Raw genomic sequence first — 119,247 nt, forward strand, 5'->3', positions numbered from 1 at the left:
AGTGTATTACCAAAAAATATAAATATATTGTCTATAACTAATTCTGATCTTATACAGTAATTCGTTTTAAAGTTATACATGAATACAGAGTATGAGGCACCGCAGTGCAGTAATATAGGCTTGGTACGCTGCTAATCAAATTGTGGTGTTTGCATTTATATACAATTATCTATCAAAATGTTAAAGTTAATTATCAATAAAATGGACCAACAAAAACTGTTTAAGTAGTGGACCTATGTGATGCAATACAAATAAATGATAAATAACATAGTCATTACATGAACGTGTAAAGCCTGTAGCTAAACCGCGTGCGTGTGTAACCATATGGTACCCACTGGTGGGCGTTGTCATGGTTACACCAGAAGCTCCTTGTAGTGGCGCCAACCGTCCGGCAGGGGGCGGAGCATCACAAGCGTCTGTAGCGAGAACCCCAGTGAAAGCATCACCCAAGTAGTGAAAGGGGCAGATCCGAGGCACAGATACAAAGCGACGGTAGTGCTGCTCTGCTCGCACCCCTCAGGGTTTTTTTTGTTTTGTTTTCTGTGAGGATTGTCTCCCTCACTTCGCGCCTCGCTGCCGTTGCTTAAGCTCGGCACTCCACGGGGAAAAGCATGGTGACTAAAAACAGAAAACAGACCGGGAAGAGTCCAGCGACCCAGGCTGACCGCGACAGGATCCCGCTTGTTTCTCCCCCCGGCAAAAGTAACGCTCGGCGGCCGGGCAGGGACGGTAAAGCTTTCAACGGCTCGCACCCCAACGGGCTCTCGGGCATCAGACACAAGCTCGGGCTCACTCCCTCCGCCGTTGCCAAGCTTGGAATCACTCTTCTCCTCGGTAAGTTCGGCTCGTTAGCCTGCTAGCTTCTCCCCCCCTCCTCCTCCCTCCAACACCCAGCCCCCCTTAGCTAACGGCTGCTAACGACATGTAGCTACACTACTAGCATCCGCTAAATTAAGTTACCGCGGTGCTGATTAGTTGGCTAACGTTAGCTCGCCTTAACGTTAGCTCATCAGCGCTAGCCACCGATGGGTGCTAATGCGTAAACATCGCAAATGAAGTAATTAGTCGCGGTGGCTGTCAGCTTATGTGTTAACAGGTCTTCTGGCAAAGTTTTAAGCTAAGGTTTCGGTGATTTTTTTTTCCGTAGCCACGTATGTTGCTATCTGCGCCCCGGTTAGTTTTAACTGTTTGGAGCAGCGGTTTAAAGTGAATTCTCTCCGTCCACAGCTGCTCTGACCGGGTATCTGCACTGGTGAGTTTGCACCATCCGCGTGTTTTTCGTCACTCGTTCATCACTAGTGTGTTTACTTACTGTGGATTCGTGCTCACACGTTTCTCCTCCCGTGACTAGGCATCATCTCTCACAGCTGTTTGAGAATGACAGACACTTTTCGCACTTGTCGAACCTGGAGAAGGAAATGGCTTTCCGGACAGAAATGGTAATATATTATATATTTGTTTATGATTGGGAGGCACTATTAATATTTTATTTTTAAACACTGTTTTCGTGTTTGAGGTATGATGGAATAGCCCATGCAAAATGCATGAAAGGGAGATGCTGATGCTGCAGGGATACAACTAACTAGATTTGGAAATCATTTGTCTGTTTAAAGGTCCTAAATCCTGCGGGTTTGGGCCTTCTTCTTCCCCGATAAATGACCTAAAATAATAATTGATTATCACAACGGTTTACAATCATTAATTTTTCCGACCAATCAATTAATCAAACTAATGGTTCCAGCTGTAAATACTGGGATCTGCTGCTTATTTCTGACACATTTCATAACTGGCGTATCTCCCGTATGACTAGATTTCAAGGACAGTCGAGCAGAAAATAATCCGCGGAAGCAACTGTGATGTTGGGAGTGGATTCGTTGCATGTAGGAGGATAGTGTTCCCTTGATACTCCTTTTGCATAAAATGTACATTTCATATCATCTCAGCATATCATGGCTCGTCATAAACCCTGATGAGAGGTACTTTTAATCTAAAAGAACGGTAGGTCACAGTGCGAGGGCACGTCATTACTCCACTGGCAGCAAAATGAATATGCAGCAAAAGCAATTATCCATTTTTGTTCAAGTACAGGCAGTCTGCTTATTTGCTTAATGTGATTCAAGATGTAATATCTTGGGGGTTTTGGACTATAGCAATTTTCTGGTTTATACAACCAATTCATTATTAGATGCTGATATTGGAAATCGGTCCAATTCGGCCTGAGTATTGGATGCCCTGTATTCATTAGTAACAATTTGTTTAAAAGCAATGTGTGAGTTGCCTGACATATAAGAATGATTCCAGTCAGTGGGGCGTTCATCCAATTAATCCATCACTGGTATCAGACGATTGGGACTGATGTGGAGCGGCGCGTCCCTGTTGCTTATTAAAATGAATATTCAAATTAATGTTGTTCTAATGCAGCAGTTTGTGATGTGCTATTGGTTATGGTCCAAACAAGGTGATGACTCAGCGCCGGACGGAGGACATGGACATTTCCAAACCCTGTTTTTTATTTGACTAGCGTCGGTGCAAAGTTGAAGGGAGGTGTACTCTGACCCGCAGGTCTCCTCCCGACAGAAAAGCAGGCTGCCATTTGTCAGTTTCAAAGAATTCATTTTCAATGAACGTGGGAGGCAAAATAAAAAATCAAGTCCGATGTATAATGTGGCCTCACTGACTCCATGTCCTCTGCACATTTCTTCTCCCACGGTGCTTTAAACGGCGCTAAACTGACCCTTTCAAAAACTTGAAAATGTTGCTGTGTCTTTTGATGTCTCATTTTGTGTTGAATTCATTTAAATATATCTTCTGTTGGTTCCAGGGTCTGTATTATTCGTACTACAAGACCATTATTGAAGCTCCGGCTTTCCTGGACGGCCTCCACATGGTTATGAACGATCGGCTGACGGAGTACCCCCTGGTTATTAACACGCTGAAGAGATTCAACCTCTATCCGGAGGTAATGCCTCACCCTTCTGGGGGGGAGGGGGGGGGTGATTCACAAAACGATCGACCGGCTGTAGCGGCCGCTAGAACCTGCACAAATAGGATAGAAAGAAAAGCATCCTGTGCAGGTGCAGCGAGCATCGCACAGCCCACACGAAAAGGCTGAATGCACGATTGTGCTCTCAAATCTGCACCCGCCGGTGCATATGGAGATGTGCTCGGTGGTCCTGAACTCCAAACCCAGCGGTCTCTTCGCCACAGATCTGACCCCTTGTGTCTCCGTGCGCCGTAGGTCTGCTCAACAACTCTGTGCTCTGCGCTCTTGTAGAGGAGCTGCAGTTCTGTGTTGAGTTCTGTGAATTCACCCATTGTTTTTCAGAATATATTATTTATCAAAACGAAAACATAGTGACACTCCACAGTTAAAGCTTCATTAAGTACAAGTATATTAAAGCAAAACTGACTTCTGAATTTGAAGAATATTGTTAAATCTCAGATTTAATGCTGTTGGTGAATATCCTCGTTCATAAGACGACACCAAACTTTAATCTAAAACTCCATTTCTGTTTTTGTTCCATGCTTTTTGTTCCATGATGTTCTCTATAGCTAGGTGGGTTGTATTCAAGACCAAACAGTGCAAGAGAGACACATACTGGGAAGGTTATGGGATTCTAAAAGGCCACAGAGGCCTTTCAGACACTCTGTTGGAACAGGCTTTGCACTGTTTCTCATCCGTCTCTGCTCCCCAGGTGGTCCTGGCCAGCTGGTACCGGACGTACACGGGTGTTATGGGATACTTTGGGATTCCCACAAAGATGTGCTGGTCCATCAATAGAGGAGAGGGACTCACTCCTGTGGACAGCTGTGAAGGTACGGACCGTTGCCTCGGAACTGCTGCCTGATCTGCAAAAGCTCTTGTTTGCGCACACACACACACACACACACAGCAGGTTGTCCTAAAGTCAGATAGTTCCGCTCTTAAAGACCTACAGCAACAATAAAGACACTCGCACCGTCTCGCGCTGAATTGACTAGATGACTCATTTCTTCACAGACTTTGATGCTTTTCTTCACAAGTCGAATCAGCCTCACGAGGAGTTGGCAGTGAAGAGAAAAACGAATGAATTACACAGAAGGAATTGATCAAAGAACCCATGTAGTCGTTTGATTCTAGGTTTTTTTGCGCTCAATGGAAGGTCTAATTTAATAGAACGGTGCTCATGGATTCACTTCCTAACGCTCCCTCTGCGCAGCTTATATATTTAAAACTACTAATGCCACGGTATTCTTAAATATATATATATATTATAATACCAGCTGCTGCAACATAATCATTAAAACAATGGTCTGCACTGAGAAGGTCCCTTGCTCAGCTTAGCACTCTACAGCCACTATTCCCATTGAAAAGGAAATACAGCTGAATAAATAGTCAGATTAATCGAGCAAGTCTCACAAAACCATGAAGGGAAACTCTGGGGAAGACTGGGAATTACAAACCGACGCCATCAAAAGAAAATAAGGCAACAACGGGCAGAACACAGTGACAGAAGCATTAATATTGTTAAAGTAGCCCCGAAAGAAAAATGCTCTTAACCTATAAATAGCTCTTTGATATTTGCTCGCAGGAACATTCTCGAGAAAAGTAAATGTGCTAACAGTAAACAAGCTGTCAGCTCTCCCTTTTGTGAGGCTGCAATCTGTGTGTTTCTGTCAGTCTCATTAGTGTGAACACCCCCCCCCGCCCCCCACCTCCCCCCCGGGTCGATGTACGCGGGCGGCTCTCGCAGTGTTTACACAAACCTGACACGCGCTGCGTTGCACAAGACAGAGCCGTCACAAAGGGGGAGCGTTTCCTGTAGCTGTCGGCGTGTCGCATCATACCACATTTTCACACCCGAGGCTCCACTTGGTTTCTGTACTAAAAGGGGAATTCTAATGCAGTGTAACATTGTCTCGCGTGCACTGTGATAAGGTCAAAGGGAAGTGCTCGGCCAGTTCCTCAGATCTCTCCCATAAATGCCATTTTTATAGTTCTCCTCTGGCAATCAGAAATGTGTTCACAACCTGTCACAATCTCTTCTCTTTTGGCAGGGATTGCATGAATTTAAAGGTCCTCTGTTTGATTCGAACCATAGACACCGTTATCACAGTAGCGTATATGGATTGTGTTTAAGAACACAACTGGTTCTGTGTGATAGGGAATACCAATTGGAGCGGCTGAAAATAAAACCCTCCTGCATCGGGGGATTTGTGGAGCCGAGAGCTCTGCTTCATGGGCTATTTCTGCACCGGCCTCACAGCTTGAAGCCACTTCCAGGCGGCTGCAGGAATACAATGAACCTGGTGAAACTTTCCAACGTTACAAAATGTGTGTTTGTCTGCGTGTGTGTGCACATCAGGGATGGGCGACCCGGCGTACTTCTACGTGAGCTTTGTGTTCCTGCTGAACGGTGCGATGATGAGCCTCTTCTTCATCTACGGAGTCTATCTCAGGTAACTCCTCCGTTGTGTTTCTATCTGACGTGAAACGAGAGGTGGCGGACGACCTTTCTCATCCCGCCGTCTGCTCTCTTTCCTTCCCCGGTGTTCGCGCGCAGTGGGAGTCGACTGGGCGGCGTCGTCACCGCCGTGTGTTTTTTCTTCAATCACGGCGAGGTGAGTGCAGCGCCCTGACCATCCGGTGTCCGTGGAGTAGGAGAGCTCAATGTTGCTTTGCGCTACAATTCTGACCACTGCTTTTCTCTGGGTCGCCGTTTCTGTAAGAAACTCCGAACGAAAGAGCGCTTCAAAAAGCAGAGGGACTCGTTTAAAGCCATCAAAAGGACCTCAGTCGGTTTTAGCTGGAGCTAAAAGCCTCCTCTCTAATTTTTTCTCCCAGTGCAGTCGGAGGCATCTGTTATTTTCACAGATTATTTCATGAGGAAGCATCTGCCTCATGACTGCAGTTCGGGGGACAAACCTGTGAGATTGTGTAGCAAAGTGCAGAGATGCCATCAAGTCACGCCTTCGTGGTTGAAAACTAAACTTTAAGTTAAACGAGTCACAAGGTGCTCTTCTCCACTCAATCTAATTTGCGACTACATCTGTCATTTTCGAAGCTTTTCATGCAAACAAAATGATCCGTGGTACCGTTTCCAAACTGCCGATTATTAATGCAATGTTAGTGTGTCGCGCTTCATCGATTCGGACTCAGTGGATCTGGGGGACTACGTGTTGAGATGCTGGGAATGAATACGGGTAGTTGGTTTTAGATTGATATATGTGGCACGCTTTTTTAAATATCAAGGAGCAAAACAACAAAAGGATCGCCCCATCAAGTTGTGACTTTCATATATTTCCCTACATGGCACAGATGTCCAGGGAACGCTCGAACCTCAAATTGAAAATGAGATCAGATGAAACCGATTCTGTGGGCCAAAGATGCTGAGTATACACAATAAAAGTACTTACCAGCAGATGTGCAGGGTTAATTATATAAGCATATGGCACATTAAAATAACAGCTGTAGTTTGGCGCACATTCTTTTTTACAAGATAGAGACTTGATCTGAATGACTGGAGATCCAATCTGTTCCAATCCATTAACTTTATGAGGCTGAATTATCAATATATGAACAAAAGAGCGAGTGTGATGAAATCCATTCAACACAAAGCTTTACAGAGTGGACGTTCTTCCCTGACAACTTATCTTTGGTTAAGTGCGGGGACCAAAAAACAGCCAAATTTAATTTTGTCCCTTTTATAAAGCGAACTATATGTTTCACTCATTTGTCCATTTATATTCATTCAGAATTCACATATTTTCATCCACAGAGGAAGGAGACACTTGTGAATCACTGACGCCGTTGCAAAGGGATTCCAACCTCTGTGGTGTTTTGACCCATGTTTTCTTTTGTGTGTGTGCATGTCAGAGCACCCGTGTCATGTGGACTCCGCCCCTCAGGGAGAGCTTCGCCTACCCCTTCCTTGTCCTGCAGATGCTCCTTCTCACCTACATCCTGCGGTAAGCTCCGTCCTACAGCCAATCCCATCTCCATGCCTGCACGCCCGTCGGAGCGCCCGTGCACACCGTGGTGTTAGCGGCTACGCCTCCAGTGTTGAATATGCAAAACAACAAAAGTAACACCAGGTTTCCTGGACACTTTGAAGTGACGCAGGCTCTGTGTGCTGTAGTTATGGCGTTTGTTGTGCGCTGACCAGTAAAAGGAGAGGGAGCTTTGGCGTATCATACGGCGCCTGGTACGCATGTGGGGGCTTTGCAGCAGACTCAGGAGTGAAAGTGAACGTGTGCGCTTGTGTCGTCCTAATGCTTCTTTCTTCTCTCCTCCCCCATCTCCCTCTTTCACCGCCGTAATTCTTTCTCTCGCTTCTCCCCAGGACACGGAACCCGAGCAGGACAGCCATGGTCGCCCTGGGCGTCTCCAATTTGTGCTTTATGCTGCCCTGGCAGTTTGCCCAGTTTGTGCTGCTCACTCAGGTAAACGGAGAGCAAGAGAGACATCGAAATAGAGAGAGGGAGAATGCGGGAAGAAAGCAGGTTAGAGAGGAAATAGAGTCTGGAGAGAGCAGAGGATTCTAGCGTGGAATGTCTGGATTGGATTTTCAAATTTTGGATGGAAAAGAAAAAACGCTGAAAGAAAAAAGATTGTGAAAGTCCAAGAATGGCACCGTTTATATCCTCATTTCATAAACCTCTCTCGACATGCAGTAGGAAAAAAGGGCATAAGAAAATGAGGGGGGGGGGCGGACAGAGTAGCCGGAGTTTGAACCGAGCTCCTCGGCGGCTCCGCCCACGCCCGGCGGGCCCCCTCAGGACGCCGCTGGCTCCAACACGAGACGAGATGCTGAACGGCGTCTTCTTTGTTTTGCTTGTGTAACCTGCAAATCGAGTACTGTACGCCTGCAAGAAGGGAGGATAAATACTCCAAATATTTTAGAATCGCACAACTGTGCACAATTACACAATCCTATTTGGTAACAATAGCATCATGTAGTATTATGTTACCTCTAATCCCTTTATCACATCCTTGAATTTCACATACTAGTATATATGTATTTTTTATGTATTTTTCTTTCTTTCTCCAGGTGGCTTCTCTGTTTGCTTCTTACATCCTGGGTTACCTCGCCGCCACCAAGATGCAATCCATCCTGGTCACCCATATGGTACAGTAGCTGAGCGGGAGGAGAGCTTCTGCTTTCTTGCCTCTGCTGCATCGCGCGGTCGCATATCCGTAGCTCGGTTCGATTCAACGGCGAAAATAATTACACCGGAACTGCTGAGACAACAAAAAGTGTTTGGGGTTTTTTTTAAATAGAAAGATTCAAAATGACCCAATTGTACCCCAAAAAAACCCTCAGTGGAAGGAGACGTCAAAGGGTGTGTGTGTGTGTGTGTGTGGCGATTGTGTGTTGTGCTCCGCCTCGCTTCTCCTCATCTCGCTGAGCTCCTTCGGCCGGCGGAGTTTCATGAGGACGATGAGGATTCATGAGGATGATGACGACGGCAGCCGAGGCGGGGATGACGTTCGTTAGCATTACTGATGCCGCTCTTCGTGAAGTTGGCCGCACGTGTTTGCAACTTCCCGCCTGCCGAGCACAAAAGGACTGTTGATTCTTGTGAAAATATAAGGATTTGTGATCGTTGTGTGCATGTGTGTTAGTCAGGCCTTTTTTGTCCCGTTGCTCCACATTCTTTCTCCCTAATCCGCTCAGCATGCCCGGGCTGTTAGCCGGTCCCTGTGTGCGCCGCCGATAAGGAGAACCCCCCCCGCCCCCCCCTCCTTTGTGGTGAGATGGTGAAGATTTATGTCAGAGGAAGGAATATGCCTGTGCATAATTTAGAGAGCCTGGAAACTGTGTCTGTCTGTCTGTGTCTGTGTGTGTGTGTGTGTGTGTGTGTGTGTGTGTGTGTCCTCTATGCGACCTACAGCGTTGTTGGCTGAGCGGTGTCCCTTGAAACTACTGGTAGATTTTCACCGCCTGCAGCTGAAGCTGTAAAAAAAAAAACTAGATTGATCAGGGCTGCCATTAACTATTATTTATCAGTCAGTAAAACGCAGCTCGCTAAATCTGTGATTTGGTTCGTTAGTTAGTTAGTTCAGCTCAGTCTGTCTGCACGATGCAGTGAGTGGTGCATTGTTTCACTGCTCGCTGTTGAGCGTCAGGGGTTCGGTGGATGGGATTAGACTTTGCTGGTGGCTGTGTATTCAAAGCACAAAGCGTCGGTTTAATGGAGTGTTGGTAACAACAGAAGGACTTAGTCCAGTCGATTCCAGACCACCAGAATAAATATGTGTGAAATATGTTTTTGTGAGGCCACTGTATTTTCTTTAAACACACCGGCTGATCGAACTTGCTGAGGTCATAAAGCCTGTATTCTATCTGTTCATCTTAGGTAACGCTCGCCGTCTGCTTCGTCCTGATGTTTGGCAACTCCATGCTGCTCACGTCCTTCTACGCCTCCTCGCTGGTCTCCATCTGGGTGAGTTGGGTCTCTGGAGTCCGCACAACGTGCGGTGCTGTGACGCGTCGGCTCCATTTGATCCATGGTCTGAAATGACAAACGCATTTGTTTGAGTGAATGTCATTGCAGAGGGAAATGTACCAAAAAGTACCAAATCATTGTTTACACAATATTTGTATGTACAGAGACGTAGGTTTTTAAAAAATTTGATTTCCCTTTTCAGGCAATCATTGCATTGAGGGATCGATTTGCTCAAGTTTTCAAACCTGGCGTCGTCATCTGGGTACGTAGTATTTTATTTAAATCTTCGAGTAATCTAATTTAAATGTCTCAGAGTAAACATGCTGTTGATTATTTAGCCGTAACTTCAAATCAGGCAGTTTATTTCCCGCTTGGATCAACCATAAAGCTAAAAGATTTGAAAGGCTGGAAATAACTGTATGAATCTACCCGGCTTTGGTCCCGGCTGCACCGCACATTCAGGCTTCCATCCTGGCTTCCTGCCATAAATGGTGTGTGAGTGACCGCGCGTCTCCTCTCTCCCTCTCCTCAGCTCATGCAGGGTTTGGCTTGGGTCGGCTCCACGGTGCTTCTCAAGTTCCTGCTGTCCTCCGTGCTCTGTGCCTCGGATGATGTAAGCCGCCGCAACGTCCCTCTGAGAGATTCACGTGTGCGGAAGGCACCGCTAATGTTTGTTTGAGAGTTCGAGACATCTTTTAAAGTCCATTTCTGTCCCTGATATGATCGTGATAACAACCTTTGCTTAAAGTCAAAGGAAATGCCTTATTTCAGGTCTTAATAGTTGTACTAAAATACTTTTTTGGATCAATGCCTACTAATGTGTTGCAATGTAGAATACGCAACACACAGTGTTATCATATTATTTAAGTGATTGGGTGTGTGAAGCCTAAATAAACGTGTTCCTGTTAAATAACACCATCAGAAAAGGTTAGACTGAACAATTAACATTTTCAAATGCATTCATTTGAAGTCAGGAATTATACAACAAAAAAAAGACGACATACCTGTAACTGTTTTTTTTCTTCTATCTACTCCAGGCTCACATCAGTGCGCTGATCAAGTCCAAGTTCACGAGCTACAAGGACTTCCACACTCTGATGTACACTTGTGCCGCAGAATTTGACTTCATGGAGTTGGAGGTAAAGCCTCAGACTCGCGCCGCAGGAGAAAAAGAAGCCTGCTGTTTGATGCTGTGTGTTTTCACAGCGCAGAGGGAGACGTGTGCTCTGAATTTAACATGCCGTCTCTCTCTCCCCCTCAGACCCCCCTGCGTTACCTCAGGACCCTGCTGCTGCCCATCAACATGCTGGTGGTGGCTCTCATCGCTGGGCGGGTGAGTCCTCCCCCTCGATAACATGTCCGTCATGCGTTAACGGAAACTCGGGTTTAAAAAATGTTTTGCCACAGAACTAGTTGAATCCAACACTGTTATGTGTTTGTATGGTCAAGCGGTAGGCGGTTCTCACCAGGAAGACCGAGCCGGGTGTCCATCTGCTCTGATCACTACACAAACATGTCCACCCCCGAGGAGAGCTGTGTGCATACAGGAGGATTCTTCTTATTCGAGCTAAACCATATGGCGGTGGCAATTATGTGGGAAGCTTAGTTGGCATTTACATGTGTATATTTATGCCTTGAGAAAGGAAGAACAGCGAGATTTTGTTCTCGAATGCTGAAACGTGAAATATATCTTTCGGGGGTTGGGGAGGGAGGGGGTTTAGTGAAAAAAAGACATTTGAGGAACTGCTCTTCTTGCCGTTAAATCTCATTACGTCTGCCCACGCTGAGCTAAGAATACATAAGTCGGCTTGACAAAGAATGTAATGCGATACACGCGCGAGGTGCCATTTGTTGGAAGCGTGATATTTAAAGGAATCAATTTGACTCCTCTCCAGACAGTGCAGGATGTGGTCCGGTTCCTGAGGGACGGCGGGAAGACGACTGTCAGGGCCGACGATGCGGATGAAGCTGCAGGGTGAGCGGCTCGAGGCCTCTGTGCTGATCCAGTTTTGTAATCACATGTGACCAAAGCCTGTAATGGGTATACGTCTGGATTAATAATGCATATTTTCTTCAAGCTGTTTCTATATTTTTGTGTTGCAGGTCTGAAATCGCTGCTCAAGGCGAGGTGAGAAGAAGCGCTTTTCACATCCTCCTCGCTGTTGGGTAAACGCTCAGGCGTTATGACAACACCTCGGTGTGAACTCGGGGGCTCTTTTGGCAGCGTCGTTCCATTTTTCTTAATCCGTTTGATTTGATTCCTCCGGTCCGACGCCCGTTCGGTCTCTCTGTCCCTAAATGCGTTTCATCCCTTTTCTCATTACCAAGAAATGAAAGGAAGCCCCCCCCCCCTCTGTTCGGAAATCTCCCCTTGCTGCCTTTTTTTTTTTTTTTTTCTCTATGCAATTTTCAGTTGTATCCCTCTCAGGGCAGGAAACCGTTCAGATGTTCATCCACCAGCCGCTGTATGGAAGCTCCCTGAGTTCCCCGGATAATAGCAGTAATATTCCTGCGTGGCTCTGCGGGTAACGCCGCAGTTCCCCTGGGGGGGTTTCTGTTCTCGGGGAAGTGGCGTGTTCTAAAAGTGGAAGCGGCGCGGCAGCTGATTCACAGCATTCTGCTTTCCCTCCGACATAATGGGCCAGATGATACTCAACAAATGTCCACAGCAATGTTGCTTTCCAGAAATCATGAGCTGCTTTCTGAAAAAAGCAATCCGAGGGAACTATTTTCTTTCCAGCCTCGTAAACATAATCCGCTCGCTAAGCGCCACTAATGTTTACACACTGCCACTTATCAGTTAATTTCGACTCTAAATGACGTAATTATCTAATCACGTTGACTAAAGATAACCTTTCATTCCCTTCCGTGGGATCGGTCAGGCTTGCCGGGGGGGAGTACGTTGCTCGTTGCAGACTGCTTGCTAACCTGTGTCTCTGCAGCTGGTGTACCACGGCCTGCAGCTGGTAGCGTTCGCCGTGCTCGCCGTCCTCATCATGCGTCTGAAGCTCTTCCTGACGCCGCACATGTGCATCATGGCCTCGCTCATCTGCTCCAAACAGGTCTGTGATGGAAGTTTGTTCCTCCTGCTGCGGTTTGTTGAGCTCTGCTTCTGTTCTTTAATAATACTCTCTCTACCCCCCCCAGCTGTTTGGTTGGATCGGGGAGAAGTTGAAACACCAGCTGGCCGTGTTCGTGGTCATGGCCGTCATGGCCGTGTACGGAGTGGCCAACCTGCGGGCCCAGTGGGGGATCATCGGAGAGTTCAGCAACCTGCCGCAGGAGGAGCTGCTGGACTGGATCCAGGACAACACCCGTCCCGGTGAGGGGAAGGGGGGGGGGGGGGGAATATCAGTAGGATGAGTTGGAAAATCTAAAACTTAATCCAAATAACAAAATAGCAAAATAGGAGCTATATGAACACATTTGAATTTCTTACTTACTCTGCATAATTACATCATACAGCAAGGCCAGACAGGTCTACTTAATATCTGGAATACAGCTGTTGTACCTCTTCCAAGTGAATTAATAAATAAATAATAAAGGTGAAAAAAATGTCTAGACATTCAAGATCAATCCAGCTTAATTAGTTTGCAACAGTAACTGTGGTTCTGTTGTGAATATTAATAAACACACAATAAAATAAAGCTATACAACCATCCTGATGCAAATCCTCCTTCACAAAGGTCACGATGTTGCGCCCGTACGCGGTCTGTTGCTAACAAGTTCCACTGGTGTTACTTGTATTTTGTCCTGCGCTCTTCGACGATGCAGACTCCGTGTTCGCCGGGGCGATGCCCACCATGGCCAGCGTGAAGCTCTCCACGGGGCGGCCCATCGTCAACCACCCCCACTACGAAGACGCTGGGCTGAGGTCAGTGGCTCTTTGGACACGATGTGCTAGATTTTCATGTGAAATGTGTGTGTGTGTGTGTGAAATCTAACCATCTTCAAATTAGCAAGCTTCTTACACTGCTTCACATGATAAGAAACATTGGTATCGATAGCGTGTAAAAAAGAATTAAAATATTGGATTTTGTAATTAATCGCTCGTAAGATGGATACGATGACTTAAGTGGGCAAATAATTGAGGCAATCTGGTTATCTAGCCTCACAATTCATTGCCATCGTTGACTGTAGTGGAGTCACTGTGTCGTGTCCCTCGCAGGGAGAGAACCAAGCTGGTGTACTCCATGTACAGCCGCATGTCTGCAGACACCGTGAAGGGGAACCTGGTGAAACTGGGCGTGGACTTCTTTGTGTTGGAAGACTCGTGGTGCACCCGGCGTACCAGGTATCCCAGCAAATAACATCGGCAAAGTCTCACAGTTTTCACTTTTTTTGTTTTTTGAGACCCATTTCAATTTGGTTTAAAATGCAGGTTGCGGATTTTCTGTTTTTTGTTAATCTTGTTTTTCTCCCTCTCTCTCTCCCCCTCTCGGCCCAGGCCCGGGTGCAGCATGCCAGAGATTTGGGACGTCGAGGACCCCCTAAACGCGGGTAAAACTCCCCTCTGCACCCACATGTCCAGGAGCTCCAGACCCCACTTCACCACCGTGTTTTCCAATGACATTTACAAAGTTCTCAAAGTCCCCAAAGCTGCTAATGAGCTGAGATAACACCGTGTGGCGGACTGGTTCCCTTCTTCTTTTTCACCACTTTTCCGTCAAACACCACCACAGTCCCGTTCACAGAGCGGGTTCGTCCCCCCCCCCCCCCCCTCCTCCGCTCCTCCTCCTCCTGCTGCTGCCAGTGTTTGTGACTCGGAGGAAATCCTGCAAAGGTTCTGTTGTATAGAATCTTGAGTTTCAGAAACGCTGTCCTCAAAGAGATGCCGCTTGCACGTCAGCATCGTTTCTCACTGTGTAAGATTCACTTTCTTTTGGCATAAGAAGTTCAATGGTGTCCACATACTGTGAAGCAATGTCCTTTGCAAACTCGGCAAAAGCCGACTTCTGCTTATGAAAAATGTTTTTTCAGCACTAGGCTGTTTTTTTATTTACATTTCAAAGGGTAAAAAGAATACTTCTTTGTGTTCATCACTCAGCCCTCTCGGCTCGTCAAGGTCCCAGAGGAGCTCTTTAGTAAAATGAACGTACAGAGAGCAAAGCTTCCGAAAGAATGAAAGCAAGGGATCATGTTTTTCTGTTTGGAGGCTTTTTCAAAAGCATTTCCACATGGATGGAGTGCTGAACCATTATTCTCACCAGTCCTAAAAATGGCCCATCATCTCCCAAAAATAGGCCCCGTCGCTCGGAAAACGATTCCCTCTTTGCCAAGAGAAGCACATCGCTAATTGTTACGCGGGATGACACGCTAACCGAGCTAATTGAGGTTTGGGAATAATGTTTTTGTCAATCAGAGCATTCGTTCTTAATTATGTTATAAACAGGTGGGCAAAACAAGTAGATTTCTTCTAAATGTCACAAATACTTTTGTAAATAGCCAAACTGTAAAAGGCCAATGTACAGTTTGTGTTCCTTCATAACGGCTCATTGCCAAAGGTAGTCTTGTTCTTAAAGCTGTAGCCTGTAAAAGACGTGTTTTTTGTGAACGAGAACTGAGTTTTGGAAAAGCCGATCCACACTATTTGTAGCAGTGGATTTGACGGTACCAGTCGTTGGTTTCTTCTTCAAGGTGCATTAATGACCTTCAATATGTCCGAAAATACGCTCATTTGCTTTTCATAAGAGTTTATTGAGAAGAACCATATTAAGTCTTAGTGGAGGCACATGACAGTTCGCTTAGCTTAGCTTAGCTAGCTAAAGGTGTAACGGGATGGGAGGATTTTGGTACAACACATCTTGATGCAGGCTGATGTATTGAACTGATCTGGACATCAAAATGAGACAAAAGGACACATTTCTATTAGACAGGAGGGACCTGATGACGTGTGTATAGAAATGAGAGAGAGAAATTCCATCTTGAAATGTGCCGGAGCGATCGGTCGAACCGTAATCTAAGAGGACACATTTCATCGGTGCCATTGTGTCCATCGGATGTCTGACTGTGTCCTCCTGTGCAGAAACGGGGTAGAAGTTGTCTCACTCACTGAGACAGAAGTATTTATTTTCCTGTCGCAGGCGTTTGTGGGTTTCGGATGTCTTTTATAGTATTTGTCTATTTTGCCTGTATTTTAAAATAAAATATTTCATTGTCTTAAATTTGTTTAAAAAGTATTTTACTTGACCTCTTAACTCAAATGTATTTAATAATCATTTCCAAAAACTGTTTCTTAAATTAAGTGTCATCAGTAGATACAGTGCATCCGGGAAGTATTCACAGCGTATCACTTTTTCCAGATGTTCTTATTCCAAAATAGATTAAATTAATTTGCAAATATTTCCCCAAAACATTTTTCACTTTGTCATTACAGCATGTTGTGTGTAGGATTTTGAATTTAATCTAACAAAATGTTGAAAAAGTGATGCACTGTATATGATTGTATATTTATGTTGAATTTCCTGCACCAGCATAAAACGGTATTTTCTAAATATAATAATGAACGTGAATCCACTGTGTAAACGTATGCAACTTTATTATCAGCGTCACCGTAACATCGCGCCAACAACATGAGTATCACTCTGGTCGCTATGGTAACGTTTAAACGTGCCTTCAAAATAAGATACAACAAAAAAACAAATATAAAGTGCATTAAAAATACAACTCGCATAATGTTAAATCAGTGGGAGCCCTCAGCTTGTTTCTCTGCAACGAGACGGTCCCATCCAGAGGTAATGGGAGACAGTGACACTCGAAGTGTGTTGCTTATGTCCAGTAATTTTGTTTTGGTTGCTGTAAGTGCACAAAATCCCGCTTCACACGAATAGGTTGTCGGAAATTGCAAAAAGGTTTTCGGTGTCGCTGTTGTGGCGATCTCAGGGTATTCTGCCGTGACTTTGATCCAGAACACCGGCAACACCGGCAGAACATACTTTTAAGGACGCCGTCATTTGCGATCTCCAGCAGTTGACCGTGTTGCCATCGACCTGCTGGATTCACCTGGTTCGATGACAAATGGGTCGCGGATCCATTCCTTGGCAGTTCGTGGGTCTTTTGTGGTTGGGAAGTAGCGCTCAAACTCTTTTTTTAAAAGCAAAGACGGGTGACGGGTGATCGTGCACTAGCTGGGAGGATGAAGGCTCGGTCTCTTCCAAAATCCACGCGAATGTTTGAAACGTGTCAAATATACCTCTGTCCTCGCGCCGTCCCCCACACGGTGTCACTGTGCACCATGGTGTGAGCCACCAACATCTGAACCACTTTAACAATACTTTGATTAGAGGAGAACCTTTAGGCTGCGGTTCCTTTAACCTCTAGTGGGAGGGAGCAGTGTTGATACACAACTCAATGTGACTCAACTCAGAAGACACGTGCTTCAGCTGGAGCCGTTTTGAGGAGGGCTCCTTATGGAGCCAAATCCAGGTCAAAAGTTTTGATCATTTGAAAAACAAATTTGAACCTGAAAGTTTAAGTTTTGGTCTTGAACATTGAAAAATACAACAATGTATTTGAAATAAATAATTGGACGAAAAGTATTTTCAGGTTGAATATAGTTTGGACTCGATTCTATTTAAAAAAATTATATTTACATCTTTTTTTTGCGTTCTTTTGACCCTTATGTGGCGTAGGGGGCGGGGCATCAACTGGGAGGGGGTTGCTTGTTTTATTGGGGCCCTAAAACTGTTTTTTTGGTAAATGTGTAGCTTTGGAAGAATGTTCGGGAAGATAAACCCACTTTTCAGTAAAAACCTGTTTCCTTGTGCCTGGACCACACAGACCACAGACAGGCCATGAAAGAATGCAATGAAAAGGGAGGTTAAATATGAGGGCAGGTTCACGGAGCTAAGCAGCGGTGATGTCCGTCATGCACAATAAGACACATAGAGGAATGGGAAAAGGTTGCTTATGAACATAAATATTTATTTTCTTCAGAGAATATTCATTGAAGAACCAAGATGTACGTGTACGGTGATACAAAATTGTAAATTCATTGATCAGCATTCAACAAACACATGCACCGTTTCATTCCATAAAAATACAGAACATGCAGTTCTTCCCTTTCTAGTTTTTGTTAATGTGAAGAAGAATTTGGCCCGACATCTGAGGAGATCACACCTTCTGATATTCAAATGCTCACACTATTTTCTGCTACCAGTGGATCCAGGTATGTGTAGGGGATCTCGCGTTTCAGGTTTTCGACTTTGATCTCAGCTGTTAGCACTTTAAGCTCTGCTTGAAAGCGCTTTATCAGCTTGCAGGGTTGTTTCTCACCAAAGTGTTCCTCTGGGTACTGGCCAAGAGGGACCTGACAACAGGGATACATTTAAAAAAAGAATTTGTTAGAGTGTCAATTTTGAATCAGACCTTTGACAATTTAAAGTATTGTCCAGTTTTACTTAGCAGAACATAAACAACTTGAACGTGCATTTTGATTTGATTAAAGACTTGGGCACTTACAAAGTCAGTGGACTGCTTGCTGAGCAGCCACAAGGTGGACATTCCCTTAACCGTCGTGTTGACGTCAGGTAAAGTCTGCAGCAGTGTGGCCTCGCTTGTTGTCCCCTTTGTGGTGGGCGGAGGTTGTTGTAGGGAGCTGGGATTGTTGGGCATCCAGCCGCCGTAGTCAAACTGTGATCAATGAATGCAATAACCGATGAATGCGCTTTGAAACTTTTGCCATCTGACAGTGTTGTATTGTTGTATTGGGATACAGATAGACGTGGTCCCATGAGGATGACTTTTTCCTCTAGCCTATACCTTCATAACGAATGACGTTCCTACCGGCCACATCTGTACTTTGGGTTTTTTATTGATTAAGACAATCTTTGATGCTTGCATGTTAACACGTTACTTAATCAACATTACACCTTCTCAGCATGTTTCCACCTCAAGTCCGTTAGCATTTGTTGTTCAAAGCATCGCGGTGCCGCTGGCAGGGCTGAAAAATCTTGTTTCTGTTCAACTTGCTAACAGTAAAATCCTCCTGCATTTCATTCCACAAAAATGGCATCGAGCAAATAGAAAAAGTCCTGTTACCTGTCCACTGTTCACCGCCGAGTGCTGTCCCGAGCAAGTGAAGATCACCATGGTGACAAACTTCACCAAATCAGCCACGGTGGCAAAGCTCTGGGGAATTCCTGACAATAAGAGGGAATAAATGTTAAAATGGTATAGACGACAATATAAGTTTGACTTTTATTTGCATTATGATCATATTATGGTTCTAAAATATGCATATTTTCATTATTAAGATTGAACCTGTCGCTCAGCCCACCTGTGCCGGGTTGGGAATGGAATCCATGTTCAAAGATGTCTGAAATCCACTTCTGCAGCTCCGAGTCCTTCTGGACCTCAGCATCATTCTTGTAGTAGAAGCTCAGCACGTCGTTCACAAAACTTTCAGAAAATGTGAATACATTCCACATTAGAGACATTTTTTAAGGTCATTGCTTAAGAGTGATCAGTTGTGCCACTCTCGTAGGGGAGAAGAAGGGGTAGAATATGCAGGTTACGGCTTAACTGATCCTGCATGACAACGGTCCCAAACCACTGGTCCGTGAAAATCCCCCCACAAAAATTAAAATAAACTTCTTGGTTGAGCTTTAGAGTTCTTGTTCTCCAATACCAGCATAGCTGTACTACCTGTGGATGATATTCCAAAGCCTGAGTCCATCGTCTCTGTAGTAGAAGTTGGGCACGGCCTCCAGCCCGCGCTCAACGATGTCGTCTGGAATGCAGAGGGAGCTGTAGGTCACCGAGGACCACAATCTCTTCAGGAGGGTCTTCATGTCGTCTCCCCCAGCAGCTGCAATCTAGGAGACGTTCAAATATGTAAGGAGTAAAGTTACAGATGAAAAATAAATATGAATACTGTACATATGTCTTAAGGTATTGGTACCTGTGGGAAAACTCCAGACTCAGATATCAGAAAGTCCCGAGCTAGGTAGTTGATCTGTATAGTGTAGCGAGTGTGAGGTGCAAGGAGCTGAAAAAAAAAAGAGGAAAACTTGAATAACTTCAAGGCACACATGTTCATGCCTCTTAGCGGCGTGAATACTTTCCCTTATGAATCATGAACTAGAAGACCCAAAAAGGAAGGATTGTCGTCCTCAGTCACCTTGTAGAGCGGATGCACCATGGGTACGTTGCGCAGCAGGGACACGGCGAACACTTCAGCTAGCAAATGAGTGCGCAGCAGGTGAGACCCGAGTTGATGCTCGTTGAAATCGGCACTTCTCACAAAAACTTTGGCCAACAACCAGTCAAACCCGTCGGTGGGAAAAAAGATGGGATTATCCTCTGCGGGAATTTGCTTCAGCTGCAGAGAAGAAAGGAGGCCTGGTTATGTCCAGCTTTTCAATCGGTTACCAGATGAGGTCAAAGAAGGCCTACTTCAATGCTCTAATGCCTAAATTCTCATATCTCTGTCAAAGAGAAAAGGGAGGAAATACGGCAATTTCAATGAAAATATTTGAATAATCTTTTCTCTGATTCACACTATTCATATAAATGGTTAAGCACTCTATTTGTGTCAATACGTTAACGCAAGTGCAACATGCTTCTCCAGGTTGAACATATATGATCAAAGTCAAGACCTTCACCTTCATTTCATCCGCCAAGCTCCGATACTCGAGGGAGACAGGAAAGTTATCAGGCAGGACTGAACAACGTTGGATCATCATGGGGTTGGCCCCATTTAGAAATTGGTAGCCAAAGAAACAATCTTCCTTCCAATTATCCTGGACATAATCTGGAGAAAAATCATTTTATCAGCTTAACTTTACACTGCGAAACAGACTTTTGAGAAACAAGTTGTTGCCCACTATTGTATGCAAAAACGTACTGTTAAACAATTTCCTCTGTTACATTTTCCCCATACTTTTAAAGCCAAGGAACAAGAACATGAGTAACATGTTTTCGGATCATGAACATGTGAATGAACACTATCAAGTATGTCATTAAATTACCGCGACAGTACCTGATATGGCCGTGTTTTTGCGGCAGAACACCTGATGGATAGAAATAATATCAGGCCAGTTCTTCTTGCAACCAGATAATCCCTTCAGCTGCAACTCGAGCAGCCTGAGAGATAAAATCAAGAAGTCAATATTATCATTGACCCTTAAATAATTTACTAGGGAGACTCAGTTCCACAGAATACTCACCCAGTGGCTTCTGTGTAGATAAACTCTGCAGCTTTAGTGAAGGAGAACCAGACCTCATAAGGTAGAGAAAAAAGGCACTTTGCCTTCATACGGTGGGGGATCCCCTCCAGATACTCGTCCCAGCTGGTAAATGAAGAGCAAAGCAATGAGGAACTTTGCCCTGACACAAGTGAATAAGCCCTTTAATTTAGTATGTAAGCACAATATACTTAACTTCAATATTGCAGATTTGCAAAACACATTTGAATAAACCCTGGCTCAATAACCCCGCTCACCGGTAGTCTTCCTCTCGCTGCTTCAGCTCCTGCATCCGACTGTATCTGCCTAGATCGTTGTCATCCTCGAAGATTCTCAGAGCTTGAAGAAATTAAAGAAAAACGGCGTGTTGGTTACTACAGCCTCTTTGGAGACCAGCTTTTCCTTCTGTCACGTTAGTGAACAGCTTACATGGGGTCTGAGTCAGATTCACACAAACCTTTCGCCTCCCTGAAGCGGTGCACCGCACTGTCAGCGATCCAGCGATGGATGGGAAACTTGTAGGTTTTACCCTCGGGGGACTTCACTTCCACCTTGGCAGGGAACCAAGCATCTTGGGGGAAGATGCTGGGAGACTGTTTATCAAGCTCTATCAGGACCAGCGATCCAATAGAGACGGGGCAGGACACGGTGAAAGTCGAGTCCTGGAGTAAAGACAGGAATGGGATGGGTTAGCATGCAATACTGAATGGAGAAAAACAATGCCTAAATATAATAATTATTTATGACGATTGTTTTTTGCCTTGGTCACCAAGGTTAAAAGAGTTAAAGTGCAGCTTTTATCCTGTTGAACCTGTCGGTGGACGAAGCACGACATCAACTTAATCTAATAATCTGACGTCGAGGAAGAGTGTGATTCATTTAGAGGAGGACGTTTCAGACTTACTGCTCCTTACGAAAGACAGCGCTCCTTTATATCTATCCAGCCAGATGCGGTCACTCTCCCCGTCGGTGCCCACCAGCTTGATGAAGACGTCGTTAAAAGTGACGGCGTCGGCCACGTCGGTGGTGAATACGGTCACTTCGTATTTCACCATTTTCACACTTGCGAGGCAGAGGGATCCTGGAGGGGAGAAACATAATAACCTTTCTAAACATTCGTCCAACTGTTACCAGATCAGCCTCAGTGCAAAGAACTTTCAACACGCTGATATCACAATGAAAATGGCTTTTGGCAAAATATATAAGAAGTAACATTGAAGGTTTTTGCTCACCACTCAGGCTCCTCGGATGAACGCTTGACGTATGTGTTGAAGTGACACTCACCCTTCTCTTTATATACACACCGCTTTGTGGGAGTTATGGTTGGGTCGTATCTATAGCACATGGATATTATACAACTGTTGCCACCTCTAGCATGTCACTCATTTTGCAATCACTATCTGTAGCTGTCACCTTCCAAAGAACTCTCATATCTTCCAGCAGATTAGTGTGTTTAGGCTCATTAACTGAAGGAGTCCGGTTCCAAAGAATTTTCACAAATATTGTGTGGGAGGAGAGATAACACACGTTGATTACCTACAATTCCTTTCTCACATCAGCATAGTAATTAAAGCCCCAACAAAGACCGAGATCCACGCCCAGTGACTGGTTTTGTATTTGTTTGTTTCCTTTCTATCTATGAGAATGGGGGCTTGAAGATAATACAACGGAGGATGTTTGGTCTTTTGATACAAAATACCCCTCAAATAAAATACTAGTGGCAGAAGACAAATATATGTGTTTTGCATTTAAAATATAGGGAACACTTTTAGCAGATTTTCCCTTTTCTCACAAATCCAAGTGACTTTGCCCTTGTAGCATCGTGAGTCTAAAAAGTGTGTACAAATATTGTACGTGTACAGATTGTCACGCCCACTGAGGCAAATGTGTGATTTCTGGCTATCCAAAAGAGATTCAATGGTTGAGGTCTTTAAATTAGGATTTAGAACTGAATTCACCGTTGCACTAACCTTGCAGCCCCTCAGTCATTATGCAATCTCTATAGGTGTCCTCTTCCAAAGAATTCTCTTCATATCTTCCAGGAGGGTGGGGGGAGCCAGTCAGAGAGCTTGGATTTGAAGGCACACACTTTATTGTGAAATAAATGTCTTTCGTTGACCAATTCCTTATCTTATCGTCTATGTTCTTTTGTTACTCCCCGGCTCCCCTAAACGTAACATCCCGCAATAAGCCGAGTGCACCTTCACCTCAGTGCGTCATGTTTGTACATACCTCCCAATAAGTTACATACACGCCTGTGTAAGTGGACGGAAGTACAATCAGTTCCAAAGAACTTCTAACCCCTTTGAGCGTTGTTCACTCCCTCACTGGTTCAGACCAGTAACGTTTATTCACCATTTGTTCATTTTGTATTACAAATGGTTAAAGCTTGGTAAGATAATACCTATACCATCTAATTGTTCAATTCTAACTGTTCATCAGAGCCCTCTAATGCTAATTAGTTTGTGACTTAAGCATACTGGAGCCACGTTGTATGCATTTACGTTCTTAGTTTTAAATTAAATTACCAGTTATTTGTTCTATCCGTCCTGATGACAACAACAATGTAAATGATTCACACGGTCGTACATGTTGAAACAACAAATGCAATTATTGTTAATTTTTTATTTCGGTATTGATGATTTCAATAAACACTCAACAACAGCCATACAAATAAAAACATATGCACCAGTAGTGACATAAGAAATAATTTCACAATAGGATGACTGTTACAATTTAGTATAGAAAATATGTCTGATTGTTGGTTTGTACTGTTAACGCCTTCGTCACTAATCCAGAGGAGAGCCGTACACCTCCACCTCACACAGGCTCAGAAACTCCTCCCTGGGGACGACCACGTTGACGTAGCGACCGTCCATCCCGTTACACTGGAACTCACCGACACCACCCGCTGGGATGCTGGTGATCACAGCGCACCTGGCAGAAGAAACAGGAATGACTTTAGGTCCAAAAACGTTTGGTCTCTGTTGCTCTGATGAAGAACACAGAGCAGGTAAAAGGCGCTTTAAGCAGTGAAGCATACAAACATTAAAACAAAAGCCAGAATGAAAAGAGGTGCATTTAGTATTTGTGGGAAGAGGGATTTCTTCCACAGTTCAGCTGTTCAGTGTTCATAATTGATGGTTAGAGTATTTCATGAATTACCTTTTCTTTTAACAAAGTAAAAGCAACGATGGATGTTATCATCCTACAGGTTTTACTGCTTTCATGCAAGAATAATGAGGCAATGTGATTCTTTTGTTAATGAAATGTTTTGGAAGAACAGTATTTTTAATCAGATGATGACATTAGATGAAAAGTTAAAGGAAGAAATGATTGAGGATAAAATGTCTGAGCAAAATGTCTATATTATAATCTGTATCAAAGCTGTGGCTAAAAAAAAAGGAAAAAAGTTGGGTTGAAATAGAGAATCCTAATGTACTAAAGGTGTAAAGAAGAAACCTTGGCTGGTAAGTGGACACGTGCTAAACTACCTGGCGTTGTCGTTGCCGAAGTTGGCGAGGGAATCTCCGATGCGGATCTCGGCTCCATCGAGTCGTTCGGCGTCCTCCTCTCGGTTGGTTATCTTAACGGAGAACACTTTGTGGGTTTGACGCAGATCCAGTCGCCACCAGGGGTTGACGTTGTTTTGCGTGTGAGTGCAGGAGCCGTCCTCCCACTTGCTGCCAGGATTCCCGTCGATGGCGTTATAGGCGGCGCCGAACATGTACAGTGACGACTGAGAGGCTTTTCCTCCCAGTGCCAGGTTCTCTCCTGCAAGACAAATATGACAAGTATGGATGAAAGCTTCTCTCAGATGAATGTAATAAATAAATAAATAAATGAAAAGGTACTCCTGAGAGAGGATTAAACACCATTAACACCATAATTATTTACTTACAAAATTGTAAAAATAGAAGAAAAGTTTCAGAAAAGTTTTTAAAAATAAATCTAAATATGTTTGAAAAAAAAAAAAGAAATGATGTAGGAGGTATAATAAAGAGGATTAAACACAATTAACGGTATGATTGTTTTTGATGAAATGTAGCCTTAAGCATTCAAAAATAAAATAACAGCTTAAAGGCTCACCAGTCGGGGCGCGGTACCCGTAGACTTCCACTTCACAGAGTGTGAGGTATTTCCCTGATCCTGGTACAACCACCGTGACGTAACGTCCCTCCACGTGTTCAGTGAAAGTCAGAGTGATCAATTCTCCTTGATCAGTTCTATCAACTGTACCAACACTAACAGAGAGAGATAAATGAGAAATAAAACATCACAAGGATCAGATTCATACTTAGTAGTCCTTCAACATGAAAATGAAGAAAGAAATAAGCTTGTTGATTTTCATTTGAGAACTGATTTTCCTCATGCTACTTTCTTTCTAAACAGGTTATAGAATATAACTACACACACACACACACACACACACACACACACACACACACACAGTAAGAGTGACTTTCATTACTCCACTAGATCTTTAGCTGTAAGGTTTTCGCTGCTTTATTAATATTGTGAACATCACTTCAGCACCCTAAGGTCTCTGAGTTGTTTGTTCCCAAAACATTTAAGAGCCGGCTTTGGTAACAACAAACAAACAAATAAATACAAATACAAGTTTGTCTAGTTTTAGAATAATGTATAAATATTCTCACACTGGGTTTGCAGCACCGTTGTTCTTTATCGAGTTGCCGACGTGAACCTTCGCCCCGTTGAGCCTCTCCTCGCAGCAGTCTGCTCTGTTGGTGATGGCGATGGAGGTGACGGTGTAGGGACGCAGCAGGTCCACTCTCCACCAGGGGCCGGTCTCTTCGTTAGTGTGGGTACAGGAGCCAGCCAGCCAAAAAGAATTTCGATTTCCATCAATCGCATTGTAAGCAGCGCCGTATTCGTCCCCATAACGGGTCGACTGAGTCGCCTTTCCACGCAAGGCCACATTCTCTGTGAGAAACGGATTGAAGACACAAAAGAGATTTAAAGAAATTGAAATGTTAAGCTTTGTTAAGTCCCAGCTAATAACTTTACAATAATCCTGAGAGCACAACACATTGCTAGTGAAGAAAAAACAGGGAAATAGATAAAACACAAAGTACACACAAGCTATACAACAGAGAAATGAGCCACATGCAAACTTTTTGCTCGGTTCATAAATCTTGCAGGAAGTTGTTTGACAAGTTTGCAGAAAAGGGGATGTTGGTCTGGCAAAGCAGTCCAACTACAGCACGGGGGGGCACACCGGCAATAGAGGGTTCAGATAAGCCAGTGTGGGAGCCAAAAGAATAAATATATTTTTTTTTTTATATGAGAAAGGAAATTACTTTTTATAAAGAATACAAGTACATGAAAAAAACACAATACAGTGTAAATCTCAAATGAATCTGAAATAGAACATTGCTTTCTATGAACCCAAGTCCAGGGAGAAAAACTCCCCACAACTAGTTTATTTGCATAAACATACTAGTAACTTTTCTTAGTTACCAAACTGACTTACGTGCACCTCCTGGTGATGATTGACAGTAGACACGTTGCACATACTGTCAGATTATTCTTACCGTAAGTGTGAGCCGAGCGCGTCTCCAGGAGCAGCAGGAGAAGGAACGTGATGGGTTTCATCATTCTGGTGGTTTTACATAACATTCATTTTTATTCATTATTACTTGTGTAATATGTGTGTTATTGAAATTCTAACTATATTATTAAATGTGTTGGATGCCTATAAAATTTTATAAATGAAAAATAATTTCATCCACCTGAAAACTGCTGTTTAGCAGAAGGAACGAGTGCGTATACATAGTTTAAGTATTCAGTTACATTGCACTGTTATGTTTGCAACGATTATTTGCCTCCATATTCTGCAGATGTACATATTTATATGTGGAAGATGACAGAATATCTGATGGAACAAATAAATTAAAAGTGTTACCTGAAGACAGTCAGATGATTTAGTGAAAAAGAAAAAAAGCTTCCAAACCAAACAATAAAATCAAGTCCTGTGTTCTTTATATGCGTCACGCTGAATGTATCCAGCCAATCATAAGATGTTAGATCATATTCATCTTCAAAACAATCACATCCCATTGGTTTACTCCCGTGCACATGTAGTTCCCTTCCCCGAACTCGTGATTCATTTTCAGAAGTACTTTGACAAGAAGTGTGTCAAAGATCACACACATAATAATAATAATAATAATTCAATACCCATAACCAAGAGTTCACGGTGTACTTACAATTCAGAGGTACTTTATATGATTTTTCCCATTTCATACCACTGCTGTTTACTTAATTAAATTACTTAATCACTCCGCTACATTTGTGTGAAAACCAAAGTTAGTCTACATACTAAGATTTCACAACCAAAACATTATCAAAAGAGGAAGTGTGACCACCCGTCACCTCAACCAGATGATGTTAAAATACTCAAATATCTATCTATATATTAGATTTGATACATTCACAATAATGTAAAGCTTGGGCGGAGCTACTCTGTCCAGAATGTATTTTTTAATAACATTTACAAAGCATCACAGTTTTTTTCTTCTTCACAAAAGTAACTGGAATGAGAATTTCTTTGGTCTTTGCTTACTAGACATCCTTCACTCCTCTGCAGACGAGGGCTCCGTTCAAATGGACCATTGCAGCAGGAGGATTGGTCTTTGGAAACAGCCTGATTCTCATTACTCAAGGCTCGACTGAATGATACATGCATGTGAAAGTGTTTAGTTGCATATTTTGACGGATTTCAACATCTCAAACGCTCTACTTCTGTTTCTCCCTCTGAAAGGTTATTTGCCACATGTGTAACCCTTAGACTTTAATTCTATGACATACACCACCACAAACTTGCGTGCAGGGAAAGTTTGAATCCCACATGTGGTAACACACAACCAGCAGAGAGTTAAAGCTGCACATACACACACACACACACACACACACACACACACACACACACACACACACACACGCACAACGGAGCGTAACCCTCTGCAGAGAGAATAAAAAGAGAAGGGTCGGAGGCGCTTATGGGAGTTGGATGCAAGATCACGGTTCCTGACGGTTGTGCCGGGTCATAGTGTCGTTGAATTCACTTCCTTAAGACATTATTGAAGTGGTATATTTTGGTTTATTTGGTATATTTGGTATAAGGGTATATTTTGTCTGTCTTGATGAACAGAATTGCGTGTCATCTGCCTGAAAATGAGAGTTAATGGAAGGTTTTCCAATGATATTGCCAGAGGAAGAATACACAGGAGGAATGAAATTGTGTCCAACAGAACAAACCTTTTGGAACTGACTGACGTTGTTGTTCATCGAGAAGTCATTGGTTTCATGTAAAACTGAGAGGACTTAAACCAGATTACCTTTCCCTTAATGCAAATCAAATCTTCTACCGTCTCATACAGGATGTGATGATCAATGGTGTCAAACGCAGAAACAACGTATAAAAACACAAGAACAGAGACTAGTCTTTTTCTGATGCAATTAGAAGGCCACTCGTAATTTTACTCGGTTCCGTCTGTGTGCTATGATGCTCTCTATGGCTTCAAAATCCTCAAATAAAACATTTTGTAGGAAAACTGATTAGAGACGTTTCTTTCAAGGATCTTAAGGGACAGGGAAGGTTATGGTTGGGTCCATTGGTAGCTAAAACAGGTACTTTAAAGGACTATGGTACATGGCTTGTTGGTAAAGATTGATAATATCTGGTGGAGATGCTAATAAAACTGCTTTGAGCAGCTTAGTGGGTTGAGGTCATAGAGAAAGGACGACCCCCCCCAATTGGTCCAGGTTGTCGGAATATATATCAGGGTTTATTGCTGTTTCTACATTTGAGGATAGATCGGTACCGGTTGAGGGCTTGAGAATGAATAATCATGTATGTAATAACCGCACCATGGTTCTTTTTTTCGATGCTAACTGCTGGGCGGACATAAACAGCATGAGGAGATTGCGCTGAATCCGGGGATATCAGTGTCATTTTCTCTCAGACAAACCATGCCAAACCTTTAGTACAGAACCCGCCAAGCCAACTTTTGTCAGTTTTCATGGAAATTATGGAATTAATCCACTGTTTTTGCAATGAGCTACAGCCGCTGGGCTTCCTGCTTTGTCCTTGTGTGCAGGGAAATGGCATTGGGAGAACTCTGGTAGGTTTTTTTTCGAGCCATTAAATATCTTGAATGTCATCTGACGTTCTACCCGTTTTTTCTTTTAAGTGACGGGAGTAAGCTGTCGGGCGTTTGCGCGTCACTTTAGTCGTATTCAGGGTGATTCGAAAAATCAGTAGTGTGGGTGAACGAGGCGGATCGACCTCTCTGAGCTCGAGAAATGCGATTTTGCGCCAGCGGTTGGTCTGACAGGAGGCCTTCACAAAAGCCTTCTCTAGAGTAGTTTATACTCTCTATCAACTTTACTTTACACGTGTACTGTCCACACGGGCGGCTATCACGTAGATGTTGTTTATTCTATTTACAGGGCTGTTTGTGAAATGTATTTATTTATTATTTTTTTACCAGTAAAATATGAACTCACTTTTCCACGTCGTACCACTCACAGGGGTTCCCCTTTAACCCCACAAAAACCCCCGTCACAAAGTAGTTATTATCATCATCATGATTTTCCAGGCCAAAAAGTCAACAAAATCTATTAAATGCCAGAAAAACGCTTGACATCAGACCATCAAGGATGAAATAAGAAAGAAACTGCAGTGTAAATGATTCAATTTTATTTCAGTATTGATGATTTCAATGAAAAGACTCAACAACAGCCTTGCAAATGAATATCTAGTACCAGTAGTGCCATAAAAAATAATTTCACAGTTACTGTCAGGCTTTAGTGAAGAATTGATTTCTAATTGTTTGTGGTTTGTATTGTTAACTTCTTCTTCCCTAATCCAGAGGAGAGCCGTACACCTCCACCTCACACAGGGTCAGATACTCTTTTCGGGGGATGAACACGTTGACGTAGCGACCGTCCATCCCGTTACAACGGAACTCACTGACACCACCCGGTGGGACACTTGTGATCACAGCACACCTGGCAGGAGAAACAGGAATAACTTAAGGCCCAAAAACGGTTCATCAGCACAAAGCATTTAAAAGAAACTTGAAACAGTAAAACCAGGTAATATTTTAGAAGTTTTAGGAACGTCAGTCAAAAGCCATATTTTAAAGAGGTACATTTAGCATTCTTGTGTACGTGAGGCAAATTATTTGATAAAATGATAAGGTATTAAAACACGGGTTATAATTGATGTAGATGTAAACTACCTGGCGTTGTCGTTGCCAAAATTTGCGAGGGAATCTCCGATGCGGATCTCAGCTCCGTTGAGTCGTTCACTGGCCTCCTGTCGGTTGGTTATCTTAATAGAGAACACTTTGTGGGTTTTTCCCAGATCCAGTCGCCACCAGGGGTGGACGTCGTCTTTTGTGTGGGTGCAGGATCCGTGGTCCCAGTTGCTGCTAGGATTTCCATCTATGGCGTTATCTGGAGTGCCAGACGAATACACTGACGACTGGGAGGCTTTTCCTCTGACTGCCAGGTTCTCTCCTGCAAAACAAATGTGACAAGTGTTACCTGGGTTTCTTTGCATTTCTATAAATAAACATATTTAACATAGATGTGATTTATGTAATAGCTGACATGCTCACCAGTTGGGGCAAGGTACCCGTAGACTTCCACTTCACAGAGTGTGAGGATTTTCCCTGATCCTGGTAGAACCACCGTGACGTAACGTCCCTCCACATGTTTATTGAGAGTCAGAGTGATCGTTGATCCTTGATCAGTTCTATCAACTGTAGCAACACTAACAGAGAGAGAGAGAGAGAGAGAGAGAGAGAGAGAGAGAGAGAGAGAGAGATTTGATTTTGATAAACCTTTATTTTCTTATAAAAAACAAACACAAACAAGAATAATGCCTGATGACATAAAGGTCCAATCAATACACAGAAGAACGCCACGCTCTCCTATCAGCCAGTCCACACCAGGCTCCTCTGCAGCATCAACGCACACCGCCCACTCCGCCGATGAACTGGTAGTCCATCTGGTCACTGGCTCCTCACCTCCGCCGGTACCCCACTCAGTCCCCAGCAGCCCTCTCGTTGCCACTGTTGATCTTCTGGACAATCTTTCGCAGCCGGAAGACCTCCTGCTGCGTGTATCGGGAACTGCCTCGTTTGCTCGCACCCTCCCGAGCAGTACGACCGAATTTCTCCATATCCGGAAAGTAGTCCTCCAGCTTAATCCCCTTCATGTTCTTTGTGGTCTTCAGGAAGAGTTTCACCCTCCCCACGCTGTAGCAATTGGTGGCCGTCCCGCCAGAGGAGACGCTGTCCACAGAAGACTCCGCTCCTGCTGCCCCCCCTCCCTCTGCCTCTCTGTTCCCTGACCCCTTCTTGGCCTGAGAGCCCCCTCTGCTCTCCGTCTTTCTCTTCAGGCGGGGGACTTTTAACGCCTCTTCTTCTCCCTCCATGTCCATGTCGCTGTCCGTGGACAGGGTCCCTTCAATGTAGGTCCCCAAACCCGTTCCCGGCTCCTCTTGCCTCCCTTGACCCACCTGCTGGACCCCACTCGCCCCTTCTTCCATCCCTACGCCCCCTTGACCCGCAAGCTGGACCTCGTCTGCTTTCTCATTCACCCCTTCATTCGCCTGCCCCACCTGCTGGGCCCCACTCACCCCTTCATTCGCTCCGTCACTCGCCTGCCCCACCTGCTGGGCCCCACTCACCCCTTCATTCACTCCGTCACTCGCCTGCCCCACCTGCTGGGCCCCACTCACCCCTTCATTCACTCCGTCACTCGCCTGCCCCACCTGCTGGGCCCCACCCGTGTCTTCATTTACCCCGTCAGTCCCTCTCTCCACCAGCTGGACTCTGCGCCCCCCCCCTCACTCACTGCACCCTTCTGGACTTGACCTGTCCCCGTTTCACCTCCCTGTTGGACCCCAACTGTCCCCTCTTGTCTTTCCTGCCCACCTTGGCTGTGACCAGTAGAGGTCTTCTCTGGGCATGTCCTGCTCAGATGTCCCTCTCTGCCACACCGGTAACATTTCGTGCTGTCAGAGTTGACAAACATCACATAGTCAAACCCATCCACCCTTAATTTGAACACCACGTTCAGATCCTCGTTTTTCTTGTTGAGGATCATGTAGAGCGTCCTCTTGTGAGATACCACGTGTCTCAGGAGAGGGGATTTGAGACCCGAGGACACCTTATTAATGGGAGACACGACCACCCCGTGTCTCGACAGTTCTCTGGTCAACATCTCGTCCCTGATGAACGGGGGCACGTTAGAGACCGTGACTCGGGTCGCTGGCGTGGCGAGAGGCAGGACGGGCACGAACGTCTCGTTCACCACGATCCCCTTCTCCACCACCATGTTGGCTTTGTCCACGCTGTCTATGAACATCACCACCGCGTTGTTCATGCGGGCGGCGGACTTTACGCTGCCGTGACCGACCATCTCCCCCACGGCCAGGCTGCAGTCCTCCACCGAGCACGGGAAGCCCGGCGGAACCTTAACGCCGTGCTTCCGCGTCAGTCGGGTCAGGTCCATGGCGGCGTTTAGCACGCCGACCAGCGCGAGCCGATCAGCCGCAAAAAACGCGCACTGCACAAACACAGACCTCTAAAAACCAAGTCCACACAAACTCTCTAGGTTCTCCACATTAACTAGTGGAAATATCCACACGGAAAACAGTATCGCTCTCAGCTCCACGCTCCGTCACTCAGAGAGAGAGAGAGAGAGAGAGAGAGAGAGAGAGAGAGCAATGAGAAATGAAACATTACATGAATCAAATTTTAGAAGTGCAGCACTTTCCCTCCATACAGTGTTGAATGACAATGCTTCTGCATCTGGGGCTTTTGACAAAGCTGTAGAAATGTACTCTCAAGTCATATACAGACTAGGGCAGGAGTTTGAGAACAGCAAAGTTGCTACAGATTTGATTATTAGTAATAATGCATGTATAAAAGAGATGTGAGACCTTTGACTTTCAAATGTTAAAATAGATTAACAGAAATGAATTCCATGTTTAAAGATCCACCGTTAAAGATGAAAGAAACTAGCTTGTGGATTTTTGTTTAATGAAACGTGAATACCACTCACATGTCGGAGTTAATTATACAACTTTTTTCAAAATGCGTAAAATAAAAAAATAACTAAACCTAACTAATAATGCATACAAACAAAAACAAACATTTGAGAGCCGGCTTTAGTAACAATGCATACGAATAAAAATATCCTAGTCATAGGACATATATTGTCTCACACTGGGTTTGCAGCACCGTTGTCATCTAAAGAGTTGCCAACGTGAACCTTCGCCCCGTTGAGCCTCTCCTTGCAGCAGTCTGCTCTGTTTGAGATGATGATGGAGGTGACCATGTAGGGATGCAGCAGGTCCACTCTCCACCAGGGGTTGGTCTGTTGCATAGTGTGGCTACAGGATCCAGATTTGAAATGAGGATTACGGTTTCCATCAATTGAATTGTAGGCGGCTGAAAACCCACTGTCAATACGGCTCGACTGACTCGCCTTTCCACGCATGGCCACATTCTCTGTGAGACGGATGAAAGACACAAAACAGATTAAGATGGCTTAGAATTGTTAAGCTTTAATCAGCATCTCAGCTAATGAATCCACAATGATCCTAAGAGTGCAACACACTGCTGCTAAAGAGAAAACATGAATACAGACACCCTATCCAATGTTGGACTTCCCGTTTGTACCCTTAACTTCAAATCAAATGAGCCACATGGAACTTTTTGCTCAACACATAAATCCTGCAGGACGTTTGCAAAAAAGAGGATTTTAGTCTGCCAATGCAGTCCAAGTGCATAAATACAGTATATGGAATGAATCTTTAAAAGATTGTTGCTTTCTTTTTTTGGAGAAAAAACTGCCTACATTTAAATAGTTAATTTGCATAAAAAAACAGATTACAAAACAGACCTACGTGAAGCTCCTGGTGATGATTGACAATACGACACACACACACTCGTAGATCAAACTCACCGTAAGAGTAAGCCAAGCTTGTCTCCAGGAGGAGCAGGAGAAGGAACGCGATGGGTTTCATTATTCTGGTGGTTTTAAATAACACAGCTTTTAATTCATTATTACTCGTGTAATAAGTGTTCTATTGGAATTGTAACTATATTGTAAAAGAAATGTTGAATATTTTGGATATCTATAAAAATGTAAGATAGAATTTAATGTATGTATAAAAATATAATCATCCACAGGGAACTATTTCTTCATGGTCTGCAGAGGTACATACCTATACGTAAAGATACTCAGAAAATGACAGAGGAATATGATCTGATGGAACAAAGAAATGAAAAGAGTTACCTGGAGACAGTCGGATAATTCAATGAAAGAAAAAAAGCTTCCAAACCACTGAAACCTAAATAAGTCCTGTGTTCTTTATATGTGTCTGTCTTTATATGTGAATTTATCCAGCCAATTGCAAGTACACTTTAAAACATCCCATTGGTTTACTCTCATGCACATGTCATTCCTGTTCCGGAAAAATTGATCTCATGCACTCTGTGACCTCTCCTGGGTACTCTGTGACCTAAACTAGTTCACGGTGCCATAGTGTTTTTACAGCTGGAACCTTGATCGATGCATTTGTTGTCCTTCCTTCTGTGTGTTAAAACATGATTGTCTTCACTCACACTGAAAGTGTGTATTCCTTCAAATACTGCTCAAGTTCCTTTGTGTAAGGTTGTCCTTCTGATTGGACAATGGGAACCTCTCTAATGTGTATTAAAGCTTTGTCAGACCGTCCTGCTCCCCACACGAGCATCCAATGCAAATATGGGTGGCAGCCGATCAAATTACAGAGCTGTCGCAATTACCGCCTTCAGATTCGGTTAGCTCTTTTAAAGTAAAACTTAAAACGTTCCTCTTTGATTCTGCCTATAGTTAGGGCTGGCTCAGGTTAGTCCGGACCAGCCCTTAGTTAAGCTGCTATAGGCTTAGAATGCCGGGGGAATTCTTAGGACACACCGAGCTCCTCTCTCACGCTCTCTTTCTACCATAATTCAAGTTTTATTAATGCACATGACTAATTCAGCTTCTTTCCGGGAGTTTTTTTTGTGCTTTCGCCCCTATCAGGTCTCCATAGATCGTGGTTCCTTCGGGACCCTGGTCCTGACACCTACCGTGGCCATGCTGACGCCTGCTGCTGCCATCATCATCATCATCATCATTATTTTAGATATTAATCATATTACTTTACTCATAAACCAACATTACCCTCTCCTAAAATCTCTGTGCTCTCCCTCCCCACAGGATTCTGTGGATGGTGGTTCTATCTGATGGTGGTTGCCTCTGCAGTGGTCCTGCTGTGCGCCTGGCTTACTACTCACAATTACTTGAATCATTTCTGTCATAGGAATTGCATGTATTATACATTGTTCATTCTGTACACATGGCATCCATTGTAGTCTGTCCATCCCGGGAGTGGGATCCCTCCTCCGACGTTCTCCCTAAGGTTTCTTCCCTTTTTTCCCTCTTGTAAGGGTTTTTTCATTTTTTGGGGAGTTTTTCCTGTGCCGATGGTGGGTTTCGGGGCAGAGGATGTCGTATGTGTACAGACTGTAAAGCCCTCTGAGGCAAATTTGTAATTTGCGATTCTGGGCTATACAAAATAAAATGACTTGACTTGACTTGACTTCACTATGCGCTGCACATAATATGATGTGGGGCCCATAAAAGGCGCTGCAACATTAGTAGTGTGTCCAAAATTAAGTCATAGGTCGTGCCTCAAAAAAATACCCTCCCAAACAACAAGCCATCGATGGTATAAAACCAGTATTCAAATCCCTTATAAAATTAAAATTTGAAGATTTTTCTGTGCAGACAAATCTGTGTATCATTCATTCATTCTTTTTTCAATTGATAAACCGAAACCATAAAATAAAAAACGATTTGTTTTTCCCGTTATTCAATTGAGAAACCAAGAACGAAAAACTACACCGAAAAAACGTGCCACTGGCCGACATTTATTAAGAAAGTTTGTAACTCTGACGTTTTGTGACCCAAATGACTTCTTTGTGTATTACACTATTCTCTTAATCTTATGGAAGCCCATTTCCGCCACAAAAAAGAAGGGTTAGAAAATCGAAATTATGACGCGCACGTGCTCCTTGCAGCTGGTTGTCAACGTCACTACGGTCACACTTTTTTTAAGGTCCTATAGAGGTCCTTTCTTTTGTCTCCACCCCCTTTATTTTTTTTAGGCCTACACATACTTTTCTTCACTGTTTTCTTGAAATTGAATAAACTACAAGTACACATATTCAGTGTCATTGAATGTATGTGACTTTAACTGATAACGTAATGCAATATAGCCAGGACGGCCTTACAGAGTTGCGACCCACAGCACTGGTTATAGGCAATGCCAATAACCAACGGCATGCAGTGATGACTGGGAGGTTTTTCCGCTCACTGGCAGGTTCTCTCCTCCAAAACAAATATGACAAGTATTACCTGGGCGGCTTCGCATTCGTATAAATAGACGTATTACTCAAATGTGTTGAGTTAAACTTTGAATGTAAATTAGAAAGGTGTTATATAGGAAGTAGTATATGATTATGTATGTTATCAAACGTAGACTATGATCATCTAACTGCATAGCCTACTGATTTATGTATTAGCTGACGTGCTCACCAGTTAGGGCAAGGTGCCCTTAGACTTCACTGAGTGTCAGGACATTCTCTGGTCCTGGTAGAACCACCGTGACGTGACGTCCATCCACATTTCCAGTCAAAGTCAGAGTAATCAATTTTCCTTGATCAGTTTTATCAATTGTACCAACACCAACAGAGAGAGAGAGAGAGAGAGAGAGCAATGATAAATAAGGAGTTTGGCTCAGCTCCGCTGGCCACACTCAATAAAACATCACCTGAATCACAGGTACCTGTAGTCCTTTCAACGTGAAGGTGAAAGAAACAAGCTTGTTGTTGTTTGTTTCATGATAAAATGTTTCCCCCTCACGTAATCGAGTCAATGATAGAATTTTATATTTCTGGTTATATTTTTTGGAAGTGAAACCTTGATGAACCATGAATTGGTTTCCTCCAAATGGTGACAGCTGAGCGTCAGCTAGCAGCTAACTGTGCTAACCGCGCTAACAGTGTTCCCATGAGGGGAACACTAAGCTGTCGAGGCGCTTGCACAACTGGACTGTTTGTCATCTGGATTCAGGCATGAACCAGCCAGTGGGGACACGCTGACATGCACTAAAAACTGCTTCTTAAACAAATAACTGAGATTACAACACAGACACACAAAGAGGAACGACTTTGACCTTTGACCGTGTAGACGATACCCAACTCGATCTTTAGCTGTAAGGTTTTTGCTGCTTTATTAATATTGTGAATATCACTTCAGCACCTTCAAGTCTCTGGGTTGTTTTTCCCGTTACATTTGAGAGCCGGCTTTAGTAACAATGCATACTAATAAAATGATCCTAGTCGTAGGATATATATTGTCTCACACTGGGTTTGCAGCACCGACTTGAACCTTCGCCCCGTTGAGCCTCTCCTTGCAGGAGTCAGCTCTGTTTGAGATGATGGAGGTGACGGTCTAGGGAAGGTTATGGATTGAAAATGCTGGGATGGTGTGGCCATGTAAAACAATTGAACTGGACACTGACAGTCTCCTGGCTGTCAACAAGTTGGTTTGTTGTGTTGTTGCCTGGCCCTGTTGTGAGGGGAGAAAGGTTCTTGGCAGTCTGCTGAGCACGTAGGAAGGAAGGAAATAAACGGAGAAAGACATATTTGACTCAGAGCCTTTATTCTTATTTACGAATTGTCTTCCACAATAATAATCAAGAGTTCAGGGTGTACAAAAGAGCAACTTTATATGATTTTTTCCCATTTCATACCACTGCATACCACTGTACTTAATTACTTCTTGGAAAGAAATATGGCACTTGTCACTCCGCTACATTTGTGTGAAAGCCAAAGTTAGTTTACATACTATGATTTCACAATCAAAACATTACCAAAAGAGGAAGTGTGACCACCCGTCACCTCAACCAGCTATGATGTTAAAATACTCAAATATCCATTCGCTTTTATACATTCACAATAATTTAAAGCTCAAGCGGGGCTACTCTTTCCAGCATGTATTTTTGATATATTTATTAAATCTGCTTTTAGTAGATCAATTCTTATATAAGACCAACAACTGGAGGAACACAGTGAGTCAGTTTTTCTTTGGAAACAGCCTGATTCTCGTTACTCATGGCTCGACTGAATGATACATGAAGGTGAAAGTGTTGCATATTTTGACAGATTTCTGCAAAAAGTGCACATTGTTTTCACTCAGTGCCGGATGTGCCGGGTCATGGTGTCGTTGAATTCACTTCCTGTTTTATTTTAGACCGCATCATTGATAAACATGAATAGGACTCTAACCAGCTTAGTGCGTTTCCCCTAATGCCAATCAAATCTTCGACTCTCCAACAGGATGTTATGATCAATGGTGTCAAACGCAGCACTGTGGGGTGGATGAACATTTTAATGTGAGAAAAACTATAAACATCAGGCACATAATGATAACATTTAAAAAAAAAATCAGTGTAAATGGTTTAATTGTTTTTAATAGTGATGATTTCAATACAAAAATACTCAACAGCCTTACAAATAAAAACAATTTCACAATAGGATGACTGTTACAATTTAGTATAGAAAAGATGTTTGATTATTGATTTGTATTGTTAACGTCACTAATCCAGAGGAGAGCCGTACACCTCCACCTCACACAGGCTCAGAAACTCCTCCCTGGGGACGACCACGTTGACGTAGCGACCGTCCATCCCGTTACACTGGAACTCACCGACACCACCCGCTGGGATGCTGGTGATCACAGCGCACCTGGCAGAAGAAACAGGAATGACTTTAGGTCCAAAAACGTTTGGTCTCTGTTGCTCTGATGAAGAACACAGAGCAGGTAAAAGGCGCTTTAAGCAGTGAAGCATACAAACATTAAAACAAAAGCCAGAATGAAAAGAGGTGCATTTAGTATTTGTGGGAAGAGCGATTTCTTCCACAGTTCAGCTGTTCAGTGTTCATAATTGATGGTTAGAGTATTTCATGAATTACCTTTTCTTTTAACAAAGTAAAAGCAACGATGGATGTTATCATCCTACAGGTTTTACTGCTTTCATGCAAGAATAATGAGGCAATGTGATTCTTTTGTTAATGAAATGTTTTGGAAGAACAGTATTTTTAATCAGATGATGACATTAGATGAAAAGTTAAAGGAAGAAATGATTGAGGATAAAATGAATGTCTGAGCAAAATGTCTATATTATAATCTGTATCAAAGCTGTGGCTAAAAAAAAAAGGAAAAAAGTTGGGTTGAAATAGAGAATCCTAATGTACTAAAGGTGTAAAGAAGAAACCTTGGCTGGTAAGTGGACACGTGCTAAACTACCTGGCGTTGTCGTTGCCGAAGTTGGCGAGGGAATCGCCGATGCGGATCTCGGCTCCATCGAGTCGTTCGGCGTCCTCCTCTCGGTTGGTTATCTTAACGGAGAACACTTTGTGGGTTTGACGCAGATCCAGTCGCCACCAGGGGTTGACGTTGTTTTGCGTGTGAGTGCAGGAGCCGTCCTCCCACTTGCTGCCAGGATTCCCGTCGATGGCGTTATAGGCGGCGCCGAACATGTACAGTGACGACTGAGAGGCTTTTCCTCCCAGTGCCAGGTTCTCTCCTGCAAGACAAATATGAATATTTTAGTGTCATGGAAGAAAGAATTCTAAAAATAGAAGGTCAGAAAAGGTTTTTAAAATAAATCTAAATATGTTAGGTTAAAATGTAGAAAAAGTTTTAAAATAATGGATCAAAAAAATATATTTAAAAAGTAAATTATTTTAGGTTGGAAAAAGGTCATGGAAAAATAAGTAATGGAAAAAAGGTAATGGTTGAATGTAAAATAAAAAGGTATGATGTAGGAGGTATCACAAAGACTATTAAACACAATTAACAATATGATTATTTTTGATGAAATGTAGTTTAAGAATTGAAAATAAACAAAATGTATAACATAAAAACTGGTTTCATATTATTTATTTCAGTAACAGCTTAAACGCTCACCAGTCGGGGCGCGGTACCCGTAGACTTCCACTTCACAGAGTGTGAGGATTTTCCCTGATCCTGGTAGAACCACCGTGACGTAACGTCCCTCCACGTGTTTATTGAGAGTCAGAGTGATCGTTGCTCCTTGATCAGTTTTATCAATTGTACCAACACTAACAGAGAGAGATAAATGAGAAATAAAACATCACATGGATCTCATTCATACTTGTAGTCCTTCAACATGAAGATGGAAGAGACAAGCTTGTTTTTTTTCCTTGAAATTGGAATTCTCCATACTTAAATAAAAAAAATAAAAAAAATAAAAAAGGAAATATCGAAATATATTATATTGTATTATATTATATATATATTGTCTCACACTGGGTTTGCAGCACCGTTGTCATCTAAAGAGTTGCCGACGTGAACCTTCGCCCTGTTGAGCCTCTTCTTGCAGCAGTCTGCTCTGTTTGTGATGACGATGGAGGTGACCATGTAGGGATGCAGCAGGTCCACTCTCCACCAGGGGTTGGTCTCTTCGTCAGTGTGGGTACAGGAGCCAGCATGGAAATTAGAATCAGTGTTTCCATCAATTGCATTGTAGGCAGCTGAAAAGTCATGTCCGTAGCGGTCCGACTGAGTGGCTTTTCCACGTAAGGCCACGTTCTCTGCGAGACGGGTGAAAAACACAAAAGAGATTTAAAGCAGTGTTCCTCAAACTGTGGGGCCGTGCTATTACAGGTGGGGAAGTTCAGAACTAATTCACTTCAAGAACTTTATTGAGAACTTCCCATCTTAAATAAAGTAGGACATAAGCAGGCTCTATCTGTTTCAACAAGATTTCTTGTGGAAAGCAGGCTTTTTGCAGCCACTAATACTGATAAGAAAAGTTTAATTAAAGAATATCGATGAGAAGGACGATACCTATCTTCAAAAATGATGTTTTTATTTGCACAGGTTACACATTCAAAAAACTGGTTTAATTACAGCCACAAATCTATTTGCTGCCAAGTATTTGTTCTTTTTTGCACACGTAGGGCTTTATTTGCATTGCTCTAACAACATGTTTTGTCTCATAAAGCAATCTGGTTTACTTGAAAGTGATTGAAATGTTTTTATTCTATTATTTGAAAAAGCAGATGGAGCAGACACAACATTTTATTTCAATTAGAAATTCAACTTTATTCATTTTTAATGTTGGGTCTTTGGGGCATGAATGTCTTTTTTTCTCCAAAGTGGGACGTCAGACAAAAGGTTTGGTAACCACAGCTACTAAAGAAAAAACATGCAAATAGACAAAACACAAAGTACAGACAACCTCTGCAACAGAAACATGTTGCACTTTGTATTTGTTCCCTTAACTTCAAATCTAATAAGCCACATGGAAGAGAGGATGTTGGTCTGCCAATGCAGTCCAACTACTGCAACATTACTACAACATTTAGAGAGTTCTGGATAAAGAGGATAAAATTCTAGTAGCTAAAATGTTAATTTACATACATATTCATGTTACTTTTCTTGCTTATTGAACAGACCTACGTGCACCAGGTGACCATCAAACTCACCGTAAGTGTAAGCCGAGCGCGTCTCCAGGAGGAGCAGGAGAAGGAAAGTGACGGGTTTCATTATTCTGGTGGTTTTAAATAACACAGCTTTTAATTCATTATTACTTGTGTAATATGTGTGCTATTGGAATTCTAACTGTATCATAACTATAATGTTGAATGGATATGAGATATGATTCATCCACAGGGTAACTACTGTATAGCAGAAGAAAGAGTAGATTTACATAGTTTTAGTATTCAGGATATTACACAGTTATCTTTACAACTATTATTTCTCTCCATATTCTGCAGAGGTACATATCTATACAAATAAATAAAAAGCATTACCTGGAGGCCCAACACCGCGAGGATTCAATGAAAATAAAAAGCTTCCAAACAACGGAGACATAAAACAAGTCCTGTGTTCTTTATATGTGTCGCCCTGAATGTAACCAGCCAATCATAAAATATTAGATCATATTCATCTTCAAAACAATCACATCTCATTGGTTTACTCCCGTGCACATGTAGTTCCCTTCCCCGAACTCGTGATTCAATTTCAGAAGAATAAGAAGTGTGTCAAAGATCACACACAACAATTCAATATGTTTAATACCCATCAAGAGTTCAGGGTGTACTATTCAGAGGTACTTTATATGATTTTTCCCATTTCATACCACTGTATACTTCTACTTAATTACACCTTAGAAAGAAATATCGCACTTTTGACTCCGCTACATTTGCATGAAAACTAAAGTTAGTTTACAGATTGTGATTTCACAGTCAAAACATTATCAAAGGAGGAAGTATGATGCCCTAATGGACCACCAAGCACCTCAACCAGCTGAGATGTTAAAATACTCAAATATCTATAAGATTGTATAGAATCACAATATAAAACTCAATCGAGGCTACTCTGTCCAGCATGTATTTTTGATACTTTTATTGTGCTTTTAGTACATCAGTTCTTCTTCTTCTTTTCCAGAGTATCACAGAGCATTTTTCACCTTCACAAAAGTAATTTGAATGAGTACTCCTTTGGTCTTTGCTTACTGGACATCCTTCACGGCCTCTGCAGGCTGGCTGGATTCAAATGGCCCATTGCAGCAGGAGGATTGGTAGAACAGGGTTCAAATTAACTGCTAAAGTGTAAAACAGAGATATAACCAACAACTCGAGGAGTGCTGTCAGTCGCGTTGTTTTGCAACTGCCTGATTCTTGTTACTCAAGAGTTTTCAACGGTGAAAATGTTTAGTTGCAGATTGATAGATTTCTCCACAATGTGCACATTTTTTTCACGTCTCTCTGTTTCAACATCTCAAAAGTGCTACTTCTCTGTTTCTCCCTCTGAAAGGTTATTCACCACATGTGTAACCCTCAGACTATAATTCTGTCACACACATCACCACAAACTTGAGTGCAGGGAAAGTTTTAATCCCACTTGTGGTAACACACATCCAGCAGAAAGTTGAACTTGCACTCGTAACACAAAGTAAACCTTACACACATACACGCACACACTCACACAACGGAGCGTAACCCTCAGCAGAGAGAATAAAAAGAGAGCGCTTAAGACGCTCGGGGTCTTGAAGGGTCCCAAACTCGTCAAGGCGCTCGGCCCCTTTGGTTTGGGACTGTAGACACTAGACCTCACAAGAGTTGGATAAAAATATCACAGAAAAAACAAGAAAAACTGATCTCTAGGTCACGTTGTGTTCAAAAATGAAGAATCTCCGGACGAACAAAGGACATCGTGGATCAAAAAGTAATTATTAATAAATAAGAAGGCTGATGTGTTAAAAAGTGAACATGTCAGCTTAGGATCCGCCAGTTTGTGCAATTACTGACTACCACATAGTGACTGGCTCCTGGTGCGTTCAATTTGACTAGTTATTTAGCGTTTTTCACAGAATATGGTGGCGCAGTGAGGTACTCCACTGGATGCTAGTTCATTGTCCTTTGTATTTTTAATGTGTCTTGGTCAATGTGGTGGTGTCAAGTCATACATGCATGCATTTTGGTTGATTACATTACATTGAATACAATCATAGCTGTGCATTGGTATTACTCTATTGGTTACAGTTTCAAAATCATAGCGGTACACAGGCATTATTCTCATTTCTTTATTGATAACAAAGTTTCAGAATCATAGCTGTAAACTAACTGCATTTTATTAAATGGTCTAATGCATGAACCAGGTTGTCCATTTGTTTATAATATTCTACAGTTATTGCCGGTCTACTCATTTTCTAACATTTTTACATGAATCGCAATTGACCTATTGGGATCTGATCTAGACCTTTTAAGTGCAGACGTCTTTTATCATCTATCATCTAAGCGGACATAGACAGTCATTATTGTTAGAGGGTACAGATGCCCTGCTGTCTTAATTAAAGGCCCTGCTGACTAAGTCATGACATTATTCCAGTTTTTCCAACAGGATAAATGGTTATTTGGTCATGGTTCAAATAAATGAATATTTTAGGAGTGACATCTTGCTGCAGATTGAAGTGTAAAGCCCAAAGTTTTTAACCAAAAAGGTGTTGTTTATTCTAAGCCAAATATGGATTACTCTTCTGGAGGATGAAACTTCAAATGCAAGAAAAACGATTGACATCAGACCAACATATAAGAAAGATAATGCAGTGTAAATAATTGAAATTTATTACAATGTTGATCATTTCAAAGAAAAGACAACGGCGTTACAAATCAAGCATACGCATCAGTAGTGCCATGAAAAAAAATTCAAAGGGAAAGAAATGATTTTTGATTGTTGGTTTGTACTGTTAACGTCTTCGTCCTTAATCCAGAGGAGAGCCGTACACCTCCACCTCACATAGGGTCAGATACTCTTTTCGGGGATCACCACGTTGACGTAGCGACCGTCCATCCCGTTACACTGGAACTCACCGACACCACCCGCTGGGATGCTGGTGATCACAGCACACCTGGCAGAAGAAACAGAAATGACTTTAGGTCTGAAAACAAAGCAGCACAAAGCATTTAAAAGAAACCGTAAACAGCATTTAGCATTCCTGTGAACGCGCGGCTGTGATGTACTACGTCCAAGGTGTGGCTTTGAGTGAAGCCACTTATTGTTTTGTGAAGCTAATTCTGCCTAGCATGCAGAACATGAGTTGGGCAGCGGCCCGGTAGCCGGTGGTAGCGCTGGGTCCCATTGTCCCCGAATAAGGACAAGCTACCTCGCTAACTAGCCAGCGATTTGTTTCTTGAATGGTTTCCCGCTCTTTTCTCTGCAACCGCACTTTTCAATCTCGCTGATGTTTGCTGTCACCACAAAAACTAAACTAATTGCCATTTTATTTTTTTCAAGGTCTCAAATCAACAAATGAATTGATAACATTATAAAGTATTAAAACACAGATTATAAATGAACAAGGCGTAAACTACCTGGCGTTGTCGTTGCCAAAATTTGCGAGGGAATCTCCGATGCGGATCTCAGGTCCATTGAGTCGTTCACTGAACTCCTGTCGGTTGGTTATCTTAATAGAGAACACTTTGTGGGTTTTTCCCAGATTCAGTCGCCACCAGGGGTGGACGTCGTCTTTTGTGCGGGTGCAGGAGCCGACTTCCCAGTTGCTGTTAGGATTTCCATCAATGGCGTTATAGGCAAGGCCAGACGAATACAGTGACGACTGGGAGGCTTTTCCTCTGACTGCCAGGTTCTCTCCTGCAAAACAAATGTGACCCGTGTTACCTTTCTTTCGTTGCATTTCCATAAATAAAACAAATGACTCATTTTGTGTTGAGTTAAACTTCGAATGTAAACTTAAAACGTTTAAAATGTAGGAAGAAGAATGCTCCTTGATCAGTTCTATCAATTGTACCAACACTAACAGAGAGGAGAGAGAGCAAGGAAAAATAAAACATGACATAAATTATAATATAACGTCCATTAACATGAAGATAAAAGGACAGTGTTTACATGAGGGGAACCACTAAGAGGGCGAGGCGCCTGCCTAAAGTTATTCTTGTCGTATAATATATATATATATATATATATATGTATGTAAATTGTCTTACACTTTGTTTGCAGCACCGTTGTCATTCAAAGAGTTGCCGACGTGAACCTTTGCCCCGTTGAGCCTTAAGGAAGCGGCGTCTGCTCTGTTTGAGATGACGATGGAGGTGACGGTGTAGGAATACAGGAGGTCCACCCTCCACCAGGGGTTGTTCTCTTCCTCAGTGTGCGTACAGGAGCCAGAATTGTAATCAGAATTACGGTTTCCATCAATGGCATTGTCGGCGGCGGCACGAATGTGGAAGTAACGGCTCGACTGAGTTGCCTTTCCACGCAAGGCCACATTTTCTGTGAGATAAAAAAAGATTCAAAGTAAGATTGTTTTGAATTGTTAATCTTACAGTCCCACCTAATTATAACTAATAAGAATAATGCTGAGAGCACAAGACACTGCTAGTAAAGAAAAAACTAACGGACAAGTTAACAGAAACGAGGACGCCGGTCTGACAAGGCAGTCCACCTACAGCGCAACCTTTAGAGAGTTAAGATTATATTTTTTAAATGAGAAGAAACAATCTTACTACAGTGTAACATCTAAAATGAATCTTTAAAAGAATATTGCTTTCTATGAACACAAGTCCCAGGATTTTGTAAAAGAAAAGAAAATAGTTTATTTGCCTAAAAATATTAGTAACTTGTCTTAGTTACCAAACAGACCTACGTGGGCCTCCCGGTCATGATTGACAATAAACACGTCACACATACTCGTAGATCAAACTTACCGTAAGCGTAAGCCGAGCGCGTCTCCAGGAGGAGCAGGAGAAGGAAAGCGACATCATTCATCATTCTGGTGGTTTTAAATAACACAGCTTTTAACTCATTATTGCTCTTGTAATAAGTGTGATATTTGAATTCTAACTAAATTAGAACTCAAATGTTGAAAACGTTGGATGTCTATAAAAATATAATTCTATCCACAGGGAGTTTGTCCATGATCTGCAGATAAGAGAAAACGACAGAGAAATATGATATGATGGAACAAAGAAAGGAAGAGTGTTACCTGAAGACCTGAGCGTCGGCTTATTCAATGGAAGAGAAAAGACCTTCCAAACAACTGAATACTAAACAAGTCCTGTGTTCTTTATATGTGTCTCGCTGAATGTATCCAGCCAATCATAAGAAATGAGATCATATTCATCTTTATGACAATCGCATCCCATTGGTTTACTTCCATGCACATGTATTTCCCTTCCCCAAACTCGTGATTCATTATCACCAAGCAAGAGTTCGGGGGTACTTTGTTATTGATTCATTATATGCATGATTGCTTGATATGCTTGATTTATTATAACTATTTTTAAAAATATTCTCTAACTTTTTTACATTATCTATCTGACTCTTGATGAGGACCCTCACACCTTCAGAGACCAGGAGCTTTCAGTAACACACACCCACAGATCCCACACATTCAATACCCATAATATTGACCTCAGTTTGAGGTGAGTTTGAGGTACATGATTTTCTCCTTTTTATATTACCATATACTTCTACAATGAACGTCATGCAGAAATATTGCACATTAAACATATTATATATTAAGGAAGTATAATGCCTTATTATAAATTAAACTATCAGTGTAAAATATATTAATACAATATCCCTGCCTCAACCAGCTGTGATTAAAATGCTGGTATATGTAATACTATTTGATATTATAACAATAACACAACATTCTCACAAACGTTCTACTCTGCCAAGCGTGTAGTTTTGAGACTTTAATTGAAAATGACTGTAAATATTTTTAGTTGGTACAGTTGTTTTGCAACAGCCTGAAAGATGTTACTCAAGACAAACAGGTGTGTGTTTTGTAGAGGTCATGTGAGGGAAAATGCTGGTGTCAGCCTTCCTTGTGCATTTGACCCAAACAATTTTACCGTTAATGCTGAAAATGCTTAGATGGAGATTTATATATTTTTTACATTTTTTTTTATACATTTTTTGTGCTCCTCACTCACCCACAGTCGAGCGACTGCACAATTTGAATGATGACATGAAGTGTTAAAGCGCTTTGAGTCCATTTACCATTTGTTGAATATGGACCACACAGGGATATTTATGTGCACCTCTTCTCGTGGCGCATGCCACAGCTCATTGATAGATTACCACAGAGGACCTGTATTTGTTCTTGGATGTAGATAAGGTTTATTTTTGTTTAAAAAAAAAAAAAAACGAAACTTGAGCTTTGCTAAACCTCTCATTACAGTAAATATTACTCAATGTACTGAGAGGTTAAAGGGTTGCAAAGAACAAAGGGGGGAAATAAGTATGCAAGTGAATTTCTTTTACTTTGCTTTTTCAGCATGGCTTTTGGTACATTTCTAGAGTTTAGAGCTGTAATTCTATTTTGATTACCACTTTCTCTGGAATATAAAGAGATTGCATCATCTTCCTTTTATAGGCAGCCTTTTGTTTTTAGAAAAAATTCACATGTACTCTATTTAGTGTAAATTCACAAATATGTCTGGTAATACTTCCTTTTCAGACACAATAAGTCACTAAGATTACTTTTCGCCGCCGATTACTAAATCAGTTGCTAAGAAACTTTTGTTTGGATGCAAAAAAGAAGTCTGAATGCTTAAGAGTCTATGAGAAAATGTACTTCTCTCTTGATTTATCCGCTCAGGAAACGTAAACATGAATTCTTGGTCTCACTCTCTAGTTTCAAGTCTTCTTCAATACTGCATGATGTTCATTTAGTGAATTATGGTCAATTTAGAGTAAAATAATGCGTGACGGCGGGGCAACTGTGATTGACAGATCAGATTAATGACAGGTCCCATGGAAAGAAACAGACAAAGAAATAAAGGCTGGCTGATTTTTTTCTAGTTGCTTTAATCATTTTATGTCATCAAATGTGACATAATATTTATCTGCTGACATGAAAAAGTGATTTAAAGGTGTAAATCTACTACAGCTTTACGGAACAAATCAATCATATCTATAAAACTGTAGGTTGAATGCAATGCAAATATGAATTGAAATTAATCCGTCCTGAAGAGGCTGATGTTGAGTTATTTTGTGCATAACTGAGGCGTTGATTCGTCATGTGTCTAATCCAGCCTGGAGCCGTACACCTCCACCTCACACAGGATCAGCGTCTCGCTTCTTCCAGGAATGACGATGTTAACATAGCGACCGTCCATCCCGTTACACTGGAAGTTTTCTGTGGAACCTGGAGCGATTCTTGAGATCACAGCACACCTAGCAGAAGAAGAGCATTTTTACTAATCCATAGGATCCATAAACATCTCAATGTTCATTTGAGTTAGTCTTAGTTTAATATATAATTTTTGCTGTAAAGACAACTACCCTTCCTCTAGGCCAGAGGTCAAAACGTCACAGTGAATTCCAGAGATTTACTGAAACTTAGTTTATCCAAAATGGAAGCGCCGTGCAGGTGAATTGTGCACGAACGCGTCTTTTCAACCAAACCCAATCACAAATATACTTTAATCGCAAACTTTGGATGCCATTTTATTTTATTAATACCTGGGATTGTTGTTGCCGTTGTTGTCAAGAGAATCTCCAATTCGGATTTCAGCTCTAATGAGTTGCAAGTTGGGATCTAGGTAATTGGTAATGTTGACGGCAAACAATTTATGTGTTTTGCCCAGGTCCAGACGCCACCAGGGGCTAAACTCGTGAGTTGTGTGGCAGCAAGAAGCTTTTTCCCATTCGGTGGCACGATTCCCATCGATGGCGTTGTATGCAATGCCCGGAAGATACAGAGACGACTGCGTGGCCTTTCCTTGGAGTGCCAGGTTCTCCCCTGCAAACGCAACACATTTGTAAACACAAGAGAAAGCCCTCGGGTAAATTCAGTTCTGCACACTATGCCTTTTGTTTGTTCACGTGCTGCCCCGTCAGGTGGGTTACATTATCCCCCTGTAGAGTCTCAGTGGCACAGACCCAAGACTTAATCATTGCACATCATCTTTTAATCATAAATACTTCTCTCTCTTTATCATATCACGTGTCTCTCCTGGCTGAACTTAAGTGAATACCTTTTCAAACGTTGTTGCCTTTTATGTTGTAATAAAAAACGGCTGTAAAAGGCAGAGAAGTAATTGAAACTGAGAGAGCCTGTTCATTACTGCAGTGCATTCAGCAGTAATAAATGTTTATATTGTAAATAAATGTTTTGCATCCCAGTGACTTTTGAGAAACTGTCTACTTTTGATTAGAAATAACTTTAACGTTAGCGGTAAAACACATTTTGCCAAAATATACATAACTTTGGGAAGAAGAGATTTACTTGTATCAGGAAGTGCACATATCTATTTTCTTTATTCAAATGGCTGCAGTTTAAGCTCTGATGTGACCTCCGTATGTAGAAAAAAGCCACTGCGGCATCAGTTCATAAATCAGATCTTTTGTGGCTCACGCCTCATGTTTCGCTCTCACCAGTTGGGGCTCGGTACCCGTAGACCTCCACTTCACAGAGCGTGAGGATCCTTTCAGAACCGGATAGCATCACGGTTACATAACGTCCCTCCACAATTCGGGTGAAAGTGATTTTTAAAGACCTCCCCGCTGGGATATGAGAAATTACATCAACCCTAAAAAGATAGATCAGATTAGATTAGATTCAACTTTATTGTTATTGTACTGTACTGAGGCAAGGAAATGCAGTTTAACATCCAACCAGAGTGCAAAATAGCAAAAAGTGAAGAGTATGTGCATATGTAAAGTGTAATAAGTGAATAAATAGATATGTACAGTAAGAAATAGTTGTGCAATATGAACAGTAAGAAATGGATATGCAATAACAGTGCAGATGTTCCGTGGCTGGAGGAAGTTAGTTTGATCAGTGCTGTACTTAAAAGGTATCTAACAATATAAAGTAATAAATAATACCAACCAGTGAGCAGAAGAAAGGGTGAGGACAATATTTCACAGGATATACGCCATATAGTCTGTTTTAGTGGTCGACAAGATAATATGTCATGAGCTCGGGAAGGTTACGTCTACTAAACTTTGCCTTGTGTGATAAATGAAACATCGTACTGAAGAAGTTCACTCACACTGGGTTCGCGGCCCCGTTGTCTCGTAACGAGTTGCCGAGGTAAATCTCCGCCCCGTCGAGCCTCTCCTCGCAGCAGTCTCCTCTGTTGGTGATGATGATGGAGGTGACGGTGTAGGACTCCAGCAGGTCCACTCTCCACCAGGGGTTGGTCTGTTTGACAGTCTGCGAGCAGGAGCCAGCCCTGTTGTTGGAGTCGCGATTTCCATCGATTGCATTGTTAGCAGCTCCGAATGCATTCTCAAAGCGCTGCGATTGGGTCGCTTTTCCACGCAAGGCCACATTCTCTGTGAGACGGAGGAAATGCACAAAAATGTTTGTATTTTGAATTGAAATGAACTAACTTCTTTTCATGCCGTGTAACACACCATTAGATGTATCAGTTTATGAAACACAACCAAGCACCTGAAGCCCTCCACAAGGTACGAAACAACCCTGGTAAGCCTGCGTGTGCCAACCAGACAGCCATATTCTCCCAGAGTACCCAGCTACTCCACAGCCTGCACTGGCTCCCAGTGGCTGCTCAGACCCCTTCAGAGACACTGGCCCAGTCTACATCCAGGACAACAGTCTCTTTCTACAACTCCTTTTGATTTTAAATGTAGCACTTGCCCACCGAGTCATGGGAGAATTTGATACATAACAAATAAAGCCAGGCGTTACTTACGGTAGGTGTAAGCCGAGCACGTCCCCAAAAGGAGCAGAAAAAACAGAACTGAACTGGGTTTCATTGTTCTGGTTGAGAATGAAAAAACAAACAATCATAGTGTTACACAAAAGAAATAAGTACTTTCATCATTAATACTTAATAAAAGTTATCCAAGACGAACAGAAAATGTGGTTCCAGAAGTAAGGATCCAAATGAAATAACTGTTATAAGATAAATAACTGCTCGTAAGAAACTACATTAGCCTTAACTGTCAAGCAAAAATCCTCCACAATGAGTATTTAAAAGCCTTACTCAACTAAAACCACATACCTTGACTTGAAGAATAAACTCAAAGACGAGGAGCCACTGTTTTTTTTTTGTTGAGGATTATGACGTGATGTGGTCCACACAGGGATTCTTATATGCACATCATATCAAGACACAGACAGTTATTCATGATGATTTACCACGTAACTTTGTCCCTATGGTAATAAGGAAATTAGGATTCCTTCCTGCTTTGTCCGGAGCTGCTTTTTTAATTAGTGTCTTCAAGATCAAATACAGCACCTTATTATGACAACATTTAAAAAACAGGGCAATAAAATAAGTAATAAATAACACATTAAAAGGTTTTAATTGTGTGTAAGATCAGCTGAAGCTCAGTTGAATTCTTAACTCGTGCATCATGCAAAGAAAAATAGAAACTGTGCACGCTAGGGTCGTGTTTTGATACAATTCTCTGTCCAGACTTTGGCTTTTTATTCTCATATATTTCTGAGAGAAGAGGCTCAACACGAAAACATGAAATCCTTTTTAGGTTTGTGAGTAGGCTACAATCATGCAACAGCTTATTCTCCGCCAAGGTGCAGGCTGAATTTGACCAGCATGGATTCCACCGAACCTTAACTGAAGCAATCAAAATGTATGTTGTTAAAACGGCTACAACAAATATTTTCTGATACTGGAGAAGGTATCTCAGAAAAGCGTCGAGGTTGTAAACCTGCTCCACCTCCTGGTCTTGGATGGACTCAGACACAAACTCTCTGCAGCCAGAAAAATAAGCTGTCAAAAGAGTCGTGCTAAGGTTGAATCGATAAGCTTTTATTATGTGTTTTTATTCAGAGACTTCCTTTTAATAAAAACATATGCCACAGGATCTTGTTGATCATTGCTAATTCCCGTAAAAAGTATTGTCCTTCCTGGTCAGATAAACACGGATACAATAATAAAATCGTAGTTATTTATGTTGTTGATAATCTCCCTAGATATATGGTACAACTTCCTAGTGTGATTAGAAGATGTGTAAAAGTGTACTTTGAGGAAGTTTTTAAAGTATTGTTACTCCAACAACACCTATTGGCAAATAATTTAAGGCAGATAATTACATTACATGTCATGTCATTTAGCAGACGCTTTTATTCCAACCGCGTTCCATTGCATTTTTAACACATGGCTTTTTACATTTTTGCCTGGGGAGCAAATAGGGGTTAGGTGTCTTGCTCAGGGACACTTCACCGACATGGAGCAGTCAGGGCTCAAACCACCAACCTTGCAGCACCCTCTCTACCCCTCTCTACCCGTGCGCCATATCGTTACCCTATAACAAGATAATGAATGTTTAGGTCTGTTAACAGGCCTATACAATTACAAATAAATAATAAATAAATACAAATTACGTTTACACCAACGATGAAAAAAAAGGGCAAGGACAAGTTGAGGAACTTGTACTTCTATTACACTGGATTAATGTGGCAACTAGACTTATATATTTATATTTATTGATATGTATTAATTAATATCAATATTTAATTAATATGCATTGATATTATAACTACTAACTACTATAACAAACTATAAGTTGCCTACATTTCCCACAAGCCCTCTGGCATCAAGACCCCGCGATACTTTAACATTGACACCTTTGCGCCTGCGCAAAATCATTCGAAAACTTGCATGGTGAGCGACGCCGTGGAGGAGAAAGACAACGCAGCGGACAAAACACACAATGGCGACGGCGGCGACAACGGCAGGCGGAACGGCCTCAGGCGGACCGGCCACCGGCCCGGTCGGCGGCGGGACCGCAGTGGGACGAAAGAAGGACGGCGGTCCGTCTACGAAGTTCTGGGAGAGTTCGGAGACCATATCCCAATTCGAGACGGTGCGGCAGTGGATCGGGAAGCACTACAAGAAGGTGAGCTAGCTTTAGCTTCGCTGGGTCTCCATTCATTTTCTATGACGGCCCGCGTCCCGCTGGCACAATGGGGCGCTGCTATCCTGGCTAACGTTAGCTACCGCCACACTAAACTCACTGACGCCATAGTTTAACGTTAGGCCACTTATGCGAACCTTTACGTGTGCACGTTAGTGAAAGCTAAAGCTAAGTTAAGTGCGTGTTCGTAACCACCAGAATACACACGCTTCGACTTTAGCGACGCTGTTTATCTTTTTAGCTAGCTCCCCGTTACCTAACGTTAGTCAACTGCCGCTTCGGTGCCGTTAATAATAAATAACACACCGCGGGTCGCAGGTGTTAATCCACGAGAGGCAGATGGACGTCAAGGCCACTGAAGTTGTTCAGTTTATGTTTGTATCTTCTCTCAATTGATAACATATCCGCAAAACTTCCGTATAAGAATTTGGGGGGAGGCCCAAGAGGCTTAGTTAATCAAATGTTAGTCGAGGGACACCGTGCATACACATCACATTTAAACAGAATATTATTTAGTTTGGTGTTTTTTAATTTTCTCAGTTACGTTGTTGTCAGAGATTTGTTGTTGGACCCACTTTGCTCGTTTCGCAAGCACACTTGTATTTCGTGCGAAAGAGTGAGCGGCGTTGCGTTTTGTCAACAGAACAGAGCAGCAGACTGCAGCTCCCACTCGCACACCAAGTTATCCAAACCAAGAATGGTCCTCTTGTCCCTTCATTGCTTTGAAACACCCTCACATGCTTTGACTGATTGTATTGAAGTAGAGAAGAAAAAACGATGAATTGAGGTGGGGCTAAATCCAATTTTTGGCGATTTCTTTTACACAGAAAAACAGACCTGAAAATGAACATGCTTCTGACAAATGGCTTGGCTCGAGTTTGTTTATGTGACATCACTGTATCCAAAACGGCTATTCTTTTAAGGCTGGAAGTGGGTGTCCTTGACGTTGTCCTTGTTGTAAATAGACCAGGGCCTTTGTGAGCCTTTTTTCCACGTTTAATTTTGCTTGTCCTATTTTTTTAGATGAAATTAGATTGACATGTAAATTATCATAGCCACAGCTTTTATCACAATATTCCCATGCTGTGTTTTCGCTCTATGCCGAGGGGGGAGGCAAGTGTGTGTGAGATTTGGTAGCTTGTCTTTTGAAAGCAAACTGCCTAAATCTTCTTTTAGGAAGCTGCAAGTTCCTGGTCCCAACTTTTGACCTCTTTTCCAGAGGGACGCGAACTATTACATTTCTGTACGTGCTCCAAATTGATTGCCTGTATATTGGCCATAATCATGGCAAAATCACACAGATTTTTAAATTAAATGCACACCCTTAAACATTTGTACGGTTTTGTTCTGTGTAGTAAATTGTAGTCCCTTTTTTTTAAGTAAGCAATGACCTTTTTGATGATATCATCCAATTGAAATTTGGTTTGGTTGAAAATTTCCCAGATATTCATCAGAATATGTTGAACTTTACAAATGTCAATGAAATATACCAGAAACCTTTCAAATTAAATCTGGTTAAGAAACACATTTTTCAATTACTCACAAATCAGGTAAAAATAGGTTGTTATAACATATAGCGTAAATAAAGGAGAAATATTGTTATATAGAACCAGGGGATGATTCTTTTTTTAAAATAAATATAATCTTTGAAGGTGACTTATCTCCCCTTAATTGTTGACATCAGAATGGTGCACTGCGTTGTTTGTGACTAATCATGCATCTCTTGATGAGTGTACATGTTTCACTGGGCTGTGTTTTAATAACCGTTTTCATGCGGTCTGGTCCCAGTCTGTGCAGAATGACTCCCCCTCCAGCAAATCCTTGGCGGGTCTGGTGGTCCAGCTGCTACAGTTCCAGGAAGACGCATTTGGACGCAGGGTCAACAACCCTGCGCTAACCAAGCTACCTGTAAGCAAATAACAAACTCATTTAGAATATTCTACGGTATTAATACAATTCCTAGCTAGCGAAATCTGTGTGCTGACATGCACACCCTCACCGCAACGTTTCCATCTTTAGGCCAAGTGTTTCCTGGATTTCAAAGCAGGCGGCGCTCTCTGTCACATTTTGGGGTCCGTCTACAAGTTCAAGAGCGAGCAGGGATGGTGAGTTGACTTCTGGCACCTTCCATAGAAAGAAGTTTTGACCGTAACGTTAACATTCATGTGGTCGTCACTTGCTTTGTCACGACAAAGAGGCTCTTGCGCATTCCCAATGTTTTTACAAAAGTCTGCATTTTACTTATTGTTTTTACTTCACTGCTGCATCCTCACCTCATTGAACATCTTGCTCCTCTTTGTCGACCACTCCCAGGCGTCGATTTGACCTGCAGAATCCTTCCCGGATGGACAGGAACGTGGAAATGTTCTTGAATGTAGAGAAAAACTTGGTCCAGGTACCACACACCTTCTCCAGACACATGCTGTGGCTTTGATGAACTGTTCATTGTCACTGATTAAGATGCCTGCTGCATCTTAAAAGTACTTCTCACTAAGCGTAACGGCCGACATTAACTGTTTTAGTTAACTCACAGTAACCTGCATTTAACTCCCTTTTATTTTTTTCTTAATTTATTAACTACTAATAACTTCTATGCGGCTTTAACCAAGCCAAGCTGCATGTGTACATTAATAGATGAGCAGTAAATTACTGACATTTTTTATTTTTCTGTTTAGAATAACTGTTTGTCGCGACCTACCGTGTTCCTGTTGCCAGACATCGAGCAGAAACAAGCCAGTAAGCTCAAAGACATCGTCAAAAGGCATCAGGTGAGCCCAAAACTACGAACTCAAACTATTATATTATTACTACTATTACATTATTCATCGGTGAACTGGTGAAGGCTTCTTTCTAATGACAAACCACGCTGTATCCTTCTCTTTGGTTGTAATGTGTTATTTTCTCCACTCGCTCCCCTCAGGGCTCCATTACCGATGACAAGTCAAAGGCCACACACCACATTTACCCCACTCCATCTCAACAAGAAGAAGGTAGGGTTGAAGGTTCTGTAACTCGGATTAGTTCAATAATATCAATGCAAGAGTCTTGAAGATGAGTCAATGCACATTGAAGATGATCAATACAAAACTCTTGAAAACAAAGTCAGAAGCGTCTCCATTTAACCAGCTGTTGATGTACAGGTAACACACCTGTGAACACATGAGCAGAAGGAAATGGTGAGGTGTGTTAGTGATGTGAGCAGCACAGAGGCCATCAAGACCGGCAGACAGACATGCAGGCACTCGCTACTGCGGCGCTAGCTAACTAGCTGTGAACAGTAAAATAAAATAGGAGGCTACGCTACTATCAATGGCGGTATCCAAACGTTTTGACTACCTTTGTAGCTTGTTAGCCAACGTGACGTTATAGTTAACGCATAGAAGCACTATTTACATGTCTCTGGAATATACAAAGGAGGAGGTTGTGTATGTTCAGTTTTTTTTGTCACTCACACCTGCGGTCTATGGGCGTATGGCCATGGGTTTCACTCGTCTTTTCGATTCTTCTTCATACTGCATGTTGTTTGTAGCCCTCCAGGAGGTCATCATTACATATATAAGGAAAACAACATTTTAAATGCAAGATTGTCTTTAAATTAAGGAGCTGCAGTGTCTTACTGGAATGGGAAATGTATAACTCGTCATGACAACGTGTTGGAGTAAAACCATTTATTTAGTGGGTCAGCGTGTACATGTCAGCATTGGTTTGTGTGTGTGTTGCAGAAGAGTGGCTTCGTCCTGTCATGAGGAAAGACAAGCAGGTGCTGGTTCACTGGGGTCTCTCCCCAGACAGGTGAGTGGAGGGTGGGGGGGGGGGGGGTAAAGATGCTCACTCAAACTCAATACTTATTTTCAGCTTCCACCTTGTTTTCTTTCTTTTTTTTCTTGATTATATTCTTGATTAAATGATTATAGTTGGTTCTTCTGACAGGAGTAAACCGACCCAACCCTTCCACCATGTTTTCTAGTTTTTAAGAAAGTAAAGTGATTAGAATCTATTCTTTTTTTTTTTTTATCAGAGTCCCGTGTGTAATATATATATATATATATATATATATATATATAATTTATTTCAGAGATTGATTAAAATGATTATCCTTTTCTTATAGCCAGTAACAAAATCTCATGCCTTGTGTCATAAACTACAACACAGTCCTGTCAGTTCATCAATGTTGTCCTCATTCCTGAGCCGTGGCTTTCTGTTCACTCTCTCAGCTATGATACCTGGGTGTCGGTCAGTGAGGTGGAGGCAGACGTGGAGGACCCACCCAGCGCCGACAGACCGTGGAAGGTGAGCAATGCGGAGCACAATACAAGAAACTTTATCTAATAAAAATGGACTTTGATACACAAAAAGAAAAAACTTCCAGTGCTCCCATCACTTCTCCTTGGAGCTGATCTAACCAAATGAACAAGAAGAAGTGTTCAGGAAGCCCTGGATGTGAATGCTGGGCTTTGTCGCCCAAAAAATCGCTCTCATATTATGGGCTATTGTCAAAAAAAAAGAAGAAAGAATAAATTATTTGTGAATAATGTTTAAAGCACAACAGTGAGTTCTGTTTGTTGGGTGAAGGAAAATCCTGGCAGCCGTGTGAATATTGTATCGGGATCATTCATGTTGAACTCTCCCGCTCAGGTCCACGCCAAGTGGGTTTTAGACACCGACTCCTTCAACGAGTGGATGAATGAAGAAGACTACGAGGTGGACGACAACAAGAAGCCGATCAGCTTCCGCCAGAAGATCTTCCCCAAGGAGGAGGAGGTAGATATTTTGCCTGTGTGCGTGTTTCACTCCCAGAAAATCCGGGTTGTGAAAGTTTTCTACGCCTCGATCATCAGTGGAGCCTGAAACCGGTTTGTTGTTTATTAAATATCAGCCACAGCTTTTCCTCATGGTGTGGCCGCATGATAATAACCAACCAGTTATTGGAACCAATGAATGATTGAATTGGCAGTTAATGAAAAATATAACTCAAATGTTGGTCATGGATTGGATGGACATGATGGATCGGCAGCCGGCTTGTGTAGAAGTCTTTGTTTCGTTGCATGTGTTCTGTGAACTGTGCGTCTACTCCAGCTGCGTCTGGCCTTTGTTTGTTCGTTGCCCATCCTTTCCAAACCTTTCCTCACTCTTTGTCTCCTATCAGGGTTTCTGTCTCCGTTTAGGCCAATTCTTTTTGAAAACATCCCCAGGATTATAAAAATCAGAAAAAAGGCTGGTAAACCACAAAAGGCCCACCAAGACCTTCACTTGATTGTAATCAAATGCCATGTGAAGGATCCATTAAGGAGAGTTCTATTCTTGGTCTGTTCTCCGTACCCTCAAGGTTACACATTCAATGCTGCAACCAATTAAAGCAGAAGCCTGTTTGAGTCCTAGTTTGCGCTATTTTTGTTTGACCACTAAGACAATCTACCGATACAGAGGTCAAGTGTTGGCGTCATTTAAGGCAGAGAAATCTTTCACCTCGAGGCACAAATCACAAAGGGACACTTTGAATGACCGAGATGCTTTGTTTGAGAGCGCATTGATGACAGCGTACGGAAACCCTGGTCGTCTCCTCCACCTCCACGACATCTCCCCCGAACCCCCACCTACCCCCCCCCCCCCCCCTCCCGCTTTCCCCTCCGTTGTTCTCCCACCGCTTCCCCTCCTTGTGTGTGCAACCGTTCCATCCTCTCATTCTGCGGCTCTTTCTCTCATCCTCCATCCCTCGCTCCCTGCGCTGCACGGGGTTTGTCTGATCAGTCTTCCCGTACACCCGATCGCAAGGAGCGCAAGGCCAACTCGGCTAGCAAGAAGAGGAGGCGCTCACCCTCGCCGCCGAGCACCCCCGCCGAGTCACGCAAGAAGGGAGGAAAAAAGGGGTAAGGAGACCACTTGTTAATGTTCTCATTTTTCTTAAACCAGAAGGACTGCAAATAATTCAAGTTGTAGTCAAAAGAAAGTTTAGACAAATGTAGCAGATGGCTGTTATTTCCACAAACAGCTGGTCTATGCAGGTTTTAGTGAATATTCCTTAACAGCGTTTCTTTTTTGTGGTGTCGTGGCAAGAACTCTACACACTGGAAACTGAAAATAGAGAATGCAACTAAAGCTGCTATCAAAGTTAACATTGACTAAAAGTCGTGTGTGCTGATGATTTTATGACCTGCACAGCTGAAGGAGACTCGTAAATGTGCTTGATCCTGTGTCTGTTCTTTGGCGAGTATCAGCCTGCCATACCAACTAAATCCCGTGACATTTATCTGACTCATGACCCTCTCTCTGGTGTCAGGAACCAGGGGCCTCACTGGAAGCGCAGAGGCCACAGAGGCGAAGAGGAAGACACGGAGGAGGACATGACCAAGGACATGGACGACTCCTCAGCTGGCGCCAGCATGGAGGAGGGAAGTGTGTCCAAGAATGGTATGTGACGAGATTATTCGTTCAAAAGGGACCTTGTTGAGTTATTATCATGTGTATTGACATGGGAAGTCTTGATGATATTCAGTTTTAGGGAAGTCCTCGAAAATATTGTCCTCTGCTCTTTTGTAGTCCCACCTGTGATGTCCCACTCCCCCCATGTCGATTACAGTGTCCTCTTTTGTTAACCAGAGTGCCGGTTAATGCCATCATGCCCACGGCTGGGTAACCCTCAGTAGTCTAACTTATTAAAAAAAACTTCTTCCCCCCCTTTTTTACGTACCCAGCAAATTCAAAGAAAGACAGTGAGAACACTCCGGTAAAAGGAGGGAATGTGGCCGATTTGGGTGCGTATGAATATCTGAATTATCTGTCAAGTTGTGAATTCATGAAAGAAATGTGCAGTGATCTTAACCGAAATCTGTTTTTGCCTCTTGTAGATGACATGGAGGACGACTCGGTGTTGTCCGGTGGAAAGGTGAGATGATCGATGACGCCAACTTCCTGATGACTGTTTGCCTACCGACCAGTTACTCACTACATTAACAACGTGTCTTTAGATTTAGGTTTAGATTTTTTATTGTTTTCGGCACACTGGATTATAACTCCAAAAAATGCTTTGGCCAGAAATAAGGAAACATTTGAACCAACTGTGTCGTCTTCAGCCAATTTGACAATGAAAAACACGACTATATGGAGTATAAACAACAAATTGTTTATATAATGTAAACAAATCATGAGATGGCTCAATACAATATGTATAAAATAAAATTCATTATTGGCACTAAAGACATTTTCAGCAGTAAACTCCTCGAAGAAAAACAATCCATGATACCAAAAGAAATCAGATCGTCTGATTAATATTTTGTGTTCTTTGTCATTTGAGTCATTTGCCTGAGAAGTCAAAACCTTTCAACTTGAATACGAAATGGGATGTGCACACAGCTGACCTTTTGATCATTGTTCTATTATCTATGCCCAAGTCCAACTGTATTGTGTTGAGCTTTTTTCCCCCTAACCTTTTGATGGTTGTTGGTCTGCGTATTACAACATGAACGATGTTCTCACATCTATTTAAAAGGATGACGAGGAGCAGGGCAAAGCTGAAGTGAACCGGCTGATGGACTCCAGCGAGGACAACGTGACGGAACAGACTCACCACATCATCATCCCGAGCTACGGCGCCTGGTTTGACTACAACTGGTGAGTGAGAATACACACTCACATTTTGATCTATTATGTGAGGCTGTGATGGTGAACTTGAGGCTTTTGACACAAATGTTGTGTGCTTTGATTTTGTACACCCATTTGTTTTGGCCTTAAGGGTCAAAGCTTATGAAAAGGTTATATTTGGAATATACATATCTTAGCACTAGCTGTAATTTACAGTTAACAGTTCAGTTGAGATGGAAATCCTCAAAGGTCATTATTACGGCACCTTTTGAAAAGCAGCTAGTTGTTTAGAAACTACGGCGCCAATTCACCTTTTTCATTCATTGATCATAAAACCAGTTCTTTGACTCATCGGTCTTCCTCATCCTGATAGCATCCATGAGATTGAGAGAAGAGCGCTGCCCGAGTTCTTCAACGGGAAGAATAAGTCCAAAACTCCAGAGATGTGAGCTTCTACACACACACACAAACACAGTTGCAGGTTATATGAAACCACAAACACTTACATGGACTCTAGTACAATGCGATATGTTTGTGACGCTCATCTCTTTCTCACAAACAGATACCTGGCATACCGCAACTTTATGATCGACACGTATCGGCTAAACCCTCAGGAGTACCTCACCTCCACCTCGTGCCGCAGGAACCTGACCGGGGATGTCTGTGCCATCATGAGGTGAGCGTTCTTCAGAATTACGTTGTATCCCTTTTTTGATTATTTGATCTTTTCCGGATGATCTGCATGCCGCTGTTACTAGAAAGACGAAAGCACATCAATCCTTTTTTGCCGTCCGTCTCCAGGGTCCATGCGTTCTTGGAGCAGTGGGGTTTGGTGAACTACCAGGTGGACTCTGAGAGTCGCCCGTTACCCATGGGCCCCCCACCCACTCCCCACTTCACCGTGCTGGCTGACACGCCATCTGGCCTCATGCCTCTGAACCACAGACCCCCACCGGTAAGGCCGAATTAAGATACACAACATGGAGAGAGAGGAACACGGATGAAAGTCAGATTCACTGTAATGTAGCATATCGTTTGCTTTGTGGATTCCATTGTTTTCTAATGTGCTGTTTTTCATCTCTCTAGATCCCCCCCCAACAGCCAATGCCCAACTTCGCAGACAAAGTCAAAGACAAGTCCATCGACCTGCAGAACTTCGGCCTTCGCTCCGACCTCTACAACAAGAAAAACCTCAAGGTCCGCACACGAGTCAATTTGACAACCCGTAATGTGTTTTCCACAACAAAAATAAATGAAAAAACCTCTTTGGCATTCTACCTAAAATACTGCCAGTTCATCTTGACTAATGTCATTGTTAAGGCGATCATGTGGTTCTGGTTCTCTACAGGGTAAGACGGTCAACTCCACAAGGGATTGGACCGAGCAAGAGACTCTTCTGCTGCTGGAGGTGAGGAAAGAAACCCGGTGTAAACATGTGTGACTGATGGAAATAGTTTATGCATTTGTTGTCCATCTTTAAGCTCCATCATCTACGGGTCGACATCATTGCTCCTTTTTATTCTCTCGTAACCCTTTCTTCCTTTTGTCAGCATTTCTTTGTGCTTTTTGATTCCATCATTTCCTTTCTCAATTTCACTCTTTTTCTTGGTACCTTTTACATTTGATTTATCTCCCTTCTGAATTGCGTAACTCTTCTCTCCCATCATCTTCAGCCTCACGACCCTTAAATCGGTTGCTTCTATGATTTTTGCATACCTTCTTTTTATAAATCTCGCGCACAGTTCCAAGACATCATGGCTGAATGTATATTCACACCCTTTGACTCTTCCAGGCTCTGGAGATGTTTAAAGACGACTGGAACAAAGTGTCTGAGCACATCGGTTCACGCACCCAGGACGAGTGCATCTTGCACTTCCTGCGCCTCCCCATTGAGGACCCGTACATGGAAAGCACCGAGGCCTCCCTGGGCCCTCTGGCCTACCAGCCCATCCCCTTCAGCCAGTCTGGAAACCCCGTCATGAGCACAGTGGCCTTCCTGGCCTCTGTGGTTGACCCCAGAGTGGCGTCTGCTGCCGCTCGAGCAGCTTTAGGTGAGAACCGAAACTAAACTAAAGGAGTGAAGTGACAGAGGGAAATTGGAATATGTGATCAATGCATTAATCAAAACAAATGTATACAAAGTGCTTAGGTCTATGGCAAACCAGATTATGCACCCATGAAACCTTGCACTTCAGATCTGAATCATTAATACAAATGTCTTCTCTCTGTCTGCAGAGGAGTTCTCTCGTGTGCGTGAGGAGGTGCCGGCTGAGCTGGTGGAGGCTCACGTGAAGAAGGTGCAGGAGGCGGCCCGGAGCACAGGCAAGGTGGACCCCGCGTTCGGCCTGGAGAGCAGCGGCATCGCTGGCACCGCCCCCGAAGAACCAGAAAAGACTGGTGAGTAGAACTTCAGAAAGGGTGAAAGCCGGACGTCTCCCTCCAGAAGTGACCACGTGTAAAACTAGACTGTTGATTATGTAAAGAAAACATGATTGTGTTGCTTGCGAACTTAAGTGAATTTTATTTCCAGGTGATTTGTTGGTTTAGTGTATTGTGACGTGAGATAGACCTGTCAACAATTCTCAATATACAGTATTTTAGATATAAACAACGTTAGTACATAAACATTAGAACATATAAAAGTGTCGAAATAGAATGTTTCTTAATCTTTAAGGCCAACACATTACCTTCTACAGCTCTTCTACCTTCATGCGGGTTAGAAATCATTCACCTCGTCATCGCGAGGCATCCTAGAATCTGGGCGTTTCCCACCTCTAGTAGCCACTGGAGGGCAGCAGATGGTAGCATTTGTAAATGTGTGTCTGGTGTTGTACGTGTGAACATCCTTGCCGGTCCTCCATCTTTGAATATAAATGATGGTCTTTGCATGCATGTTTAGCAGATGACATTTTAATACAATGCACATGTCAGCTTTTACCAGCAGGGGGTGACCAGCACAGAAGTGTGTGTGTGTGTTTGTGTCTGTGTTTGTGTGTGGATTAAAACATCGGTGGCAGATGGGGAGGGGGAGGAGAAAACTGGGTCATCTCCCTCCAATGTGTGCTTATCTTTCTCTTTATTTTGCCCAATGCTTTCTTGATTTCACTTTCTTCTTCGACTCTCTCTCTCTCTCTCCCCCCCACCTGGATTAATACCGTCCTGCTGACAGTTGCAATCATTAAGCTTGAATGTGTTCAGTGCCTCATTCGGGCCTGAAGCTCGCGCGCGCACACACACACACACACACACACACACACACACACACACACACACAAAATCAATATTCAAACCCTTAACACACGCTCAAGTGCATCCGTGACACAGTTTAACACTCAACCTTGTGTGTGTGCGCTCAGTCTATCCTGTGACCCTTCAGATGCCTTTGACCTGTAATTCCTGTCCTGAATTTCTTCCCTCCTCTAGTTTTTGGATGGCGTTATCCTCAGAGAGTCAAGTTACTTGTTTTAAATGATTTCAACCGGATGATACATCTGTGACTCCTCATTCTCTTACAGCTGTATCAGGAGCGTTTAATGTGTTGGATTTGCTTCGTAGTTCCTTTCAGTCTGAATGTGCATGTGTTTCTCTCCTGTGTTGTTGGTTCTTGCCGGTATGAGCAAGTCATCGGAGGAATAAACCGCTGTGATGAAGATGTCGGCTGCACGCAACAATGCGAAGCATCTGGATTAGTGTCCGTCTGACACGATGCTAATGCTCCACTGTGCTTTGCAGAAGCCCCAGAGCCAGAGAAGATGGACACGGACACCGACTCCCAGCAGGCAGATAAGGTATAGCAAACATTTGTACTTTTTCATGTATCTTAGTCCTATATAAATCTGTGGCTTTAGACATTCTGGTGAATGATGTTACAGAAACCTCTGCTAATTAATGGATAAAGCCAGCAATAATTAGTATTTTTGTTATTGTCAGTACATTAATTTCTCAAACGGGTTTCCGGAAGTAATTTCTATTCCTCTCATCAAGCTCGCAGCAGTAAATCTAACGTCCTCTTAGTCTTCGTCTTAGACTCTGACTTGACACACGGGTCTTTTCCCCCGTGGCGCTGACACGGCCCACTTAACGTTGTGCGTCTGTCCTCGACCTTCAGGCTGAGCTGAAGGACGAGGCAGAGAAGCCCAGCGAGTCCGCAGAGAAGAGCGACAAGACGGAGGCTGCGGATAAGGTCAAGAAGGAGGGGTCAGAGGCGTCGGAGCGCGAGGAGGAGAACGAGGATGGAGCCGAGCCGAAGACGTCTCCAGCAGGTAACCCGTGACCCTCATGGTGGAATAACTGGGAAGCGTTGCACACACTTTGAGTTAATATTTCATCAGCGATTAGCTCCTCGTCAAGACCGGCGATGTGTACCGAAACCCGGCATCAAACCGAATCTCCTCAAAGGAGAGAACAAAGCATCAATTTATTAAAACCATGTGACCGCATCAAATCAAGCAAACAGTCCACCACCCAAAGACATGACACAAAAACAGTAAACGCGAGGGAATTGATTTGGGGAATTACATAAACTGTTAAAAGTTATCAAAGTGATTCCATCCCACCGTGGATTATTTTTCTAAGGACCCACTGAATGATTCTCACCAGTTCAGCTCTAATATCAGGAATCAGGAAACATTTATTGCCAAAATATGTCAAACATACAAGGAATTTGTCTCGCCGGATGGTGCGTGACAGTAGACATAAAATAGACAACAAGACAGCAGTGCACGTAAGTGCAAGTAATAAAATAAAATAAAATGCTAATGCAATCGGTTAGTAGAATAAGACTATGGGTTAGTATAAAATAAGAGTAAAGTAAAACATTTTAAATATTTAAAAAGTTAAATATTAAAAATAAAGTGCACTATCGAACAAGTGACAAGGTGACGAGTGACGACAAGGTGATGAATGAAAAATTACAGTTAAAGTGACATGTGCCGTAAGAAGGAGAGTGACCGGTGGAATGTCAGTCAGTGGGGGACCGGGTTCTGTTGATGAGCCCGACTGCCCGACTTTTTGCTGCATAGTGAGTTAAACTTCTGTCTTCGTCCCTGTCAGAAAAAGACAAGGCTGGGGAGACGGAGACGTCGTCCCCGGAGCAGGAGAAGGAGAAGGAAGAGATGGCGGACGAGGGTGAGGAAAAGAGGAAGAAACTGGAGCACGACATCGGAGAGGGCAACATCGCCACGGCGGCCGCCGCCGCCTTGGCTTCGGCCGCCACCAAGGCCAAGGTGAGACACGAAGCATCACAGCGACCTTTTTTTTCAGGTTCCTTTTGACTGGAAACCTCATTCTCCTTTTTTTGCGTATTGCACATCTGGAACACATGTGGAATAGTAAATATACTCTTGGGGGGGAAAGGTGGGAAATGTGTAAAGAAAAAAGAGGGGGATGCTTGTGACAGGAGTGAATTCAATAAAATTCTTCCCAGCGGAACTCAATGAGCTAAAAGTCGGCACGGTATTGGACATCGATCAGATATTTAATCTCCTCTCACTTCATCCTCTCAGCACTTGGCCGCCGTGGAGGAGAGGAAGATCAAGTCTCTGGTGGCCCTGCTGGTGGAGACCCAGATGAAGAAGCTGGAGATCAAACTGAGGCACTTCGAGGAGCTGGAGACCATCATGGACCGAGAGAAAGAGGCCGTAAGTCAAAGAAGCTTTTGATTCTTAATGTCGAGGTTACATGTGGACAGCTTCATTAGTTCCAACATGAATATTTCACTTTTCTTTACACACCCCGTAAAGGTTCTCAGTTGGAGACATTAATAATGGAGGTGAGAAGCTCTCACAGCACCCTTTTGAAAAAAAAAAAGGTGGTGTATGAATGACAACTATGGTTCAGAATGATGAGGCTTGGAGTGTGTGTGCGCGTGTGTGCGCGTGTGTGTGCGCGCGTGTGCGCGCGTCCTGGCTCTGGACAGCCCCGGAGACGCCGGTGAGAGTGTAAAACACACAAGTGTTTTCCACGGTGGAGGCATCGGGAGCGCAGCCCAGTTTCACAGCTGTAAATAGTGCATGAAAAGGTTTACAGAAGCTTTCCAAGGGCGGAAGAGAAAACCAACCTGCTGCTTACTCCCTAAGAACAAGCAGTGATCCACACAGAGCTGCGAAGAAGCCGCTTTAAAGCGAGTCTTAAGGCTCCGCAGGTCAGGAGCAAAATGCTGCTCTCGGCGTCGGTCCTAACGGGCCCCTCGTCTCCTTTCCTGCAGTTGGAGCTCCAGCGGCAGCAGCTGCTCACCGAGCGCCAGGCCTTCCACATGGAGCAGCTCAAATACGCCGAGATGAAGGCGCGGCAGCAGATGGAGCAGCAAGCTGCTGCTGCTGCTGCTGCCGCGGCAGCCGCCCAGGCTCAAGGGCAAGGGCAGGCACCTGGATCCGGACCTCCTCAGTCAGGCATGCACCCCGGAGGGCCCCCGCCCCACCACGGTGGGCCACCTCCCGGTGCTGCCATGCACCCCGGCTACCCGCCCATGGGCCACCACCCTATGGGCCCCCACCACCCAGGACAGACAGGTGAGGGACAGAATCACAGAGCGGCATTCTGACACTTTGAATTTGCTGAGCCGCATAAGAGGAAGAACTGCAACCCTCTTATTTGTTATATACATATTTGTTATATAAAACGTATTTTTACATGTTGCACAGGACCAATGGGACCGGGCCAGCCAATGCCAGGACGCATGATGTCCGGCCCGCCTTCTGGCGGCCCCCCTCCTGGAGGTATGGCTCCCATGATGCCCCCCCGCCATCCTGGAGCTGCCAACGGCATGTGTGAGTACACGTCTCTTTCTGCCTCACGTGATGTTGGTTGTAAGCGTGTTTAAAGGGCTTGTTATCAGGGTAACGTGTGTTTATCATCCATGAAGTTTCTATCGACTGAAATCCTACTGTAACCCTACACTTGAAATTTGGGGGAATTTATATTCTGAGATTGAATTTAATGAAGGTTTTCCATCACTTTTTTGCGTTGTTACATTGGACCATTTGGAGCTTTTTATTTTTTTCTTCAGGTATAAAACAAAGTGTTCAACTTAAACATACGGTACTAGTTCATACGAGGGATTCTGATAACTAACCCTTTTTGTCAGTTAAGCAGTTAAAATGAATAGCACTAAAATAAACTCCAGCCCACCTAGAGTGAACCTCAGAGCTGTCGCTAACTTCGGAGCTAATGTACATATCAGAGCGAAATATAAAACCAGGTTGGAAAAAGCCATCTAGGAATCTCCTCAACGTCATTGAGCGCGTCTCTTCTCTTTCCAGACCCAGGCCCACCGGCTGCACAGGCTGAAGCGGTACCTCCACTTCCTGTGGGACCTCCAGCGCCCGCAAGTGGACGAGTGGCTGACAACTAAGACACACCCAAAACTAACTCAATCTCTGGACCCCCTTTTTTGATGGCCTTTGCCACTGGCTCATGTTTCTGTCAATACTCAAAACTACAGTAAACTTCATCAGACACATTCACACACTCAGGGTTCTGTGGCAATGGTAACCCAATTTCACACACACACACACACACACACACACACACACAAGACCTCCACTCAGGGCACAGCGGCAAGGGTTGTCCAGTAATAAACACTGTTTTCTGCTCTGTTGGGCCGGATGGAGGCGGGAGAGAAGGACTTCATGTACAGAAACTCAACAAGGAGAGAGAACAAATATAAACTGTCGTCTTTCTCACCTTTCTTTCTCTTTCCAATGCTGTTTTTAAATGACACTGTACCCCCTCCCCTTCTCCTCTCTGTCTTTGACACAAAAAAACACACACCTCCTCTTTCTGCAAGCCAAACAGTACGAGGAGCTAGTGAGATCAGACGTGTGTGTGTTTGTGTGTCCGTGCTCAGCAACCTGAGCTTTAACAAACGCACACACATGCACACACAGCTTGTCCTGGCTCGTGTCTAGTAGAGTATCTACCTCTCGCTCCTCTGTGATACACTGTAGTTCTGTGTGTGTGTGTGTGTGTTCATAACGGTTCACTTTGTGCGTCTTATGTAATCGTCGGTCAGAAGAAACACAAATTTGTGAAACTAGTGAACTGGCCCAGTTTGGGATTTTCCTGAGTATGTTTTGGGGTATTAAATAATCTGAGGCATCAGTTAATGGTTAAATTAGTTTATTTGACTGGATTTGTTGACAATAAGTAAAAATACTCAATAAGATCTGATTTTATATGAGAGGCACAAACGTTCCTCCTTCTGCCACGCAACAACCACAGCAATGTAACACAGGCACATCTGTACACACACACACACACACACACACACACACCCTCCTGCTGACCTTCACACAGCCGTTACAGAGGTAGACGCTGACTCAATATGAGAACACAATCTTCCTCAGCGTGTTGGGCTCCTTTCAATGTTTTTAGGTGTTGATGATAATGTAGCTGCCCCTTTTTTTCATGTATTTTGACTGAAGAAAAATACTACTTGGGAAAGTAATCTGCTCTATTTCTCTTTAAAGAATAATGTAATTGTTTATTCTTGATTTAAAGATGGAACCAGCAGATATTTGGTATTTTGCTGTATCACACTGTTACGGTGCTCTGAACATCTGAACTTCCCCAACTAATGACTCATTAGACTACCAACTTTCTTCAGCCAGCAAACGGGTTGATAATGAGCTGAAAAAAGAGGTGGTTTTAATGTGCGCCCCCCCCCCCCCCCCCCCCCACCCCGCTCTCTGCTACCTCTTCCTCGTCCATCCGCTAGCTACCTCTTCTAGAAATCTGTCTCTTGCTATGTGCTACCTCTGCCTCCCCGTTGATACCTCTCCTTCCCATTTCCTTTCTTTTCATCTTTTATTCCCCCCTCCTCCCCCACTCCGGCCCATGTGACTGCTGCATTACTGTTGCCCTCTTTTCTCACACCCACACACAAACACACAAAAGTAATCATTCACTCGCGCTCTCATTCACCGCGACCTCCTTTCTCATTCAACACCTTACCACGGCTGGTTATGTAATACCACTTACATTTGGCAGGAATTCCATATCCCCCCGCCCCCCCTACACATATTATCTTTAATCGATACTTCTTTGTGTTAATGGTAATGTATTTTTTAAGAAGTTTTGTGTAGCTGATAGTTATGTTTGTAGCATTGTTTTCTTGTTTCTTTTGTATGGGGTCTGTTGGTACTTGGACCTAGACACTGTCAAATAAACTGTTTTGTATGAGGTTGGTGTCCTGATTTCTTTTTCTATTTACAGATTTTCCTTCAGACAATATCATATTTTCCTGAGCCGGTATTAAACCCACAACCTCAGGTTGTTACTCGAGAAATACGACCAAGAGGCAGACGTGCGCTCTTTTTAATCGCACAGAAGTCTACTGCTTTGATTGTGTTTTCCATAACTTTGTACGACACGCACATAATCCCACGTGAACCTGCAGCCCCATATGCTAAATAAACCATCTCCGAAGAACTATTTTGAGCCTAAATCCAAAAAGGAAAGATTGCTGTGCCGTGTTAAACACTCAAAGCTGAGAAAGTGTAGAATTAAAGTTTAAAACTGCATCTCAGCCTCTTAAATAAGCTCCTAAGTGGCCGCGGCCAGTGAGGCAGACGTGTGGCCACATTTAGAATCCTCACAACAGGTGGAGCAGACGGGTGATGGGTTTGTGATCTGGATTGCATTTTCCAGGTGCCGTTGTTGCTCTGGGGGGAGAACCTGGATTATCCGAGTGTCCCTCTTTAGCCTTTGTGTGGGGATTAGGAGCGCCGCAGCAAAACACATCTGCACACGGAGCGTCCGCCGTTGAGGCTGAAGCTGGTGGTGACGTCACCGGTTTATCAAACCATCGTGTTTTCTGGGAGAATAAACAACTGCGTTGTGTCAAATATTGCATAAAACAATACAATAATCAAATATAATGCAAAACTATAATTGGTATTTACACAAAGTGGAGACATCTAGCTGACCAGCTATTTGCTGAATGACATAACATTGTTTCTACTAAGCCTCCTTTTGAAATGATCTGATTGGAGTAAAACCGAACAGTAAAATGTGAATCAATTTTCTGTATTTCTGCATCTAATCTGCAACCAAAAGCTTTAGTGTAAACCAGGGACCCTGGAGGCATGTGAGATGGAGAGAAACACGCTATGTGAAAGCTAATCCATAATCTGACTGGGTGGGGGGGGCTTCTCCACTCAGCCGACTGACCATGAGGACGGTATGGAGCGGGACGAGGGCCAGAGGGTGATTACTCCATGTGTGGTGTTGTTTTTTTCTCTATATGTAGTTCTTGTGTTGGAGGGGCCAGTATTCCAATGGTGCAGACGCAGATGGGAGCGTCTCTCTGCCTGAATCATGTTCAGCCGCAGACGAAATCAGTTTGGTTTTGTTCACTGATCAACAATTGTTACGTTTTTACAGTCGCACGCTTGCGAGGCCCAGTGCCAGCCGCTGCCTCATGTCATACATGTCGTCATGGAAACAAACCCTTCATTTGCTTAGCCTTTTTCACAGGATAGTCACACTTTAAGAGAAGTCCAGAAAAGTCACCAAAATATACACATTTAGCATGTCAACAGTTTCATGTGATGTTGTGGCGAGGTTAGCGTCTGAACATGTTAATATTTTTCTTGTGCCTGTTCGTGTGGCCGTGTTGTTACTGTTGACGTCCAGGTGCAGCTGAAGAGGAGAGATGTCTTCTTGGCACTTTCAGCAGGCTTTGGGGTCATTTTTTTATGGATTTATACGTAACATTAATAACCTGTTTCCCTATTAAGGTATCCTACTGACAAGCTACTCCTTTAGGGGAGTTTGCCACAGATTTATTTTTTACTCGTAAATCTCTTAAACCTCCGAACTGCTGCTTTTTTTCGACGGGTTTCCTGATCAGAAAAGAAACTCGCTGACAGACCAACTCTCTGCCAAAGAGGCTCCATAAACTGACCCATTTGCATTCCTGCTGACTCTCCTTCTGAGAATATCTGCCAGAGAGGAAGAAGGGGTCGAGTGTTTTCACACAAGGTTGTTTTGACTTGACACATGGGCTCAAACCAGTGACCTTTTTAGTTACAAGACTCTCTCCAGACTGCTGACTTTAGACGCCTCTATATTTAGTCTATGTTTCATATTCTTTGAGATCCTCCTTTCCTCTCATATTCAAACAATGTGAAACGAGTCTGACGGCGGAGGCAAACAGGATTGACGCGTGTCTGTTGAGGTTTAATCAGGAAGGAGAAACAATGGGATGAAGTCTGGCTGTGAAGTCAAATTCCTCTTCCATCAGCTCATGAAGACACATTATAACACTTCATTCATTTTTCACTGTGCATATAAATACATTCTTTGGATTGATTGGTATCAAACATTGAGATTCATTTGTAAGCGAAATAATTGTTGGAATGCTGCCTCAGCATCGAACCTTTGTTGTTGGAATGCTGAGGCAACATTACAAGTATTGTTCTTCGGATCTTTATATTTGGAATGCTGCCTCAGCATCTGCATTTTTAGCAGTTCTTTGAAATGTATTTCAGCTTTTCTCACTTCAAGAATTGTTCTTCGGATCTTTATATTTGGAATGCTGCCTCAGCATCTGCATTTTTAGCAATTTCTTCAAATTCATTTCAGCTTTTAGCTTTCAGCATTCCAACGCATTTTCTGCAGGAAATTCATTTTCTAGTTGATACTTTACTCTTATTCCTCTTTCATATTTTTGTTTTCGGTAAACAGTTAAATTCTTAATTTCCCTCAGCTCCCTCTGGTCACAGCTCATTCCCTTACATTTTTCAGGTTGGCCTCCTTGGGGTCCCCTGCTGGTGTGTAAATAGAAGTTATAGATATAGATTTTTTTATATAGCCGGGACCACCCGCACAATTCACCGGCACCCGGTGAGCTCTGAGCTCCACACCTCTTCAACGGAGGACATGAAAAGAAGCCGCTTGTGACTGCGCCTGTGTGTGTGTGTGTGTGTGTTTGTGTAAGCGAACACAGTTCTTCCTCAGAATGTTTCATAATTAACATGGCCGCCCCTCAGCCTCCCACATCTGCACTGAATCTGCCACTACCGATGAGCTTCACACTTTCAACTCCGCCGCTCTCTGGGCCTTTTTGTCACCGACGTGGCCGTTAGCTCGGCGGCTAGTCAAGGCGAGGCCCAATTCATTTATACAGCGCATTGCACCTACAGGCTTGAATTCTACATATTGAACAGCAGGGGGCGACTCCTCTGGTTCGCCTTCTCTCTCTGTCTATTAGCTTGATTGTGAAGGTGAGTTTGTGGTATCAATCTTTTGAGGGAATATTGGACATTCATCAGGTGAACAAGAACCATCTGCAAAAAAAAGATATTGTTGATATGCAACTGTTGGATGTAAATAATAAGCACTTAAAGATTTTAAAGTTAGCATTATTGTGTTTTTATTTTATACAATTCTAAATAATTTTAAGAGTTTTTATCCTTAATTTTAAAAAATGATTGGGTTTAAAACTCTCGGCGAAAACAGAACATCCCTCCAAAACTATAACAGAGTAAAGTCGAACTAAGCAGAACAGATAAACTGAGACGTCCCAAAATGGCCATTTTGTCAGACTTGCTTATGACAACATCATTTCCACATCCGTAGAAAGCGACATTTACTCAAGTAAGATGGCGGAGGGTAAACGTGCACTGGAGAGCGTGCTTGTTGTTACTCTTGTGGAAAGTCCGTCTCGTCAAATGTTCATCTGCTAAAAAAAACCCAAATAAAAATATTTAAGAGCTAAGAATGTAATTCCAAACTCTGGCAATAATAAAGACATGTAACATGCTTTTTATTTCAGTGATTTCTTCTTCATCGTGTGTGTGTGTGTGTGTGTGTGTAGGTCTAGGTCCCAGATCCGGCTGCAGCTAAAACGCCGCGGGGTTCTTGCCCTTTTTTTGTCGAAGGAGCCTGTTGCTATAGCGATGGCTCCATAGTTACAGTCTGACAGGCCCGCGGCAACCAGCCTCGCGTCTGGCAGGTTGCTGCGTGAGGCCGATGCCTCGGTCGATGCTTTGAAATCACGACCCTCCAGAAAGCAACAGGGCTTTATGGACATACGAATCTACACCTCCCTCACTCCTAATATCAAAGTCAGGAGCCGAATGCCTTGTTTCGTTGTTCATTCTGACATTTCACACTCACCTCGACAAACACAACTCGTTCTCATCTTTCGGACTTGTGTGTTTTCCACAACAACTCCATTAATTATATTAACTTAAAGTATGTATGTATTTACTATTACACTATTACAACATAACTATCAGCTACACAAAACTTCTTAAAAAATACATTACCATTAACACATTTAGAAAACGTAGACTGCTATATAGTTGCTGTGGGCTTCTTTAGGCTTTGTTTTTATAAATTGTATTGACGTAGTGTCTAAATCTAAATTGCTTCATTTATTATCTTCAGCAGCGTCATACTGTAAATATAAAATCTACAGTGCTCATTGCAGTATTGGAACCCTATTATAACACCATAATGCTTTTTTGTGGAGCTCTGTTTTATTTTTTAGTAGGTCCGCGGTAGAATTACAGGTGAATGCTGGAGGCTGAAGCTGCCAGTTTTTGCTGTAATTTAACAGTAAAATGTTTGTAAAATGGAGCACACCTGTTCAGGGAGCTGACTGTGAAATACTGTTTCACATGTGCGTGGCCATGCATATTTACATAGATGACATTTTACTGTGTGCATGCTTAGGAGGGTGTGTGTGTGTGTGCGTGTGTGTGTCAATGTGCAGTAAGTGTGCGCACGTGTCATAAAAAATGGAGAAGGCTAAAGTAGGCCAGCGGTTCACGGCGCCACATGAGCTTGAAGGAGACATCTCCCTTCCCTCCCACGCGGCCTTCCACTTTGTCCTCCTCTCCTCTCCTTTCCTCCCCTGTTTTTCTCCCCTGTTACCTCCCCCCCATCCCTCAAGCCATTATTCTTCCCTGTTGTTCGTCGGACTCTTTTGGAGATTGACGAGAAAAAACAAGACAGCGGTCGCTTTGAATTATCATAAACTCCCTCACATTTGTAACCATCGGATATATCTGCTGTCATTTATTCTCCGCTCTGGGACTAAATTAAGCATCTGAGCGACAACGGGCGGGATGATAATCACGACGGCACTGACAGAGACGGTGGTGGTGATTATGATGATTATGGTGACGAATCGGGACAAACATTTGCCGCCGCATCTGTTGTCATCCTCGAGGATTGATTTGCACAATCTGTGGACTGAGAACGTGTTGCAAATTGTGAAGGGCAAATTTGTGATTTGGTGAATACTATATTAAGAATGGCCGAACGCGTTTGCTTGTGGGCCGTGAACAAAAAGAATGTGAGGAGTCACGGGGGGCAACTGTTTATTTAAAAGGTTTTACTGCAGGAAAATCTGAGTTTCTGAAAGAGAAAAGAGAAGAATTCTGTCAGGATAAGTAACACTTTTGATGATTGATATTGGACATCAACCTGTTAATTTTCTTAGTGATGGAAACCTTCCAAATCCGTCACAGTGAGAGCCATCCAACCAATGCTCCATGAAGGCAAAGAATTACAAGAGGTTCATGTAAAGATGCAGATGCACGTACATGAATCTTTCCACATACAGTTTTGCACAAACATTCACAGAATTAGGTAAAATTCTTTGTTTATGTTTTTTGTTTTTTCTCAACTTAGACAAAAGTGAATTGCTCTTTGTGAATCACTGATTTTACACTATTAGACCTCAACAAATATTAAAAACACACACACGGTTGGCCTGTTTCACCATCCACAACATGCTTGTTTGCACACTAGCAACAAGTTTTAAATGCTATGTACAGTGTGATTGAGGCTGTATGTATTTAGCACCTTTTTTAAGGACTGCGGGACTGAAGTGAGGGGGGTACAAACTGTTTATTTCTGCTCTGGTTATCAAGCACAGCAGGCCGGCGCTTCTCGCTGAAGGAAAGACAATAAAAAAAAGAGAAGCGGTGAAAGAATATTAATAGAAACGAAGCAGTTGAAAAAAAGGGACATTGTTGCTACGAGACAGGAATCGTAGTTTCGTTAGTGTTTATTTTGCAATGACTTCCACCATGATTTGTGCATGTTGATTCTAAATAAAAGGTCCCATTGTTTCCAACCAGGAGGGGCGAGACTTTGGACTCTACCGTATATGTGGAATTCATAGAATGTAAAGCACAGGTTTAAATAATCAAACATATGAGCCGACGCAGGCGCTCGAGGACTTGGCTTGACCTGTGGATTTTGACTAACATCTCTTACTGGAGGAGAGTCTTTCTCAGCCGATGTGTAGCAGAAGAGTGGTTACAAAAACTCTCATTTCCACACGGGTAGAAAACGACAAACAAGCTCCAAGGCCAGATTCTGTTCTTGTTACCATAATTATACCATCATCAGGAAACAGCAATCAGGAAACATTTATTACCAAAATATGTCAGACATACAAGGAATTTGACTTGGCGGTTGGTGCGTAACAGCAGACAGTTAGACAATGCACAACAAGACAGATACAGAGACAACAAAATAAAATAAAATATAAGGCTATGCCTACAATCTTTTTAGCACGCTTCAGGGTCCGGGGAGCGAACGAGTCCTGGAGAGACGGCAGGTTGCAGCCAATCAGCCTCTCGGCAGAGCGGATGATACATAAATGCATATAGGTCATAAAATGACTGCAGGTCTGCTGTTTCACTTGAACACCGGTGTATTGTGTTTGTGGGTGAATGCCTGAATAATTTTGAATTGGCAGAAATTTGATCCAGGAACAGATCACTCTTTTCTGATATAAGAGGTGTATAGTTAATCTATCTTGTGCAGGTGTTAACATCAACTAAAAAACTATCTTTCCGCTGCTTTATTGTTTCTTTCCGGCTTTGTTGTGATTGGCTAGAAAAGCTCTTACAAAATAGTTAAACTATCCATGAGAGAGCTTTGTTCATAAAGTAATGGGTCCAAGCCGCTGCTTTTTCTCCCCTATTTTCTGGCAAATGAAAAAGAGAAGTGGTTCTTTGCTTCATGTTTTTCTATTCCTTTAATCAATTAAAAAAAAAAGATCAAATAATATGTTTCTTGCAGTAAGTACAAATTAGTCACAGAGTTTGAAGAAAGAGCAAATACTCTTTCAGGCATGACATATAAGTACAACAAATTGGCATTTTCTAGTCTGCAAACCAGCTTTTACAGCACATTTGTGAAGTCAAAGGTGAAAAAAAGACTTGTCATTGGGAAAGGAGCCAAACACCCCCCTTTTAACATCTTTGAATCCGATGCAAATGGAAGTGAAGGTGGGGGGGAAGGCGTGGCTTTATGTTTTTTAAACAAAAAAGAGGGATTATATTGCCCCTAATCCATGTGTTGATGAGCACTGTACCCTATTTAATATGAGCAAAACGGTCTGGACGGTCACAACAACAGCGCGTGACCCTCAATCGGGCAGCATAGCTGTACATTAATTAAATACTGGAACACACCCCACGGCCGTATAGAATTAGGGCTGTGTATACATGGAGCTTTTATTGTGAAATGCGAGGGGGTCTGCACCACCTTTGATGAAGTTGAAAGGAGTGATGAAGTCTCTTAACCGTTGTGTTTAGAGGTTGGTTTGGTTCGGTTGGACGGACGACGCCACCGGAGGAAATGTGCCCTGAAAGTTCCTAACAGATGTCATGACTTCTGTTATTGTCTCTGTGAGCGCTGCCGTCGGCTCATATCGGCATCACACCGAGAAATAGATTTAAAAAACAACAATCGTCCAGTGAAACCAGATAAAAGCAGGAATGAGCAGGAAGGTCATCATTTGCAATGTGATCCCATTGTGCTCATGAGGAATACGCTGCCAGTTGTTTGGGGGCAGAAAGACGAATAACAGGTGCACGGTAGTTGTACACACTTACACGCCGTCTTCCGTGTGCTGAAAGACGTGTGCGCTGAAAGACGTGTGCGCCTCTGCCAGAAAAGGGACCATTTTTTAATGTGATTTTAAAAAAAGCCACCAAAAATGTCCACTTGACCTACTTTTCACAATTCGGCGAACACATTTCTTCTATTCCACTAAACATTTCGGATTTGATTTTGTTGGCATTGCAATTTTTCTCACATGTACACATCAACAACCATGCACACACACACACACACACACACACACACACACACACACACACACACACACACACACACACACAGAGATACACAGAGACACAAACATCTCCTGTTGTCCAGCCACTCTCTCTTTATGCTTTTTGTGTGTGTGTGTGTGTGTGTGTGTGTGTGTGTGTAAGAATGCCCACGACCCCCACCACTTGGGGCCCTTGGGCATTCATCCCCGTGTGCATCCCCCAATCCCTCCCCAATGCCCCCCCCCCCCCCCCTCTCTTTCACCCAGACACCCCACACCCCCCTTCCTCCTCCTCCCCTCTTTTGTTTGCTTGCCATTATACAAAGCTTGTTGTTTTGACGGCATCAAACAACACTTTGTTATTACATAACCGCAAACTGCTTCTGAAACACACACACACACACGCACACACACACACACACACACGCACACACCCACACGCACGCACACACACACGATGATGCACGGAGGTTAATCTCCTTTGAAAATAAACCGATTTCCCTTGTGTGCACCAACACTAAGATGAAAATGACTCAAAAGTTTGAGAAGATAAGAGTTGGAGGACGAGGCGGAGTGATGTGTTTCCAGGGACATTTGGGGGAAGGGGACAGGGGGGAAGGAGACGGATGGAGGAGGGAAGTAAAGGAGGAGGAGGAATAGAAAGGAAACGATATTTTGTATTTGTAAGTAGGAGAGAGGACAAACTTTTCTAATCCAGATAAACGGGAAACAAGATTTTAAAAAGTTGTTTAAGATTAAACAAGTTAATATGAAAAAAGTCTGAGAAAGAGAAACAACTGAGGAAAGGAGGGATGCTTAGGAAACAAGATGGTTAGGAAACATTGTGGGAAAGGAGCAGCAGGGTGGAAAAAAGTACTATCATAACTGCTGTTATGATGAGAACAAAAGCAGAAAACAGTAAGAGAAAACATCTGGAAAAGAGGGAGAAGGTGGTAAAAAGGATTCAGGAGTTAGGAGAGGAAAAGGGTTTGACAATTTTTATGAGGAATCGTTTGGGGAAATGAAAGAATGGATGGAAGTTTGAAACAAACGGACGGACGGAATGGAGGAGAAGAAGAAGAAGAAGAAGAAGAAGAAGAAGAAGAAGAAGAAGAAGAAGAAGAAGAAGAAGAAGAAGAAGAAGAAGAAGAAGAAGACGTCTGGACCATGGTGAGATTTTCGGTGGGGGATCGGAAGAACATGTTTTGCAAAAAAAAACAAGGGAAGTAAAATGTTTAAAAAGAGTTAAAGAAAGTTGAAGAGGAAGATGAGAAGAAAATGTCCGCCGATGGAGCAAAGAGGACAACAGTTTCTTTTGCTATTAAAAGACTAAAACAGAGAAACAAGTTCTAAGGAAAAGGAAAGATGGAGAGGAGGAGGGACGCGTCTTAGGAAAAGCGGGGAGGAGGGATAAAGGGGCGGGTGGGGGTCACCAAACAACCCTCCTTTTGCCCCCCCCCCCCCTCCCTCCAGAAGATGAGAAGGCTTCCGCGCGCGCTGCACTCCGTCGTGCGTTTTGTTCCCCTCTGAAGTGCCCAAAAGCACCGAGTCCGACCGAGCCCAACGAAGACGAACCGAACCACCCCCCTTCTCCGCCCCCACCCGAACCCACCCACCCCCCACCCCCACCCTCGCCTCGCCGCTCTGTGGCAATGGAGCCGTAGCCGAACATCAGTGCGCTTAAGTGAGCCGAGTGCGCGGAGCGGCGACGGACCGGAGGAGACAGCTGAGACCGAGCGGCGATGGAGGCGCAGCGCAGCGAGGCTGGAGTCTAGACTGCACGTTCAACCAATCCAACACACCACCGGATTACTTTTTACACGCCATTTTTTTGAACTCTCAATATCACTATTAGAACAGGACCCCCCCCCCACCCCCCCCCTTTTCTTTCCACATCATAATATTGCTGTATCGTTGCACGGCGAGGATGCAGGGGAAGGAGGCGAGCTTTTGCACAGGATGCTGGAGACTAACGCTGCTGTCGTGCGTCCTGGCTCTGCACCTGGTCCCGCTGTCGGTCCACGGTAAGAAACGGCCCCTAACGGTGAAAGAAAAAAAAAAGCTTGATTTCTTGTAATTGTTTGGTGGCTGCAGCAGCACCTCCTCTCTGTGGGTTCGAGGTACCTGAACCCACTTCCACAGTCCGAGTGGAGGTCAGTGAGGCTCGATGATAGAAGGCATCTCATATTCAACTGGTATGGGTTGATTATTCTGTGACATTCTTCTACACGTTCTATTGAATTCACGGTCAATGAAACGGAATAGAAAAAAAAAACAGATTAAGGAGAATCAGCTCTCAAAAATGTGAATACAACACATTTTTTTAAAGGATAGTAAAGCAAACATTGGCTAAATATCAAAATCAAGATTATTCAAATCTTTATAAGAATCTTCAATGAATGCATAAGGGACACACACGTGTCATGATTGACCAATTAGTACACACAATTTTACAGATGACACTGAAGCCAAAAAACAAAACTGGGTCACAATGAAGAGACAAGTAGACAATCTGAGCCCTTACGGACATTACAGAGACACATAGGAGGTAACAATGAGGTCAACGTGAACCCGCTGGACACCAGAGCCACACACTGTAGAATCAGGACAAAAGATGAAATATCATACGATTACACAGTCAAATGAGTAATGATATCATCACAATATCCATCATATGAACCTACGACTGCCTGGATGCTTTTATTACAGACATTCTGATTGTACAGCATTGGGAGGAGGGATGGGGGGGGGGGTTAAAAAGACAGCATTCAGCTCGCTGCACTAACCGAAGGGATAAGAGCTTACAGGGACATTTTAAGAGCCGATCAGACGTCTAAATCAACACGAGCTATTGTCGTCGGCATTTGAAGCCCCAGCAGAAGGAATCACAGAGATGTGTGACAGTGACAGCGTCCAGCCCGACGCAGTAAACCAGATCCCCGCCACAGCCACACAAAGGCGAGGATTAGGGCCGGGGGGGGGGGGGGGGTTATGAATAATTCATGAAGGGGATCTGGACGGACATTCTGATACACAGAGAAAGAGAGAGAGAGAGAGAGAGAGAGAGAGAGAGAGAGAGAGAGAGAGAGAGAGAGAGAGAGAACCCCACCAGGGTAAACATAAAACAAAGACACGTATAGGCTCTCGTCCTCTGGCTCGCCATCCCTTTGTCTAAGATTCATTGCGCACAGCGGCCCACATTACTGTCAGATTATTAATGCAGGAACGTGCACGGGATGAAATCAGTCTGCCGTTATAATCCGATATAATCTGGCCGATTCTTTTCATGGCACTGGCTGCCGTTCATGCAGTGTGATTTAGAATCGAAGTGACCCCCCCTTGAAAAAAAAAGATATTTTCATTCATTTCATTTGTGTTTAATCTGGAGTTTGGAAGAGGGTAAAAGCGTCCAGCAGTGGAAGATCCAAGAGAAACGAGCCAAATATTTAAGGATGTGGATCACTGATCAGTGTGGGTCCTTTCTGTCTTCAGCCGCTTCTGTTTTCCTTTCAAATTAAATGAGGGTTTCTTCTTTTCTCGGAACAAGTGCATTTGTTCTTCAGGTATAATGTAACATGTGAAATGTCAATCACAGGATGAATATATGCACATTTGGGAGATTATTTGGCGGTTTGTAGGCTAAATCTCTAATTTCAAGTCTTCTTCAACTCAGCATGATGTTCATCTAGTAACTAATTGTCAATTTAGAGTCAAATAGACCTAAAGCCGGGGGTGCTTTAGGGCGGGAGTCCTGTGATTGACAGGTCTCCCCCGGAGCGGTACACCGCGTTTCCACTTCACTCCTTCGCATTCCAAGTGTGGTAACTTCCATTTATTGGTCGGGACAAAAAAACAACATGGCGATGGACGTAATCCAAGATGGGGCCGAACTCCTGTCTTCAAACCGTCACTCAACCAACCAATGGACGACGTTGCGATGACCACGTCTACTTCCTAGTCAGTGTATGGTTTGAGGTTGTTAGGGATTAAACTTCTCCTCGGGCCGGCGCTGGTTGTCTTCCTGGTTCTCCGCCCTCCTCCAGGCAAAGAACACAGGTTCAGTTCAGCAGTGACTCTCTTCAGCCTGCAGGTGTTTCTCTATTGACTTTGCTTTACACGAACGCAATACGTTTGAGAACATTTTCCTCTGAAACACCAGGCGGCGTCGATGCAACCTCTAGGGATGGCTTTTGAATGCTTTTACCCGAATGCTCCGGCTTTCACTCAGAACACAATCGTACAGTAATTTTACCTGAAACGTGACCAGTTTCACACTGTCGCCCATGCAGCAAATGCAGGAAGGGACTTATGTGTCTGTCTAACGGGTGTAGCTGATCAATAGATGTATAGATGGATGGCCTCTTGTTATAGTCTCTTAAAGAATTTAAGTGTGAAAGCATCAATTTGCCTTTATGATGTTTATGCGCTGGAGTATTTCTTTGCTCTGCGTGGTGATGCCTCGGATTCTCTGTAGCTGTTGGCCAGAGGAAGACTCGGAGATTCATCCTCTGGGGAACATGAACGTCTGTGAAAACTTCCAAAGCAATCCGTTCAGCAGTTGCAGGAATATTTCATCCTGGACCCGATCGGTGTACAAGCTCGCAGACATGCTGGCATTATTAGATTCATGCGATTGCCAAAAAGAAATATGGAGAAATCTTCAATATGTGCGAAATCAATACAGGAAATCAGAAAAATAAATATATCTTGTCTTCACATCTGCTCACCTTTGAGCGCTCATTAGCGCTTCATAACTCCGCTTCAGGAATAATTGTGTCCCTTTTCGTTGATGCTGCAGCTGGAAGGCTGTCTCTGACAGCTCAGGTGGATATTTAACGAAAAAGAGGTTGGCAGATCTGGTGCAGACGCCTTAAAACCCCCCAGGGCTAATCCACCTCCCCGACCCCCTTCTTTCCACACACACACACACAGTTTGTTTGGGTTCATTGGTGAAGCGGGGCAGCGGCAGCTCGCCCCACATCTGTGAATGTTGCCCAGACCGCCGAGGCCAATCGCCCCGACTGGAACGGCGTCAGTCATTACCCATCGGGCTTTATTCCTCCGGTGGCCATTTGCAATTCTCCTCCATCCGTGTGGCCGCCCCTCCTGTCCTCGACTTCCCCCCCCTAAACCCCCACGCACGGCTGAGCTGGTAGATAGGTGACGACGGACTGGTGAATCTTCTTTGATGCCCTTCGTCTCCCCCCTCCTCCTCCTCCTCCTCCTCTGGCCTGCTGACACATATCTGCTTGCTGGCACATTATCTTTGATGTGCAGTGGGTTCATCTTCCAGCCAAAGTCCTCCCTCCGTGACTCCGCTGCTAACCCAATCCAGACGTTTAAAGAAACGCATGTGCAGAAGTCAATAGCAAACCAGCGGTAGCGATTAATGCCGTCTGCAGCTCTGCTTATGGGTGAACAATGGCTTCCAAGTCTCTCCCCTGCGCCTTCCCTGTCGTCATGGAAACCGCACACCATCCACTGACGCCGGCTCAGCTGGCGGAACAGTGTCGTCGGATCGCCGCCAAAATGGTCTTTCGCGCTTTGAATTTAATTAGGGCCCGAAAATGTTGGTTGGATTGGCCAAGTTTGGTGGCTCTACGCCTACTGACCATACACGTGTGTGTGTGTGTGTGTGTGTGTGTGTGTGTGTGTGTGTGTGTGTTCACACCCACTGTCAATGTAGTCCATCATCCACCAGCTTTAAACTGTAGATGATATCATTGTTGGTACTCGTGTATTCGTCATATCTACATAATGAGTTTTTGGCAGATGAACTCACTTCACTGTCGGCAGTGCAAATACTGTTTTGAATCCGGATTTAACATCCAAGAAGGGCAGATGTGATGCAGCGCAGCAACGACAGAAAAGCGCTGCAACCAAACAAGATGATGTGTCACTATGGTCGTTAACCCCACCTCTTAGTTTAAAGGCTGATTGTAAAGTGAGCTCGGTTCGATCAATAATAATGACTCCAGTACCCTTAATGAATTGGTTTCTTTTTATTTTAAAAACTTTTCTGTGTGATAAATCAGGGGGGTTCAATGCCAATGCCAATGCGAGTATCTCAAACTTGTATTCTTTTTTTGGACATTGTAAACATTGCGATCATGACTTAATGCTCTCTGCTAGTTTCAAGTGTTCTTCAATACAGCACGTTTATTAAGTAAATTATGATCTATTTAGAGTTAGACACCATCAGGCTTTGTTGTTTTCTTCTTTGGGCAACTGTAGATATTTACATACACATATATTGTGTGTATGTAAATACTCATTTTAATATAAACTCAACAATTCCTCAATTGAATGACAACACATAACATATTCCATTCTTGCAATAAATCCCCTAATCTCTACTCACTGCACCTGTAAGGAGGTGTCGCTTGGTGCAGATGTTTCTCATCATCGGTGTCTGTGTCCAGGTGCTTTTTCTCGCCGCCTCTCCGACCCACAGGTGTGACAGTTGTGTGTCATTGTCGCCGTCCTCGCCGCAGGTGCAGAAGGTCATCGAACGGGCCGCCAAAAAGTTTCACGTGCGGCCTGACAGCTTCGGTCCTTGAAGGATGAAACAATTAATGTACAGTGGTGTGTTGGCTTTTTTGTGTTTTTTATTTTAGCGCTGCTGAGTTGGCGTTCTTCTCAAACTCTGGGTGCCCTTGAACAGTAATTTACATGTTTGTGCGCGTGTGTTCAGGTTGTGTGTGCGTGTGTCTGAGAGAGAGACACGGTGAAAAAAAAGATGGAAGATGGAATATGAAGCACATCTTTTTTTCTTTGTGGGTAGGCTTGCACCTATCTGTGTGTGTGTGTGTGTGTTCGCTACGGTGCGTCTTCATGTCAGCGTGTCCTTGGTGAAGCGAGTCATTGAGTTCATGCTCACACACGAGCGCCCCTCCCCTCTCAGTGCTGCCTCCCCAGCCCTCTTCTTCTTCTTCTTCTTCTTCTGCTGTTGCTGCTGACATATCACCATTCTGTCCTCCCATATATATATATATATATTGTTCTCGTTCATTTGGAGTCTTCTGTAATTCTATAAATATATTTGTTTCGTTAATGATTAATTGAGAAAAATACTAGTGTAAGAGGGGAGAGTTTGTGTGTGTTTGTGTCATTTTAAGTTGTAGTTCAAAATCAGGTTACACAGTGTAAAAAAATGCATGGATACACACATACAGTATGCATGCACTTAACATGTAATGTGTTGTATGCATTATTGGTAACACCTGCATGTGTGCACACATGTCCGAGCACACAAACACACACAAGATGCACGTCTTTCCACCTGATAAATGCATAGCTCTTCAGTTTAAAACAGGTTATTATGTCGTGTTGCATGACTTTTTTTTTTGTGTGTTTAATATTTGCCGATGCAGATCTCATCTAGCGAGGCCGAGAGCGTTTCTATGGCAACACATCCTTCCTCTCTATCCCACCACCTGTGGAGTAAGAAATGAAAGGGATTTATGTGATAGAAGGAGAAAAAAGAGACAGGAATGCTTAGAGAAAAGGGGGAGGGGGTGGTGTCATTGCAGAGGTTTTCAATTAGCCGAAGGCAGATGTTCGGGTTTCCTCCTTATATCTATGTTATTGAGCACCGTTGAGCGAAGGTATAAAAATGGTGCGTTTTTATACTTTCGCTCAGCGTTAACATTGATTTTTCCCAAGTGAGCGAATGAAAAAACAGAAGTGTGTGTGTGTGTGTGTGTGTGTGTGTGTGTGTGTGTGTGTGTGTGTGTGTGTGTGCGGTTGTCCTGAGGTGCCGGTATTTGACGCTGAAATCAATGAGATTGAGTCAAAGAGGCTTTTGCTTAATATATACAATGTACATTAAATATATATAAAACCGATAACAGATAAATAGATAAACAGATAAATATAGCGCATATAGTATAGTGCATAAATATTGTTTCTACGGGAGCTAATAGTTTTCTTTTGTTTCCCATCCCGCGTCCAACCTTTCCCCTTCTCCGTCCTGTCTGGGTCAGTAAACTGACTGGCGGGCCCTAACTGTCACAACCAATCAGGTTCTTCTTTACGGTTTGTCACAGTCCCCCTCCCGCCCACCATATTCCTGCACGCCGCTCCCTAAACTGGTCTGGGTTGAACAAAAGGCGAGGGGCCGAGGGTCGGCGGCTCGCCAGCGCAGGCTAGCAGCACTTGGCCTCGAGGTGCCATCAACCCCGAAACAATCAGTCTGACACACACATGCACACAGACACACACACACACACACACACACACACACACACACACACACACACACACACACACACACACACACACACACACACATACAGAAATACAAGCCAAACTCTTCTCATTATGACCATGCACACCCTTCACCAGAGGAGCTGAAGGCCAACCCAATTACCAGTGGGTGATACTGGCAGAACGACAACACGCACATAAACACACACACACACACACACACACACACACAAATATAAACAGACGTGCAGTTTGAGGAATCGTCTTATGTAATACTATTTGATTATCTCATGATACGTGGGAGGAAAACAAACAAAGGCGCTTTTATTCCATCAGTTTTGTGGGCTCGACCGGACCCCGACCCCGCTAGCTGACGAGTCGCCTGCCAGGAGTCTAACTCTGGTCCTTGTTGGTTTTTGCCTTAAATGCTCTTAGAAACAACCCGTTTTGCTCTTTTATTGAATCACTTTGTGGCGTCAGAACTTTTCTGGACTTTGTGTTCCAGAACGGATCGCACCAACTCTGTGAATTCTTAGTTGGTCGCCATAGCAACATGGAGTGAAACATTGTGTTTAACGGGACATTCATTCATTGGCAACCAAAGAGAGGAAAGTCTGCACTTCATTGTGCGAGGTTGGGTTCCAGGCTGCCATTTAATATCAAATGTAGTGTACGGTATCCTACATAATACTACTATCAAAGAAAACCACGGATGAATTATTCATTCTGTAAAGTAAGAAGTGGTAAAGCAGTAATTTTCCTATTTTTTTACGATGTTTTTCTCTCTTTAGTGGCATTTTGGTCAGTTTATGAAAAATCTCTCTGCAAAACAGAATTGAAGTATGAAATGAAAAATATGAGGCCTTGAATTTGTTTAAAACCTCTCTTTGCTAAAGTATTACTGCCTTTAATGAGGTTAGGTATACTTTCTGCACAACCCAAATGATCTGAACAAGAAAAACATTTTTTTCTTGTAGTAAACTTCTTTCATAAACTGTAAAATAATATCATGAGGAAGAATATGTTCCACCTAGATACATAAAGACTTTATTTTGGCATCTTTTGGGCTTTGTGCAACGCTGAGAAATTTACTTTCTAGAGCTCCTGAACCAGATGTCCGTCACAACATTTCTTCTCGTTAGTCCAATTAAACCAACGAGGCCGCGAAAGGGAGACAACTGGGCTTAATTGGAGATGCACAGTGAGGCTGCTGCAGACTGACACCTCTGAGGTCTCCCTTCTCAGCAGATCACCTGAGCCCTGATGTGTGCAGCTTCCCGCGCACGTGTGTAAAATAGACCTTTACCTAGCGAGTGTTTTGCCACCAGGTCTGTGCGTTGATGTGAAAACACGAGGGAGAGACAAAGCCGACGAGCCGTGAGGACGCGTGTTTGGGAGGGAGTGAGGTCTGAGGTCCTCCTGGTCTCAAGCATCCAGTGCGTAAGATGCTTACGTGTGGTTACAGAAAAGCCTGTAATTTATGTGCTCGTGTGAACCAGAAATGAATTCTGGGACTGCCGCAAGGATTAACCCCGGGACGACCTCGGCTGCAAAGACACGGCTAGCTGCAGCTTCGCCAAAAAGAAGCCAAACGGAGGCCGTGCACCTGTCAAGCGCCTCATGGCCTAAGTGTCAGCTTCCCACCTAATGATGACGTTTTTCTCCATGCATTAATGAGGAAAATACATCAGTGTAAAGTGAGTGCGGATTTTTCCCTGCAGACATGCTCTTCATCGACCACTGTCCTTCATTGGCACATGCTCTTCACTGGCAGGAGGAGCAGCCACTGTCTTCCTCAAGGGCGGACGTGTGTTATTACATCTGATAAGTTATCACTCTCAAACAGAACTAATTTCTTTAAAATGGAAAAGACAAACTGAGCCAAGATGTGCTGTGCAAACGAGATCTGTTTATTTGAGGAGTTTGAGTTTTGCACCGGCCACAGCTGCGTCTACTGATGATTACATCAGGGAATCCTGGGAGAATCTTACTCCCCGCTTTACTTCTATCAGTCTAATAAGAAGCCAAAAATGTGTCTGTCTAAGAAGAAGAAAAAAAACTAGTATCCTCGCTCTGCATTACACAGACATATTTTCACTTTTCAGTCTTTCTGGCTACGAAATTGAAGAATGTATTACCAATACCAATTGTGAAAAAAATTAACAAATATGTGAAGTTGTATCTTGAGTTTTATAATCTCAGGAGATTTAAATGCAGTAGTAGAGAAGAGTTTCTGGAAATCCTCCTCTTCCATTTAAGAAAATCTTATGAGGCCAAGAATAAGGATGATCATTTTTTTCATTACAAATATCATGTGTTAAAACGAACATAAAATAGACTCATTGGCTTAAACTGCTGTCATCTTTCAAGATGGTTTCCTGTTAGTCCTGCTGATCATAATACACAATGAACTACCCTCCTCGCCGAGGAGGCATTAAGTGATGGACAGATTAAAATCCCACAGGATCATGATCGCAGCTTATCTCCGGTCCGCAAAGGTCCTTGCAGATGCCATTTGGGGGAGGCTGTTTACCAAGCTCCTCACTAATACCACAACTACACGGTTCACCATGGGTGATAAGGGTGGGGATTCAACCCCCAACCCCTGAAACGTGAATCCAAAATGTAAACGTGAACTCGATGAGGCTACTGACAAATGGTGTTCTTTTTATCGTTAATAGTTAAAGTTAATAGGATTTATCTACAAATAGGTGTACTGCTTTTTAATTTTTTTTCACCAAATGCATCGTGGGAATTGCAGTAGCACTGCGAATAGAGGCGTCCGTGTACCGCGTGAAGGATCGTCTCCTCCATGTCAAAAGCTCGCTCACAAAATCGTCGAGACGCTGTCTTGTCTCCTTAAGATCATCGACCCCCCTCCTCCCCTCTTTCAGGGCCCCCCCAAAGTCTCCCGAATCCCTCCCTCTCCAACCCCGTAATCCATAATCCCGGTTGCTCTGCGTTGGAGTACATTAGTGTATTATTCCTTTAATCCAAAGGAGGAGCGGCCGTAGAGCAGCTCTTCTCATGACTCAACGAGCCGCCTTGGGATTAAGTAATCGACCGAGGGATAAGTGTACGGCCAATCACGTCTCGTTTTAATTTGTTTTCCGCCCTTTTGGCCCACTTTGTCTGTCTCGTAATGCAGAGAGGACTTGTGATGTCATCGTGTAGCAGTGGACCAACGGGGTCATGAAGCAAGGGGTTGGAGAATGTCTTTGGAAAGAGGGAAACTGAACCAGTTGGTGATTGTGTGTGTAAACGTCTGTGTCTGTAGTTCAGGTTTATTCTCAACCCCTCAATTGATGAATTTTTCATAGAAACAGTTGCTGCATCTTCTGATGTCGTAGTTTGTGCAGGATCATTGGGGGGGTTCTACTGCAGGGAGCACAGTGGGACATTTTTTTCCTTTAGCTAAATCTGTGTAGCAGCACATACAAATGTTATTAGATTACACAAGAATATCATTACCTCGGATCCAAAGGGAACAATGTGTCAAAATCCGGCTCACGTTGACTCCATTGCAAAAGAACACTTGATATTGAACATATATGTCGCCACATCGCAGACATCCAACATCTGCAATTTATTGATAAAATCTCTGATTGGTTTAAAACCCCCAGCTGGTTTACTGTCTCCCTAATAAGCAACGCTTTCCAATACCTGGAGCCCATTTGACAGCTTGAAGTTTTTCCCTCAGCAGATCGATACAAACTGTTCTCCCAAGCGGGAACATTTTCACCTCATTAAATTAGCTGAAGTTCTCTCCCCGCTGTGTTTCTTTAGTAGAGAACATTTTAGTGCGTTTCGGTCAGAGTGGCTCATGGATGCATTCAGGGTTTCACAAATACAGAGAGATTTGTATGAGATTGATTTATATTTTAAGATAGAGAATAAATTCACATTTTAAGGTGTGAAATAAATAACCATGAACACTTTTTCTTTGCGTTCGTAGGAAACGTTGTCGGCACCAACGCCACCGAGCCGGACCGCGCGGCCAATATTACCTCCCATCTCAGTGAGGAGGAGGGGCCCCTCAAGGTGCACGAGGCCGTCGCCACGGTAACCGCGATGAGCAGCCCGGCCAGTCCCGCCACTGCGACCCCAAAGGCGGGCCGGGTCGCCCGCGCCGGCGAGGAGGACGAGCAGAGCAGCGGCATGTTCGGCGAAGCGGTGGTACCCGCGTTGGAGGAAGTTTCCGTCGCCTCTCCGCCCCAATTGAGCCCCGACTCGGCTGAGACGGAGCACCTGTTGCCGAGCAACCCACACCGGGACGTCATGGAGAGCGAGCAGGAAGGAGTAGAGCGTCCGCCGCAAACCGACCCACCTTGGATCCACGCCAAGGACACGGCCGTGTTCGACATGGACCGCCTCTTCACCACCACCACCACCACCACCGCTGCGCCCTCAGCCCCCACCAACCCCGCTGGCCCCGACGTCCTCCACGTCGACTTCTTCGACCCCTCGTCTCGTGGCCGTGGCCTTGACCTAGCCCCGCCCTCTCCGTCATCGCTGGAACACGAGCTGCAGGGAGGTGACACGACCTCCTGGGCGATGCCGGACAGCTACGACTACCTCACGCCTTACGAGGAAGGCGTGTCCCCCACGGCCGACGAGTACACCTACAGCACCACCACCGACGAGAGCGACGACGACCTCCGTCTCTCCGCCGGGTCCCGACCCAAGCCACGGGTCCCGGGGTCCGGCTCCTTCATCCCGGGGGCGGCGCTTCCTGGAGGGGGAGCTGCGGCGCCAAACACGGGGTCAGACGGGATGGGCGGATGCCGTGTCGGGTTCCAGATGGTGAACGGAAGTTGCCGCTCGCCCTGCGACATGCTGCCCAACTACTGCTTCAACGGGGGGCAGTGTTACCTGATGGAGGGCACGGGGGTCTTCTGCAGGTATGAAGACACAAATACACAGAATACTCTGCAGCTACAATGCACAGGACAAAATCATCCAAGTCTTCTAGGTTGTAGTTATCGATATATATCTGAATAACTGATTAAAAATCCTCCTCATTACTTCGCTCAATTTTCATCAGATTAAAAATTTGACATCAGAAAAACATCGCCAACCAATTTGGACTTGGTGCTTCATGATGTAAACATCATGTCACTTGTATCAATGGTTACAATGGTGACATCAAGTGCTCTCGTCTTATCAAGCATCACCTTTCAATGGGCAGATTCACAGAAATGTCACAATTAAGGATCTAAGAGCTAAGAAAATTGTACCTCTAGCTCACACCACCTTATGGGTTTACCTAATGTATTATTAGTTGCGTTAATTTGCCTTAAGACTGTAAATGAAAGTTCAAACTAAGATTCTTTTCAAATCTTGTTCCTTGTTTAAAACTTTCATAAAACAAAGTATTGCAGTTGCGTTCGGCTTTGTCCGTGTCCTTCATTTTCATGTATTATCAATGAGAAGCAGTTCAACAACTTTATTCAAAATAATATGTTGTGTCATCTGACACTCTAGATTTATAGAGCTGCTCCAGTGTTCTGCTTTAATGTTCGGGAACATGTGGAAAAGCTCAAGCACAGAATTAACTTTAAACAATAAAGGCTGCTGAGATTTGTTTTTTCCTTTGCCATGCAAACTGTACACAAAGACGCGTTATGTTAAGAGCAAATCCACGACCGCAGTGACCCTCGTGACTTCATGAACCGCCTTCCAGGCATTGGCCATGGACTCCCGTAATGACGTTCCTCAGTACCCGATCCAATGGGTTCGAATCTAGGTGGTCGGTCAAGAGTCAAAGGGATTAAGGGGAATTGTTTATGAAAATATGCTGTAAATTCTCCCAGGTGGATTCAATAGATTCCAATAGATTTCATGATTTGTAATACTTTATTTCGGCGGAATTGATGCTGTTTATACTATTTAGGAGAGTGTGACGTGATCGCCGTCAGACCTGCTATTTAGAAGCTACAGCACTGCGGAGTCACTCCCCGTCTGACTTTTAGATTAAAATTGTTTAATGTTGAAATGCTGCACAGTTTGTGAAGCCTTCCAGGGGCAGATTTGAGGCTCTACAAATGAGTTAAAATGAAATAATGTGATTTAAATATAGAGATTAAATGAAAGTGGATTATACAACACGGTTTACAAACTATTGACTCTTGCAATCTCTGTTCCTTCAAAAGTTAACGACAATGCCGCTCTGAGGTGTTTTTTTTGTGCACGTAGAACGCCGGTTTCGCACTTCAAAATATAAAAGATATTACGTACATTTCTCGACAGCTGCATGGATTAACATGCAAATGTATGTATCAGTACAATCGGCCTCCTGATTGGAGACGATGGAGGAAATATCCCACCGCCGAAGGCTGAGAGGGAAATGGAGCAATGCTCACACAGCAAAAAAAAAAATGTTTAAAATCTTGCTAAGCGGACAACATGATCCAAATATTAGGGGCAGATTTTGAGCCTCGGTCAGCAGATCGTAGCCGTGATGCAGATGCAGAGAGAGAATCGTGAGGGCCGAAGTGAGAGAGGCTGAGAGGCGTTTTACTGCTGGGCAATAATTGCAATGTGGGTCAATGAAGCGCTGGCACAGATGAGCACCAATATGTTCCTCTCTATGTGTGTGTGTGTGTGTGTGTGTGTGTGTGTGTGTGTGTGTGTGTGTGTGTGTGTGTGTGTTTGCAGCCACGGTTGTGTGTCTGATTGCACATGTTAAGGCGCCCGTGTGTGTTTGTCTGTGACTGTGTGTGTGTGTGTGTGTGTGTGTATGAAACTTGTGAGTTCTTGTGTGCGTGCAGCTGAACTGGAGCAGCTTCATACGTCAGGCCAATTCAATTACAACGGGATGAATGTTGGGACCTTTTAGGCCTTTGCAGTAAAGCACATGACCCGCTTTGAACCGCCATTTGCTGACCTCAGACCAGCCTGTCATTTCTCTTATTCTTGCAGGCAGAAATATGTACCTGCAGAGAAATGTCCATGAAACACGATTGCATGTTAGCCTTGAGGCTCTCAGCAGGTAGAGTGTGTATTAGTCGCTGCTTCAGTCAAATAACTTTTAACAAAAGTTGTTTTTGCACAAATTATAACTGTTTTAAATACTGAATTAAGAATTTGTGATTATTTGTACATCACATATATAACTTTGTCAGTGTTCAATAATTGGTTTGGATTTTTTGTCCACAACATTATCTGGATGGCTGTTGGGAAGTTGCACCTGATGAGTATGACACTTATATATTTGATGGACCTAGAGTTGGATCAATCCACTCAATACTGGTTAATTATTGGTTCCCAATCCATCAATGTATATGTTTATTGATGTTTTACAAATGGCTTCCTGAAATGTAGGTCATCATAATCAAATACCTCATAAATTAAAACGTTAAGGGATATAATTCAGATTCATATAATTAGACAATTTGTTTAATATCTTCAACAACGAAAAAAGAAGGAATTAGAATCCAGCAACATTTGGTATCCTGTGAGGACAGAAGTTTATCTTTCACTAGTTTAAAAACTCCTTTCAATGGTTTTGTTGAGGTTGTGACAGAGAACTGAAGTGATACTCTAAATAGTTGAATTATTACTTCTAAAATCGCTGTTTATTTTTGATAATTATCATAAAACAATGTCTATAATATTCCCTTCCACGGACCCCAAAAAACACCTTTACACCCTTTTTATTCTGTGATATTTCCTTTCCTCTAACTTAAGCCAGCCCATCTCACTGATGTATTTCTCTAAAGCGTCTCGCTGACTAAAAGCATCTGACAGCCCCAACGTCGTAAATCGCTCCCTCCTCCGGAGCTGCACGACCACACTGGGAGAAAAGGGGGTTTGGGGGCGGGGGTGCGTTTGAAGGAGAGGACCACAGACGATGGTGGAAGAAGTCAGATGTTGAGAGAGATAAATAGAGCGAGGGAAGTAAGCAGCGGGAGGGAAGAGAGGAGGAAAAGGAGAGCGAGAAGCTATGAACAGGAAATAAAAGGACAGGAAGGAGTTCGGGGTGGAGGAGAAACTGAGTGAGACCATGAGTCACAACCGTAAAACGCTCGCCAGCATGGAAACGGCCCGGCAGAGCCAGGTCCAGTTTACTAGTGTGCGCGTGTGAGCTTGTGCGTACGTGTGTGTGTGTGTGTGTGTGTGTGTGTGTGTGCTGCAGCTTGATGTAATTAAGGGAAGCTTTCAGCACAAACTGCAGATTGTATCCATTTTAGATTTCATGACCACTTTGTGGACACACTCATGTACTTATTTACAGACACGCATACAGACACACACACACACACACACACACACACACACACACACACGCACACACACACACACACACACACGCAAGCAGGATTATGTGTGTATTAGGGATTACTTCCAAGTCAAAAGTGCACGGTCGTACAATCAGGCCAAAGGTCAAACACAAATTTACAACTGTAGGTCGGTTTCGGACAAAAGACACACAAACGCACAAACGTACACTAACACACATACACACAGCCGTTTTTTTAGAGGTAGTCCTGTTTACACCTGTTTTTGCTAGTTGTTGTCTTACTCAAGAGTAACTCATATACAAATACATTATATACACACACACACATATCAAAAAAGAGAGAAATGTCTTTTTATTCTTGATCTTTATGTGGGTGAGGCTGGATTTTCTGTTAACATTCTGCTGTGATTAACCCCTAAAATATTCAACATAATCACCAAATGTGTCTGCATGCACACAGGAGTGGCACAACCTCTTTGGATCCATTTTTCATACTTTATTGCTGCATCTCTCAGCGTGTCGGTCTCCCTGAGGGCAACGCGAGCATCTATTTGTCAGGTTAAATGGTGTGTTCCCGTCCGACGGCTGTGGTGACTGTGAAGGTCGGGGCCACATCTGCTTCACCGCTAATTAGAGTTCGCAGTTTATCGGGCCGTGAGCGCTCTCTGGGGAATATTTCATCCAGCGCTCTGTCTCGCCATCTCTAAAATAACGACACGTAAACATGACTGTCGTGGTTTGAATCGAGGGCTCTGGCATTCCTGTCTGATCAATTGGACTCAAGGAATGTTTTAATCCAGCTGTTTCAGTACCGATCCCGACTCCAATACCCAGGCTTCGAATATCGGCCAATACCAGCGTTAAATGAATAAGCTGTGTGCCCCTTTGTGTGGAATTGATTGATCATTCTTTGATCATTGATTGATCATTCATCATTGATTGCTTAACTTGCGTTTCGTAGTAAACACAAATGTTAAAAGGATGCAAGGAATGATCTTTTTAAGCATGATACAATGTGCGTTTGGAAAGGAAAACACCATTAAAATACCTCACTAGACTGATATCAAAACCATCCCCGGACAGTTTAGTTCGATTTCACAATTAAAGCCAAATGTTTATTCTCATTACCATGAATACAATTTTAGAAGCCAGTGTGGGTCTGAAAACAACTGAAACCTTTAAAGTAAAGTAAAGCCTCCTTACGACTCTTTTTTATTAGTTGCACATGTTTAGCAAAATAATCTTATACTGTTCTATTTTAACAGTTTTAGAAGCCAAATGAACTAGGAGGCTTGAGCGAATAGCAATTATTTTGTATAACTGCAAAACACAGAGACATTTAGACATTTAGAATGTATGAAACCAGCTGATCCTGCAGAGGGTTAAATCATGCAGTGACGTCTCTATTCAGGCATCTTTCTCTTCTTGAAGCAACACAACTATAAACTTCTCTCCTCCGTCTTCCCTTATTAAATTCCCCAATGAGTCATCTAGTCAGATGAGATCAACTCTCTGTGTTCCACCAACTATTTATCTACCGGGATTTCAAAATAAAATCTATTTTTTTAATCCTGACCAGTGGCTGCCCTCCCCTTCTAACGAGAAGGTTCGCTGTCATTCGTCAGTGGAAGCTTTTGTTTCAGTAGCAGGTGTTTTATGTCCCAAACTCTCCAAAAATGTTCTCAGAGTCCTCTGCAGCATTTTAATCCGCAGCATATTTAACTCGCTTTTTTCTTCCACTCTCTGCAGTTATTGCATAAGAAAATATATGCACCGCTTCAAGGAAGAAAGGTTTATTCCTTCTCCCTTTGACCTTCCAAAGACCTCGTTGAAATGCATTTATCTCCTCTGCTTGGTCTTGGTCCATATGGACCTTTTGTCCAAAGGAATATATATACAAAATTGTTAGTAGGCGGCTGCTTATTTACACATCGACAGTAAAACTCTGTCTCCTTTTAGCTCTGTTTTTTGTCTCTGCTACCTTTAATATCTGGCTATTTAGCTGTTAAATGCTCCACTAAAACCTTCCTTACAACAAAATGACTTCTTGTTTTTTGTATGTCCAGCAAAATTGACGTTTTTACATGTTTTTTTTAAATAAACTTCTGTCACAAGGAACCATTTAGTTGGAGTTTAGTCAACAAAACATCTTGGGTCGGTTTAGGAAAAGATTGTAAATCACATTCATGATGCATACCAGGATAGCTGTATTTAGAGTGTATTTTAAATAAAAAAAAAAACTGTAATCTTACTTTAAGCAGCGTTGATTCTGGTGTTGGAGCAGATGTCAGTATTTTTATTTTTCCCAAATCAAACATTGCACCGCCTGTTCTCTGGAGGCCTGTAGCCCCGAACCAACTGACCGCTCTGTCTTATTAAATTGGCCTTTTCACAAGTCTGCTCATTATTCGTCATCAATAACAGCGGGGGGGGGGGGTAAGCCTCTGTAAGGTTTGTCGTTGTTTTGCCCCCTTTTTCTCCCCTGCCAGCCGTCCTAATCAGGTAAATATGGAGATGATTCGTTGGCCCATTGTCTTGTGGCTCGGGTCGCCCTGGAGCTAATTCTGCCGTGTTCCTGTCGGGATGCGACAGAGCTGTAAGTGCGGCTTCAGTGAGCCGCGGCGTCAGAGATAATGATGGGTTGTAGAGGGAAGAGGGGGGGACGAGGGAGGCCGGGCGACACTCACAGCCTGAGGGATCTGTGCTTTTAACGTTGATAAGAGGTTTGACGATGAAGTTATTTTGTTACTTTCCTATATGATTTGTGCAGCTGCTCTGGACTCAAGAGTTCTCCAGAGAAGGAAATCCAATCCTTAAGCTGTCCTCAAGAATTCAGCCAAGAGCGGTTTCCTCTCGTGTCAGCTTCTTGCACTTTGTTCCAAATCTTAACGGATAATGTCCAAATGTAACTCTCGACTATTTCCGGCAGGAGATTAATATCTCTGGTTTCCTAACAGCAATGCTATCTGCAGGAACCTTGTTTACAAATGTGCTCATGAAATGTATTACAGGAACAAGGTTGAAAAATAAACACAATTCTTGGAAGAAATCTTTCTTCTGACCAGTCACTTTGCAGGTTGCATGTTGGAGTGACTCTATATGAACGTTGTGTGCGGTCACAGTAAAGTTTACCGCGTACCAAAAAAACTGCCGTTGGGGGCACAAGGAGGAAAAAAAAGAGGCAGAAAAGAAGCAGAAAATGAGTCTTTACGGAAAAAGAAGCGAACCATCAGCATGAATGACGGGAAAACGATTGGACGCTGTCACTCAGTATGTTTAACGTTTTGTCCAAATGGCGGTTTTAGACTAACGTAGGTGTCCGTGAGTTCCTCTTTGTTGTTACACAATATGCAGCATATTGATGAAAGCTGTGTAGTATTATGTTAAGTGCCTCAGCTAACAAACACCTAACATTAGGCTCGCTAAAAGCTTACTTTTTCCATCAACATGTCAGTGATTAACTGCACCCCCAGACACAGAATGCTAAAATAATCCTCCCACGTGCTAAAATATGCAGTTTTTACCCGCTGCATTCATTTTGTTTGCATTTCAGGTCTTGGTTGCACATCGTGATGCTGATGCAGTTTTCTCTGTTGAATGTGTTTTTTTTTTTCACAGTACGTTTTTGTTTCGCCCCACAAAGCGAGGCTGCGTATTCTCCGGATGAGTGGAGCTCTATGGCTTGGAGAGGGATAAAATATGTCGGGCTTTGGATGCCCAGCCATTGCTTGTTAGCACAATTTAGTCCCCTTCTCATTTATTTCAACTAAAGCCAAACCCGAACATTCATCTCGGACTGCTGATTTCCAGAGACCGCCAGAGAAAGAGACGAAGAAAAAAAAAAATCAGTTGCACTAACTGAAAGCAGAGACATGATTCAGCTGGAGGCGCTCGGCAAACAGTGCAGGAGGCAGGAAAGATGGGGAGGTGAACAAGCAAAGAGATTTTTAAAGACGTCCCGGAGCGAGAGGGAGGGAGGAAGGAGGAGGGAAATGGAGGGGAAGAAAGAAAAGCTGTGGGAGAAAATAAGGCCGCGTCCCCGTGGACGACTGATAGGACGCGTGCGTGCGATGGAATGACACGTCGGCGCCGCATCTGCTCCGTTTTGCCACTCGGCCGGGTTGCCATAACGACCAGCACATCCTCGCTCGCTTGCCTTTTTTTCTTTTTTTTTTTCTTTTCCATGCTTCCCTTTCACTTTACTCTCTCTACCGCTCTCTATTTGCACCCCCCCCCCCCCCCCCCACCTCCCTCCATCTATGACTTACATAAACCTCTTGTGCGGGCGCGGGTTGCTCGGAGGTTTTTGAGTGCATTCAAGTCTTCTCCTTCTCTTTTTCTCACATATGCCCACTCTCAAAATGTCTTCCGGCGGGTCGCCAGCGATTTTTCCTTCGGCTGGCTGAATAAAAAAGCGTGACGGATTCAACAAGGAGACAGGAAGCGGGTCGGTAATGAGGAGCCTGCTTAGCATGTAGGGAGCATACACCACCTTCCGCACTTCCCGTGTGGGTGTTGGTGCAATGTCCAAGTGTGACAAAGACAGGGAGGACGAGAACAGTTAATTGCTTTGTCATTGGTTAATTAAAGCTGATGTGGTTGTTCTGGTTTCCTGACCCGCGGCTGCTCTGGTGTATATGACAAATACATAAAATAAGAATATCAGCAGCGTTTTTGATTGTACAGTGTCTGTCGTAATAGATTTAATAGATTTGGCTGGTGAGTTATAATTACTATATATATAATTATTTCTCCTACCAATCACTTCAGTTTCAAGAAAGGCTAAAGACTGATGAGAGGACCACCAGCTGTGATCTGAGATGGATCACATGTTGTGAAAGAAAAAATGTCCAACGGATCCTGACAGGTTGCCTGTCGCAAAACAACTGAAATGCTATTCGTAACTTTTCCCCCCTCATACATCTTTTTGTTTGTCTTAAATATGTGTTACATACAATGACTACATCCGTCATTCAAACATACAAATTTGTGTGTGCTCATCAAAGATGGAGGTGTTCCCGGGTGGTGTCAAATGACTCCGACTTAAATCTGGTATTTTTTTAACGGGAATGAGGAGTAACGCGGACACGCGTTCCGTCCGCTCGTGTGACAGCGACGCGGCGCCGCTCGGCAGCTTGGAGGTCTGTAGACAAAGCCATCTGCCTGTCTGTCCCCAGACGCACACCGTCCTCTCGAAACAGGGAGTCCGGGACTCAGATGGCGGCTTTGTGTGTCTGTGTGTGTGTGGGTTTGTGTGTGCATCCACCAATGTGCCCGTAATTTACACTTTGATGCCCGTGTGCATTGTGAAAGATCTTATTAGAGCATAAACGTCGTCCATGATGTGTGACACCGTGCACGTGGCTATAGGAAAGGCCCCGGCTTCTTTTTTCATTTTCACTTTCTATTCTCAGTCACACAAAATCACATGAATGTCCCCAATGAACAAAGCGGCCTGCAGAAACCTGCCAGCGACTCTTCCATCCTGCTTACACGCCTGCGGTTGATTACTGCACAATAGCACGGAGGACTTATGTAACATTAAGGGAAAAAAGGGATGTTTGAGAGGTTTTTTTTTTTTTCTTTTGAAGGTTGCACACCAAAGTAATTTGGATATAATCCGGAGCAGGAAGGATATCCTGAATATTCACAAACATGTTGCTCGGAGCCAACGTGTTTGCTGCAGTGGTGGTTCTAGTGCTACAAACAGCATGTCAGATGATACTTAAAAGACAAATGTATAGACGTTGCCCATCAATGAACTCAGACACTGACTCGCTTACTCACAAAGTTCACCGCCAATATTTTGTGTGGTCGCCGAGACGCGCTTTCACCCGACTAACCGTGAACCCCTTTCTTCTTTTTGTCCCCTCTCCTCCTTTTGTTTCACACCCCTCGTCCTCTCTGATTCCTCCCAAAACCATCCCTATCTCACCTGTCCTGTCCTCTACCCCCCCGTCCCCCGTCCCCCGTCCCCGTCTCCATCAGATGTAACGTCCAGGATTACATCTGGCACAAGGGCGCACGCTGCGATTCGGTGGCGACCGAGTTCCAGGTGATGTGTCTGGCCGTGGGCGCCTCGGCCTTGGTGGTCCTGCTGCTCTTCATGATCATCGTGTGCTTCGCCAAGAAGCTTCACGTGCTCAAGACGGAGAACAAGAAGCTACGCAAGCGCAGGTGAGTTTGGGCGAAGGGATGTCTGAAGTTGGTTGGTTCTTTGACAGGAGGCTTTATTCACGCCTGTTTACAGAGAAAGCCTTGAATTATGTGGATATTTCATCACATTATGGGGGATAAACCTTGAGCTCATGCTCTATCTGCAATTTAGACTCTTAATCTTACGTGTTACCTGAACGGGAGTTTGGGATGACTTAACAGGGGTCACATGATGAGGAAATGATCTGCTTCATCTGAGGACATTTTCTAGTGTTTGCAATTGATAAAAAATACCATCCTTCCTTTGCTCTCTGCCGCCTTCTTCTTCTTTTGATCTTCTTTTGACACCCAATCGTAACTTTAAGTTAATTCTTAACTTGTTTTAAGGTAACAATAGACATAAATGATGATGTGAGGATGGAGATAATGTATTAATGTGAAAATAATAATCATCCCTCAGGCGTTTTTTAAGATTAACCTCCATGAATGTTGATTGGCATAAAAAAGTGCTGTTAACTGTTAACTGTCACGTATTTGATATGATATCATAATTCTAGCAAATGTGCCATCAAGCGCAGAAACTGGTTTGAAGAAACCTAAAAATCCTGTCTTTGTGTGGCTGAGTGGGAGGTGGAGGCAATATTTATTAAAGAAAAGATGACCACGAGAGTGACAGACGGATTGAAGGGTTGGATTGAATGTTTAAAGGGGGCTGTGCGGAGGGGAGGGGCTTCGGCTCGGCATTGCCTTCGCCGGCATCTCAACATTGGTCTCCCTAGCAACAGCGCCGCCGCGGATGAGCAGCAGCCCCGGCGATCGAGCGTCCTCGGACGTGAAGCGGAGGACTGAATTCTGCACGGCAGATCCTGCGACTGCGTTTAGCCCCACGAAGGGAAGGTTGTCACGCTTGACGTGGTGGAGGAAATTATGGATGGTGAGGATGAGGAGGGCGAGGAGGAAGAACGGTGCAGTCAGTAGAAGCCTCGCTCGCAGATATTTTGAGAGAAAAAAGGAGAAAAGGGTGATGTCATTGGTACTCTGGACCCAGCTGAAAGTAGGGCAGTCTGAACAGGAGGAGGGAGGGAGGGAGGGAGAAACAGGGGGAGGTGGAGTTGACCTACATACAGCTGTGCGACCCGAGGGCTGTGTGTGTGTGTGTGTGTGTGTGTGTGTGTGTGTTTATGGGCAGTGTGGAGCATGAAAGAGACAACACAGCCTCATCAAGTGGTCGGCTTAAAAGAAATCAAAGAGCAGAAAGGAGGAGGAGGAGGAGGAGGAGGAAGAGGGTAACAGAAGACAGGAGTAAAAGAAAGGAGAGCAGAATGAAACGGGGGAGGATGGGATGGGGGGGAGTCAGGGAGAAACTGTTGCAGGAGAAGAGTGGAGAAGAAAGGAATAAGAGAGCTATTAGAGGAAAGAATCTCACATTCAGAAGAGTGTGTGTGTGCGTACGTGCGTGTGCGTGTGTGTGTGTGTGTGTATGACGGCTGATGAATACTGAGACGCCCACACTCCCCCATCTGCTGCAATTAATCGCGGCCGCTGCGTCTCTCTGCCGCAGTCGCGATTGGACCCCACACCCTGGTCAAAGATGAGGAAGAGGAGGGAGGAATCTCTCATTCCAGCTGTTAAAACAAAGACATGAATCTGTTTCATGTAAATGTAAAAAGCATTTTTGTATTGATTTTTATCTAACGCCACTACTGACGTTTTCTGTTAGGCACCTGATTAAATTGGACGTTGGCGCCTGATGTCGTGTGAGGGACTATTCCTTCCTAGCTGGTCGATCAGTCGATCAGTTACATGCATCCAGGTTCACTTTCAGGTTTCTTCTTGTTCTTCTTTGCCACCTTAGGGGGAATGTTTACGAGTATACGGTCTAGACCTTCCCCACATGGAACGTGTCATGAGACAACTATATTTGAGTTGAGATTGGGATTGGAAGAGTCCAAAGGTGTCGCTCAACTTTGAGATCACAAGTGGAGAAGGGAGAACACGATCTCTGTCGGTCTCCCTCTCTCGTCGCCTTTGATTGTCACAATGTTCATGAAATATTAATATGGAACTCGAGTGAAGATCAGAGAAATGGCGCTTTTTTTTTTGTGGGTAGGAAGTAGATGGCGGGCTCTTTGACTCTGGATGTGACGGCGAGGTGAAGGGAGGAGGGGGAGAGGCACAGCGAGACGTTTAAGTAAGGGTTTGTACGACTACGGGGAGAGATCAGTGTGACTGCGAACATGTACCTGCGAGGAGGTGAAAGGAACACCTGCGTCTGTTACGGAATACTGCGAATAGTTTCTCCCCTGTGATTATCAGCCTTTCGTTGTGTTGTACGCGTTGTGCGTACAAACCTTGAGCGACATTATTCAGATAATGTTCGAATCTGTGTATCCGGGTATCGCAAAGCAAAAGCTGTTACACCTCTGAACTAACTTCCCTTAGTGGTCTTTTTAGCTCATTTGGATCGCTTTTTAATGCCTTTTGAATGCGTTCCGCCTGTTCGGTGTTTTATTTCCACTGTTTTAGGTGAACAAACCTCAGCTGAGGGAAGAGTCTGTATCTGTAGCGCACACATCATCAGAGATGTTTCTACATTATGCGTATAACACTGAGAGGTCCGGGTCTCACGGTTGTTTTATTTTATTAGTCTGTTGCATCACAGATACAATGTCTTGTTTCTTGGAAAACTTTCCGTCTGTGACTAATGCTGCTTATTGCTTTTTTTTTCTCCCCCCTCCTTTCTTTTTTTCCCCCGTTTGTTTGTCTTTACTTCAATAATGTAATCTTTTCCCCCTAAATTTGTCCTTTTCTTGCCCTGCTTGTCCTCCCTCTCTTCTACTGGGTTCCATTTTGTGTCACTGTCTCTTCACTTGTCTGTTTCCGTCTCCTCGACGTCTACCCGTTGGGTTCTTGTGAATCCCCACATGTCAATGCCACGTGCGTCTCCCTGTCCTCCTCCCTATCTTCCCCAAAATCTTTTGCGTCATCTCGTTCCCTTGTCTCGTCCTTCTGCTCATCATCGTCCTTTCATCCTTTCCTCCAAATTCTGTTTTTTGTTCATATTGAATCCTTCTCCACTTTTCACCCATCTTCATCTCCACCATCACCCCCCCCCCCCCCCCACCCCCCCTTCCATCCTCCGACACCCAGCAGTAAGTACCGGCCTTCATCGGAGCAGCACAATGATAATTTCTCGCTGTCCACCATCGCTGAGGGCTCCCACCCAAATGTAAGGAAACTGTGCGACACCCCTCCTAACGTCCCTCATGCCCGTGCATTGGCTTACTATGATAACATTATCTGTCAGGTAACGTGGTTCTCGCCTCTCTCTCTCACCCCTTTTTTCTGCATCTCCCCCTTGCAAACCCTGCCCGGTGCCCCCTGACTCCCCTCCTAATGCATGGGCATGAGTAGTCTCTGATAGGTGTGCAACGCTCAGGACGGGCGGGTGGGCGAGGTCGGAGCGGGGCAAAGGATGGCGGGAGTTTTCTCAAGTAGCGAATGGCGGTGATCCAAAGGGATGAGAAATAAAACCACATGATGTCCACTGTATAATATTATACACATTTGAGTGGTTTTTATACTTTCATCTAAATATCTAAAAATATTTTATGTGTTATATCAGGATATAACCATATATAGAAGGCCTTGTTTTTTAAAACCAATTTAACCATTGACACATTTCTTAACTGCTCATAATAAATTGGAGCAGCCGAGGTTAGAGGTTAAATTCCCCCCTCAAAGCCTACAGACTGAACATTTACGGACGGCTCTCACAGTGCAGATAACAAACCGCCCCTGCTTAAACTTGAGCCCCCTTCCAAGAGAAAACTCCCACAATCCTTCACTGCGACCCTCCCACCCCGTCCCTTTCTAACCTGCTCTCTCTCTCCGATCACCTTTTGCATCGGTGTGTCATGGCATCCCTGCTCTCTCGCCGACATGCGCCATCCCAGTGGTCATGTCAGCCGTAGCGGCTCCGCTTCGCTATTTGTTTTTGCAAATCTGTATTAACCTGTTTATCCTGAAAAGGGGAGGTGGGGGAGGTGAGCGGGGCTGCCACAATTGGTCCAAAATGGTTCATTTTGTTTGTTTGTTTGTTTCCGGGGGGGAGGCAGGGAAAGGATTGATGCCACATACAGGTAAGCTAGAGGTGTGGGGTATATATTTGGGAGAAATGGTTGGGGTGATCAGGATAAACACCTGGGATGCAACCCCTCCCCCCACCCCCACCTTCCCCTACTTGCAGCGGCCCGAGAGCCGACAGGTGCCTCACTAACTGAAGCATGGGTAGCTAGTAGCGGCTGCGCTATCGTTGTAGCGGCATGGGTAGTTCGAGCGCTACAACTCACTTTGAGTTTGTTTTGATTTGTTTTCCAGGGGTTTTCAGGATTTGGTACCACCCTCTAACAGCTCCATCAGTAGTTCTGTTCACCTGTGACGCTGCAGCTACTAGTCGTTTCTCTGTAACTCTCATTTTAACTCAATTTCCTTTAGAGGCCTCGCCCACTCTACCAAATACCATTTTCACTACCCTGAGAGACAAGAAATCCTGAAGGGATTACAAAAAACTTCCATCATCACCTCCGAATAACATCTTTAAAAAAAGGTCAACTTCCTAACGCAACACCTTTCACAGCCCCCTAAAAAACGGAGTCATCCTCTGGACGGAATATAGTAGTCGTAAATACTTTTGGTATGTTTCGGCACTTGCAAGTCAATAAAACACATTTGTGCTGCCCAGGAAGGCAAGAAGATAGCGAGCTTGCGAACAATGCAGTTTTGCAAATGTTTTATGAGGAAGGAAAACTGACTCTGTGTGTTTCGCAGCAACTGAATGAACTTAAGTTCAAAAAAACTGCAGGTTACCTTTTTGTAACAAATAGCGTTGGGTTTGCTTTCAACAAATTGTATATCAGCTGTAATCTGTTAACATTGATACTTCCAGTAACTTTTTAAAATATGAATGAAGAATCCAGACCAACAGCATGTGGAGCAAATGGTCCATGAAGGCTTAGGTGCGTGAAGGTTGGCGTCACCTTTCTACAGACGACTAAAAGATTAGATTAACAATCTGAAACAAACATGATGAAAGCTAAAATTAAATAGATTCGATAAATTTCATAAAATGGTATCAAACCTCAACCCTAGTGATCCATTTGGTGAGACAGTTTTTGGCGGTAACTCTTTCTTAAGCACAGTCCACAAAAGGCACACTCCTCAACAAACAAAAAAAGATTTCCGACTACTATTCAGCCCGGATTGACTTTCTAAAACATCTTCCAGCCACTTACACAACTCATTTTAGACATAACGGTTTCCACCAAACCAAAACCCTCCCCCCCTCCCCCCAACACACACACACAAAAAAGCCAACAAAAACACCGCCAATAAATCAAATAACCTCAATTCCCTTCCTGACTAATAGCCCAGCGTCTGTGTCAAGACGGTTGTCCCCATCCAGAAGTATCCAAACCTGTATGTACTGTGCTAATATGGGACAGAGAGTCTGCGTCCAGCTGAGAATATCACGTCTGAGAGGAAGTTTAGTCTCTCCCACGTTTGGTCTCCAACTCTCGATCTCTCTCTTGTCTATTTTATCTGTCTGCTTCTCTTCCTGTCTGCCTCCTCTCTCTCGCTACTTAAATTCTCCGTATCGTCTCCCACACGTCTTCTTTCTCTCCGTCCACATCGATGAGTCTCTCCTCGTCCTCCCTCGCTCTCTCTTTCTCTCTCTCTGTCTCTGTCTTTCTCTGAGGATGCCTTGTATGGTTTTGAGGAGTATAACCCTTTGCCCCATCCCCCTCCCTCTTAGAAAACCATGAGCAGATACACCTGGGAGTGTAAGACCAAAGAGGAGTCCGACTGCGAGGTAAGACCTAATCCCAAATGTCAGATAGTGCCGCTCCCCCCCTACCTCCCCCCACCCCCACCTCTTCTCTCACCTACCCAAACAGCTCTCTCATTGTTACTGTGGCCCTGTCAATCACCGTCTCTCAACTCTCAGTGGACCCATCTGAGTTGTACCCCCCACCGCCAAAATAGGTAAATATAAAAATATATAAAACGTCACGAAATCAAGACGAGACACAGATCCCCACACAATCGGCCACCACTCAGAGCTGAGTATTGTCAGCGTAGTGCTCCTACTGGCATTTGAAACATTCCAACTACGCTGAATTCTAAAACAAAATAGCCCATTCATTTATTTCTCAACCTCAAATGTTTCCGAGAAGCGTATCCGATGCCGTGACGTGTCCTTTGCATTGGAGGTTATGAGCTTCCTGAGCATTGATTGACAGCTGCATCGGAGACTTCTCCCCTCGGCCTTTTTTACTTTGCGTGCAGTGGGATCTTACAAATGCCGTCTCTTGTAATGAGTCAAATCGGTAAAATAAAGCTGTAAGGACTCAAGTTGGGTCTACAATGCAACAGGTCAGCCGTCTGTCACCCAAAAAGACACAGAAGTGCAAAAAAATAAATAGTTCAATCATCCTTTAATACACATTGAAGATGACGATCATGTGGTAAAATTACAATCCAATCACAAACAGACATGAAGCAAAAAAACGGCACAAAACCGACGACCTTGTGAGGACCTTGATTTAAGTCCAGACAACGTACACACGCACATCCACACGAACACAAAGAAGCATTTACAGAGAAATTGACCCATACACACACACACGCAGCCGACCTGCACACACAAAAACACAAACACACACGCCAGTCTTTTCCTAACAATACCACAAAAAGCAGTTCTGTTTCCCAGCGGTTATAGAAACGCGTTCTGTTCGATTCGCTGTGGTAGATTGAACCCTCTTGTCCTCTATTTTGACCGGCCACATGGTTTCCACTGCAGCTCTACGCTGAAATGGGATTGTGTTTTGTTGATATTAAATAAATTCAGTACAGAAAATGAATCTCCCAAAGGACCTTATTTCCATCGGCTGAATCTGCTCTCGCTGAAAGGTAGATTTATATATTTAGCAATTAATTAAAGTTTCCCCCTAATTTAAAAATGTTCATTCTTTATGTAGTGAGAACATAAAGTACTGGGACCAAGCTATTAAATAGTGTGAGTTCTTCTCTGTCTCTCATTTTTTTTTGTGCTTTTCCGGTGAAACACTTAAGAGAGATAACTAAGTGTGCAGATGTATGACATTTTTATTCTTTGGTCTTTGAAACGTGGCGGTTTTCTGTAGGTTTTCTGTGGTCATCATAAGCAGCACTGTGGCTTTCGCTGTTTACCAAGCAAACAGTTTGTTCAAAGAAGGAACAGCCTTCGAGTTGCACAATACACAATACTCTCCTACAATGATAAACTTGCGTATTATCTGGTAACACACGTTATGTCCAGATGTTATCAATGGAGCTATTCACACAGATGTGTCCTTCATAAACTCCCAGTTTGAGATCCATTTTTGTGCCAGTCCCACAACCATAAATCCTGACTGGTCCCCCTCGTCTCCTTATTGCTCTTCCCTGTCACACATACATGCACACGAAATGCAAACACACAAATGTAGGAAAAATGGAAAAAGAGCCAATATGTCAACACAAACAAACCACAAACCAGTATATAAACACATGCACGGAGAGAGCGGTGCATCGGGGCTAATATTAACTCACACACATACCAGTGCAAATATTCTAATGTGAAGCTTTTGCACCCGAGCATGAAAAACAAACACTAAAGCTAACAGACACAGACGTGTCACAAAACAATATAAATCCAAAACATATTTACTCAGCAGCATGCAGCGAGCTGAAGAAGTATACTGATCCAGACTCTTTTAATCCAACAAGACGCACAAACACCACTGGGCATTTCACTAGATAGATGCTTTAATCTCATGTAAAATATATATACCAGTTAACAGATTGCAGACATGTTTTCCCTTCTGGTATGAATCCTAACGCTTCTTATTCATTTATGTTATTATGCTGAGTTATTGGTGACAAAGCACCTAAAAAAGGAATTCCTCACCCACAAAATTTCCATTTCTACATCAATTACTGAACCGGTGTAACCTTTAACTCTAAAGAAAACCTCCGTAGGGAACGAAGAATTAAAAAAAATCTTCATCTAAGAGAAGAGTAATAGAAAGAGCTCAGCTGTCTCTGTGAGGTAGTGAGAATGAGATTTTTTGAATGACACTCAGCCCTTTACTTCACTAAAAAATGTTTTTCTATTGTATCATCGTTAAGGCATGAGAGAAATACAGCGTTGAGGTAACGCAGGTCAAGTATTTGATATACTGTTTAAGCAAATCCACTCTCACCAGCCCAATGAAAACGCTAAAAGGACATTAGGAGCCGTCCGTGTGCCTCCATCATCATCACCATCAAAACCCTGTTTTATCTCTGTTCCTACTTCCTTTTCGAAATGACACCCGCTCTAAAGTCCCCGTGGTATGTGCCCCCCGCCCACTGCCCGTGCTCCCCCACCCACCCTCAACCTTCGCAAAATAAACGTAAAACATTTTCCAGTTTCACGCTGACGGGAGGACAGAGGGCCCCTATCCCGTAACCATGGAAGTGACGTATCCACACGTCCTGCCTGAAGTTACTATCTAGGCCAGCAGCCAGCGGGTAAATGCTCTCACTGCTCTTCCTTTCTGAAAGTGCCATTGAATTCAAACGCAAAAACATTCAATTAGGTGCGTGTCTGCTAATGGCAAAGGGCCCTCGGGTCGTGTGTGTCCGAATGAATGTGTCCTTCTCGACAGACGTCTCTGTAAAGGGTGTGTGTGTGTGACGGGCGCCCCAGGATGCCTCGTGTCGATGACGCCATGCAATATTAATGGGGATAAGAGGCTGAGAAGCCGCGCTGTAATGGACTTGCAATCAATTTCTTCCCTCTGACCTTAATTAAATTCAGATGGATTGGATTGAGCTCTTTAAAAAAAAAGCGTATTTATTTTTGTTCCCCCCCCAGCGACTGCCTAGGGTATGTATGACGGTGGTACCATGATGGAGAGAGTTTATTTCTCTTTTGTTTTTCTTTTGGGAAGGTAAATTCCATGAGGAGGTGAAGCAGGAGGAGGTCTGCATTGAGCGATCGCTGCTGTACGGGGAGGGGGGCATATTGATGCATGTGGATGTGCATGCGCTTCCCGGGTTGCCTGAAAGCAGAGGGGGGGGGTGGGGGGGGGGGGGGTTGGGAGGGGAGGTATGTCGCTCATGCAGCTCACCTCACTGTGTCCTCAACCAAACGTAACCTGCCAGTGGAGCATGAAAACAGCGATGCCTCCAAACATCTGAAATGGCTGCTACCGGAAACTGGTTTTGCTTGATGTAAAAATGCAAAAGCTGCAACTTTCGTCGAGTTGAATATTTGATTGCACTTGTTGCTGCATCCTGGCGGTCTCTAAAGGATCATACCAGTGTTTTAGGCCCTTTTGTGACAAATCAACGATTCTCAACATCTTCAGACAATGCTGCTGTTTTAGAAACCAGGCCCGATATCCTTCATGTTCTGTTCTTTTTTTAAGGACTCCTAAAAGTCTTCTTGAAAGCAGATATTTAGATCTGTGAAAGTACAGGTGTTCCTGTAGAATTGTTCCGTTAAACTGAAGCATGTTTTCTCTACGAGGCCTGCAGCCGTAGACTGTGTGTACAAAGTGGATCGAGTCATCACTGCGTTACCTATCGGTTGGTGGACTAACGCCATGAAGCCTTGAGTTCAAAGATTTACGGCCCGTCCTGAAGCATCCTCTGCTTTGTGCTCTGAGGCTAAAGGGTCCATCATTTACAAAATGAAAATCATGCTGGATTGAAAAGCGACTTGAAACTGGAGATTGAGACCCTAAACTCATGCTTACAATGTATACTGAGGAAAAAAAATTAAGAAAGTTGTTTTTGAAATTAATATGACTCAAATTTATTCATGAGATATTTATTCCTATGAATGCTGAATGGGATCAGCCCTGTTTAACACCTGGGCCTTTTCTACTGTAACATGTCAAATTGTCTTATATATAAAAGAATATATCTGAAAGACAATACGAAACCAACATTTTTTTTATAAATCTCCTCTTTGATTTTCACACTCTTCAGAAATGAATGGGAACCAAACGCTATGAATATGAATGATAGAATAATAGATGCGCGTGTTTACATTTCAAAGAATGAGCTTCTGCTGCATCATGCAACAAAGGAAGCGCTCATTGTAAATGGTTCCCCATCAACCAAAAGTCATCTCTTTAATTAACATCATAAGTAGTATATGGCAAGTTTATCTTCAGGGGAAATAAAGTGTGTGTACTGACCACAGTCAGTCATTTGAACTGGGAAAGTTCTGCCTCCCAGTTGACTGGAACGCAGTACATAGACACTGGTGTGGTTCTTTAAAGCATGACGGTGGAAGTGCATGAAATTCATGCTTCTACAGAAGAGCCAAAGGTCGTCTTCGTTATCTTAAGTCACAAGGTCAATGTTGGGCAATTCTGCAAAAAACATCTGAATTACATTAAATAACAACGACTCCTATGTCCGATGCTTAATACCTGCCCCTGTCAACAAAGGTAGGTTTGTGGGTTGGGAAAAGAACTGGATTATAGTGATAAAAGCATCGTCGTAGCAGTTAATAATAGGACAAATTGCAGGTCTCTGATAGGATGAGTACTTTGCTCTTCTGCATCAAAACCCTCTTTACTTATTTGCCTCCTTCCATTAAGGACATATTGCTTCCTGATCTGTCATTGAATGCAAGGAAGGACTTGAATTGTGAGGTGCAGAATCGTCCAATATTGATGTGGTGGCTTTCCACAAAGATGAACGTTGCGTTGGAGGAAACCCATCGGAATGATTGAGTTTCCTCCGGAGGCTTAAAAATAAAAAAAAGGTTTTTGCAGTTTTTGCACCTTGCAGGTTCAAAGTTGCACGTGAACATGCGATAGTTTGTTGTGGTTCTAACTGTACTTTCTTCCTTCCACCTCCACCTGTGCCTCCGCCTCTCGCCTGGGTAGGACGATCCTAATTCCCAGAACAAGCTGGAGGACCCGGTGAAGGCCGCGCCCAAGGAGGACGACTCCCTCAACATCCACAACTCCCTGACCCCCAAACACGAGAACCACAAGGTCCTGGGCGAGGAGAACTCCTCGGAGGTAAACTCACTGCAGAACAACATGATGTGAAAACAAAACAAGCCCAGCAACCTGACGACACAACACTGAAAACGACAAAAGGTGCGCCCCCAAACCTCCCTCCAACCCCAACAATCCCCCGCTGCTCCCCGTCCAATTGTGCCGGGGGCACCAACGGGTCAACCAACCAACCAACCAACCAGCCTGCCAACCAACGTACCAGCATACCAACCCTGGTCGACAACCGTCTCCAACACGGCCAAACTGCCACCAAGCGGCCCAGGCTGCTGCTGCAAAAAACACACCGTACACCACCACCAACACCACCAACACCACCACTGCTGCCGCCAATAGCGCCCCTGCTTAGAGTAACCCCCCTTCCAACGAATCTCACCCTGCCGCCGCCTTGCAACCCCCTCTTACATCCACTCACGCCCCTCGTTTCACTGCCCCTCCCCCTTGTCGCTGTCACTTTATTCTCCCTTATCTCTCTAACCTGCACACACACGCACACATACATACAAACGCACATAAGAAGCACGCACATACAGTGAAAAGATGAAAACAAAGACATGCGTATATGTATACACACAGACACACACACACACACACACCTTCCCCTGCCTGCATTGGTGTATTTTGTAAAAAGAAAGAAATCATACAGAAGTTTAAAACGTACGTGAAACGTCATTGTAAAAAAAAAGATAAAAACTACTGAGAGGTTTTGATGTTTGTCTGACTAATCCAGTGAGTATGTATAAATATTGGAGAAAAAAAAATCCTTGAATTGATTTCAAAAGAAGCAACACAATGTGTCTTGGTTTTCATTGATGTGATTTCTAATCCTTTGATGTATTTGTTTTTTTGTTGTTTTTTTGTACTTTTTTGGGATTTTGAACAGAATAAGCGATTCAGACAGTTGTTGAAATAAACCTTTTTAACATGACCTCTGTGGATCCTGTGTTTTCCTCAGCGTGGCGCCCCACTTTTATCCCCCTCTACTCCGACACTCTGCATGGCTTTTGAATGCAGCTTCTTACAACCTTGTCAAAAATGTGTCTCCCTGCTTACTCATGCACACTCAGGTTAAAGTTCACTAGCACATTATAATCTATTTTACATCCGGTATGGCCGTTTTTGTGTTAACACGTTGCATATATTCCTAATCAAAATATCACACAGGCCGCGTAGTGTTTTGGTGGAGAGGTAAAGAACCCTGGATTTACGACACCAAAACCAGCAGGCATTTTTGAACTACATGGTTCTGACACAACAATAGTAATTTAGTTTATTACACCAGAAGGTTACAGTGGAGCACATCCATGCAACCTTTCAGTACAGATTCGATCAATAGATATAAATCTACATGGATCTCCAAAAGCTCTCAAATACAGTAGGTGCTTTTATGGTTTAAAACGACGGGACTGAGTTTGACCTTCTCCAGAGTCGACAGCTGCTCTACTGTCAGAAAATCCCCTTTCGCAGCACATAAAGCATGACGGCAAACACCAGGTACCGGTCTGCTGCCTCTGCATGTTTCCTGCCTGCAGAGATGCTTTGCTGTTTCCATCGGAACACATTCACACTTCAACCCGTGCTCCTTATTAACAGGGGAACATATCCTTGTGACACATGTCGTTTGAAGTGCCTTCAAAGTGGCACAAACAGGAAGCAGCGTTGCAGATCTTTTATATTTTTTGTGGGAAGTGCGTGTAACTCTACACAAACACACGTCATGAAACTATTTAGGTAAATGCAGTTGGACAATTGAATTACGTAAACTAAAAAAAAGTTTAATCACCACAATTTCTTTTAACAGTTTATTATTGAAAGAATGTTTATCAGGTATCCAATTCAGCATATGAAACAACATGATACATCTTTATACTACGGACACACACCTAAAACAAAAGAAACAATATAAAATACCCATAAAAATGCGTAATTATTATATAAAATAGGTATAGTACTTTACTCAAGTACACGTTTGATTTATGTTTATTGAGTAATTACATGATATGCTTGTTTGTTCTTCTACAAAACTACATTCATGCATTCCAACTTATCAAACACTATCATAGAGATAACTACCTGCATTGCAAGTACTTTCATTTATTGTTGATTTCACTAAGTGATGGATCTGAATACTTTATTACATTTAGAATTAGTGGCTCTAGTAGTTTTTTAATTTATGGGAATATAAAAATATTTGACATTTAGAAAATAAGTTATATGATGACACACACACACACACACACACACACACACACACCTAAACAAACACAAACACCTCCAACACATATTTTAGATCTGCTCAAAAGAGCTTTTTGTTCCATTCAGGATGCCGAGCTGGCACAATGGAGCACACCCGCACAGACACATACACACACTCACAGACACACACATGCATTCATACATGTTCAAAGCAGCTGTCAGCTTCCCATACTCACCGTCACTCTCTTTCACACACACACACATTTTCTCTTCTTCTTGATGAGAAGCCTCATCAAGTCAAGTCTCAAATCAAGACGATTCTAAATCAAATCTCCAGTAATTGGTAATCTAAGGTCTTAAAGGGGTCCCGTCGTTTTGAAGTATCAGTTCCCCCATGTTCTACGGCTCGGGCCGGTGTTGCGTCTCGAGTCTGAACCACTTCTTCTTACCTGCACACTTGCGTGCGAAGGCAGTCCTCACAGAAATCAGTTCCCACAAGGATAGAAGTGCCAACACACACACACACCTGTTCCCCCATGTGATAAACGACCTTGAATGGGTCTCACGTGAGGCTGCAGTGTTGCCGGCCCTTTGTCGGGTTTCTCCTTTGGATCACTGAGAAAAAGCAAGGGGTTAAACTGTGTTATTGTGGGGGATCCTTCCCAGGGTGGAGGGCTGCTGATGGATGGAGGGTGAGGGGAAGGTCTGGGTGCACTTCTCTTTCTTCAAATGAATAAAAGGACCTGGGGGCGGCGGGGTGGGAGGGGGCAATTTTGCCCCCAGTATGTAGATGAAAAGACTCATCAAGAATAGGAAACTGAGGATAGGCGAGCTACGAAAACAGCAGTAACAGTGATTATCACCCTCTTTTATTCCTGTCAGCCTCTCACACACAAACACACTCTTGTGGAAGTTGGCACATGCAGTAGCACATGATTGCACATGCTCAAACGCACCCACCCACCCACACACACACACACACACACACACACACACACACACACACACACACACGCACACTCACACACATGCACACTCACACACATACATACACTATAGGAGGGTCCTATGAAAGGAAACAAGCAAGCCCAGAAGTACCAGTGGCGCCATGGCAACAAGTGGGCATTGCATTACCGACAGCAAGAAGTGAAGCAGGGTGGGGGAGGTGCCGTCACCCCTGTGAGAGCAATGTGGCAAAGTGAAGCGAGTAGAGCGAGTTACATCCATTCACACCCGCTGAAGCAAGCTGTAAATTGCACTGTGAGGCGTGTATGCAGGATCAATGAACTTTTTTTTTTGCGTTTCATTTTGCCGATATCTTTGGTGTGAAACATCTCTGCGGGTATTCGCCTTGTCTCCTTCCTTTAATATTCTGGTAAATACATTTAAACTCCAAATGAGTGAGAAAAGGGGTTTTGTAGGAAGAGCTACACTCTGTTTTCTTCACGGCTTCTTTATTGCAACCTCACAGTATCTTAAATTCAACTTATTGTAAATAAATTGCGCAAAGATCAGATGACACTGATAATTGTTGATAGCGGTACACCTACATATCAACTTAAATCAGGACACACAACATTAACAGGATCTAAAGCTGTAGATTTTTTTCTTCTTCTCACTTTTATAGTAATGTTGCTGTGAGGGCTTTCTATGAATTATTAAGGAGGTGCCAAATATCACAAAGCATTGTTGTCAACTTGTGAATGATTATCAAGTTTTAAAAGAAAGATTTTAAAAGAACTAATTTTGAGGCATGAACGTGAGCCCCTCATAGTGAGCCCCAGATGTCATTATTACTGCAGTCAAAAGGACACATTGACCCTCCGTGGGTGTGTGTGTACGTTGTGAACATTTTCCTTTCCTTTCTCTCTCTCTCTCTCTCTCCTTTCTCTCTCTCTCTCTCCTTTCTCTCCCTCTCTCTGTCTTTCATTCTCACGTATCCGCTGCTGCCGGGGATTTTAATGCATCTTCAGACAGAAGAGGGCATCGTTGCCATGGAAACCCATTCTGATGCTCGAGTCTTAGCAGACGAGCGACAAACTCGGTGACCTCTGGGTTTCTATGCCTCCTCATACGCACACACACACGCACACACACACACACACACACACACTCAAACACACAAACAGATTAAGAGATGATAATTTATCATGTTAGTAACTAGTAGTCCGCTGTAGTTCTTCAACACACAAATAGAGGACGTGAAAAAACCTCATCGCAGCACTTCCTGTCAGTTTATTTGCCTTTGAGCTCATTGTTTTTGCAATTCCAGTCCGACCGCTCTCATGAGAAGTCGCAGCAGGAACACTCGAACCATTCAGATGTTTACAGGATAAATGTAAAGAAGTAGAAGTGAAATTTGTCATAAAATGGAGAATGTAGTAAATTAAACATGGTGGATGCGTGTCGAGATTCTCTCCGAGTCCAACCTGCTGGGACTTGGGATTCATCCGCAGCCGGTGATTGGCTGACGATGTGGTGGAATGATGGTGTTGGCATCCCGAAGAGCCCATTGTGATTGGCTGATGCGTAGTGCATGATAATTAGTGTGGGGGGAGGGGGGGGCAAACACACGCACACAGAAAGCCATGCATGTATATGTGCAAAACGTACGTATGAAAATGCTCGAATTAACCCACAATGCTCACATTTAAATCTGTCCTTTGTTCCACATATAAAAACGCAAAACATATAGAGACACATATCAGAGCCAGCTTAATTCAGAATTACGCGCATGCACGCACACAAGCAAAAAGGCCTTCAGAGGAGGGGTGAAAGCAAGAGGAAAGAGGAGAGGAGCAATGGAGGGGGCGCCGGGGGGGTAAAGTCTAAATGAATCGTTCTGGCACCGTCTAGTTTACTAATGAGGCTCTGAGGAATGTTGCTGATCAGAACAGGACCCATATATCCTACTTTGAAGTACCCCCCCCCCCCCACACACACTCACACAGACACACACTGTCTCTCTATTCTGCACCATGTAGGAATGAGTGACTGGTTCGGCATCGGGTTCAGAGCGATGCCACCAAACCGTTTGGCTTCAGGAAATGTTGATAATTGTTTGTCCGTAAGAAAATAGCTGTTGATCTGCACACGTCCCACGTCCCCAAGTGTCAGTGCGTCTCCCCCCCCCGATGATTCGTTCATGCATTCTCCATTCCTGCGTTGTAAGGTGACCATCAACCTGGAGTTCCGTCTCCCCAAAGGGACCAAGTTAAGGTCCCCCGGGGGCCCTTTTGCCTGCTACGACGTCTACCTCTGCAAGACGCCAAACCCCGAACCTCAAGCCGCCAACGGGCCCCGCGTCGGGACCCCCGGCAGAGCCAAGGGCCGAGGGGTGACGTGGGAGGACGACTCGTACCCTCCATCGCCGCCCTGCTCAGTCTGCGGCCCCCTCGCCAGCCGCCAGCCGCAGGCCTCAGCCATCAACGGGCACCAGAGGTCCGGGCCGCGGAACCTGCACCCCTACGGCCCGCGGTGATGCGCTACTCATTCATGCCTTCGTCCCGGCTGTCATCTCGAAGCTCGTCTCGTGAATGCACGCGCTGCACTTGGTCACCGTGTACTGGAAGCGCCTTTTCGAGGACAAGTTGTGTTGCCCAGGGAGATATGTGTGGTTTGTCAGGTTGAAACCACAGAGGTGTTCAAAGTGTCTTTCTTGGAACAGTACGGTACTGTGGATGGGACGAACATGGACCAAGTGGCAGCTGTCAAATGTTCCAAAAAACGTATACATGAGAATAAAACACATGAATGGCCACTGGTGACCTCAGGAAAAAAATGCTCAATTGTTACGATGCTTTAACTTCAGAAGTTGTTGCCATTTTCAAAACGTTGAAGGTTTTATTTGAAAATATTTGTTCATATTCTGTATCAGACTTTGGTGTTCTGAAAAAATGAAGAAATAATGCCCTTTTCCAATGAATGAATTGTGAATGAGGAGCATTTCTCCTTGCTGCATTGTGACAATGAGCCTCGGGGTCTCGCTCGGGAACATTTCAGGCACAGCAGGAGTCAGGAGTGTAAAACCACAACGACAGATTGTTTAATTTGTACATTTGTGTGTCTGCGCCGACATTTATAGAGCAAGCAGGCGGTTTGCCAAGCGACTAGTCGATGGCAGCCCACTGGATTGTTCTCCATTACTCTCCTCACACATCAGTACTCTGATACTCTCAATATTTATTACGTGATACGTTATCGATCCCTGCAAAAAGAGTTACCATATAGATTATTATTCAGAGAACTTGAAATTTATACAATTATACTTTTAGTGATCAAAACCCCCGGGTGCAGCGCACACATGGTCACCTGCGGAGTTACGCTGACCAGTATTTCATAGCTTTGCATCAAAATATTATGTTTTATTTTAAAAGGTTGCATCACCTGAAGTATCACATGACTCATGTCATTTGTCTTTACCAACCTTCAGCTCTGCATTTTGCCTCTCGCTTTACTTTTCTGGTTCAGTCTCTGCGCTTTCATCCCCCCTGTCACAGACAAAGACCTGATAACCTTAATAAATTCTTGATAGAATTCCAGACAGATATATATATATTCATGCTTCGTGCCGAGCACCAAATGGCATACGGACATAGTAGAGAGAAAAGTGGTGCAATAACATTTAGCGGCTTAAACACCACTAAGTAAAGACTAAAACCGAGCCAGACATTTACTGGATGTTGTACTTGTTTCCCATCACGTGACACAAACACAGCTCTGGATAATAATTGTTTTGTGGGTAAAATGGGTAAAAGTTCCCTCTCGGCTTTAATTGCTTTAACTGCTGTTTATATCGGTTACTTGAAGCGGCAAAATACATAACTATCAAAGCATCACTACAATGACATTTTAAAGACGTGTCAAAAGAGGGTTATTTAATTTTAAAAAATGTGGAGTCCTATATACTACATATTGAAGTATCTTTGGATCCAACAAATAAGGTTCGGCAATATGACTGCAACGCAGAAACAACAGTGATGGGAAGGATCCAGGCAGGTGTAATTACTCAAACAGATTTTGAGCTGAACTGCAGTGCAGCAGCTCAGGGATGATATTTCTAAAAGTTTGTTTGTGGAAGCTTAGTAAGGAAAATATGGAACGTATTTAAAGAATAAAATGTAAATTGATTGCATTTGTGCTTTTGGTGTATGACATTTTCAGTAAAAGTGACACAGTGCCATCTGCTGATTCAAAACAAAACCAGTTGTTAATGTTATCTTCTATTTTTTTTTAAACAGGTTTGTTTACAGCTGTTCTGGCTTTACATTTTATGAAGATTTTCTGCTTGAATGCCGAGCCGTACTACACTTTGGTTGGAATCAATCATCAATGATCATCAGCTTTAGATACTGAAATATAGCGGTACAGAGAGCTTTAGTAAGTGAAACTACCGATACAACTCAATAAATACATTGATTGTGGCAGTACGCAGATGTCACGCTGTTATTTGAGACATTGTTATTATGTCTATTATAGCTGCTCTAATGTCCCTGTTTA

The 119,247-nt window shown here is 43.6% G+C and overlaps 8 protein-coding genes and 1 pseudogene across 28 annotated transcripts; 3 read left to right on the forward strand and 6 right to left on the reverse strand.

The window, feature by feature from the left end:
• The first annotated feature begins 340 nt into the window (after positions 1–340).
• Positions 341–15,593, forward strand: dpy19l1l (dpy-19-like 1, like (H. sapiens)). The gene is made up of 22 exons (XM_040165569.2): positions 341–834; positions 1,228–1,252; positions 1,352–1,439; positions 2,822–2,959; positions 3,696–3,816; positions 5,346–5,439; positions 5,544–5,601; positions 6,857–6,948; positions 7,323–7,422; positions 8,031–8,108; positions 9,340–9,426; positions 9,632–9,691; positions 9,962–10,042; positions 10,467–10,568; positions 10,691–10,762; positions 11,325–11,404; positions 11,533–11,557; positions 12,372–12,491; positions 12,577–12,751; positions 13,204–13,303; positions 13,598–13,723; positions 13,877–15,593. The coding sequence occupies exons 1-22, from the start codon at positions 612–614 to the stop codon at positions 14,046–14,048; spliced, it is 2,217 nt and encodes a 738-aa protein (XP_040021503.1). The 5' UTR covers positions 341–611; the 3' UTR covers positions 14,049–15,593.
• A 1,740-nt stretch (positions 15,594–17,333) lies between these two features.
• LOC120809937 (polyunsaturated fatty acid lipoxygenase ALOX15B) lies at positions 17,334–21,976 on the reverse strand. Its single transcript, XM_078094648.1, has 14 exons — positions 21,848–21,976; positions 21,530–21,696; positions 21,073–21,277; positions 20,873–20,954; positions 20,598–20,720; positions 20,411–20,514; positions 19,884–20,182; positions 19,550–19,750; positions 19,331–19,417; positions 19,075–19,244; positions 18,707–18,828; positions 18,469–18,569; positions 17,890–18,060; positions 17,334–17,737 (listed from the first exon to the last, which is right to left on the reverse strand). The coding sequence occupies exons 2-14, from the start codon at positions 21,668–21,670 to the stop codon at positions 17,558–17,560; spliced, it is 1,986 nt and encodes a 661-aa protein (XP_077950774.1). The 5' UTR covers positions 21,671–21,696; positions 21,848–21,976; the 3' UTR covers positions 17,334–17,557.
• A 1,249-nt stretch (positions 21,977–23,225) lies between these two features.
• On the reverse strand, positions 23,226–27,309 carry LOC120810466 (uncharacterized). 2 transcript variants are annotated; one of them, XM_040165019.2, is made up of 6 exons: positions 27,202–27,309; positions 26,171–26,235; positions 25,274–25,559; positions 24,705–24,859; positions 24,110–24,389; positions 23,226–23,552 (listed from the first exon to the last, which is right to left on the reverse strand). In XM_040165019.2, the coding sequence occupies exons 2-6, from the start codon at positions 26,232–26,234 to the stop codon at positions 23,405–23,407; spliced, it is 933 nt and encodes a 310-aa protein (XP_040020953.2). In that variant the 5' UTR covers position 26,235; positions 27,202–27,309; the 3' UTR covers positions 23,226–23,404. The 2 variants fall into 2 exon arrangements, with proteins under 2 accessions (XP_040020953.2, XP_040020952.2); XM_040165018.2 differs by lacking the exon at positions 27,202–27,309 and adding an exon at positions 26,542–26,696.
• A 2,009-nt stretch (positions 27,310–29,318) lies between these two features.
• Positions 29,319–34,133, reverse strand: LOC120810467 (uncharacterized). Its single transcript, XM_040165020.2, has 6 exons — positions 33,960–34,133; positions 33,627–33,691; positions 32,884–33,169; positions 30,266–30,420; positions 29,885–30,164; positions 29,319–29,651 (listed from the first exon to the last, which is right to left on the reverse strand). The coding sequence occupies exons 2-6, from the start codon at positions 33,685–33,687 to the stop codon at positions 29,504–29,506; spliced, it is 930 nt and encodes a 309-aa protein (XP_040020954.2). The 5' UTR covers positions 33,688–33,691; positions 33,960–34,133; the 3' UTR covers positions 29,319–29,503.
• A 4,075-nt stretch (positions 34,134–38,208) lies between these two features.
• Positions 38,209–41,757, reverse strand: LOC120810394 (uncharacterized). The gene is made up of 6 exons (XM_078094647.1): positions 41,597–41,757; positions 41,270–41,334; positions 40,087–40,372; positions 39,726–39,880; positions 39,063–39,342; positions 38,209–38,500 (listed from the first exon to the last, which is right to left on the reverse strand). The coding sequence occupies exons 2-6, from the start codon at positions 41,328–41,330 to the stop codon at positions 38,353–38,355; spliced, it is 930 nt and encodes a 309-aa protein (XP_077950773.1). The 5' UTR covers positions 41,331–41,334; positions 41,597–41,757; the 3' UTR covers positions 38,209–38,352.
• Positions 41,758–44,034: 2,277 nt separating this feature from the next.
• Positions 44,035–46,417, reverse strand: LOC144389459 (pentraxin fusion protein-like; annotated as a pseudogene). Its single transcript, XR_013453544.1, has 6 exons — positions 46,291–46,417; positions 46,013–46,077; positions 45,293–45,578; positions 45,046–45,101; positions 44,660–44,939; positions 44,035–44,196 (listed from the first exon to the last, which is right to left on the reverse strand). The product of XR_013453544.1 is annotated as a pentraxin fusion protein-like (transcript).
• A 1,824-nt stretch (positions 46,418–48,241) lies between these two features.
• Positions 48,242–53,446, reverse strand: LOC144389514 (fucolectin-1). Its single transcript, XM_078094649.1, has 5 exons — positions 50,981–53,446; positions 50,315–50,600; positions 49,695–49,849; positions 48,780–49,059; positions 48,242–48,491 (listed from the first exon to the last, which is right to left on the reverse strand). The coding sequence occupies exons 1-5, from the start codon at positions 51,042–51,044 to the stop codon at positions 48,341–48,343; spliced, it is 936 nt and encodes a 311-aa protein (XP_077950775.1). The 5' UTR covers positions 51,045–53,446; the 3' UTR covers positions 48,242–48,340.
• On the forward strand, positions 52,892–69,929 carry smarcc1a (SWI/SNF related BAF chromatin remodeling complex subunit C1a). 2 transcript variants are annotated; one of them, XM_078094645.1, is made up of 28 exons: positions 52,892–53,153; positions 54,960–55,079; positions 55,191–55,276; positions 55,485–55,566; positions 55,847–55,939; positions 56,092–56,161; positions 56,894–56,963; positions 57,386–57,461; positions 57,807–57,932; positions 58,920–59,038; positions 59,449–59,579; positions 59,864–59,923; positions 60,017–60,054; positions 60,658–60,779; positions 61,123–61,194; positions 61,312–61,425; positions 61,551–61,704; positions 61,836–61,946; positions 62,098–62,157; positions 62,542–62,800; positions 62,985–63,146; positions 64,482–64,537; positions 64,858–65,011; positions 65,802–65,974; positions 66,254–66,388; positions 66,955–67,258; positions 67,391–67,516; positions 68,009–69,929. In XM_078094645.1, exons 1-28 carry the CDS (start codon positions 52,968–52,970, stop codon positions 68,098–68,100), a joined length of 3,351 nt encoding a protein of 1,116 aa, XP_077950771.1. In that variant the 5' UTR covers positions 52,892–52,967; the 3' UTR covers positions 68,101–69,929. The 2 variants fall into 2 exon arrangements, with proteins under 2 accessions (XP_077950771.1, XP_077950772.1); XM_078094646.1 differs by having other exon boundaries at positions 52,893–53,153; positions 58,944–59,038.
• A 9,350-nt stretch (positions 69,930–79,279) lies between these two features.
• Positions 79,280–112,480, forward strand: cspg5a (chondroitin sulfate proteoglycan 5a). 18 transcript variants are annotated; one of them, XR_013453627.1, is made up of 8 exons: positions 79,289–79,862; positions 90,002–90,947; positions 100,277–100,465; positions 103,595–103,673; positions 104,559–104,586; positions 106,260–106,316; positions 108,938–109,039; positions 111,418–112,480. XR_013453627.1 is itself a non-coding variant. In XM_078094654.1 (7 exons), the coding sequence occupies exons 1-6, from the start codon at positions 79,766–79,768 to the stop codon at positions 109,022–109,024; spliced, it is 1,533 nt and encodes a 510-aa protein (XP_077950780.1). In that variant the 5' UTR covers positions 79,289–79,765; the 3' UTR covers positions 109,025–109,039; positions 111,418–112,480. The 18 variants fall into 18 exon arrangements, 16 of the variants coding, with proteins under 16 accessions (XP_077950782.1, XP_077950780.1, XP_077950786.1 ...); XR_013453628.1 differs by having other exon boundaries at positions 103,598–103,673; XM_078094654.1 differs by lacking the exon at positions 104,559–104,586 and having other exon boundaries at positions 103,595–103,751.
• Positions 112,481–119,247: the final 6,767 nt, after the last annotated feature.

This window comes from Gasterosteus aculeatus, chromosome 20 (assembly GCF_964276395.1).
Source record: "Gasterosteus aculeatus chromosome 20, fGasAcu3.hap1.1, whole genome shotgun sequence".
NCBI classification, from domain to species: domain Eukaryota; kingdom Metazoa; phylum Chordata; class Actinopteri; order Perciformes; family Gasterosteidae; genus Gasterosteus; species Gasterosteus aculeatus.

Coding starts and splice junctions, on each gene's coding strand:
- dpy19l1l (XM_040165569.2), top strand. CDS start 612: ATGGTGACTAAAAACAGAAAACAGACCGGGAAGAGTCCAGCGACCCAG. Junction 1,440..2,821: donor TGGCTTTCCGGACAGAAATG/GTAATATATTAT, acceptor TGTTGGTTCCAG/GGTCTGTATTATTCGTACTA. Junction 9,427..9,631: donor CCTCGCTGGTCTCCATCTGG/GTGAGTTGGGTC, acceptor TTCCCTTTTCAG/GCAATCATTGCATTGAGGGA.
- LOC120809937 (XM_078094648.1), bottom strand. CDS start 21,670: ATGGTGAAATACGAAGTGACCGTATTCACCACCGACGTGGCCGACGCC. Junction 19,418..19,549: donor TGGTGCATCCGCTCTACAAG/GTGACTGAGGAC, acceptor TTTTTTTTTCAG/CTCCTTGCACCTCACACTCG. Junction 18,829..19,074: donor CTTTGGAATATCATCCACAG/GTAGTACAGCTA, acceptor ATTTTCTGAAAG/TTTTGTGAACGACGTGCTGA.
- LOC120810466 (XM_040165018.2), bottom strand. CDS start 26,696: ATGGGATGTGATTGTTTTGAAGATGAATATGATCTAACATCTTATGAT. Junction 25,560..26,170: donor GCGCTCGGCTCACACTTACG/GTAAGAATAATC, acceptor CGTTTCTCACAG/AGAATGTGGCCTTGCGTGGA. Junction 24,860..25,273: donor AACGGTGCTGCAAACCCAGT/GTGAGAATATTT, acceptor TCTCTCTGTTAG/TGTTGGTACAGTTGATAGAA.
- LOC120810467 (XM_040165020.2), bottom strand. CDS start 33,687: ATGAAACCCATCGCGTTCCTTCTCCTGCTCCTCCTGGAGACAAGCTTG. Junction 33,170..33,626: donor AAGCTTGGCTTACTCTTACG/GTGAGTTTGATC, acceptor TCCGTCTCACAG/AGAATGTGGCCATGCGTGGA. Junction 30,165..30,265: donor CGGGTACCTTGCCCCAACTG/GTGAGCATGTCA, acceptor TTTGTTTTGCAG/GAGAGAACCTGGCAGTCAGA.
- LOC120810394 (XM_078094647.1), bottom strand. CDS start 41,330: ATGAAACCCGTCACTTTCCTTCTCCTGCTCCTCCTGGAGACGCGCTCG. Junction 40,373..41,269: donor GCGCTCGGCTTACACTTACG/GTGAGTTTGATG, acceptor CCCGTCTCGCAG/AGAACGTGGCCTTACGTGGA. Junction 39,881..40,086: donor AACGGTGCTGCAAACCCAGT/GTGAGACAATAT, acceptor TCTCTCTGTTAG/TGTTGGTACAATTGATAAAA.
- LOC144389514 (XM_078094649.1), bottom strand. CDS start 51,044: ATGAAACCCAGTTCAGTTCTGTTTTTTCTGCTCCTTTTGGGGACGTGC. Junction 49,850..50,314: donor AACGGGGCCGCGAACCCAGT/GTGAGTGAACTT, acceptor CTATCTTTTTAG/GGTTGATGTAATTTCTCATA. Junction 49,060..49,694: donor CGGGTACCGAGCCCCAACTG/GTGAGAGCGAAA, acceptor TTGCGTTTGCAG/GGGAGAACCTGGCACTCCAA.
- smarcc1a (XM_078094645.1), top strand. CDS start 52,968: ATGGCGACGGCGGCGACAACGGCAGGCGGAACGGCCTCAGGCGGACCG. Junction 61,705..61,835: donor TGAACCACAGACCCCCACCG/GTAAGGCCGAAT, acceptor TCATCTCTCTAG/ATCCCCCCCCAACAGCCAAT. Junction 67,517..68,008: donor TGGAGCTGCCAACGGCATGT/GTGAGTACACGT, acceptor TTCTCTTTCCAG/ACCCAGGCCCACCGGCTGCA.
- cspg5a (XM_078094650.1), top strand. CDS start 79,766: ATGCAGGGGAAGGAGGCGAGCTTTTGCACAGGATGCTGGAGACTAACG. Junction 79,863..90,001: donor GGTCCCGCTGTCGGTCCACG/GTAAGAAACGGC, acceptor TTGCGTTCGTAG/GAAACGTTGTCGGCACCAAC. Junction 100,466..103,594: donor AAGAAGCTACGCAAGCGCAG/GTGAGTTTGGGC, acceptor TCCGACACCCAG/CAGTAAGTACCGGCCTTCAT.